Source organism: Mytilus galloprovincialis, chromosome 4 (assembly GCF_965363235.1).
Source record: "Mytilus galloprovincialis chromosome 4, xbMytGall1.hap1.1, whole genome shotgun sequence".
NCBI lineage: Eukaryota > Metazoa > Mollusca > Bivalvia > Mytilida > Mytilidae > Mytilus > Mytilus galloprovincialis.
The window spans coordinates 87,667,270-87,811,448 of NC_134841.1; the positions used below are offsets into that span (position 1 = coordinate 87,667,270).

The window sequence follows — 144,179 nt, forward strand, 5'->3', positions numbered from 1 at the left end:
CTATCATTGTTATAAATCATAAATATGGCCAATTATATTATAGTTTAAAAAAAGAAATTGATGAAACATATTTATATCCGCTAACCGAGCCCCTATTGAGATCGACAAACTCAAAAAAAAAGCTTTGAATACAATACGGATATTTCTTAGAATTGATGGTCATCCTATAAAAGTTACGGTCGTCCTATATAAATTACAGTCAGTCTTTACAAATTACGGTCATCCTTTACAAGTTACGGTCATCTTTTTACCAATCACGGTCATCCTTGTTTTATGTTACGGTCATCTTGAAAATATTTTGATTATGATTTACTGTCATCTTAACGAATTTTTCAAATCGAATTTCCCGTTTCATGCACATTTCTCGGAAGTAATTAGTGATTTTCGAGTGATTCTTTTATAAATTTACATCGTTTCAATGTATGATTTGTAAAGAAAATGATATAGAAACACTTTAACAGACAATACAGAAATTGACCTAATTTTTCATCCGACATCTTGGGATGACCGTGAATGCAGTTACGGTCATCAGCTTTACCCCAGTGACAATGTGGACCATATAAGTATACCTGAACGTAACTATACTCGTACCGTATGAGTATACTCGTATGGTTTAGTATGAGGTCGACCATACATGTAAATTTGTCAAATTTATCAAGAGTCAAAAAATGAAATAAAAACTTTAACCAAATAAACTAGAGTCTCTAAAGAGCCTGTGTCGCTCACCTGTATTTACTGATCCTTTGGAAATCATGTAAAATAAGGTTAAAATCATAATTTATAGTATAAGATATCATTTATATTTAGATACTATAATAATATCTAAGATGATAGCAAAGAACTCAGGGACAGCAACCCAACAACTGGTTGTCTGAAAATTTCAGGGCAGATATATCTAAATCTGATGAACATTTTTGCCACCGTCAGATTTGCTCTAAATGCTTCAGTTTCAGAGATATAAACCAAAAACTGATTTTACCCTATGTACTATTTTTAGCCAAGTCTGCAATCTTCGTTCACGGACACATTTTTTAAACTATATACTCTTATGATGATTGTGGATAAGTTTAGTTACACTTTGTTTAAGTAATTTCAGAGGAGAAGATTTTTGTAAAAGTTAACGACGACGACGACGACGCCGGACGACGCCGAACGCAAAGTGATGAGAAAAAAAAAGTGACGCTACATTTTTTAGTATGAAATTAAGTTCAAATGCTCAAATTGCAATTGAAGTTATGGAAGTACATGTACATACATGTATATTTTGGGAGATAAGTTTTTAGAACATTTAGGAACGTTGTACTTCAAAAACCGATAAGCCAGTAAAGTAAAATGGTCAGAAGTATTTGTCACCTATAATTAGTTGTTATATATATCATGAAATCTACGGATATTTTTCATAACAAATATTTAGGAACTATTTCATGTAAGATTTTAATCAAAATTAGTACCAATAGAAGCAGACCTCTCATAGGTTTATTTGTTTATTTGGTAATTTATCTATTTTGAAGCGTTAATTCTCAATTTCTGATGATATAACACAGTTTATATCTTATCCAAAAATTTGATTTACACCAAAAATGAAAAACAAAACTAACCGAAGAAAAGTATGACCAAATAAAAAAAAACTTGCCGACGTATTTGTGTGTTGAGAAATCCAGAACTAATAAAAATAAGTGTCTATGAGCATTGGAGGGTGTGGATATAGGATAAAGACAGGATGTGGATATAGAATAAAGGCGATAGGAACGTTCATCTTGCATTGAGCCCGAACACCAACAATTGTTGAACTATCCTATAGTCATATTGATTGATAAAATGTACGTCACATCAAAGTTCACGGTATCGCTTTCAGAGTTAATTTCGTTTCTTTATTCTCTTTTAAAGATACTTTTTTTAGTATTTTGAAAAGGCTAAATGGAATAAAATTGAGAATGAAAATGGGGAATGTGTCAAAGAGACAACAACCCGACCAAATAAAAAACAACAGCAGAGAGTCACCAACAGGTCTTCAATGTAGCGAGAAATTCCCGCACCCGGAGGCGTCCTTCAGCTGGCCCCTAAACAAATATATACTAGTCCAGTGATAATGAACGCCATACTAATTTCCAAATTGTACACAAGAAACTAAAATTAAAATAGTACAAGACTAACAAAGGCCAGAGGCTCCTGACTTGGGACAGGCGCAAAAATGCGGCGGGGTTAAACATGTTTGTGAGATCTCAACCCTCCCCCTATACCTCTAACCAATGAAGAAAAGTAAACGCATAACAATACGCACATTAAAATTCAGTTCAAGAGAAGTCCGAGTCTGATGTCAGAAGATGTAACCAAAGAAAATAAACAAAATGACAATAATACATAAATAACAACAGACTACTAGCAGTTAACTGACATGCCAGCTCCAGACTTCAATTAAACTGACTGAAAGATTATGATTTCATCATATGAACATCAGGCACAATCCTTCCCGTTAGGGGTTTAGTATCATACCATCATAACATATATGAGAAGAACATAACCCGTGTCATGCCAACAACTGTTTTTAGAATAAATGTGTTTAGTTCCGATGCAAAGACCTTATCAGTGACTCAATATTAACGCCAAAATATGCAATCTTTAATGACTTGACAACAGTATCGTAATTATATCCCTTCTTAATAAGTCTATTCAAAGGTTTTGTAAGTTTCTGAGGTGAATACTGACACCTTTGTGCTTTATAAAGAATATTTCCATTAAAAATTGGATGTGAAATACCTGATCGTATTAGAAGTCTGCATGTTGAGCTATATTTACGAATGATGTCTTTATACCGATGACCGAAGACTAGTATGAAGTTTTAAGTTGAAACTTTAAGAATTATATAATATCAAAGAATGTTTCTGTTCTTTTCAATACAATTTTATTGGTTTAATACTGTAGAACAGATTTAGCGTTTTGTAAGTTTATAGAAATTAATCTTGTGAGTAATTTTACATGTGATTAAAACACTTTACCAAGATAAACAACTAGTGTATGTATATTTTCTTTTGAATGGTTTTACACTTGAAATTGTTGGGGACTTTTATAGCTGGCTGTTCCGTGTGAGCCAAGGTTCCGTGTTGAAGGCCGTACCTTGACCTATAATGGTCTTTTATAAATTTTAACTTGGATAGAGAGTTGTCTTATTGGCACTGTGACTCATACCACATCTTCCTACATCGATCAAATCAGGTTTTGTTGTGACATTTTGGTAGAAACCCATTCAACGCATCGATATCTGATACTAATCGATAAAAATATAACTTAAAGCATAGCATAATTTCTTTTTTATTTGGAATTTATCATACTGGCTTCATTTTTCCGTTCTGAAAATCATAACAGAAATTAATAACGTTAAACGTTGGTTAAAAGTTTTGCGACAGGAGACCTTTGGAAATTCATAAACTTAGTTTTTTTTTGGTTTAATGATATAATCAAGATTGTTGCATGCCGTTCAAATGTTATAGATTAGGAGGCACATTTGCTTTGTACATTAATTATGTCAAAAAGTGATTATATGCAAAGAATAAGAGAAAAAAATTACTTGTTGAATGCAGTAATAATAAATAACGAATTTACAAACTTTTTAGAAATGATGTCCAAATTGGCCATCAAGATCAAAATTGATAGAACAAAATCATATACCGATACTGTACTTTTTTCATGAATCAAACTGATTAAAAAAAATACTACCGAGAAGAAAGGCCAATGCTTTGTATTGTACTAACAGGATAAAAATAACGAATAATATGTTTTTAACAATAAAAAAATTGGTGTGGACTTTAACGGTGCTTTTTTGTGGACTTTAGCGGAACTTGTTATTGTGGACTTTAACGGCGTTTTCTTGTGGACTTTAGCGGAGGTAATTTTGTGGACTTTAGCGGAAAGTTTGTGGACTTTAGCGGCGTTGTGGACTTTAGCGGAAATTTGTTGTGGACTTTGGCGGTGTTGTGGACTTTAGAGGAATTGTGGACTTTAAGGGTGCCACAAACCACATTAACCCTAGTAAGATGTGAAATCTTCGAACCTCATGCTCAACGGTCATAGGTGAAATAGTTTTTGTCGTCGTCTAGAGCCGGTGACCTTTTTTTTTTTTACATTCCATGGCATCAACATATGTCTAGCGATTTATCATCATAGATACGTATTCCATCTTAAAGTTACATCTTACCCTATCGTCAGATTAAATATAACATTTAACATAAAAATGATTCTTCCTATTTTTTTTTTGTATTAAATCTGAATCAAGATTAGTAGTTTCGTGTGAAAACTGAGTATTTGTTTTGTCTGGTATTGCAGCTGCAAGCAATGGTTCCTATCGGAAATATCAAACGGTGTGTAGAATGAAAATGAGTTTGGATAATAGGATTTTACTCTTAAAGGTTGGGTATACAAGTTTACATACATATAGCTCCGTATATAACACAGTATAGTCATTCTTTTCCTTCCTACATTCATTTATATATAAAGTCTCTGATTGGTTGTATACTAAAAAAGAATAAGACATATATGTATTTCAACAAATATAAAAGCACATGAAGGTAAAATCTTACATTCATATTTTGACAAATATCTTTGTATCGTATATATGATCCATTTCAGTTAATGGGGAATAACTCTATGTAACATAGGACATACTTTTCGCATAGCTAAAAACCTAACATTGCTTTTTATTTTTACAAATTTACAAATACATTTTAAATCATATTCGAATTTAATATTTTTAATGTGATTTATTAAACTAAATGAACGAGTTTTCTAAACTTCATCAGCTGCAGTTCATTTTAACACTTTCTATATATCATGGACGGCAGAACTAAATTTAGATTGCGTGACTGAATGTTTTTGTGGGGGAAATAGCAATTTTCTAGATATAGATGGAAAAAAAAAATTATTCAAATCTGCATACTCATATTTTTTATATTTTTTCTATTTACTTTTTTAGAAATCTAATTTCAGAGTGTGGCGTGAGTACCCGACTCCCTACTCACTCTTCTACTTTTCCGTCACACACTATATTCTCGTTGATGCTAAATATGCAAACATTTCGCGCAGAAAATGTGTTATTGTGTGTCAAAAACCAACATTGCAATCGAAATAATAATGATTCGAGCCAAAGAAAACCACTGATATTTGATCAAATCTTAAATTTTGGGTGAACAGTTAACCTATGATTCCTCTAAATCATGAATGAAAACATCAACGCCTTTTTGATATGGTTACTAACGTTACTTAAAATACAATTTCATATGGAAATTTTCAAAAGAACTCAGCAAGAAGTAAACATGTATTTGCCACGTTCATCGCATGTCCCAAATTGCATAATTCAAAGTAAACTAATTATTAATTCATCAAGAAAAGCCTAAAAACAATAAATTGTGGATGGAATCGATTGGGAAGAATATAAGATGTCAGTACTATAGATTTCAGAATCGATTTAGTTTTTGGTATACATGTAAGCACCTTAATTTTTTTCATCAGTGAAATCTGTTTTTGCTGAACATTCTTAACGATTTACTGCATACTGCATACAGTAAATCTTCATAAAATCGGTACAGTTGCATGTTTCCAAGAGGAGCTTTTAAACATGGTCTGTATTTTTAAAAATAATGTCAAAAGGATAAAGATAAGTGTCGTATTATAAGTTTTAGTAAAGGCATGTGGTCACTAAATAGCGATATTCTATTCAATTAACAAGGTTTCGTACAATGCATACCCTCTTTCTGATTATACGGTCGAATTGACTTGATGGAGACACTAAAATGAACTGGAATTGGTAAGGATTCTTTTCTCTTGGTACCCTTTCATCTCGTGGTGACATAAACATGTTTTTTTGTGAGTTTTTCACTTTTAGAAAGTTACCAATAAAAAAAAAAGTCATCCAAACAAACCTCATTTCAAGTTTAGCAAGAAACAAAAGTGAAATGACTTTGCACATATCTATCTATGATATATTACATGCAATTTGGTAATTATATAGATAATATATATTAAATTCACTGAGATTTAATAGATTGGTTTGGGGTTTATTTTTGCTTTAAAACGTCCAGTTGCAAATATTCCAAGCATGATCGGGACGACTCGAATTAAATTACAATACTAGTACATGTAATAGGTAGGTCCTCCGATGGAGACGGACTGGGATAATGGACTTTTGAGTTAACAGTTCATTTTTTAAACAGCCTACCTAAGCATCCCTTACAAAGTTGTTACAAGGATTCTTAACGTGAAGAGGCATCTGATATCAGGTCCCCATTCTCAGTAAGTATCCATTCCTCACATCTCAACAGACGCCCTAATTTGGCAAGGGTTTACTGCCGGTCGGAATAAGACCAAAAGTAACATTTTTTCTGTACATCACTGAAGAAGAGTATACATTGATTTCAAACTATACGCCATTATATATAAGTGATGAAACAGATAGGGGAATGTTTTAAGAACTCATCGAATTTCATATTTATTTATTTTTAAATGCTTGCAGTCATTAATTATAATTTTTGTTGTTGCAAAAAAAGGGGAGGGTACATTTTATTTGTTTAATTTGATTTTTTTAAATGGATTTCCTTTTCAGGCCTTTGAAAAATATTCTTGACACCTATCACCACGTCGTCATTGAAATAAAATTCAAAATATAAATATATATATTTCCTTATTCTAAGTAATGAGACATCGTCTTTTAAATTTTCATAAGCAATTTGTTTGTGGTAATTCGAGCAAAAAATGTGCATTCATTTTATTTGTTTATTTTTCTTTACATACATAATAATTCCATTATGGAATTTGTTTTAAATGTTATGTACAGATATCTGTCGATCTATTGTACGATAAAATACGAACAAACAATACAACCAGGGTCAAATGACTTTAAAACGGTTGAGTGAAAAAAAGGGGAGATAATTTCAATTTTCACATAACTGTCAGAACTGAATAGGCAAATCGGTGGCTAATATCGGAGATTCTGAAGGATGTTTAGTGTATCTAGCGACATAGGAATTCCTTAAAATGCCTACCTTTTCGACTTCAGAGGTAAACATATTTACTTTTGTTAATATTAGACTAGAGTAAGACTTTTAATCTTAGATAAAGTAGATGAGAATGATAAAATGTTTGCTTATTAATTCTTTTCCATTACTCCACTGACAGCCTTTTAAGATTTATCTTCATTGAGTAATACCAATTAAAATTCTCTTATTCAGTAGGGATTCAAAGTTTAAAAAGAAACAATATCGATGGAATTTCAATATTTTCTGGGTTAAAAGTGCAAATACATACGGATTTCATAAAAGTTCTTTTTTTCCAAACTAACAAAGAAGTTGCATTTTCAGGTAAGCTTATACTTCATTTCGATTGATTGTCTTTATGTTTGCTTTCAAAAATAAAGTATAAACAGTAAAAATTCAAATATTTGACTGTCTAATGAATAAACAAATAACCTCATGATTATTTTACTATTTCCTTTGTTATCTATTTATGTTATCTACTCGAATTAATATTGATAAAATTAATTTCTGGTTCCATTCCAGATATATATGTGACCCATTGCTCATATCGTTAAATTGTTGCGTGATTGTTTTCTTCTAATAATTTAAATTGACACCAATTAAATTACTTATTACATATGACTTCAATTATTCGGTTATTACAAATACTAGAATTATAAAGTTAATAAGCTTTATCACCCTTCCAGACGAAAGTATATAAGCGTATGATCTGCTTAGGAATGAGTCAATATTTAAAAAACAGATTATTGTTTTCGTTTTCACATTTTCTGTCTTTTAAATGGTAAGAAAATAAATATGTGGACAACGAATTTGACTTCGTGTGATAATTGATTTTTTGTTTATTATATTAGTTCATAAAAGTATGGTTTATAACAATGTAATTACAGTAATCAAGTAGACCATGTAACTCCGGTCTGTTCTATAGGCTTGACAAAAGTAACAAAAAACCTGCACATTTCCAAAGCAGCATTTATTAAAATTGCATTTCAATTGGACAAATAGAAGGCTTTCAATCTTTTCTTTTCAAGAATGTGTATTGCTTGAATACGAAGCTAAGATTTTCCCAGGCTTGATTTTGTATTGTTGGCGTTAATGACCTTAAGGGTTGATTGTCAGAATCGATGAATTTATCCACTGAATTGAACATCATTTCCAAGAGATAAATCTACCGAACAAAACGCCTAGGTTGAAACAGCTTCATAAGGATTGTTCATAGACCAATCATTGAAAAACAAAAAATGTCAAAATCCTGAGAATCAAAATGGACCTAAATATAATCAAATTACTTTTGTGAATTTAACGAAATACCGAAGCACTCGAGCGAACGGTCAATATCAGACATTTATAGACTGTGAACTTTGAAAATTTTATAAAATCGTCTTTCTTATTTTTATGTTAACAATTCTCCTTTATGCCAAACTTCTTTGATTTTTATAAAAGACCGGAATAAATTTGTTCTGAGATACCTTTTTTTGGATACTGACTGGCGGATTCAGAAATTAAATTTTCATAAGTGGGAGCCCACTGACTGCCTAAGAGGGAGCCCACTCCAGTCACGCTTCAGTGATTCCCTCTATAAGCAACCAATGTTTCCCAGAAAAGGAGAGGGCGGCCCCTGCCCCCCTAAATCCGCCTCTGGACTGTCTCATTGATTTGTATCGTACATTCCTTTTGTCACATTGTCATGACGTACAAAAAGCATCATCCGAAATAACTGTAGCTGCATATTTAAATTATTTCTCACTGTTTGTAAGATTTGGATTAAAATGATTATATATTCCATTCCTTCGTCTTAAACAAAGTTTAAAAGCTAAAAGAAAATTGTAATTTCCCAAAACAAATAACAAGCACTATAATTGTGTTTACACTGCTATTGATATCGAATACACAAACTGTTACAATTAAAGTTGACACAAACAAGTTAATAGGATACCCGTGTGAAAGCACACCTATTGAAATGTGGGAAATTTATTTACATTCTGAAAATCACTTATTTATCATGTTTATGGCTTTTGTAAAAATTTGAAACATTTAAGTATAGTAGCGAAGTCTAAACGCCACTTAACATGGCGTTTATCAGATTTCAATCTGAACCCAATATAGGCCCTGGGGATAAATCTAGTTACAACTTTAACCTCCTTCGAATCGTTAATGTTACTTATTACTCAATCGTTTCAATTTACAAGTAATTAGAGGTTATACCAATTAAATGGTGCTGAAGTGTTTTTTTTTAACTTTTTAAACCCCTGAGACCCGGGTGAACTTATGACCCGAGCAGGATAGTTGAAACATAATGATAGTTGATAAAAAAAATTTATCATACGAAGCAACATATAAAGTTTGCTTTACATGACCAGTTTTTAAGGGAAAGAGAGAGGGGACTGTCAAGAAAACGTTATGATTAATTCTTGTAAAAATTCTTTGCAATAACCATAAAATAATGTAGTGCCATAAACGTGTCCGGCCTCTGCCCTTAAATCTGACTCTTGTGCCATTTCCAGCTCTAGATTCAAACTATATGTCGAATACGATTTCGGTGTGGGATCAAACTATTTCATAATTATTTAAAGTCAAAAAGTCTTCTTTAAGTGATAGCAATATCATGATTGAATTTTAATTCTTTTAATCCAAACAAAGTTACTTGTATAGGCATGAATGTGAAATAATTGAGCCACCCGTGGTTATGGAAAACCGTTAAATGTATGTTACAGATACGTCTGATGACCAGATAAAACTTTATATTCACACCTCTGACAAATTACCGTAAAAAGGCTGTATAGAATATTGTTAAAAACCTTTTAGAAAATATCTACGAGTAGAGATGGGATCTATGGACACGGAAGATAGTTCGACCGAAGTAAGTCTCACAAAAATGTGTTTCGTAATTTTTATATCATATATATATACAATTGCCATTAGTTATTTAAGGAGTTGGCTACACGATGTTATTATTTATCATATCATGATATTATTTTCCTTATACCAAAACTATTTATGAAGTTCTATTTCTGCATCTCATTTGATAATACTATTTATACATTCATCTTTATAACAAAACACTTCAGAGGAAAATGATCAGCTTTGGGTGTACCGGTAGTTTATATAAGTTGAATGTACTAATATGGAAAAATGAAAAACATTTTTACTTTTATCCAAGAAATTCGAAACATGAAAAAAATACATGATTTATATCCCGCTATAGGTATACGAAGATGTGATATGAGTGCCAATTAGAAAACTCTCCATCCAAGTCACAATTTGTAAAAGTAAACCATTATAGGTCAAAGTATGGTCTTCTCACTCCGAACAGCAAGCTATAAAGGGCTCCAAAATGACTAATGTAAAACCATTCAAACGATAAAACGAACGATCTAATCTATATATGAAACGAGAAACATTTATGAACCACATCAAAAAACGACAACCACTGTTAATTCTACGTCATTTGGTCTCTTGTGAAGACAACTTTTCCAGAAAGGGTTGCTACCTTAATTTAAGCACAATTACATGTATTATCTGGCAAACATAATCGTCGTAGCGGCATTATATATGAGACACGATCTATTAGATGCGCACATGACAAAATTAATTTGGCTATTCAATTAGATATAAATCTGACCTGATATTCATTTTATAAATATATGCATTAATTTGCAAACAGCTTTATCATGATAATAACTAGTCATGGTAAAATGCAATAAGCTTGTTCAATAATTTAATAAACAACTAAAAAAACGCATATTAAAATACAATATTGCATGTTTTGACTAGAAATTAACAGAACTATTAATTTTTACATCATACATAATTGATAATTTAAATTCCTTATTGATTCTTACGACCAATTTTAAGTTGTCGAACAAAGAAATCTAGCATTGCATCTCCTATTTTATTGGTTTTTAACGTCAATCTGAATAGGTTTAAGTTAATATTTCAGTTATAGAGTTGGTCGAACAAGAGAGATTGTTTTACGTTATTAAAAAGATTAAACGATTGTCAACAGAAAGCATTTTTTACATACAATTAAATATATTGAAGATCCGGCTTTTAAACAAGTGTACATGTGAGAATTCTAAGGCGAAGTATTTTGAAGGTTGAAGTTGACAAGAAAACTTGACATGAATTGATAACTTTTTTTCTAAAATGTCTTTTTATCAATTTAAGACGGAGAGTTCTGGATCTGGAAGGATGGCAGAGCGAATACGTCCAGAGAAGACACCTCGACAAAGAGTTCAGAAAATATGGCGTAATGTCCGATGGGCGCAGTCCTTTCCAGAAGAAACATTGGCAATGGAGTCAACTGAAATAACACCAAACTTCGCCTTGAGGAAAATTGCTCTGTTGTTTGAAACGAAAAAATATGATGAATGTGCTACCCTTATTAGAAGAATGAATTCTGTGACTTTGGGTAATATTCTGGCGGAAGTGCCACTCGAAGTTTTGTATGATTCAATGCCACACAGCTTGTCAATTCTTGAAGCTCTATACGTCAAACTTTTTGATAAAATAGACGAAGAATTTCCAAAAGAACATATTAGGACGGATCTTTTAGTTAAAAGGATGGTTACATGTTTTGCTATTTTAGCGAAGTCGACAGATAAAAACTCCAACGTTTATTATCCATTCTGCAGGAATATTCTCCGAGTGGTGTCATCTGTGGAACCCGGATTACGGCACCAATTGAGACAGAAGAAAAAGGCTTTGGACAAATGTCTTAAACATTTGGGACAACATGGCCTTGTTGACAGTTCTGGTGGTTCACTAATGAATTTACACGATTCTCTTAAACTTGAAATTGAAAAAGTTGAAAATCAGTACAAAACTGCCTTGCAAAAATTAGACGAACTAAGTTTATCAGCTAAACATCCGATGTCAAGTTCTATAACATTTGGGAAAGCACCGACTTTGGTCAGTCATCAAAGATTGATGCAACTGAGCAGAGATGAAGTTGAAAGCCGTCTAATAAAAAACAGAACTGTATATAACATAATCGAACCTGCAATTACAAACCAGTATTTAAAAAAACTCATTCACATATTAGAGAAACGGATTGAATACGATAAAATATCGATGTTTCACGAAAATGAACTGAGGAAATCGTGTGAAAACCTTCCAGATGACGCATTTATGTCTACGACGCTCCAGCATTTCTCTCAAGGGTACGCAGTAATCATTCGACTTTTGAAGGAAGTAGCCGAGGAGGAAGAAGCACCAACAGAGGATGAAGCGCCATCTAGTGATGAGGATATTGTTTCTCCTGTTACGCATATGGACAGAATGAAAACAATTTCAAATTTTAATGGGCTTTTTACTCTTAAAACAAATGGTAAGTTTATTTCTGGTATTTATTAAGTTTAACATACCCACGTTTTCTGCGTCTTTTTAAAAAAGTTATTAGTATAATTGAAAAATCAAAACATATGTCATTGAGTTCTTCACGGGAAGGGCAAACGATTTATATCAAATGAACAGAAAAACGTAGATATCTGCATCTATATATATATATACATATGCTATAGACCTATGTTCACGGTAAGTACTCTAATTTTCAAGTCTGCACAAAGTCGCATTTTGCGAGGTTGTCTATGAAGGAAATACACATCATTATTTTAAAGTTTACGTAGAACAATCTGATTTGATATTTATTAAATCGCCTTAACAAAAGAGCATCAAGTATCCATCAAATAGGTCTTTATCCAGATTAAGACGTCGTATTATCTACTTTAAACTCAAAGATATAAATTGTCCGAGCGTAAAACTTTGATAACAGGTGTTAAAATGTCTAAATATCAATTTAAACCCAAGCTGTGATTTGGAGATACCTACAAATTAGACATATTGAGGCCAATGTTTTTGCTCACTGAATCCTCTAGCTAGGTCTTTGTTGGATGATTCAACAGACTAAAAAGTTGTAATGGTCTTTCTGATCATCATAGAGAAATAATGCAAAACTCCAATTATTTAATAGCACCTTGTTTATACATGTTTAATTGTTTATATTGCGTCCTTTCGTAGACACTTAAGCTGTCTGAGGGAAATGTGTGCTGTATGTACATTTAAGGACAAATTTGTCTGTCTTTGTACACGTTCGTTAAATAAGACCCTGGTTTCATAGTTGACTGTCCAAGTTCAATGACTCTTTTCCCACGTGTGCACTTTTGTTCAATAGCGATTGAAGCATGAGCAGGATTAAAGAAGGGAATATAAATAAAACCAGCAGAAAGAGTTGAATATCGAATACTACATACATAAGATAAATCATTCAAGTCAAATAAGACAGAATTTCTGTGCAACAAGGCATTGCCTGTATATTTAAATATCCAATGCACAGCCATTTAAGTCTTTTACTCAAGTATGACAGATATCTGTGCAGTTCAGCTGGCCTGGAAAATTTTCAGACACATTATGTAAATCATATCATATTGATACATTTCTATATGTTCATTGCCTCAATTTCTTTTTTGTATCGATTTTTCTACACATCAAAAGGAACCAATTTTCTCATCATAAAATCCAATACATAAACACCATACCAGTCATTGGTGTGTACCATTTAACTGTTTTTAACCGAAATTTTAATTACATTTTCATGTATTGGGAAATTAAAAAGTATCAGAAAAAACTTTTAGCAAACTGTTCGATTTGTGATTTATATGTGATAAGTCTAATGTAAGTGCTTTCTATCCTAAAGGGTAAAACAGGTTGAAATGATTTAAAATTTTAATTTAATTACTAATTAAATATTTTCTCAGCGGACTTATTTGAACATAGCTAAGGAAGTAATCAAATGTGTATTAGGAAACTTTCACCTGTTTGTTTCTGTTGACGTACAGTATTATATTTGAACATTAAAGGCTCCCATTATAACACGATTATGTGTCATATTTTCAATATTGTTAATTGTTTCTTATTCCTTTTCAATAAATACACGATCAAAGTAAAATTTAGATTGTTTCCTTTCGAATAAAAGTATGCTCCTTCACATTCATTATCACACGTGACCCCACGCTACGAATAGAAGAAGCAGGATTTGTATATTTCTAGCACGTCCGTCAGTCCGTCCATCAGTCATTTATATTTCTGGAAGCTAGCTTAAATACTACACATCAATTTGCAAGCATAAGGATATATACGGTCACAAATAATGATAGAAAGAATCCTGATGATTTGAGGTCACTGTGCTCAAGTTGATAGTTACTACAAATAGACTAAAATTTGGCAGAAAATTTGTTGCTGCATTCTGAATCGAAAACTTCAATAAAGGATTGCAACCATATTTAGTACATATATATACCTATGGAAAATTAGAGGAAACTTCGGAGGTCAAGGTCAAATATTCTTACAAAGATTAAATATGCACCACCTTAAGGTCATCTTTACACCAATCTGCTTACGAGAGCTTCTTTGCTTTGTTTTCAGAACACAACTTTATTCAGTTATTACTGCTTCTCAAATAAACCATTTAATATAGTTGGTCTTTAAACGACAAATCACATCAAAACTAACTGTTAATATCTTTGATATTGTTTATTAAAACGTTAGAATTCAGTTTCATTCTTCTATCATGTCTTACTATTGTTCAACAACATCAAATGTTCGATATCATATCAAACTGAACTCATTTTTATTCTTTAATCCAAAAAATTTGCGTAATGGATTATCAAAAAAGGTTTGCTCGCACCAATTCAACTATATTGTACACAATTTTATTTGAATAAATGTTAATCCAGCTATGCTAATAATATTATAATCAAATAATGTAATAAAAGTTTAATTTGATATGGAGGGGAGGAACAGCGTAATTATTAAATTCCATTTGATAGAATTTGATAATTTGGTGTAAAGTGTTATTGTTGTGCGGTCGTTAACAGGCTTATTTTCTCTTATTGTCAGTTTAAATCCCTTTCTACAAAGACATAGCCTCATGTTCTATTTTTTTTTCATAAAAAATTCCACGAAATCAATTGAGTATCATTTTGCCAGCAATCACTGTACAATGAGGTGCTCATATCCCTTTTAAAAAAGTGTTTCTTGTGTTTTGTAGATTTGATGAATACAATTTAAAATATATGAATATTGTCTCTAGTGGCAAGATTAAAGCCTTCGTGCAATGCTAGGAATGTAACTATGCATGTCCAACAAAGGTGTCCTAGGTTTCCTTTGGAATTTTATGTCTATATAAGTATACTGCAGGTTGACTGTAGATTGCTCAATGTTGGCTTAAAAGAACTTTCTGGCCATGTAATGTCTATATTTTAAATCAACACACTAGAACATTTTTTTTCATACTCCTACCTAAATTATCTTTTAGATAATAATTCAAAATGCTATGTCCATCTCCCTTGTCCATACTATGGCAAAACGATTCGATTGCTTAATGAAGCTGTAATATAGCCAACTGAACATTTATGACTAGAGTACATCATCTAATTATTTTTTTAAAACGTGCACGTTTTGATTTAAACCAGCCATCCGATTGAAATAACTATGACTTCGTTGTACTTTATTTCATTTCAGAATATTTTAAGATACCATTCATACTCACGTATACTTTTAATGATTTCATAAAAGTTTCTAAATCGTTCGTACCTAGCATCATTTATAATTTACGTCCAGGGGCAAATATTACATGGATATTAAGACAAAACATCTAAATGAGATGGGAATAATACCCTGCTTTTCACTAGACCGACACGAGCCAGACGCCCAACGTGTTAGGCCAAAACTGCTACCAGTTTGCAGGAAAATATATCACAAACTATGCAAACACATAATTCCGACTCCGACCCCGATAAGTCTTTGCACTAACCCCAAACCGGAGAAACAGACTCAATTGCAGATTTAAAGTCTTGGAATAGACTCAGCTTAACTTGAGGCACAATGGAATCGCGGTCTCACCGATGATGTTACACTACGATGAATCCAAAAAACTTATGAGTACTTCATAAGTTATCAAATCTTAATTAGATTTCATATGAATACATAAATATTGTGGACATGTAACTGCATATCATTAACATATTTATATACATGTGTTAGGCGGCAGTACGGGTAGAGGATTTTTACGAACAGACAAAAAAGGTCAGTTGTCAAAACACGGTTTTGTTATGATAATTAATCCAATATTTATTAACAAATTGCTTTAATACATACATATAATTATTTCTAATATATATATATAAGCTTTGGTGATCTTGTTTATATATGGTTGCACATAAAATGTATATAAATAATGTATGTATTGGGAACTAATATATACAATTATAGTGACTAATACTAAATTAGCCAAATGCATATGTATAGTTAAGATTTTTTCACACTGATTCATATCACACTTAGGACTAAAATCTAGTCTTAGATTACAAGACCTTTGCAAAAAAAATATGTTCTAGATAATGACTATGTCAAATGAATATTTGCCTTAAAAGCAAACCAGTCACGGTGCCTGATTTGAATTGCTGTTAGTGCGACTATTAAAAAATAGTCTGTCGAAACTTCTGGTAATAAATAAAAAAAAAATTGAAATAATGTTTGCCTCAACACATTCCTGTACCTAAATCAAGAACGAAAAAAAAACAACAAACACATACATTTTATAGTAAACATTGCATGCTAAACTGTTCGAAGCAGGCCTACAATGTATATAATAGAGAATGGAAACAGGAAATGTGTCAAAATGACATCAACCCAACCAAAGAGCAGTGTTAATATTTTAGTTGTACGTATTTATACATACTCAGATTTCTATACTGCTTTAAGAAATATGAAATACCGAACTTAGGTCAAATTAAAGGTAGCACGATGGAATATGAAAACAAAAGCGAACCCTTATCGAAAGTAATATCTATCGATTTTTCTATGATTTGGATTTTGGAATGAACCAAATACTTTGATTTTAAGGTGGTAAAATGTCTCTTACAAAGTTTACTTTACATATGGATAGCTTGTTACGAATGTAAAATCTATATAGATCTATATCAAAATGTATATGAAGTGCTTATTATGACGTACATGTTGTATGAACTAATGTGTGTTGGTGAGTTGCGTATAACGAATTATTATGCTAAATCACATTCGCAAATTATTCTTAGTCATTAAATTATTTACCACGGAACAATGCATTCCAAAAACATAGAAATTGCATTTTCAAAAGCAATATCATATCTTTAAATTGTTTTATTTTCTGAATAAGGTATGTTAATCATATATAATTATCATTCTTTTGTATATATCTTCGTTATCATATGCAACTTTAAAAAAAGAAGCATGTAAATATCTGCCTTGTGGTTTTGATTATTGTTGTAGAAAAAGACAAAATCGTTTAATTTCAAATAATGAAATCATGCTATTGTGATAGACACAATACGATATTAGTACATCGGATATCATTTTGATCATATTCAATGACACCATGCCAATAATGACATTGACATCTAACTAAAGGTCACCTTATATACGTATACTAAAATACTGCTCAAATCATAACTCCGCTTAAGGCCATCAAAGTTACATATAGTGAAGCATAACTTTAATTCATCATAGCTCTAGATCTTAATGACGGTCATAATCTTGATTGCTGAAATATTAGTGAAGGGACATGTCATAATTATATTTGGAAGTTATCATATGGTCAATTATAACAGGATAACATCATTACTTGTTGTGTTCTAAAAATTGCAATGAGTTAACGCACTTAGATCGAAATGTATTAAATTAGATTTCTGGTATATGGTGACTTTATACAAAAGACAAGATAATGTTGCTGTGTGTTTGATGTGGGTCAAATTTACCCAGAAATTTCATCAGCATGATATTCGAAAAACGTGTCGTTGACAACAAGATGTTCTGGCCTGATTTAATTATGCTATACATGTCTTCGACAACATCGTGTTTTTCGTCCATTCTGTAATAATTATGATGCAATATGAAACTTACTAATCCTCCAACAAAATGGTGGTTCAACGTGGATCGATTTGTCCAGCTGTATCAAATGTCATTCGGTGCAAACTTGCATAGTTTGTTTATTTGCCTATTTGTTATTTTTACTCTTTTTATACTCTTTCATATTTACACGTATTAGGTGATTTTGTTCACGCTGCCTTGCTATTGTTCAGTTCCCGTTTAACTTTGTTATTTCTTTTATTGGATAGGGTTCTTTTTTATCGTTTAAATACACTTTGTGTAGATCACTATATCTAAGAACTCTTGTCTAAAGTTTTGGTTAAAAAGGGCCCTTCCGCGGACACAATTTACCAAATCAAGATATTCAATAGTACAGAAAAGTTGTTAAAAACTATTTAATAATTTGATTGAACTTCTATGTTCATGCTGTCGTCATGATGTTCCGATTGAATGCTATACAATGTGTGTCTCTCAAAAATATGTGCTTACATGCTTGATAACATCTTGGAAATTATTGTAGGTCTTCGTCCTTCTATTATATCAGGACCGTTTCCGTTCAATTCCAAATCCTTAAATGGTACTACAAACGGATATTCACGACCAATCAGACACAGCTTCTCACATGTAAACGGTCATAGTTTGACAAATGGACATTCTCATCACCATGACAACAAAATGGAAAATCTTGAAAAAGAAGTGGAGAATTTAAAATTGGAACTTGAAACAAGCAGACAGGAAATAAAAAGATTACAAGAACACGAGCAGGAATTAACGGATAGGTATATTGATAAAATGTTCAAAATCATGAGATATTTGTATAATCATTTTAAAATCCCGAAGTTACTGTAGGACGTCATAAAACTTGCATATAGATCCAGGCAAGACAATGTTCGTTTGGTTTGTATACACCTCAACTTTTTGGGGCATTTAGTTTTCCAGCGTAAAAGTTTCTCATTAACATACGTCGTGTTTATTGAAATCGATTTCATACGTATGTAATATGACCAGACCAACGTTAGAGGCGTCAATTTTAAAATTAAACTCGATGATCTAACAACGAATGAAAGATTCGATATTGCGATTTTGACCGTCCTGTTTAATTCATTTTGGTTATTATACTTCCAACTTTTACATACGATATTTAGATTTTAGTCTTATGGACCCTAGTGCAATTTATGATTAGCTTGTTTTGAGTGTCCGGCTGACTGAAATCGTTAGCTAACGTTGGTATCATTAAGTTTCTTGGGGGAACTACTAACAGTTTCCCTGCTCTCAACAAGCAAACGTTACTTTTCCATATATGTTTCCATTTACAATTTTGACGAAAATTAAGCCGTTATTAATGTTCCAAATTCAACCAACAGAGACCTAGCATGAAATCGAAACAAAAGAGCCTAAATTGAATTATTCTAAATATCATCCTTTCAAAGAGAAAGAAAAACTCATCAACAATATTGAATATAAATGAAGTCATATAAATATAAATATGTTTCCTTTTATCAAATTATTATTTTGTAGCATTAAGTACTAGATTAAAAACGGATTCTCTGTATAGAATCAAGTACTACGTAGTTCTCAAGATGGCAGAGACCCAATACAATAAAATGTTTTATGATGTCAACAATTTCGTAAAGCTTTCATTCAAAAGTACATATTAACTAGAAACAAGTTATACCAATATTTTGACAATGACATTTCAAATTAAATAATAAGTGTTTTGTATTGAAAAGTAACAATATACAGTCTAATTCAAAATATTTTGAAGGCCTTGAAAAGACGGCCTTATAAAGAACGACACACACGGAATTAAGCAATTATATATTCATAATTAACATAATTGACTATTTTTAGATTGGCAGATCAAGTGCAGAGTCAATTTACAACAAATAATCAACATTTTGAGGATTTAAATCTCGGAGAAAATCGACCAACTGAATTAGTCAGACAATATGGTAATTTGTATAGTGATGCACGAATGGACGCAATTGATGCTCTGGACAGTATCGAGGAACTAGGGGAGTTATCGTTACTGAAAGAGAAAATCTTATTTTCTGTCGTTGTGGTACGTGTGAATATTCAGTATGATCAAGTTATGAATATCTATAGGATTCTACCTAATGGAACATATATAGTAGTTGTGATGAATTATGAAGCAAAGATATTTGGTGTGTAAAAAGCTTTTTCAGTGTGATACTCACAGTTGTTAGTATGATACGGAGGTGAACCCGCAATGTTCAACTTTTTTATGTTGTCAAGGCTTGGTCCATCTCTGTTTTATCTTAACATTGTTCAAACATTTTGTAATCACAAATTTCATTTCAGATATAAGAACAACTTTCAACACTAAATAAAGGCAACAGAAGCCATACCGCTGTTCGAAAGTCATAAATCGATTGAGAGAAAACAAATCCGGGTTACAAATTAAAACCGAGGGAAACACAAAGAAACAACAGAAACACTGAAGTGCAACAATTGAAACACACACAGAAACGAACTATAAGATAACAAATGATATCGCCATATTAAATTCCGCCAATTTAAAAGTTTTCATGCAAAGGTATTGATAAAAGTTTTGAATCCGCCAAAATATTTCGTATACCTCATTCAATGAAAATCGTGAAATTTTATACCCGCGAAAATAACCCGCTATACGGTAATAACTTAAAGCAATTTTCATTCTCAATTATATCTTAAATTATACAATTTTGTAATTGACGCCAAAGATTTAAAGAATTTCCTATTCATTCTAGCTTTCATTTCGTGACACTCAACAAATGCTTCATGAAATTAAAGGAAAACTACGCCATGTTTTAAATCTTCCTCATCCCGATGCTAGTCAGAACACTGTTGATGAAATCACGCAGAAAATGGAATCACAACTCAATCTCTACCTCCAACATACGTCACATCGTTACGATCTTACAGTTGTCACACAGGTACTATATTATAGGAATGTGGTGAATCTGAAATGTTTGTTTCTAAACTTGGTAGCGGAAAAGGTAAATTCACAAACATACTGAACTCCTAGGAAAATTCAAAATGGAAAGTCCCTAATCAAATGTCAAAATCAAAAGCTCAAACACATCAAACGAAAAGATAACAACTGTCATATTCCTGACTTGGTACGCAGGCATTTTCTCATGTAGAAAATAGTGGATTAAACCTGGTTTTATAGCTAGCTAAACCTCTCACTTGTATGACAGTCGCATCAAATTACATATTGAAACCAAAACCTTTTTGTAAACGTAAAATGATAATTGCCCAATGAAAATCACACAGTCTGTGTGACTTCTCATGTCTCTCGTGTGTCTTTCAAGTGTATGACTAAAAAAACACATTAATTATCCTACTAGTTATCTATAGCTAAGATATAAAAGGCGTTTGATTCTATAGAAAACATCCAGCAAGAAAGAGTTTTCAAACTTGTTTAACATGTCCCTGGAATATTCTGTGTTTTGAAAACATTTAATTTTCAGAAATTAATTAAATTCTACCGCAGAGCAGTATCCAAATAGTTTTAATCAGTTGTGTTCAAGACGCAACATGAATCAAGATATGCAATTATATAAGTTAACGGAACATATTTCACATTGGCAGTGTATTGAAAACATTTTAATATGTAGTTTCAATGTTAGTCAGAAATGAAAATATCAATTATATAATGAACAATGAAATTTGGTGGGGTTCGTGTTGTTTATTCTTTAGTTTTCTATGTTGTGTCGTGTGTGCTGTTGTTTGTTTGTCTTTTTCATTTTTAGCTATGACTTTGTCAGTTTGTTTTAGATTTATGAGTTTGACTGTCCCTTTGGTATCTTTCGTCCCTCTTTTAAATACTTAGCAAAAAGTAAAATCACAAAAATACTGAACTCCGAGTAAAATTTGAAAAGGAAAGTCCCTAATCAAATGTCAAAATCAAAGGTCAAACACATCAAACGAATGGATAACAACTGTCATATTCCTGACTTGGTACATGCATTTTCTTATGAAGAAAATGGTGGATTAAACCTGGTTTTAAAGTTAGCTAAACCTCTCACTTGTATGACAGTCGCATAAAATTCTATTAAATTGACAAAGACGTGTGAACAAAACAAACAGACATAATAGGTATAAATGTCTAAAATAGGGTACAGCAATCAACATTGTGTTATAATCTCAATCAATATATAACAAACAAGCACTAAATGGCATATGAAACAAGATTATTAGCATATTAGTAACAACGTACGCAAAATCTAAGTAAACTGAAATGCCTCCATTTTTTTATACCCTTAGAAACTTGATTGTTGCAAATGAAAATTTCGGCCCATATCCAAACTAGACTGTTTTCCAAGTTGCAGCCAATATTTAACCGCTCCATTAATCTTAATTCCTAGCCATTTCTTTTACCGTTAATATGTTCATGTCTTGCAGATGCTGATTGTTTTGCTTTGGGTATTATTGTATTGTTATTATTTTGTTAATTTATAGCCATAGACAATTACATTTTTTGTAAATGTGAAAAGATAAAACCAGTTGCGGTTAATTATAAAACCCATTTCTTGTATACACGTGAACAACATTTATTACTTTCTTTCCAACATTTTCAATATTTAGATTGAGTTTGATTTTTGTTTCTGTGGATTGCTTTATTTTGATAGTTTCTTAAGGGGATCCATGCTGATTGCACAGTTTGTAGCAAATCCTTACACAGTGTTTTTAGGAGTTATTTTCTTATGATATGTTTTTACGTTTTTTGCGAATGTTGGTAGTTTAAGGGAGTGTGAAATTAGACGAGTATCCATCATATCCCTTATAATTCTAGTACTGCAAGTTCTTAAGCGCAGTAATTAACCTCGACATCAAACATGTAAAATCAATGTTTCGTAACATACAGTTATTGTTTGTATCATTGTAGGACGTCTGCAGACAAATTTATGCCACACTGTTTGACTACCCATGTCTCAAAGACTGTATTGGATTACAGAAATATATTACTGCTAGTGTTCGTGTCGCATGGGGACTAACAGTTCAAAATCCGCCATATGTAATTCAGTATGACTCTCGCAAGTTCAACCCGGATATACACACAAGGTTTCACTCATCAAATTCTACTTCCGATGGAATTCAAACTTTCATTTGGCCTGGATTAACAGAAGGCTACGGTGGGCATTGTGTTTGCAAAGCAGTTGTGATAACGTAGCACACAATAGCATTTTGTTCAATAATTTTCAAGGGATGGTGCAGAATGATGATACCATATATATTTATTTTTATGTCACCCTGAAATTTGGATTAGTTTATTTGATAATTAAGCGCTGGCACGTTCTACTTGGAAGAACTGAAGTGAAGGATTGTTGACTTGACCTGAAAAAGAGAATTATCACTGAATAATACTGTTCATAACTTTGCCTTCTATGTGATTTGACTAGGGAACAAAGCATTTCTGTGATACACTGTATTTACAATATGCATTTATACATATTTTGATGTTTCTTCATTATCATTTCACCCAATTTAACTATTTCATTCAATTGAATAAATATTTTGCGAAAATAAAATAATTCTTTCATTTTTTTTTTTAATTTCATTTTTTTTTAAATGTTCACCTCTATCTGACCAAACATATAGAGTGAATCATATTCAAATGTTATCACGTGGACAATATGACAGGTGTAACACGTAGAGCAAGATCTGAATACCATTCCGGAGAACCTGAGATCACCACCGATTTATGTGGGAATCATGCGCTCAATCGTTAGTTTTACCTGAGATCACCACCGATTTATGTGGGAATCATGCGCTCAATCGTTAGTTTTACCTGAGATCACCACCTATTTATGTGGGAATCATGCGCTCAATCGTTAGTTTTACCTGAGACCACCACCGATTTATGTGGGAATCATGCGCTCAATCGTTAGTTTTGTATGTTATTTTTTTTTTTGTGTACTGTTTTCTCTTTTGGACGTTTTTCGATTGAACTTTTTTACATGACATTGTCAGTTTGTTTTCGTCTTATGAGTTTGAACATCCCTTTGGTATCCTTCACCTTTGTGTATCTAGACAGCGGTAGTTTGTGTTGTGTATCTAGACAGCGGTAGTTTGTGTTTTAGAACCAATTCAAACGAAAGCTGGTTGAACGCGGTGATAAAAAAGACAAGAGTAGTATACTGCTGTTCGAACGTCAAAATTCGATTAAGAGAAAACAAATTCGGGTAACACATTAAAACCGAGGGAAACACATCATTTATGAGGGGAGAGCAACAAAACAACAGAAACCATGAAGTGCAACAAAAACAAACGACAATGCAACACCCACAGAAACGTTTGAATATCCCTTTAAGATCCCTCGTCTTTCTTTTTTGTATAATAAATAACGATTGTTTGTGTTTTTGAACCTTTTCAAATGAAACTTGATTGAACACGGTAATAAAAAAGGCAACAGTAGTATACCGCTGTTCGAAATTCATAGTTCGATTGAGAGAAATTAAACAAATCCGTGTAACAAACTAAAACTGAGGGAAACACATCAACAATGAGAGAAAAAAAAAACGAAACAACAGAAACACTGAAGTGCAACAAAAACAAACGACAATGCAACACTCACTGGAACGCTTGGCTTTTACACACCAATGAAGTTACAAAAAGAAGCATTCAATTCTAAAAATAAAGGTAAAATTTGCTATCCAAATGGGTTATTCTAAGTATTCCTCGTTGTTAGATTGAATCCATGCTATACAAATAAAAATGACACCACTGCAACTTTACATTAAATAAACACGAAGGTCGTTACTATTCAAAATCTGAGTCAAAAATAAATTGGTCGACGTTGTTATATATATGGGCTATTTTTATAATAATAGATGTCTGTCTTCTTAATTTACTTGATTTTATCGGTTATTTTTATTATATTTAATCGATAAATTGCATAATACAAACGCAACCTAACGGCACTCTGTGATTTAAAAATTAACCACTGGTTCTATGATGATATAGTCTATAATCGGTTTCGGGTTATTACGTTACGTGTTCTCTTCATGGTTTCTTTTTAAGCGTTTGGTTTCTCGGTTTTGGGTGATTACGTTACGTGTTCTCTTCATGGTTTATTTTTAAGTGTTTGGTTTTCTCGGTTTCGGGTGATTACGTTACGTGTTCTCTTCATGGTTTATTTTTAAATCGGGTTGAAGAGATTTGAACATTGGTAAATTACTGTTGTCTCTTAGTAGACTCTTACTAACTTGTACTATATCATCCGAACAGTAGTAATGTTTGGTCATAAACAATCATGTTAATTTCGAGAAATACATAACTGATTTATGCGAATAGAGAGACGGATATCCAAACTCGAAAACAGACTGACATTGCAATGGCAAATAAAGGCAACAGTAGTATACCGCTGTTCAAAAGTCATAAATCGATGGCGAGAAACTAACAAATCCGGGTAACAAACTAAAACCGAGGGAAGCACATCAACTACTAGAAGTAAACAAAGAAACAACAGATAAACAAACGCAAACATACATAGAAAAAGAACTATTTGATTACAAATGCCATATTCCCGATTTAGTACAGGTCAAAAGTTATGCAAAAACGAAATTGACTTAAAGATTCTTTCTTGCTCTTCAACATACAACAAAGTCTTTCATTTGTTTTGCAATTTCGTTATGAATTTTACAAACAAATAAGTCAAGTTGATTAATGTAGATGCGAGTTGTCCGAATTAAATGGAATTATAGGGGTTCACAGACGACTATATGACGAATACCTTCATTTATAGCTATTATAAAGTTTAAACATGAGTAATACTACCTTCATTTAGAAATGTTAAACATGAGTAACACAGATATCTAAGACGCATTACAACTCGTGCCAATTGAATGGTTGAAATACTATTAATTGTGCATTTTCTGGTGTGTAACATCCCAAACAATGTCTTGATCAAGAAAATGGTTGTTTTACGAAAAACTTTATCTGCATCATTTTAACGATCCGAAAAATCTTCAACAAAAATGTAACCAAAAATGCATATACTAGTATTTATTTGATTTGTAACTTTTGAAACATAACAGCAATAAAATCAACGTCTGCTACAAAGAAAAACAATTATAGTTCTCATATTCCAAGTTATTGTTAATGTTCATCCCGTTCCAAAGTACATGTATATCTATAAATCCAGTGATCAATAAAATTATACTTAAATATGTTTATTTAGATGCCATTTTTTTTTCGAACAGTAGGTATCAATTTAGTTAAATGGTTAAATAATTGATAAAAACGAATTTCCTGGTCAAATGATCCAGGACCAAGTTTTGTGTTACCAAAAGGGCTCTTTTAAGTAGGAAAACTATGATGAGCAGTTTGATCTGAAACAAAACTCAACATACAAAGAAAGGCAATAGCATGTCATTTTAGTTGCATGTGTTAAATTGTCGACCTTTTGTTAGTTAAAGAGTATTTAAATTTGCAGTGTTGGTTTCACTGAGTTGAGGCAGATGTTGCAAAACGCCGAATACCTTCCATTTGTATATAACATAGGGTGATTACTTTTTCCCTCAAAAACATTTGTGTATGGGAGTCTCGAATTGTTATCATTTTCATTATAAATATCTAAAATAGCATTATAAAGCAAAAATGAAAATATATGGCCTATGTACGTAGTATGCTGTTTCAAACATAACCTCTGAGAAGTCACAAACTAGGTAGCAGTATAATCAATATCGGAACGGTATCTGCATGTGCCAGAAGTTATAGATGGGGGTGGGGGTGGTCTTATCACGATTCACGAGTTATTTTTTTGTCAATCACGATTCACAGAAAATAAATTTCCATGATCACGGATCGCGAAAATATAAAAAAAAATCTGTAAAAGAACGGATCACGATAGCGAAAATGCGCCGATCAAGAAGAACGAAAATAATCCATCAGGGCCCTCATAGATAGTTTTTGAAGGGAAAAGCTGAGCAGTTGTATGCCAGTCGATATGATTGTTATCTAAGTTAACTCATATTGAACAGTGAATTAAGATTGGAAGTGTTCGTTTCACCAGAGACACATAATACGTCTCTGGTTGCACTAAGTTGAGGCAGAACGCAAACCCTTCAGTTTTCAAATAATCATTTCAATTTCAGTATATATTTTGAGTCGATGTCTATAGAGTAAAACAGTGTATTCTCATATCCAATTAATCGGTGGTTGTTTGTTTAATCACAACTATTGCTGAGAACAATTTAGTAAAGGTTTTAAATAATGTATGGTAACGATATCCCTGGTTTAATAGTTTACCAGTAATACACTTATTACGTTCGTTAAAATCAAAAAAACGTTACAACAGACACGGGCATAGCGAAAGAGCTGTGAAATATAAACACCGTAAAATGGTTCCAAAGGAACATCATCTAAAAATGGAAAATTAACAATAGGGAACGAAAAATCGTCCCTTTTGTCGTAAGTTTTAGTGTGGAGTTTCCCGAAATATCTAAACCTAGGAAAGGACAGTTATTGCCGTTTTTGATTTATTTAAAGCAAGTTCATTGGGATAAATTTCAACAGTATATTGAGAAAATTCGTGATTATCTAACGAAAAAATATCATCAAGATAACGGTAAGTGTTGTTGAATTTATCAATTAAATACAATTTCGACGGGTCTTTACTGAGTTTAGTCATAAACTGTAATTCGTAACAGTACAAAAACAAGTCTGCTATTAAAGGGGCACAATTAGTGCCCATAGATATACCTACAACCTGTCGATAAACGTTGTTTTCGAAAAGTACATAAATATTATGAAGGAGAAAATTAACAGCTTCAAGCATCTAATCACACCTCCAGTAAGTATATCTAGCATATTTACCTTTCTCATTAGAGAAGAAAGCTTTGAATGAGTTGCAGCAAATATATTTGCATTCATCTTTACCAAACGACCATCCAAAGATTTGTATAGTAAGTCTTACTATACAAATCCTTGGAACAATAGGAAAACTTTTGTTTGATAAGATAGTGTGGAAGTGTAGTGTAAATAGTAGAAAAATCAAAACTGTCAATAGAATCAAAAGGACCATCAAAAGCACGTTATTTATCTAAAACATCTAAACAATAGTTTACACTCCAAAAATAGTTTATACCACTATATTCATATATTGTATTACAATAGTTTATGACAAGCTCTTAAAAAGTACTTAATGAACTTGTTAAAAGCACACATGTCCACTATTTTTAAAATATATCATTTGATCGGGTAATGTATTACCAGAGACATATAATACAAGAGATTGGCAACTCTAGTAGAGTCTATATAACGGCCAATGAAATCACTTGGCTACCGGAAGTGCTGAGATTGGCAACTCTAGTAGAGTCTATAAAACGGCCAATGAAATCACTTGGCTACCGGAAGTGCTTGGGATGATGATGTGACCTGGGACGAAGATGAGCAAATTCCGCCATTGTTGTAAAGCGAGACGATACGCTTAAAGATTTTTTTTATCGTTTATGTCCTTTGTTTTCACAGCTAAAGCATGTCTACTCACGATTGTTATCCCGTTAAAATGAGACTATTTTCGTATAGTTTGGTCAAATAGTGTTTTCATAAAATACCATCAAAGGTTTTTTTTTCGCATTGATACCCAAATCCAGCTATGAACTACCAATTTTTTTTCTTCATAAGACTTAGAAATTAACGAATAAATATGCAATTTAATAATCTTATATTACTTCCAAATGTTATCTTGTTGAAATAAGACCAGTTTCGTAAAGATCGATCCTATAGTGGTTTCTAAAAATTTCAGCAAAGGTGACTAATATTTTCATATTGATACCAAAAAACCTAGTCCAAATAAAATTATCAAAAACATATCAAAGATGATCAAATAATTGTTAAAAAAAAATAATGTCAAACTGGTTTGGCACTTAAATGACTTCATGGTGCCAAGAAATCTTTCTTTTGCATGATTAAAATTAAATAAATCTTCATTTTTCAAATATAATGACACATCTCTTAAACTTTAATATGAATATATGTATTAAAAAGTAAATATTTAAAGATATTTCTCTTGTCATATGCTTATATATACAAACAATTGTCAACAGATTATTTGTGAAATGTTGTCCTACCAAATTTGTAACTTTGTGTCCTGTGGCTTTCTGTTCGTTTACCTTTTGTAAACACCTTCCCATTGACGGATCCAGGGGGGGGGGGGGGTTCAGGGGTTGGAATCCCCCTTTTCTTGGACGACCAATGCATTTGAATGGGTACATGTGGTTGGAACCCCCTTTATCTTGAGTGGGGAACCCCCCTTTTTAAAATGGGTGGATCCGCCCCTGCTTCCAAACCCTCATTGTAAACCCCTTCAATACCCTCATGAGATCTACAAAATATATAGAAGCAGAGACTAAATAAAGTTTATGTCAGCAACTAACATTGTATGTTCACTGTATGACGTTTAACAATTGATAAACATATCAAATATTTGTACCTAAAAGCAAGCTTGAAAAGTCTATACATGACAAAAGAAATTTAAAATAGATTTAGCATAATAAAAACCTGCAGAATGTTATATGACATACATTTTGGAAGTAACATTTAAAAGTAAGACAAATAGATGTTGTATAATAGGCTACAAATTTCTTTTCAACTCTAAAATATTATTTTTTTTTAATTTAGAATGCCAAATAGGAAAAGATGTAATAAGTTAACAAAAGGAGTTGAAAAGAAAAGTAATCCTTGGCCATGGACAGCTGTTTGTACCATTATGGAGGAGATATATGTTGCCGTTCAATCCACACTGAAGATGAAAAGGTTCATCATATGTTCGCTTGAATTTGATTGTCATGCTGATTGTTTTCTATCACCAGTGGGAGGCACAGAGTAACTGATTACACAAAAAATTGAGATATTTGCAGTAAATGAGACACATAATGAACATGAAGAACCTTGCCTTTCTCCCTTTCAGACTTAATGCAATTTATTACAAGTTAGCATCACTGATACATATATCCTTAGCTGTACAGATACCGAAATTTGCATAGTTGAACTGTACCATTTCAGTTGCAAGGAAATGAGCATAAAACTCTCAGTTATCATTGACAGTAACATTATAAATGATGTTTGATTATAAAAATATTATTTATACCTGGAATGATTTTTGTTTTCTTATATCTTGGTTTAATTATTGAAAAAAAAACCGCAATGCAAGCTCATAATGTAAATTTCGAAAAACACCCTTAGAAAACAATTTACCGACAATCCCAAAAAAACAACTCAATACATGCCTATGTTCTTCTCATATATGTTATGATGGTATGATACTAAACCCCTAACGGGAAGGATTGTGCCTGATGTTCATATGATGAAATCATAATCTTTCAGTCATTTTAATTGAAGTCTGGAGCTGGCATGTCAGTTAACTGCTAGTAGTCTGTTGTCATTTATGTATTATTGTCATTTAGTTTATTTTCTTTGGTTACATATTCTGACATCAGACTCGGACTTCTCTTGAATTGAATTTTAATGTGCGTATTGTTATGCGTTTACTTTTCTACATTGGTTAGAGGTATAGGGGGAGGGTTGAGATCTCACAAACATATGTTTAACCCCGCCGCATTTTTGCGCCTGTCCCAAGTCAGGAGCCTCTGGCCTTTGTTAGTCTTGTATTATTTTAATTTTAGTTTCTTGTGTACAATTTGGAAATTAGAATGAAATTCAAAACAGTGTAGCTGTGGCCATTGATTGACACATTAAAATCATCCATTGACTGGGACAATTTAAGTGAACGTTTGTATGTAACGACCAATGCTCACTATGTACTTTTTAAAGATACTTAAACTATGGGGTCACCAAAGGTTCTCGACACCTAAATAAAGTAATTCGAAAAATTAATCAGAAATAACACGATATTTTGATTTATATCAATTATATAAATCAAAACACAAAGGTTATTCCTGATTAATTTTTCGAATTATTTTATAATTAAAGGCGTTAAGAAACCTTTGGTGACCCCACAGCTTAAATGTCTATCGTATGTACGTCGTGAACAGTCGTTACAGACAAACGTTCACGTAAATTGTCCCAGTCAATGGATGATTTTAATGTGTCAATCAATGGCCACAGCTACACTGTTTTGAATTTCATTCTAGTATGGCGTTCATTATCACTGGACTAGTATATATTTGTTTAGGGGCCAGCTGAAGGACGCCTCCAGGTGCGAGAATTTCTCGCTACATTGAAGACCTGTTGGTGACCCTCTGCTGTTGTTTTTTATTTGGTCGGGTTGTTGTCTCTTTGACACATTCCCCATTTCCATTCTCAATTTTACCAATTAATAATGAACACAAAAAGTAATAATTTTTAATGATCTATAAAAATTATGAATATAAGACAAAGTTGATCATGATTAACGGTAAATAAACAAACAAATTAAGTTTTTTTCTACTCATTAATTAATTTTGTATTTTTGGAAAGATTGTGGACACCTGTGGTGTAACAACTTCTTGTGTACTAGGTGTCAATTAAAACTCTTTTAAACAGGTTGTGATTTACCTGACCATCGAATAATTCAAGCCTAATATACATGTCACACTGTGAAATTATGTCTCCGACACAGGTGTATATTAAATAGAAACCCATTATGAAACTATCAAATAAAATGAACTCTGATACAATTTATTAAGTGTCAACTATTTTATATCGTTTTTTTTTTAAAATTCAATATCAAATTATGTCTCTTTTTCAATAATACAAATAATACAAATCAAAATTAAAATGACATTGAAATGAATATTTATGCATGAACTCAAATTATTTAATTAATTATGTTAAATCTAACACTGAAACAGTAAATTTATGCTTAATTCTAATATGACGTCCTTATTACGCTTTGTAAACAAAGCCGTGTTCTAATGAGCACAACATATGTTTGACACGTGCGCACAAACTTACTGTTTAAATTAACGTTATTTCCATCGTTATCCTTTTAAAATATATACATTTAGGCAGCTAACATAAACTTTTATAATATATTTTTATGAAACAACATATATTTATCCTGCTTGTAGTTTTTAAACTTATCGAATATGAAATGCAATGCACAGACTCCTCGAGGAGGAAACGGGAACAGCCAAACATTTTTACGGTAATTTCGTACGCTTCGACCTATAAAAATACTGTATTTGTCCTATTAGAATCGAAATAATTCCTTCATGTCATGCTCTATGCTCATTTTAACATGGGTAGGCATTATATTTGACCACATTTTACACCTCGCTAACGCTCAGTGTAAAATATCGACATGAAGGAATTATTTCTTAAACATTAACCCTTACTTCGAGTACTTTTAATACTTTGATAAAGACTCTATTACCCAAAGAGATCTCGCGAGGTTTAAATATGGCCGTGTGATATTACGGGATTTCGCCGAGTTGCCAATCTCTTGTATTATATGGTACATTATAGTTTATGATTAAACATTCAATAAAGGTTTTAAGACATACCTGCTGCGAAAACATTCAGGTTTCTTGAGCGTTTTATGTCATGATATATTTTAATGAATAATATTGCATGATATTGACAGGTCTCTGTTTTTGGGTGTGACATTTTCGGAATGTTATCTTACTAGTTTATCAATTTTATAATTTACCCGGTAGTTTGTGATAAAGATTGTTCATCTTGAAATGGCAGGAGACAGCCATAAGAAAACGTTTTTAATTTTGACAGTGTTTATAAGTATAATTGCTGTTGGACTGACCGTAGCAGCATTTTCAACAGACAACTGGGTGAAATTTACAGGCAGTAAACTCAATGACACAGGATGTTATCAAAATAAATCGGATGATGCTTGTAAAACAAATGGAAGGTTTGGTCTGTTTAGAGGTGATAATGAAATAAATTACAAATTTGGAACTAGGGGCAGAAAAAGTAAAGGTAGGCCTACGTCGTAAAACAAATGATACTATAGACTAGTATATATATATATATATTGATATAGGTTCTTTGAACAATTAAGCTACACCACAAGAGGTTGTCAAAGGGGGTACTCAACATGGAAACACATGAAATAAAAACAAGAGTATCTGTTTATTTCAGATGCTTTTCTTTTGTTTAAAACATCTGTGATATATATTTTTTTCAATTTCAAATACCTTGCTTATTAGATGCTCGTCTGTCAATAAATGTTATGATAGCAAAATGTTCATTAAATATTGCCACATCATTGTAGGTACTTATATAAGCCTGTTAAAATTGTATTTCATAATGTACATTAAACATACACATTTTGGATCTTTCAATTTACCATATTTAATCAATAGTTTTATCAAATCTGTTGCTAACATAATTTCTGTCAAACTTGTCATCTTATGTTAGCCACATTTGGATGTGCTACAATTAGAGTTATCTGTCCTGGGTTGAAATCTTGATACATTTGTACATGTCAGACAGCGGTTTTTGCAGGAGTTCTTAATATGACTTTCAACTAGGATAAGATCTCCAATGTTAGTTAAAAATCTCAAATATATATACATTTTTTATATTGTCCGTCAAATTTATTTATATGTTAGCACAATCTTATGTTACATTTGTAGCAACAAGTCTGTCAATATCTGATGTTAGCAACACTATTTAGTCCGTCAAATCTTATGTAAGCAACAATAATGTCTGTCAAATCTTATGTTAGCAACAAAAAAGTCCGTCAAATATTATGTTAGCAACAAAAAAGTCCGTCAAATGTTATGTTAGCAACAAAAAAGTCCATCAAATATTATGTTAGCAACAATAAAGTCTGTCAATTCTTCATAGTTTCATAGTTTCATAGTTTATTAAAGAAAACTCAGCCGCAGAAGACTGCGTAACAGGAACATATTATGCACAATATAGATCACAACATATTTCATAATACATACAGTATACATTTTTAAATTATACATCTTCAGAGATAAATCTTTGTTTATTGCAGTTTTAAATCAGACAAGCATCTTTTCTACCTTTTGAATAAAAATTGACAGCTTAGACAGCACATTATTATTACAATATTTAAGCATGCCCAGTACTTTTTTAACATTTGGATATTTTAAATAATATGGAGGTATGAACTTCCCCCTTAAATCTTTAACTTTATAATTGGTACATATACATATATAGTGGTACACATCCCCAAGACCAGCTTTACAAAGTGGGCAAATTCTCTCATTTCGTGGTACATTTCTCCATCTTCCTATTTCAATGGGAAACTTTGTATTACATGCCCTTAATTTACATATATTTACTCTATGACCCCGCCTTAATTTTAACAGATATGGTTCTAAGCAAAACTCTTCTTTAAAGTGTAAATAAAATTCCCCCCTTGATGAGTTATTTATATCAGAGAATCATTTTTGAATAAACTGGTCCTGGAGACGCTGTCTCACATTAGTTTTAATATAATTATAGTCAACTTGCTCCGGAATATTATATATTTCACAAAAGCCTCAGTCATTAAACACAGATTTTACTTTCAATTCTTACAATGTATGTTAGCAGTTAGCAACAACTTCATTTCTGTCAAATCTTATGTTAGCAGCATTGTTCATGTCTGTCAAATCTTATGTTAGCAGCATTGTTCATGTCTATCAAATCTTATGTTAGCAGCATTGTTCATGTCTGTCAAATCTTATGTTATCAGCATTGTTCATGTCTGTCAAATCTTATGTAGCATTGTTCATCATGTTCATGTCTGTCAAATGTTATGTAGCATTGTTCATCATGTTCATGTCTGTCAAATCTTATGTAGCATTGTTCAATCATCATGTTCATGTCTGTCAAATCTTATGTTAGCAACTCCAAGATAATCCTTTTTAACCGGATTTTTGTGACAAAAATGTCGGTTCTTGATTTGGGGATGTACGGCGGGCAGTCGGGCGGGCGGCAACCAAATGTTGTCCGTGCATTTACGCATGAACTGTTCAACCAAAGCTTCCCAAATTTTATTATGTTGTTACTGATGACAAAATGGAGGTCAAGTTCAATAATGACGATTTTGACTTTTACCGTTCAGGAGTTATATGGTTCTTGAAAGATTGAAAAACTGTGTTGCCAGTCATGTCCGTGTGCTTACTCATGAACTGTTCCACCAAAGCTTTTCAAATTTTAATATGTTGTTACTGATGACAAAATGAAGGTCAAGTTCAATAATGTCGATTTTTACTTTTACCGTTCAGGAGTTATAGTTCTTGAAAGATCGAAAAATGGCGTTACCATTCATGTTTTTGCATTTACTCATGAACCATTCAACCTAAGCTTTTCAAATTTTAATATGTTGATACTGATGACAAAATGGAGGTCAAATTTGATATTGACGATTTTCACATTCACCGTTCATCAGTTATGGTTCTTGTGATATTGCCAGGACACAAATAAATGTTAATAAATACGGTTTGCTGTCGTTGTGACAGCCTCTTGTTTAAAGTTGTTACAATTCCTTTTTTAATTGGTGCAGATGTTAAGAAATGTTTTATTCCAATTTGCCTTTCATATTTAATCAAGATATACATCCAAACCTTGAAAATACTGAAGATGTCAGGATTTTTTGTGTAGCTAACATAAGAATTTTCTGTCAAAATGTCTGCAACATTTTTTAAAGGTGTTCTTTATTTAAAAAATATAATGTGAACATGGTGAATAGATCTATTTTTTGTCAAAAAGTGTTTTCTTATATAAGTATAACATGTATTCCAAAACAGAACTTCATAGGTGTTGATTTTGTTAAACATAATTTTGGGAACTTTTCAACTTTCTTATTTTGGAATCTGCCTTTATTAATAGTCTAAATGAAGACCTTGTGCGTCCATTATTGTAGTTGCATCTGATTTGAATAATATAAAATGCATACCATATATACATGTACATATATACAATATGGAGGTCGACTTTGAATTAGTCTTGTTTGCCTTTGAGTCGAATGCGGGAAAAGCACGAGAAATAAAGAGTACCAACACGAAAAACTGAAGATAAATAAGGGGAAAAACGTACATTGTAGCATGCACATGGAACCAAACACCAGAAAACGTGAACTAAAACGTCAAAACAGGTGAATTAAAAAGGCAGAAAATATTGTTAGAAAATAACTCTTATAAAAGTAGCTGTGGAACTGAAGCTATTGTGTTTTTTTTGTTTGTTTTTCTTCTATTAATGTATTAATGCTTGATCTAGGATTTATTACTGTAAAATGTTGATCACTAATTCATGAAATATAAATTATGATGATGATTTTTGAGTACCTGGTTCCTATATATTTTCATAGAATGTACATGTACAATGTAGCTATGACTTAGAAATTTAATAACAGGCAAAACATTTGTATCATCAGGGCACATTTCATCTCCCCTTCTTCATGTTTTTATACATGCTATATATTTAAACAAAGAGATCAACAAAAAGGACATTGAATTGAAGGCCAAACAGAAAGAATTCATCTTGTACATTTGTATATGTTTATGACATTATTAAACATATTCTGATTTTACTATTAGGTAAGGAAGTAGTCAGGTTAGGTTTAGGAATTTTTGTCAGATGTTCAGACCACGGGGGGGTCTCTTCCTATATAAAGGTATATACATATGTGCCGCTGGAATGGGTCCCTTTTTTGATCCGTCAAATATATCAATAGGGTGCAATTTTACCGAGGAAATATATCAATAGGTAGTAATTGACCGATTATGATATATCAATGGGTGATAAATATATGAATGGGTTATGATTTCGCTGTGAAATATATGTATAGGTAGGGATTTCACAATTATTCAATATATGAATGGGGGGTGTTTTTAAAATCCCAGCTGCACACCTGTACCCAAAATCCCATGTTGAGACCCCCCCGTGGTTCAGACTCCTTTTGTTTTTTCCTGGTAATATATTTTTCCCCACTGCCATATCATCCACTTTTCTTTTCATAGAAGACTTCTGTAGACAATAAAAAGGTCATAACGAAAAACAGATTCTAGATTTTTTTTTATTACGATTTGAGACCCAAATAATGCTGACTCTAAATAGAAGGTAAAAGTAATAGTCAAGCCTTTTCCCACCATTTTTTGAAAATCAAAATATGTCATATGTTAAAAAAGGAGTTCCATAACCTTTTACTATAAAATTATTATAGCTCATAGCATGCATAGCATACCTTAACTGATGCTGACTTATATAATTAAATTATTATTTTTAAATTCTAGATTTTTTAAATTTCACCTGCATTAATTTTAAGTAATCAATAAACATGCTGATTGTTTTATTTGGCAGAAAACATACTGCTATTTCTTCTTCAGAAGAACTGTTACACTATTATTGTTTTTTTTTCTTCAGTTATTTGTACCGATGGTTGGTGTTCATACTATACAGTGATGACATATCTAGGAGAAACACTTGATACAGAGGCAGGGATTAAATATATTAAGAATATTTCCAGTATATATACTGAAAAAAAAGATAAAGGAGGTACAATTAGCGTAGTTTAATTAATTAAACCCCAAATAAAGTTGTGTAGCTAGTTCCTTACTGTCTACGTTTTGTAAGCAGGCGAAATTGGTTTTGTATTCAATTTGTCTTGAATTTATGCCAACTTGCCTATGGCCAACTCATTCACTCAAACACTCTCACTAATTATTACAACTCGAATCACTTTATCAAACTCACACCACCAAAAAAAAAAGAAATATAACAAACTCAAAGAAATGTTTTTCAGTAGATTGTTTTCTTCTTAGTAAATTACTACTTTCTTGTAGCACCTGTGTCACACAGAAACAGAACTCGCACCACTAAAGAAATGTCTTAAATCATAAGAAATATCAAAATTGTCTTCTCTAATTTATTTCCTCTGTTCTTTGACCACCCAAATCACACAGTGACAGAACTTGACTCTTACATGTACCTTTCGAAAAAAAAAAAGAAATAGTTCAAACTAGCAACACTGTTTTAATCATCAGTGTTGTGGGTTGTCTTCTTCTTCTCTAAGCTATAATTAGCTATTCCCTCCTTTACTAATTAAAACTCCTATGGAAGAAGAAATGACAAACTAATTTAAACTATCAATATAATGCATCAGTGCATATAACAGTTTGAGAAACAGGAACCACCCTGTGTATCACTATAAACATTTCAAGTAGTCTTGAAGACTCTTCAAGCCGGGCTCGCACAGGTTTTTTCTAGTATATCAAATATATACAACCAGTGCTCATTACTGAGGCCATGTGCACCAATCTTCAAATCACAAGCCCATATAAGACCATTATTCTTCCCGCAAATTTAGAATTGCATCCTGTTTTAAAGGGAATTTTGAAAAAACAACAACAACATTATTTTCGGGTGTTGAAATCATCACTTTAATAACCACGGTGGGTATGGTTGTCCTGCGAGAGAATGTACTGTGCTGGTGATTTGGTCCTGACGGGTGCTGGTGGGTCCTGATTCTGTGCTGGTGGGTTTGTTTACATTGTATCAGAACGGCAATAAAACGACTGTTTTGTTGCTTAATTTTTCTCTGATGTGTCATAAGTACCATGCAAAGTATATTACAACAATATTATATTGCAAAAGTCGTGCAAGTTCGTTAAACGGAATTGTCCTGACGCTGTGCTGGTGATAAGAAAAACGGTCCTGGTTCTGTGCTTTTATATTTTAGTTAAAAGTGGCATATATTCAAGATCATTGATGCTGTACTGTTATTGACTAATTAGCTGTTGTCTGCTTTCTTGAAATTGATATTGTTGTGAATCTGTTTACTGTTATTATTAGAGAAAAAATACCCCATTTTTTTTTTTTAATTAACTGTAATCTTTTTTATTGGCCTGTTAATGGAACCCTTCTTGCCCCTTTTAAGATAAGAAAATATGTTTACGACTTTCGGGATTACGATCATTTTGCAAGATCACCAAAATACGTTGTAGTTTATACAATACTTATATAAAGTAGATGATGTGGTATGTTTGTTGTCAATGGACAAATTTCCATAAGAAACCAAAGGAAGTATGTGTTAACAACCATACGTCATCGTACGACCTTCAACAATAACCCATAAAATAAGAATGTAAAAGGGTTAACATAAAAATTGAGAGCAAAAATATAGAACAAAGGACTTTCTGAGCGTTTGAATCATGTCTATTGCAGCTTAAAACAGATTTGTTTGTGAACAATTGAGTGCTGACTATAAGAATGACAATAGTATTGCGGGTTTGTTTGTTTGGTGTTTTTTGGGGGTGGGGTGGGGGTGGGGAGGGATGGGGATAAGTTAGAGCGAGGTTACAGTGAAAGCTTGGAATAGTTTCCTGTAAGATTTAAACGTTGCATTGTAAAAGAAAAATGTATCTTATAGCTGTTAAGAATCACTTGCTGTTAGATTTTTCCAACATATTTTTTTTTTGTCTAAACGGTTATCAGGTATTTTTTTTTTCGAAAGTTCGATAGAACGCTAAAAAAAAATCACTAGTCTATGAAAGGGCAGGCTAGAATATGTCAGAGAATGAAGACGAGATAACATAGAGAACACTAACAAAATTAAGATTTCTTAGCTTTTTCATTTCAAAATAAATATTTTTGATAAAGAATTACGGGGGAGGAAGTGAACAATGTGTCCTTCTTTTCTATATTTAAATATTTTTCATGAATAAAAATAAAATGTGCCTTGATTATAATTGAAAATGAGTTAATGGAAAAAATACCCAACTAAAATACACTTTTATTTTGATATTGGAAATATCACTAAACTTTTAAGTTTTGTGTGTCAAACACACCATCTCTGTAGTAATGACTCCTTACTAAGATATTTCACTTCATTCATTTTTTTTCCTGCATTTGTTTTATTTGTGAATTCATAGAATTATTATATTATAATGTAGCCTTAATTTATATTTAAAAAAAAACAGAATCTAAAGCCAGATATATCAAACATTTTTGTTTCCATCTATCCGTTTTCAGGATATTATATTTTAAGCAATTTAAGATTGTGACCCTCACAGTTTCCATTCACCACAAATATTCTCGTTACAACGAATCATTTTAAATACAAAAATACGTGTTGCAGCCTTTTGTTTATCTATTAATATATGTATACGGATAAAGTTATGAAAGGCAGCAGGGTCATCAGGGTGAGGAGTCCATGTCATCTGAAATAAATGCTAAGCATAGATCTAGAAAGCGACAGAGATAATCATGACATTAAAAAAAGTCTCTTCTTTTCGACTTTTTTTCGAACAAATCAACACATAAAATGAATTATATAGTATTGTGGAATTTTTAACTTATTTTAGATACTATACATTGTTATCTGATATTGGACGAAAGATGTTGCCCTTTTATGTTATTATGTAATACAAGTTCAGATCATTTGAAAACACATATTAAACAGCCGAATGGATGCACAAGACCTAAAATAGGAGTTATAGATCCTGTTGGCAACAATTATTTGGCTAACTGTATTGATTTTGTAACATTTGTTTCAAATATGACCAACTTCTTATCCAAAATCACCAGCACCGTATCAGGACCCACCAGCACAATGACAGGACCCACCAGCACAGTATCAGGACATGAATAAATTGAGAAAATGCTAAATTTTAATAAATTGCAATGTTTTTTCACAAAATTGTTTTGTCGTGTGGATTGCGGTATAGAAAGCGGACTCAATGAGGATTTTTGTTTTATTTTTTCAGTTCGAGATTTTCTGAAAATGAGCATTTTTGTGTTACGCTTACTGAAACAGTTTAGAGGGTCAATTTTTTAATGGTTTATATATGAACCCATAAGAAACGAAATTAAAAAATCTCAACTGTTTTCTTCCATTTTTTATGAGTGAAAACGTCAAAAATCATGATTTTCGTCTTTGTTTACATTTTTTCATTGATCACCAGCACCCGTCAGGACCGAATCACCAGCACAGTACGTTCTCTCGCAGGACAACCATACCCACCGTGATAACACAAATTATAAGCAGAACACAGATTAGAGGGGAAAAATTGGTCACAAAGAACCTCTTCTACTGTAAAAATATAAAAGAAAGTTTCAGAAAATACTGTTATCATCACGGTAAGCGTTGTTAGTGTACTTATGTTGTCATTAAAAAAAAAACTCTTTTTCATAAATATATTTTGGTAAGTTGGTTATATTTTTATTACATTATTAACTCATATTGTGGACTTTTCTTTTTTTCAGGAAATGTACATGACTGGGAATATGGACTGTTTGGTTTTGGTTATTGGGTTACCATTCTGGTGATGCTATCTTTAGGAATAGTTTGGGGACTGGTTACCATTAGTTTTACAGTTTTCAACATCTTTGGTAAACCTATAGAGACAATAACAGGTCCGCTAGGATTGTATCTGTGGAACTTATTAGGTTGTAAGTACTGGTTTTATAAATTATCCAATCATTTATTGCAAATTTATTTTAAGTTAATTGTGCTGAAATATTTCTTTTACATGTACCATGAAATTCATAAAATATATGAGTGCATTTACAATTGCATTCATTTAGCATGTTTACAGATTTCATTTTAACCAAAATTTCAAAGTAAAATCTGTTATTGATTTTGGTATGAACGACAGAATGGATAAGTTGATAGAATTACTTTTATTTAAGTGGTGGGCTCCTATGCAAATATTCAGCATAACGTGCTGACATGTTAAATCAGAACTCTTCTGAATTTTCATTTTCATATGTTTAAATTTCCAGGATTTAATGCTTGTACATAATCAAACAGACTTACATGTATCCTACTCTAAGCCCCACTTCCACCTCCTTGTAGCTGAACAGGGGACTTAGACAAAATTTGAAGCAGTAGCTGTAATTAAATAAATTAATAAATAAAAAGGTACCATTTACCTATACCATGAAAGCGCAAAAATATAATCAAAAGCCACATTCAAACGAATGATTTTTATGTGCAAATAAAATGCACAGAAAACTATATCTTGTGCATATTTTCTATACAAATAACCATTTAAAAATGTAACACCATACAAAGAATGATTATCCTAAAATTATTTATTATTGTTTTTTAAATGTTCATAAATCATTTACATTTTTATTTTTTTACAACAGATTTTGGACAATGTTAAATATATATATAAAAAAAAGAGATGTTGCTTAAGTAGCTTTTACTAAAAAGCCCAACAAAATTATGTTTTTTTTCTTTTTTTATTTCCAGTGATATTCATGTTAATTGGAGTAATCTTGTTTGCTGTGCTGTTCCAAACCAACTTTGCAAAAAATGTTTTACCGCAGAACGACTATGGATACCATACATTCCGGACCGACTCATCTCTGGACTATTCTTTTTACTTCACTGTGGGATCATTAGTAGGTTTTCTATTGAACTTACTCCTTCTTATGTTTTCTGGATACAGTGTGAGGTGTGCCTGTACACAGGAGGCTAATAAGGCAATAGACAATGGCATTATATTGTACTAATGTTAGATTGAACTGCTATACTTAGATAATGCCTTGTTACAGAAAAAAAAACATACTTGAAAAGTCACTCTCACGCAGGTAGCATTGTTTTCAAAATGATTAAATTCCATAATTAAAGGCGTTTGATATTCCTGTTCTAAATTGACGGAAGTGCATGTATGCCTCTTTACAGCTGTCTGTCTTTCACAGCCATTGCTTATCAACTTCCTGTTTATCTAATCCTCATATTTTCCAGACTTATTCATGATTCAACTTGTTGTTTACCAAATACTTATATAGCAGTGGTATCATCAAGGAACAACAGTTTAAAGTTTTCTTTTTGGGGTATATTTAAAAGATTTTGGAAAATTAAACCCAGAAAATTTTATGACAGTGACTTTTCAAGTATAAATTGATTAATATGATAATCAGTTCTGCCTTAATTCAATGCAAGAAATATTGGCTGCTTTTTTGTGATGAAATGAGTTATGCATAGAGGTACATTTTGTACGAATTTGGGACTATGAAATCTTATATATTCAATAAGAAAAAAAAATATAGGATACTGTGATGTCAACTTATGTAATAAAATTAAGTCTTTAACATGTGGTTATACTGTTACATGTATAAATTTTCCATTTTTGTCTTTTTTCAAAGGTTGCTATTTTAAGGTAATAGGGGGCACATTGACATTTGGTGTTTAGTGATGATTCAATGTATATTTAAAACCCCAAAAATATCGCAGGATAACAGAACTGATATAATGTTTTGGCAACAAAAAATGTATTTGTTTTCACAGATGTAATAGGACACAAATATAAAGTACAATTACTAATTGTGTGACTGTTTGTGAAAAAAAAGGTTGCATTTGTGACTTTTTGTAAAGTTTGTACAAGAATTATGAAAAATGAATGTTATTCTGTATTTGTAAAATTGTATTTTATTTTTCATGAGAAAACTTCCAATTTTGCTTCTTTTTATCAAGAGGTTTGAAATGATAAAGTAAACAAGACATTTTAAATGTTTGTTGTATAAAATGTCTGTTTTGATGATCAAGTGATGGCTTTGTTTGTTAAGTATACAAATGTATGTGTGTTCTTACGTATAGATCTGCATCATCTATGATAAAACTTTGGAATTGGATAAATATTTGTTGCAAATTTAATAACAGTGAAAGGCTGAATCATTATTTTCCATATTATTAATTAACACTTCTATTTCATCCAGATTATTTCCTATGCAAATTGGGCAGATGTTCTAATGATTCAAAATGAATCATATATATGACTTAAGACAAAATTGAATCAAGGCATAAGTAACTATTGATCCTCTATTGATCCTTTGGGGGCAGTAGTGAACTGTATAACCAATTTATCACAGGACTTTTCCAGCCTAGTTTTGTATAAATTAAACAATGAAATACCATTACCACATGACGGTATTAATCTAATTATTTAAGTTTTTAGCTAAAATAGTTATTACTTAAATTACATTGTAAGTTTCCAATTATTAATTAATCAGCATTATAAATTATTATTTGTTAGAAATTATTGATTAGTTTGTTATGTAAGTGTTATAAAACATTTAATGGTTGTAACTGTTGTAAGAGTAAATTCCCACCTTTTATTTTTAAATCAAAAACCATTTATTTTATATTTTCCTGTAAACTTTGTATCACATTTTTCTAACAAAAATGAAATAAACTAAGAACTTTTGTATGTTGCCTTTATTAAACAAATTTCAACGCACTGTTTTTGATTCTCACATATGCCAAAAATTATGTTTTTATTTATAATTCAAAGAATTTATGATTTGGTAAGGGGAGATAATAATTTGCACAATTGTGTTAAATCCAAGGGGAGATAATGGAAATGAATGTAAGGTCAAACAAAAAAGTATGTGTGTTTACTGTCACATGCTGAAAAGAAGTTAGATATGGATTTTTTTTAATTTAATTTATTTTTTTACATTGAGTATACAGGAGCAACATTGTGACTTTAACAGTGCTTAATAAAAAATGGCCAAAAAAATAGGGGTACAGTAAACAGATACACACATATTTTTTTTTGGTCAAACTTCAAATCAGCAAATTTATTTATTTTTAGTTGAATATAAAGAAAGCAATATTTAATTTTATAACTGTAGTTGATCTCAGTAATCTTTTAAAAAATTACATCCTTAGCCTTAGGATATGACTAATACTTTGTAAATTAAATTTTGAATGTTAATCTTGTTTTAAAAGAAATTCATTGGTAAACTTATGAATTTATTTATCTCCCAAGAGCATTCTGAATATTTTTTCCATTTTTTGTGCAACAATAGATATTTTCTGCATAACATTACAATTCATTAGAGTTCTTCTCTAATTTTTCTGGTCTCTGATTTTATAATTTTTGCCTAAAACTTGCCATTTTATTTTGTTGCCATTAAATTTACACATCATGCATGAATATTTAGATGAAATTAGATAAAACTAAAATTAATATGTTTTTTAATTGTATACAATTACTCTATAAATGTTGTGACAGTTTCCAATATCAGACTTCTGAATCTGTTATCTGAGGATATTTTTAAAAAATAATTCTGTTTTTGTAATGTTTTTCTGAGAGAAATAGCATTTTCCATAGTGCTATATATATGTATTGTTACATCATATGTTTTTTAAAAATATCGATCAGCAAAACTAGATTGAAAATGTTTGGTATAATTTTATTTACGAGTCCAACTTTTGAAAGCTAGTCCTGGATTTCATGTACAAGTTAAATTGTTAAAAAATTATGTTTCATATTAGGAAGAACTTATTTTTTCAAATTTCATAGAATAATGTTTCTACCATAATCTTTTTTATATGTTTCAGAAATGAATTAGAACATAATATATATTGCTTATGATCTGTCTCGTATCATCGTTTTTGCTAGTCCTTATTTTAATCAGGGAATACCATATAATTATGTACAAATGTAATTTGAAATCAGTTTTAATTTATAAAATGTAATCCCTTAGATAACAGGAATTCTGTCTCATTGGTCATTTTATTTAACAGTGATATAAATATAAATATGATAGTGTCTGTATGAATGAGACAAAATAAGAAATTTAATCTGAAGAGTAAATAATCAAGAAGTCCATTCTTTAATAAAAGAAAAAAATATATTCTGATACAGATGATTATTCGACATCAGTTTTAAGGTAAAAATTGCATGAAATCCATCAAAACCATATGGTACTGACTTGATATCTCAATCTTTCAAGGTTCATCACTACTTTTAAGATTCACAAAACATAGTGCATTGTTCATAACATTCTATACATCCCATCCATGGACATTTCCACAGTACATTGATCAGAACATTCTATACTTCCCATCCATGGACATTTCCACATTTCAAGATATTTATCAATGAAATCAACACTCAGATATTCATAAACAAATTTTTGCTAATCACCTTCAAAAGGTAGAATACTTTGTACTTTTTAAAAAATACTTTGAGATGAATTCACATATCTTGATAACCAAAGGGCAAAAATACATGTTAGTCCAGATTTTGTACTCTGATTTTACTGATACATTTATGTCATATAAGTACATGTATGTATAAGAAACTTGTTTAATTCTAGAATCAAACTCCAAAATAAGATGAATTTTAAAAAGATTGATGGTTTTTATGCCCCACCTACGATAGTAGAGGGGCATTATGTTTTCTGGTCTGTGCGTCCCTTTGTTCGTTCGTCTGTTCATCTGTTCGTCCGTTCTTCCAGCTTTAGGTTAAAGTTTTTGGTCAAGGTAGTTTTTGATGAAGTTGAAGTCCAATCAACTTGAAACTTAGTATACATGTTTCCTATGGTATTATCCTTCTAATTTATATGCCATATTAGAGTTTTTACCCCATTTTCACGGTCCATTAACCATTGAAAATGATGTTGCGAGTGGGTCATCCGTGTACTATGGACACATTCTTGTTTTAAACTACTAATTTGAAACCTTGATAAATTATGATTGTATATTTTGTACATAAGATTTATTGTTAACATGAGAAGTTTACATTCCATTTTGAACTGTTAAGAAATCCATTATTTATATTTTTAGAAAACAAATCCATGTTGTACTATGTGTTCCTAGTTTTACATTCCTTTTAAGACACTGGTTGTCCATTTCTATGATTGTGGTGCTAGTAATTGTAATTTATTGTAGTTATTACCATGGCATTTATATGTCACATGACGTTATTACCATGGCATTTAGATGTCACATGACATCGCTGACTCTCTTTATTTTAAAATAGGAAGCTAGAATGTGTGTGGCTATCTTATATTGAAATATTTGGTAAATTGTTGATATGTTTCCAAAAAGGAGAAAGACAATTTTTATTTGAAAATAGGAGTAAAACACAAGTTTTGTTTATTATTTGTCTACCCTTCCAAACATATGAATTATCTGTTTATGTTTGCAACCAATGTTATAAGTGAATATCCCATTAAATGTTAATGATTAAGAAAATGGCCAATGGATGATTTCATATGCCTGTATTTTAACATAAAGAGAGTAAGCTGAGTTAGATTTACAAAAATACCAAAGTGTACTATGACCATTCTTGTGTGCTTATGTTTTTTCTCGCATTATTTATTCACTAGATTTAGTAGGTATGCTTTATGAGAACACCAAAAATTCAAAACTCAAATTGTCATAAATTTTCATATAATTATGCTTAACTGGAGCTATTGAAAATAATTCTTTTCTGTGTAGAAAAGATTAAAGAAAAAAAAAAGGAGAATTGTGTTTCTTATACTTTTTAATTTATTCAGACTATCTTAATTTTAAAAAGTCTAGTCTTTTATACAAAAATGTTTTAGAATATTTTGTTAAGAACAATTTTACTATGTTTCCTTGTAAAATTTATATTGTTACACATACTACATATCAATAATTGTTATTTAGTGATGTTTGTATATTTGTTTTGATTATATTTTTGATTATATTTATTTTACAATCAAATGTAGAACTAGTCATATGGGTTGTATTGTTGTTAGTATCAAAGGCTAGGCAATCTTTATTTGTATTTAAACAGAATAATTCTTAATAAATAGTTGAAGTATCAAAATTTGTTTTATTACATTTTTGTTAACTCTTATTAACTTAAACTGCCTTGATGATCTTGAGTTCGCTTGGGCCTTTGGTCATAAAACTTTACCCAGTGCAAAATGTGAGCTGGAAACACCAAATTCAAAATTTTGATTGGTTGAACTATGAGTCTGAGAACAATGTTTATACTCCAAATGTTTATGACCGCTAGGTCTGTTTGCCTAAAGTGTGGGACATGGTGTGTTGGAACACAGTGTTTTTTAAATTGGTATTTGCAGCTTTTCTGCTAAGCATCCCACATTTAGGTGTAAGAGACTGGTTGGCTCAGTCAGAATTATGTGTTGAGGTATGGTGATATGTCTTCATGCAGACTGATACCTTGTGTAACAATATTAACAAGCATTCTGAGAGTATTGCATGGAAATACATAGTCCCCTACCAATTAAAAATTCATTCTATTGAAAGTTGGAACAAAATACTTACTTGATCTATATATAGCTTGTCATGGTGTAAACACTATAACAAATATCAAGTCAATATCTACAAGCATGACAAAAAAGTGTTTAAAACTGATTATTTAAGTGTATTTTTCTATGTCCAAGGACCATCACTCTGCACAAAACCATCAGACCGGAACACAATACACTTGATCTGTACCTTTCCATGATGAACCTATAAACCAATTTTTGTTGAGCCTGCGACTTTTGTCGCAAAAAGCTTGACATAGGGATAGTGATCCGGCGTAGGTGTTAGCTAACTTTTTAAAAGCTTTATATTTTAGAAGGTGGAACACCTGGATGCTTCATACTTTGTATATAGATGCCTCATGTTATGAAGTTTCTGTCAGTCACATGTCCAATGTCCTTGACCTCATTTTCATGGTTCAGGGACTACTTGAAAAAAAAATTAAGATTTTTTGTAATGTTAAATTCTCTCTTATTATGAGTAATAAGATCACTATATTTGGTATGTGCGTACCTTGCAAGGTCCTCATACCTGTCAGACATCTTTCACTTGACCTTAACCTCATTTCATGGATCAGTGAACAAGGTTAAGTTTTGGTGGTCAAGTCCATATCTCAGATACTATAAGCAATAGGTCTAGTATATTTGGTGTAGGGAAGGACTGCAAGGTGTATATGTCAAATGGTTATAGTTAAGTTATTGTGTTTTCGTCTGTTTTTCTTATACTGGTATGCAATAGGTCTACTACATTTGGTGTATGGAATGACTGTAAGGTTTACATGTCTAGCTAGCAGGTGTCATATGACCTTGACCTCATTTTCATGGTTCAGTGGTTAAAGTTAAGTTTGTTAGTTTTGGTCTTTTTTTTCTAATACGATATGCAATAGGTCAACTATATTTGGTGTATGGAAATATTTTATGATGTACATGTCTGTCGCGCAGGTTTTATTTGACCTTGACCTCATTTTCAGGGTTCATTGCTCAGTGTTAAGTTTATGTGTTTTGGTCTGTTTTTCTAAAACTATAAGCAATAGGTCAACTATATTTGTTGTCTGGAAGAATTGTTAGCTGTACATGTCTGCCTGGCATTTTCATCTGATCTTGACCTTATTTTCATGGTTCATTGGTCAATAAATTGTGAAAGGAAATGGGGAATGTGTCAAAGTGACAACAATCCGACCATAGAGCAGACAACAGCCGAAGGCCACCAATGAGTCTTCAATGTAGCGAGAAACTCCCGCACCCGGAGACGTCCTTCAGCTGGCCCCTTAAAAATATGTATACTAATACAGTGAAAGTTGACGTCATACTAAACTCTGAATTATACACAAGAAACTAAAATTAACCAGATGCTCCGCAGGGTGCAGCTTTATACGACCGCAGAGGTTGAACCCTGAACGGTTGGGGCAAGTATGGACACAACATTCAAGCTGGATTCAGCTCTAAATTTAGATTGTGATTAAATAGTTGACACAGCATAGGTTTCTGACACAGAATGAATGTGGTCTAATGAACTAAAATACTTTTTTTTCCTTTGAGCAATTCACTATGCTGTTGAATATTAATCCTCTCAAAAAAATGTTTGAAGAAATTTTCTTTTTATTTATGAAATCTGAAATGAGAAAAATTTAACACCCCCCCCCCCCCCCCCCCCCACCATTTTTTTTTCAGATCCCCCTTTCCCTTTTTCCAAAACTGATCTCAATTCAAATTTCTAATGGAGTTTGCAACAATAACTACTCATTTAAATACATCATGAAATATTAAAATGTAACAAAAGGTGCTTGTTATCACTGAATGGTAAAGATTGTTTAAATTTATCAGTTGGTAGTAAAAGTGAATATACATTGTATATTGTATTAAACAATGATTTAAGTTGATTCAACTACTATTCAGGACAAAGAAAGATAACTCCAATCAATTGAAAATTTCTTGCTATTGCACAATATTGTGCAATTAGATATTTCTTGCTATTGCGCAATACTGTGCAATTGAAAATATTTGCTATTGCACAATACTGTGCAATTGAAGATTTCTTGCTATTGCGCAATACTGTGCAATTGAAAATTTCTTGCTATTGCACAATACTGTGCAAGATTTCTTGCTATTGCTGAATACTGTGCAATTGAAAATTTCTTGCTATTGCACAATACTTAATATAATAATTTTGGATCCTGATTTGAACCAACTTGAAAACTGGGCCCATAATCAAAAATCTAAGTACATGTTTAGATTCAGCATATCAAAAAAGCTCAAGAATTCAATTTTTGTTAAAATCAAACTTAGTTTAATTTTGGACCCTTTGGACTTTAATGTAGACCAATTTGAAAACGGGACTAAAAATTAAGAATCTACATACACAGTAAGATTTGGCATATCAAAAAACCCCAATTATTCAATTTTTGATGAAATCAAACAAAGTTTAATTTGGACCCGATTTGGACCAACTTGAAAACTGGGCAAATAATCAAAAATCTAAGTACATTTTTAGATTCAGCATATCAAAGAACCCCAAAGATTCAATTTTTGTCAAAATCAAACTAAGTTTAATTTTGGACCCTTTGGACCTTAATGTAGACCAATTTGAAAACGGGACAAAAAATTAAGAATCTACATACACAGTTAGATTCGGCATATCAAAGAACCCCAATTATTCAATTTTTGATGAAATCAAACTAAGTTCAATTTTGGACCCTTTGGGCCCCTTATTCCTATTCCTGTGTCAAAATTTCATAGATTTCTATTTACTTAAACTTAAGTTATTGTGCGAAAACCAAGAATAATGCTTATTTGGGCCCCTTTTTGGCCCCTAATTCCTAAACTGTTCAGACCTCAACTCCCAAAATCAATACCAACCTTCCTTTTGTGGTCATAAACCTTGTGTTCAAATTTCATTGATTTCTATTTACTTAAACTAAAGTTATTGTGCGAAAACCAAGAATAATGCTTATTTGGGCCCTTTTTTGGCCCCTAATTCCTAAACTGTTAGAACCAAAACTCCCAAAATCAATCCCAACCTTCCTTTTGTGGTCATAAACCTTGTGTCAAAATTTCATAGATTTCTATTTACTTAAACTTAAGTTATTGTGCGAAAACCAAGAAAATGCTTATTTGGGCACTGTTTGGCCCCTAATTCCTAAAATGTTGGGATCAAAACTCCCAAAATCAATCCCAACCTTCCTTTTGTGGTCATAAACCTTGTGTTAAAATTTCATAGATTTCTATTCACTTTTACTAAAGTTAGAGTGCGAAAACTAAAAGTATTTGGACAATGACAACGACGACGACGACGCAGACGTGATAGCAATATACGACAATAAAATTAAAATTTTTGCGGTCGTATAAAAATCATACAAGACTAACAAAGGCCAGAGGCTCCTGACTTGGGACAGGTGCAAAATTGTGGCGGGTTAAACATGTTTATGAGATCTCAACCCTCCCCCTATACCTCTAGCCAATGTAGAAAAATAAACACATAACAATACGCACATTAAAATTCAGTTCAAGAGAAGTCCAAGTCTGATGTCAGAAGATGTAACAAAAGAATATAAACAAAATGACAATAATACATAAATAGCAATAGACTACTAGCAGTTAACTGACATGCCAGCTCCAGACCTCAATTAAACTGATTGAAACATACGGATATCAGGCACAATCTCTTCTGTTAGGGATTTAGTATCATACTATCATAAAATATATAAGAAGAACATAGCCTGTGTCATGCTAACAACTGTTTTAAAAAAAAAATGTGTTTAGTTCCGATGCAAAGACCCTATAAGTGAATCAATATTAAAGCCAAAATATGGAATCTTTAATGACCTGACAACAGTATCGTAACTATATCCCTTCTTAATAAGTCTGTTTAAAGGTTCTGTAAGCTTTTGAGGTGAATACTGACATTTTTGTGCTTTGTAAAGAATATTACCATAAAAGATTGGATGTGAAATACCTGAACGTATAAGATGTCTGCATGTTGAGTTATATTTACGAATTATTTCCTTATACAGATGATAAAGTTTAGTAAATGTTTTGACTAGTTTGTGATATCAAAAACCCTGGTGTAATGATTTTTCAGTAATACATAAATTTCTCTCGCTCAAATCTAATACGTTGTTACAAACACGAGTGAATGTTTAGTTTTCTTGGTTAAGATTAAGTTTATGTGACAGTTGTAATAAAGCTTTATATTTAGGACTATCAACATAATATCAATAATTTGCAAAGAAGGGGAGACATTTCAGCCTGTGCACTCTTGTCAAATCAATATCTTCAAGCACGACAGAAAAATTGCAGAAAACTGATTATTTGAGTGAATTTTCTAAGTCCTAGGACCATAACTCAGCACAAAATCATGTGACCGAAACACAATGTGAATGTGATCTGTATCTTGTCATGATAAAACAATATGACAATTATCAAGTCAATATCTTAAAGAACGACAAAAAATTAGTGAGGAAAACTGCTTATTTTAGTGAATATTCTAAGTCAAAAGACCATAACTCTGCACAAAAGCTTCAGACTCAAACAAAAAACAATTGTTTTAGAAATGTTTAATTGTTTTATTTTGGTTTATCTGCTTCCAATGTTTTGTCTTTTTTTGTTGGTTCTCTATTGATTGGCCTCTTTACCTATAGAAGTATATAAAATAAGATGTGTCCAGTATCCTTTAAATTTTGAATTTTAAAATCTCTTAATAAAAAAAACCCCTACCTGTGACAGTATCATAGAATAAATAACATTATTCTCAAAGAATGGCATAGTTTAATAAACAGAAATGTAACATTATAATATTAGACATAACAGAACAATCACCTATCACAGTAGACTATCAACATATAATAATATCATTGGTAAAAAGTTTAAAATAATAAATATTCTTGTGGTTGTCTGGGAAAACAAGGTATATAAATGTTCAAAGGTATTTTATTGATTGTGTCTAATGCTGAAAGTGTTCAAAAGAAAACCAAAATATACTATATTACCGAAGTGATTTGTCTCTAAATTAAAATAGTACCAATTGGGTAAAATACTACATGTGTACCATAAAATTAAATCTGGCAGTGTGTTTAGATAGTTCACTTCTTTAGAAGGTGCAGTTTGGTGTAAGACTGTCAAATAAGGCAAAATTGGCATATAGTTTTTACAACAACAAAAGTATTCCTATAAGCTTGTATATGAAACATCATTTGGAGTAATTTAACTAATGCGCTATTAATTCCACTGTCAGATAGAAAATTATATAAGGAGGAATCAAAATAAAACAGTAGTATATCTTTCAACCCCATGATACATTTTTAACATATTTATGTCTTTCATTTGTACTACAAACATCAAATTTTCTAATATTTACGAGAGCAAATCATTAACTTCAAAAATATGAAGGAATACTACAGATTCATTCTATTTGAAAAAAGAACCATAAAACTTCTGAAAGGTAGACAATATGTCTCGACTCCATACTCCTAAAATTCACAGATCTTGCAAGATGCTGATTTCACTGTTATTTAAATTTTGAAATTATACTGCTTAAGATTTATTGACTAGAAGATCTACAAAAATAATAATAAAATCTTTGTTTTATTAGAGAGCCATGAAAATGAATGGAACAAAGAAATAAATTAGACTATAAGATAATGCCCTATATCAAAAAATATTTTACAAGTTATGGTAAGAATTCCTATAAGCAAAAATGTTTAAATATTAGAACACTATCAAGTTGCTATCAGTAACTTTGGTCCGAATTATAAGGTAATAGATAAATAAACAAATCAATGATTGACAAAATCTTAAGACATCTCATAACGTAGATTGCTGTGAACTCAATGTGTAAGAACTGTAATGAACTATATATTTAGATTGTAGTGATAAAGTACCTTTCTTATAAATATATAGAATCTATAACTATTGGTGGCTTAGCCCAAAAATGGTCACTATTACAAGGATACACTATATATAAGACCAAGTTTCTGATAACAAAAGTTAACGATTTCAATTTGTAAGTTTTTATACCTACCATCACTTATTAGGTATATTTATACAAAACATGTGGAATTCTGATGCCTAAGACTAAAATATATATGTAAAAAATATTTTAACAATAGATGTTCAAAGCCAGGCTTGTTAGTCATCTACGCTTCAACAAATAAAATAACAAACAAAGACACATGTAACTAATAAAAAACCTAAACACATATAAACAAAAATGCATGCAATGTGGTTCTGTAATATAAGCATACCCCCACTAGTAATTCAAAGAATTGGAAAACAAGAAGTAGGTGCTGTACAGATCCAAAAAGTCCTCACCAGTAGAAACTCATCAATGTTGAAGTGCTGATTAAATATAAAGTTTTTCTTTTTAGGTAATACTGAAGAAAAAATTGTTTGATGAACAGGTAGACAGACAGACGAAAGGAAAAGGTAAATGCAAAGTATCTTCCCCAACTCTCTAAGAGTGAAGGTATAACATAAATGAACAAAACAAAATATATAACATTGTTAGTACATGCAATACTGAATATGCAAAATAAGTAATTATAATCTAAAGTATCACAGAACAAATATACATTTCAATACTGTTGGCACTGTTAAAAGCAGAGTAATAAATAAATTAAATACTAAAATTATAGGGTCATTTAAATAAATAAATAAATAAATTAAATACTAAAATTATAGGGTCATTTAAAGAAATAAATAAATGAATAAATAAATAAATTATCACATCAAAAAAATATGCCTCTTAAAGCAAATGAAAGCATAACAAAAATTGATCACTTTTTTATAACAGTAATGCATCAGTTGAGAAGAGAAAGAGTTCAAGACAAGATATCGCACACTGATATCAGCAAATATCTAAATACAATTGTTAGTTTTTTTTATGAAAAGTTTGCGAAGTATCACACAACAAGAAGACATCAAGAGGATTTATTTTGTATCTATCTTTTATCATCAAATTAATTTATCATTTTAGCAATTAAATACTCCACCGTTCTTACACACAAAAATCTATAAAATAATAACACAATTCTTTGGTTGAATATCTAGTTAGATCATTGAAAACCAATCGAAATTTTAAGTTGCAGTTTGAAAATATTACCAAAAATGCTTTCTATTCTAAAAAGGACAAATTTGAATTTGCTTTAGCAATTGCATATAGTAAGGACACTTTAGAATAGCATGACAAGTGTTTGGCATTGTAAGAAAAACAAACAGAAATAATAATAATAATAACCAACCCCCCTTTATAAATAACTTTTCATTAGGAACATATAATGTATTGTGCTCATTAAAATACCTAAATTTATGGTCCCACTAATGTAGTGTATAAGAAAATCACATTTTACTAAGATATAAGACATTTCAATTCTTAGAAACACTAAAATATTAATCATGTATTTTTTTCAATGCAAACTTTCTTCATATTTTCAGAAGAAACTTGGAAATGTTCACCATGACTTTATATATGTTCGTATTTAAAAAAAAAGTTAAATATTACAACAAACATTTACTTGTGCAAAATACTTTTTTTAATCATTACCTAGTTTTTATTAACTGTTGTTTCAGTTGGAGAATACAGCAAGCCCCTTCTGAATTATTTTGAAGGATGATATAGTATATTAAAAACTAAATTCTAATTATAAGTACCTGTGTACTTTTATTTGGTCAGCTTATTAACAGCTATATAGGTGACAAATATTCTATTTTAGAGAAGGAAAACCAAAGAAGAGTTTGACTAAACACAACAGTTATATGTTAGTTCTAAACTATATAGCTTTATAAACCACAATCTATCAAATGCTTGGTTGAGCCATCAAGAGTATCTAAATGATCATAGTTTTTTCACAATTTTATTTGTGAGAAATGATTATCTGTGTCAGTAGTTTATATCCCCTTCAATAACCATATACAGAATTTCCTTAGTTATTAGCTGCCCTATCCAATAGTAAAAAAACAAACAAATCTTTAATCTAAATAACAAACAAATTTAAAGTAGTAAATCTTGCAACATACAATTCTTTCATTTCTTAAGGGGGTACAAAACAATACAGGGAGATAACTCTTAAAATTATAAGAATGTTTAAATACCGTTCTGTTGTTACGAAAATAAAAAGCTTCTCGATGATCAAAATTAGTGTTTCTCAAAGTGCTAAATATCCAATGAAATTTTTCCGATAAAGTGTGTGGTTCAATTTATATGAATTTTTTATATTTTTGTCAAACCGTCAATGTAAATATTTGTATAAATTTTATTATAATTAAACGAGCCAAATTAATTTTAGTCAAGGTGTTTGGTACTACCTCAAACAACCTTTTTTTTTGTAAGATGTCAATTTTTTTCAATATTGATATTAATGTCAGCATGACGGAGAGAAATTTACAAATAAAGTTGATTAGCCAGTGGAAAAAATTGTATGATTTGCACAGGATATTTATGACTATATGATAAATCTGGGCTCTACTTAAAAAAAAAAAAAGTAAATAAAATATCTGCTACATTGTATATTAAAATTCAAATTCTGTATCAAATAACAACTTTCACTCTCCCAAGCAATATAATATACACTACTCTATGAAATTCAGACACTTAAATTGTGTTATAATACAAAGTATAGTTATAATTCATAGATTATCAGAGGTTCTTCTAACTAGAATGAGTTTCTCGGCTACAATCTCATTAAAGGGCAATAATCCTGAGATGAGGTGAAGCCAAGTTAAAAGGACTATTGATTATTGTTTAATCACAATTTTTCTAAATATTATAAATGAAGTAATCATATCATAAATATGATGGCATACATTCTCTTTCTACTTGAATAAGAAATAAGTTTAAAACCCATCTGTAGTATGAGATGGAAATTTATACAGAAAGATCAAAGGAAAATATCAATAAAAGGCAATACCTTTCATATAATGCATACTAAACAAATTGTCAATAGAATCAATATAATGCTCAACAAGTATTACATCTGATGCTGCTTTTTTGTCTGTTTAAAACTACCATTGTATTACAAGACAAATTCTATATACTAGTACTGTCATGGTTTGCACTTACAAGGCCCAACAAGTTACCAAGCTAGTATGAATAAAAGTCTTGCACAACTTTTATCAGAACTCTGCCATACAATGTTTTAACAAAAATTTAATAAATATATGTCACACTGTAAAAATAAAACATCCTAGAGTGATTCATTTAAAGAAAAATTCTGTGTTCAATAGAAATGTACTGTCTGTTTCTATGGTTTTCTTTCACTTGAAGGTCAACTTGAACACTAAATATCAGAAGGTGCTCACTATTTTCAGCAGGTAGTATACAAAATAGACAGTTTATTGTAACAATCACACTGCTCATGTCTGAACATATTTTTTGTCACATTAACATACATATTTTCGTTTTGCCTTTTGGTTCTTTAATAGCTACTTTCTTTTGGGGTGTAATCTGCTTTGATTTAATTGAACTCTGAAAAGAAATGAATAGTGAAATGAGTGAATGCTCATACATTTATAATCAAACAAAAAGCTTTTATTGGTTTTTATATTTCATGGAATTAATTTTGTAATTATCATACAGTCATTGGAAAAAAGTGAGTTCCCACTTAAAAAAAGGTCCTATCATTTCAACTAAAATCAAATTTAAAACAAAATATTACCAAGTAACGACATGACTGATTTATATCAATAAAATACCACAAGATTTTGGTATGATATTATTCATGTTCATTTTAATTTTTTGATGAGGTGAACACAAATGAATATTTCTTGAAAAGTTTGCTGTGCATTCTCATCAAATTAAAATGGTAAAAAAATTGCATAATTTGTGTTTAACCCATCAGAATATGTAAACAAAACCTCATGAAAATTATGGCCAAATAAACAATAAAACTTCAGACATTTCTACATCTTATGGTATCTGTTTTCTAAAAATGGCTCATAAAGTTACTTGGTAATATTTTTTTGAAAAATATTGATTTTAGTTGAAATAATAGAACTTTTTATGAGTGGGAACTCACTTTTGTCCTATGCCTGTGTATTTCTTTCTTATATATTTAATAGGAAATAATAGAATGTACAGTACTCTGATACAAAGATAACTGTATAATCTAAGATATTTTGAATTTTGCATCAAGATGCATTTAAAAAATGTAAAATGAATGATCACAAAGTAAATAATAATCTGCACTCAAATGTAAAGATTTTCATGTGAAAATGTAATAGTAATGCATGAAGATGTAATGCACATATCCTGGCTAAGGTTTATCAATTATTCATTTAAATATCATCTCAACAATATTTTCATAACAAATTAAATAAGATGATGAACAACACCATACCTCAGCATTTGACATTCTAAAGTCTGCACTTCAGAACATGTAATGTTGTCTCATTGGCAATCATACCACATCTTCTTTTTTATATTTACTGCAGGGTTTGTTACTTATGCTGTGTGGATTCAGTAGAATGTGTCTCGGTGCCTGTAGTGTATGCCCCTATATTTTTACAGTTAGGGTTTTTTAGCTTGTGAGAGAGCTGTCTACTTATTAAAAAGTTGTCTCATTGGCAATCATACAACATCTTCTTTTTTTTTATAGTAGAATGCATGGCAATCATACCACATCTTCTTTTTTTTTATATAGTAGAATGCATAACTACAAATACAGTTTTCTAATAATTCAAAGTTTACAACAGTTAAGGTTAACTTTCAACATAAACCAGAACAGAAAAAGTATCAAGAATGTATAGTGCAACTAACAGTTGTGATGGAAAATTATGAGAACTGTTTAAACTCATGAATGACAGGAAAGAATGACTTTTTTAGAGAAAAACAAGAATGTGTCTCCAGTACACGAATGCCCCACTCGCACTATAATTTTCTATGTTCAGTGGACCGTGAAATTGGGGTAAAAAATCTAATTTGGCATTAAAATTAGAAAGATCATATAATAAGGAACATGTGTACTAAGTTTCAAGTTCAACTTCATCAAAGACTACCTTGACCAAAAACTTTAACCTGAAGCGGGATGAACGGATGAACAGACGAACGGACGTACAGTCCAGAAAACATAATGCCCCTCTACGACGGACGAACGGATGTACAGACCAGAAAACATAATGCCCCTCTACTATCGACTAGGTGGGGCATAAAAAACAACCTATCCTTGCATGTGATATAGCATCCCTATCTTTTGAAAAGTGCTTTTAAAATTGCTACATTCTTTAAAATATCATAAACATTGAAACAGGGAAGTATTATATATCAAGGTAATTAAAAGTTCTTCATGCAAGATTAAGCTGTGCTCGAAGCTTATTATATTTGCAAATAAAAAAATAAATAGAAATGTGACAAGTTTCAGAATTTTGTTTTGAACAAATGATAGACATCCAATAACATACCTAAAATGATCTGGTTTTTATGAGGAAACCTATGGTTAAAAATTTATAAATATTTATAGGAGTAAAGAGGGTTTGTTGACTTATGAACTCATAAAATTTCAGCTGCAATGGCTTTTTATTTTTGAACCAATGTGCAAAGAACTACCTTTAAATTGTGAAATTTCACTTTGTCTACCAGGTCTATCCCATACAAGATGACATATGATTTTCCCTAATGATGTTTGGTGTACCAAAAATGCTCTGAGCACAACCAATAAACATCTCATATAGCATACTTGAAGTAGTTTTAAGTGTTCATGATTATTTTGTTCAAATGAACTATAAGAAAAGCATTAGCTACATGAACTGCAGTGTATTATAAGAATGCTGGCTTCTAATTTTTTTTACACTTTTTTCTGACATTTTGCAAATCAATGCATTTTTTTGTGTGTGTGGGATCACTTAAAGGGAAACTTCGCAAAAAAATCAAAAATTGATATTATGTTCATTCTGTATAAAAATGCTCAAATTCATAGATATTAAAGTTTTATTCCGCTAGATAAGCGATCACCATCGATTTTAAATTTAGAGTATCAATTCTCAGCGGTCAGCCATTTTGTGTTCTTCCCCGATTAATAAAAACGATATGTCTATAAACCACAAAGAAACAAAACTACAGTAACCGATGTAGTCGTAATTGCGTGTCGATATCTTGTCAATCGTACGGTTGTTTTATCCGACTAACTAACTTGATACGGAAAATATTCTTATTTTTTTTAAATTACCATGGTCTGTTGTTTTTAAACTGTTGATATTGGAATTAGGTGAAAAGTCAAAGTTGAAATCATAAATAAGTGTTCCGTGAAAATTGTTTTCGAAAATCTAATTTGTTCATAATTCTTTAAAGTTATAAACTTTTTCAAATATATTTTGATCTTCCCTCATCTGATCACCAGCATGGCTAAAGGTATTACTTCCAAAGGTATTGTGAGGGGTGAGAGGTGACACGTCCAGGTATTCAAGCGATTTCCTGTCGGGCTTGCAAGTTCATGCATCGTTTCACTTCTGCAGGTATTGATCAGTGTACACGGCTGATAACTTATAACTTATAACTTTCCATTTTGAACTATCAGATGTATAATATACAACTCTGTCTTACTTGTCATTACTAAACTCATACGCTTGTTTATAAATAACATTTCTGTTGTAAAGAATATTATTCATAAAAATATAAATAATATCCAAAAAATAAGATTTGATGAAATTAAAATCTATTTAAATATTTTTTCCAAGGGTGAATTTTGGAAAATGTAATAAATACTCATTGTCAATAGTGAAGGACAGATTGGAACAAACCAGAAATATTGATTTAAAAAAATGTACGCACTTGCCGACAATTCGTTTATACGACTGGATAGAAAGTTACGGAACTATAGCGCAATTTAAAATATATACATGTATACATTGAACATAAGAAAAAAACATATATTTTGAATAAATAGGGGTAAAAGTGTTGTAAAAGACTAGTCCACGTATGCCAACAGTATGTAATCATCGAATGTCGATAGACTATTGTATACCAGAAAAAGAAGAGAACCAATTTGATTTAAATACAGGTCGATGTATAACTTTTGCTTTTGTTCATTGAAGCTGTGGACCTAGTAAAATCACAGATTTATATTTCAATAAGATTGTTCTCGAACAAAGGAAGGAATTCGTCATCACAATTGTTATATATGCCACTGGACGAACACTAATTATCCCCAGGGGATGTGAATATTTTGCTGGGAAACTTTTGAGTATCAAAGTTTCAAATTAATTTCGGGATTTATTTTCTTTCTTGGTATTCAATAACAGAAAAAAGAATAAATTACTTGTCCGCTAAATAGGGGTATTGTTGTCAAAAATAGGGAAATATGACATTAAATTGGTTCTGTCTTTTTTTTAAACATAGTTAAAACACTGAGCTAGATGTGTGTCTAAGGTGAACGCCACAAGAACCCTGTAATACTAGTACGAGAGTATAGCATGTAAACATTCCTTCTCAATAATATGGTTGTATTGGAAATCTTTTCATACAGATTGACAACTCATTGTCCGATATGCATGTAATATTTGCCACATGACGCCCATAGTTCTTTCTACCATCATCATCTTATTCTTTGATATTGCTGTAAACATCGATGGTTCACACCCAAACAAAATGGGAGTAATGGACCTTCAGAGCTTCTCCGTGTTATACACTTGTGAAATATATCTGAGACGAAATTTCTGTATTGAAATGAATCTACATCTCACAAACAGGATTTTCAAATAACGATTTTGAGTAATCACCTTACAAACCAATATAAACGTATGGCAAGATATAACCATGAAGGGATTTAGTTTTTGTCAGACGCAAGAACTCAACACTATATCATAAACATATACGTATATATATGCATATAGTTTCAAATATCAAGAACAAGCGGTCGATGTCGATAGTCCGTTTTCTAACTGTTCAGAGTTAGACATGTCACTTGTTCATTCTTGGAAGCCTTCATATTCCCCGTCTAACGATGGGAACTCTTTCTGATTGTGTTGACTATAAATGCTTGTATGGTAATTCTGTCGTTTATCTGTACAAGCGGTTGCATTTCCTATCCTTTCCCAACAAACAAACGAACGAAACGCTTCTAGTCTGCTTTCTCTGGAGCTCATCCTCAATGGCTCTTATACGTCAGGAAACTTACATGTACAATGTATACTAATAATGATTGTTTCAAGAACAACGATGTATGGACGAACTATTCTAAATTCGTCAAAATCAGTTATGCATGACTAAAATATAACTTTTATTACAACTACTGTATTACTTATTTGGATTAATGACGGCTATCATGTTCAACATTGCACAAATATTATCATAGAATTTAAAAAAAAAAAACCTAAAAAATCCTCAAAAGAAATAATGCCTTAGCTTAGATAATTGGTATTCTTTTCACAAAAAGTTCGTGTAAATGATTGTCAAATGAAATGTTAAAAAGAAACTAAAAAAAATCATGCATGTTGTATTTTTTTGTCAATTAAAAACTTAAAAATTGCAATAGTTTTATTAGCATTTAAACACAGCCAGATTTGAATACAAGTTAAGAAATTCCGGTAAAGTCAATGATATCAAACAGATGTACAATGGTATATCAAATTGGGTAATATTGCATTTAGTTTTTATTAAAGATTAAAACTACTATTGTTTGCTTCATATTTGAATCTTTACGCCAATTGCCGCTAAGAAAGTAATCAAAAATTGTTTCCTTTTATTTTTATACACTTTCGGAATTACGAATCTGAATTTTATTTTCAATTAATTTACACAATTTAATTATTGTATCTTTATTCTCATCGTGTATTAAATCTTAGTGTATTAACATCGTGACAGCATACTCTTTCTAATCCTTTCTGTTTATCCTTTCCAAATAACAACATTTATACCCGTGTACGCTTGAACTCACACCTGCGGCTAAATAGCTACAAGGTAAACGAATTGACCTCAAGCGGAGAAATATACAGTGACCTTTACAAAATAATATACACACTCTGCTCACACATTAGTTGCATTGAAATGATTTTCAAAAAAATAACGGTAAATAGAACTGAAATATTTTCAGTTCAATATCAGTAAAAATGTTCAATAAATATTTTATGAAAAAAATCTCAACAATAATTAATTAAATTTATTCAAAAACATTTACTAGAGATAATTTTATAGGATTTTAATTCAATCAGTACAAAACGGTATATGCATATTCATTTTCGTTCATTCTTATATTGTGGTTAATAACTACGACCATTCGTCAGCTGTGCGCTTTTAATTACGTATATTGTCGATAAGCTATAAGAGTTAAACAGATTTTATTTTTTCCCAGAATTCAATAAATCGGGCTAATACGTCACGACCCACTCGAGAATTCAACCAAAAAAGTTACAAATACTTGATTTTCTCCGTTATTATAAGGAATATAAATTTAAAACTTTGCAAATGTGTTTTTTATGTTAAGATGAACATAATTAGATGATAAGTAAAAAATCGCGGAATTTCCCTTTAAGTTACTTTTCATTATTTAAAACAATAAACATTATGCAAAATATTTTCTGAAGCTATACTTGATTAATACTATTTTTTAATCTCTACATACATTTCCTATGAAAAGAAGAGACATTATTTTATCCCTCAAAATCCTAAAATTAAACTGAAATACCTGGTATCTCCAACAAGTCAATCTCGATTTTACCATTTTTGAAGAATTTAACAATAATTTTGTCGAAAAATTTCCCAAAAATGTTCTTGTTTTTTCATTTCAGTAGTCAATATCCCTCAATGATTGATAGAAACAGTACTTTATTTAACAAAACTAACAGTTTATAATTTGAATCAAGTAGTCAATAATGCAGAAATGAACACACAAAAAAAAGACAAAATTTTGACACATAGAGGTTAAAATATGAATTCAGCAAAGACAAGTGTTAATATCATATGTCAAGTAGATATAACACTGACAATATATGACCTTAACAAAATAAAGCAATTGTGTGTCATTTTTCTGAAAGGTTTACAGCTGATTCCAATGAGTTTGTAGCTAAAGGTAATATCTTTGGTTAGCTTGCTAGCTAGCTGAACTGTGAAGTCATTGTTAGGTAAGGTATACTACCCTCCTTTCGAAGTAGCCTCGTCCTACAGACAGATAGATTGGTTATCTGTCAGACTAGTCTACTCTTAAAGGGTAGTTTACCTAACCTAACAATAACTTCATCTTTACCTTTGGTGCTGTAAATGGCTGGTCTAGTTTTGTACTGTTAATGGTTAGTCTGGTTTCAACTTTGTTCTGGGAGGTTTTATGGTTTAAAAAGAATCTATATACATGAAATCATTACCTTTTGAGTTATTAATAGATGGTCTGGTTTTTTCCTTATTAATTTTTGGGAGTTTTTTTAAGGTTTCAACAGAATCTATATACAAGTTATGTTTACTTTTCATACTTTTAACAGTTAGTCTGGTTTTACTTTACTGGTTCTGAAAGGTTTTATGGTTTAGGGAGAATCTATTTACAAGTCATATTAACCTTTTCTGTTGTTATTAATGGTTGCTTTTGTCTCACCTTACTGGTTCTTGAAAGTTTTTAAAAGCTTACAAGAGAATCTATATACATGTGATGATTACCTTTCGTACTGTTAATGGTTGGTCTGGTTTTAAATTACTGCTAGTTCTGGGAGGTTTAATCAATCCAAGAGAATCTTTATACATGTGATGTTTATCTATTGTGTTGTTAATGGTTGGTCTAGTTTTACCTTGCCTAGTTCTGAGATAAATATATATATATATACAAATGGTGTTTACTTTTCATACGGTCAATGATTGGTCTGGTTTACTTTACTGGTTCAAGGAGATTTTACTGATTCAATAGATCTATACTCAAGTGATGTTTACCTTTCGTGCTGTTAATGGTTGGTCTGGTTTTACTTTACTGGTTTTAGGAGATTTATAGTTTCAAGAGATCTATACTCAAGTGATGTTTACCTTTCATGCTGTTAATGGTTGGTCTGGTTTTACTTTATTGGTTTTAGGAGATTTATAGTTTCAAGAGATCTATATAAAAGTGATGTTTACCTTTCGTGCTGTTAATGGTTGGTCTGGTTTTACTTTACTGGTTTTAGGAGATTTATAGTTTCAAGAGATCTATATAAAAGTTATGTTTACCTTTTGTGCTGGTAATGATTGGTCTGGTTTTACTTTACTGGTTTTAGGAGATTTATAGTTTCAAGAGATCTATATAAAAGTTATGTTTACCTTTTGTGCTGGTAATGATTGGTCTGGTTTTACTTTACTGGTTTTAGGAGATTTATAGTTTCAAGAGATCTATATAAAAGTTATGTTTACCTTTCGTGCTGTTAATGGTTGGTCTGGTTTTACTTTACTGGTTTTAGAAGATTTATAGTTTCAAGAGATCTATATAAAAGTGATGTTTACCTTTCGTGCTGTTAATGGTTGGTCTGGTTTTACTTTACTGGTTTTAGAAGATTTATAGTTTCAAGAGATCTATATAAAAGTGATGTTTACCTTTCGTGCTGTTAATGGTTGGTCTGGTTTTACTTTACTGGTTTTAGGAGGTTTATAGTTTCAAGAGATCTATATAAAAGTGATTTTTACCTTTCGTGCTGTTAATGGTTGGTCTGGTTTTACTTTACTGGTTTTAGGAGATTTATAGTTTCAAGAGATCTATATAAAAGTGATTTTTACCTTTCGTGCTGTTAATGGTTGGTCTGGTTTTACTTTACTGGTTTTAGAAGATTTATAGTTTCAAGAGATCTATATAAAAGTGATGTTTACCTTTCGTGCTGTTAATGGTTGGTCTGGTTTTACTTTACTGGTTTTAGGAGGTTTATAGTTTCAAGAGATCTATATAAAAGTGATGTTTACCTTTCGTGCTATTAATGGTTGGTCTGGTTTTACTTTACTGGTTTTAGGAGATTTATAGTTTCAAGAGATCTATATAAAAGTGATGTTTACCTTTCGTGCTATTAATGGTTGGTCTGGTTTTACTTTACTGGTTTTAGGAGGTTTATAGTTTCAAGAGATCTATATAAAAGTGATGTTTACCTTTCGTGCTGTTAATGGTTGGTCTGGTTTTACTTTACTGGTTTTAGGAGGTTTATAGTTTCAAGAGATCTATATAAAAGTGATGTTTACCTTTCGTGCTGTTAATGGTTGGTCTGGTTTTACTTTACTGGTTTTAGGAGATTTATAGTTTCAAGAGATCTATATAAAATTTATGTTTACCTTTCGTGCTGTTAATGGTTGGTCTGGTTTTACTTTACTGGTTCTAGGAGGTTTTATTGTCTGTGGAGAATCATTTTCTTCCTTGATTTCATCTTTTTCTTTTTCATTTTCTTTGTCTTTTTCTGTTGTTTTTGCTATGTATAAAAATGAAATTAATTTTAGCTAGCTATCATCAATAATAAAATTGTAAATGCACATATTTTATTTATATTAAATGGTAAATTTTAGGTCAGTCTGATGTTGACTGATAATAAATGTTTGTGCAAGTCTTAGTGCATTCTACACAGAATTCTTGAGGACCAAACATAAGAGAATATACTATTAGGGACAAATAAAAGACTCTTTTAGAAATGAAGACACACAAGACAGTCCTTCATTTGAATTATTCATTATAAATCAATAGTGCTGATCTATAATTGTAATTTATTCTATTTACACCATTGATTTATTTGTGTTTCTATCTTCAAGATCAAGTTTAAAATTTTTTGGCCTTGAATGAAATTTGTATGTGAGAAAAAAACAAACAACCAGGCATTTATAGAATTTTTTTTTGCCTAATAGACATCTCTTCAAGAGAGAATGATGTAGAAGTACCAATTATAGCTCGCTGTATATATGTCAGTAAAAGGATTAGTTCACAAGTCACTAAAAATAATGACAAATAATTTCATATGACCAAATTTGTTTTGCAGTTTAATTAAAAAAAAAAATATAATAAAATAAACCCCCAAAAATATCATTGCCAGTTTTCATAATATCAAAATGCACAACAAAAATTACAATGTATTAATTCAAGTGCAAAATATTAAATATAAATAACCAATCAGAATAAATCTTTGTAAATTACAGTCTGTTCTTAATTGATAAGATTCTACCTTGACCATTTCCGTTTATCTTACGTTCATTGTCTTCTGCCAAAGCTTGCCAATTATTGCGGTTGTTGCTTACACCAACAAACATTGGTTCCAACCCTGGATTTAATTCTGCAAACATCTGAAAAAATACAGAGGACTATGTAATTTGCTTGTTGTTCCAACATTCTTCTGAATTATGTTATCTTAGAGCAGGAACTTGTTTATGAAATAAGGTATTTTAGATCATTAACTGAAAAATTTACCAAATACTGTTCTGACACAATATATGGTCTTCTTTTTTTCTGCACTCATGTTCTTATCAAAAGTGTACAAAAATATTTGAAGGTCACTTTAACAAAGAAAACATGTACCCAAACTCAATCACAAGATAATTCAAAACACTGAGAATATTAAATGTCTTTTTCAATATTACACCCTGAGACACACCAATATAATACTGAGAGATTAGATTGGTTGAAGGTTGATACAGAGTGGGATTTTAAAAATGCCATGAATTTTTATCCTATACCATCTTCGCTAGCCAAGGGTTACGATCCACTCCCGCTCTCTCCACCCTTGGTGGATTGAGATCAAATTTCTGAGACACAGGATGAGGATTTTCATTGGTTGCAGTCGAAACTCGCTGCATCCAATCAAAAAGCGTCTATTACATGATCACGTGTAAATGTAGAAGGTGTTTGTAAACAATTGCCACGTGTTTATTGTGCAACAAGTCTTTACATTCCTAAACATACTACTATATTTAGTGACAACTTGAATGTTTTTAATCAACTATTAGAAGTTCCTGTGTATGTTTCCTGCACAAATGCATGAATGTTGACGTATATTTTCGTTTCCGGCTTTACCAAGTGTGTAGAATCTAGACGCTACCATGTTTTTACCTACAAATTGAAGAGTTCAAGTGCTACCATTGGTCAAGAATAATGTATTCGGAATGGGCATGACTTTAATCTTCCGTTAGATGGCGCAACATTGTTTTCACAAATGTTAGCTTAATCTGCCATGGGTGGAGAGAGCGGGAGTGGATCGTAACCCTTGGCTAGCGAAGATGATCCTATACGTAAATTAGATATTTTAGATTTTAAAATACATAAAATAAAAATGTTAGTTTGATAGAAACTGTAGCTGTTAACTATAATATCATGGATGGTTGATACAAAATGGTTTCTTTTGATTGTAAAACACATGTAATTTACTATTTTTTACTACTACATTTATATGTATATAATAACAAAATATCACATGGCCTTCAGACCAGATAAGCTAAAAAGCATCATTACCTAGACTAATATTGATGTTCAACTTACTTTATATACAGGAATACATATTGCATCAATAAAACCGACTTGCATTTTTGGAAGTTCATCTTGTTTATCTCTATCCATCATGGCCTAAAAATAAATTAAAAAAAAAAAACATACTACATCAATTTAGACACTAAACAGCCTCAGAATGGTTGTAGTTCAATTCCAATTATTGGCTAAGTTGAGATAAAAGATAACTATTTGTTAATGTGCTAGTTCATAGTAAAAAAACACCTTGGTGGTTGTTGTTGTTGATGGTGTTTTTGTGCACTAAAGAATTTGATATTAATCAATCTTTTTGGCAGTTCTGAATTCCTTAAAAATTTGCTTAGACTTGGAGTTCCATTTTTACGGTTGCTTCCCCCCTCCCCCTCCCCAGGAAATTGACAAATATCATTGTCAGAAAAAAATCATTAAAAGTACTGGGTGGTACTTTTTTTTTTTAAGGAGCCAATAAAAAGAGACTGGTAACTTTGACCTGACCTTAGAACAGTTGCAGAATTTCCTGCTATTAATACTGCTCTGAAGCCTAAAAACATGATATACTTTGTGATTGATAAATATACAACTACTTACAATTGGTTTTTCACCTAACTGTGTTTTCTCTATATCTCCTTGTTCAAAGAATTCATTAGCCACCATGTGAGCTACTTCATACTGGACCTCCCAAGGTTTTGTTATGGCTGCTACATCACATACTGTCATCATCATGGCTCTACAAAGGGATCATTACATTGCAGTGTAAGTCTAAATATGACTATGGTAGACATGACCATAATGAAGGCAATAAAGCATAACATTTCTAACAAAAAGCAAGATCAATACATTCTTGTGTGTATAAAAAACATTTAAAGTGGTTGAGCAATACACATGGTTTGATTTTAACAACTAACATGCACATTTCCCATCAGAAAATGCCAAGTCTAGTAAAGTAATTTGTCCAACAATTTAGTTGTAACCACTAATCAATTTTGTTTTTCAAACACAGCATACTAGTTTGTTTGGTGTGGGTTTCAAGTCCCTTCTGTTTATCCAGTTTACATATTTATATGATAGCTGCTTAAAATCTAGCAGGAAATTAATACATAATTCAGGATAATAAATTGGTAATTATATTATAAATGAAGATGCCCTGAGTTGTACAAGACCAACATGCTGGGTATAAGATTTTCATTGAGTTAGTTCATACAGTAACAGTTGGCAGGAACACATGTCAAACTTTACATTAGATTGATTGATCTTTTTGTTTATCCTCTGTATCCATATATACTTCTATATCCCAGTCACTTGATAAAGGTGTTAAGAGGGTTTCAATCAATAAGATAACAAACTGTGAACACAACAAATACATAATAGATTGCTGATATTTACCCATTACACACCCTTCTATCTATTACATTTTAGTTTTATTTACCAAAAAAACTACTTACTTTAGTAAGTCCTTTTTGATTGGTTCCTGGAACTCTTTTTCTCCTTCATCCACAATCTTCTTAAAATCCCCTCTCTTTCTATAAATGAATAAGAATTCGAATGAAATATTTACAGTACATGTTAGCCTCATTAATATGTGGTGCAACTTATTTGTCTCCAATATAGTTTTTGACCTGTGTAAAATTCCCACTAATACTATTCTCAATTACACAATACACTATTCCTCATTGCTCCATACATCATAACCTTTCCCCATTAAATTATATACAACAAGTACACACCTGTGATATCGCGGGTCCGTGACTGAATTAAAGTATATAACTATGCCTAAGCCTTATTTTAGTAATTGGTATTGTCATCTGATAAGTCATGTCGATTATAAGATACACAGTTTTCTCTGCTTTCAAATCTTTCTGTTTGAACCCGTCGACCTGAAACTTATCAATTATTGGAAATATTACTTATTTGGAAAACGAAAGGTCCTGGCTATCCAGGAATGGAGTATTTTTTAATCAACAGCATTGTCCTATATTAGTTATCTTAGAAAGTCTTGCTGATTGCTGAATAAAACTACAATAGGGAACAATTTGACAATGATTGAATTTAGTAGTGTCAGTCCCTTGATTATGACCCGTGTATATAGCAAAATCCTAAATACACCGTTTGATGGTGCGCCTGTCAAATGCGGAACGTACAGATAAGGTAATAGCTGAATATACTATTTGTATCGGTATCGGATTTGACCCGGAACTTGTTAATTATTGGCAATATTAATTATGCTGAAAACAAAAGGGTCTGGAGTGGTGTAATTTTAATCTACACCATTGTCCTATATTAGTTATATATAGAGTTGAATCCTTGATTTGTCGTTTTTACCCGATGACGGCTGACAAATTGGACCTCGTAATTTTAGTATTATAGATATTACATAATTCAAAAATACCCACATTTTGAGTTTTCAGATAACAGGAAGTTGATAAAGGTGAATCTATAAACCAACCAAACAGTATGACTTGTTCACATAAAGCCTGATTACAAATTTCAGGAAGCTGTTATTTGTAATGTCTTAATAAATAAACAGCTGCACCACGAGCGAATAATATGTCTGTTACGTTTTGAAAGAATAAATTTCAATAACTTCTCAATGTCATATCAGAAGTTTATAAAAATCTTAAGGCAGCTTACATCAATGGATATGCACAATTCACCTGAGTTTAATGAGAACTGCTGAAGGCATATTTGAGTTGTTGTCCGAAAAATGGAAAATCTACCTTTTTTAAATGAATAAAACCCCATTCCTTTTTTTTTTAATGAATAAAACCCCTTAACTAGGAAACGTAAAATTCAAAATTTAGAAAAAAACAAAAGGGAGCTCACGTCAATAGATATTTAAAACAATTCCCCAAAGTTTTAAGCAAATTGGTAAAGCGTTTTTGAGTTCATGTCCGACATGTTGACGGCAGAGGGATAGACAACAGTATACCATAATACATCCCGTAAACAGGCATATAAAAAGTGACCTAAATTTTAAACATGGCCATTATGTTCCTATTTGTTTAGGCTATATAAATATTTGGTAAACCGAAAACTATGTAGCAAACTCATATAAAGCCTGATAACAAATTTCAGGTAACTCTGATTATTGTTGATTGAAAAGTTCACACCATAATAAACCAATTTCACAATTGACAACTGACTTAATCAAAGAGCAGATTGCTCTGAGGGATACTATTGCCAATTGTTTTCATTGACACATGTATACATGTAGCTGGATAGAATTATTTTCAAAACTAATTTAACTGCACATGCAAACAAGAGGCTCTCAAGAGCCTGAATCGCTCACCTGAATTTTTTTGGTTTAATCTCTCATCAATGATTATTTTGGCTTTTCAATTTATTTAAATGTTCTTTGAATCGTCCTATTTTCTTCAAAAGCAAAAAAAAATAATTTTCTCCTATGTTCTATTTTAGCCATAGGAGCTATGTTTCTTGACATACAAGGAAATGAAATATAAAATTTATACTAGATACTCTGAAACTCTAAAACTCATTTAGCCTAAGTTTGGCTGAAATTGATACAGCAGTTTCAAAAGAGAAGATTTTTTAAAGTAAGTCAACATGATGAACAAATTGTGAAAAAAGTCTTTAAAGGGCAATAACTCCTAAAGAGGTCAATTGACAATTTTGGTCAAATTGACTTGTTTGTAGATCTTACTTTGCTGATCATTTTTGCTGTTTACAGTTTATCTTTATCTATAATAATATTCAAGATAATGACCAAAAACTGCAAAATTTCCTAAAAAATTACCAATTAAGTGGCAGCAACCCAACAATTGGATGTTTGATTCATCTGAAAATTTCAGGGCTGATAGATATTGACCTAATGAACATTTTTACTCCATGTCAGATTTGCTCTTAATGCTTTCGTTTTTGAGATATAAGCCAAAAACTGCATTTGACCCCTATGTTCTATTTTAAGTAACGGCGGCCATGTTTTTTGACGGATCAAAAATCGAAGCGCACATTTTGTGCAGGATATACTAAGGAACAATCATGCTAAGTTTTAAACAAATCCATTCAGTAGTTTCAGAGGAGAAGATTTTTTAAAGTTAGCAAATATGATGAACAAATTGTGAAAAATTGTCATTAAAGGACAATAACCCCTTAAGGGGTCAATTGACAATTTTGGTCATATTAACTTATTTGTACATCTTACTTTGCTGATCTTTTTTGCTGTTTACAGTTTATCTTTATCTATAATAATATTCAAGATAATGACCAAAAACTGCAAAATTTCCTAAAAAATTACCAATTAAGTGGCAGCAACCCAACAATTGGATGTTTGATTCATCTGAAAATTTCAGGGCTGATAGATATTGACCTAATGAACATTTTTACTCCATGTCAGATTTGCTCTTAATGCTTTCGTTTTTGAGATATAAGCCAAAAACTGCATTTGACCCCTATGTTCTATTTTAAGTAACGGCGGCCATGTTTTTTGACGGATCAAAAATCGAAGCGCACATTTTGTGCAGGATATACTAAGGAACAATCATGCTAAGTTTTAACCAAATCCATTCAGTAGTTTCAGAGGAGAAGATTTTTTAAAGTTAGCAAATATGATGAACAAATTGTGAAAAATTGTCATTAAAGGACAATAACCCCTTAAGGGGTCAATTGACAATTTTGGTCATATTAACTTATTTGTAGATCTTACTTTGCTGATCTTTTTTGCTGTTTACAGTTTATCTTTATCTATAATAATATTCAAGATAATGACCAAAAACTGCAAAATTTCCTTAAAATTACCAATTAAGTGGCAGCAACCCAACAATGGTTTGTTTGATTCATCTGAAAATTTCAGGGCTAATAGATCTTGACCTAATGAACATGTTTACCCTTGTCAGATTTGCTCTAAATGCTTTCGTTTTTGAGATATAAGCCAAAAACTGCATTTGACCCCTATGTTCTATTTTAAGTAACGGCGGCCATGTTTTTTGACGGATCAAAAATCGAAGCGCAAATTTTGTGCAGGATATACTAAGGAACAATCATGTTAAGTTTCATTCAAATCCATTCAGTAGTTTCAGAGGAGAAGATGTTTGAAAAATTGTTAACGACGACGACGACGACGACGACGTCGACGACGGACGCCAAGTGATGAGAAAAGCTCACATGGCCTTTTAGGCCAGGTGAGCTAAAAATGTAATTTACGTAATCTGCATAGTTACTCAACTTTAAAAATCCCTGATATAAGTGTATGTGTAACAAAAAATATGTTCCGGCGTGACATTTGTTCCGCTGGAACAAATTTCATAGGAAATATGTACCGCCGGAACTTATATCACAGAAAATATGTTCCAGCACTGTAAAATTTGTTCCGGAACAATATTTTTGACCAAATATGAAATAAGTTCCGGAACAAATATCATAGCTCCATGAATTTTGTTCCAGTTAATATTAAAAGTTTTAAATAAGTTCCTGTGATATTAGTTTAAGACCAATATGTACATATTTCAAAGAAACTAATGAATAAGTTCTTCTCAAACCTATTTTCACTGAAATAAGAACATGTACCTTTGCAACATATTGCACAGCGAAACATTTTCTTGTTACACTTTAAAAATTATAAAGCAAGCTAAATGCTGTACTGAGTGTGCTGGCATGCGATACATGTGCAATTTTAGGCATGACTGTAAAGTTCTACAGGATAAAGTGGTGGTAATTTATCATAATTTGTATCTATGTTTTATGTGGTATTCCGTCTTGGTTCTTGTTAACTGTCATGGCCTTGTTTCTAGTCATACATGTACTTGTCATGGAACAGTTTCAAAAGAGTGTGTCTTTTGTTTCTTCATGTCTTTTACAATCATTAATCAGTTATTTCGTCCTTTCCAAATTAGTTCATATGTTCATGTTCTTTGACTTTATTTTTTTCTAAAAGATTTTTCTTATCCTACTCTTTTCTGCTTAAAGTGGGACTGTCATTTTGATATTTTTTACGTTTATAATTAAACATTTGCTATAGTCCTTAAGATTCTTATTGGATGAATTACATTTCTCATTTATTAAGGTCTTTCCTTTCTTAAATGGAAAGACCTTACTGTATTTCGTTTGTTTATTATTATTATTATTATTCTTTTTCCTCGTCCGTTTTCAAAGTCAAAAATCAAGAAAAGTACGCAACTTATCCAAATGATCTTTAGTATCATGTATCAGGGGTATAATATCTATCTTGTATTAGAATAACCAAGGTTTACTGTTTACCTTATAGGAGTTATCTCCCCAATTACAAAAAACACTGTTATCACTACTCCTCATAAACTATAAGACTTAGCGGCAAATGGTTTTTTTTAAAATGTTCCTTGCCAAAAGTTACAACTTCAAATAACTTTAACCGAAGCGATCCAGTGACCTTTTATAGGAGTTATTTCCCCTTGAATATTTAAATTTTCGATATGCATATAAATCTCATGAACCGTAAGTCATAAAGACTGCGGGTCTTCAGATTTGAGTTCATTGGACCAAAACTAGAAAATATAGGTCAAGGTCAAAGGTCAAGATCATATTTTAGATTTTCAAAAGTTTTTCATTTCCCTATAACTATTGAACGGTTATAGATACAGAAAAATTAAGCAGTTGAAAATGATTGGTACGTCAAGGGGCAACTTTTTTACATTATGACTATACTGATTTTACCATCATGTAAGGGACATAACTCCCATTGATGGTTTTTAAAAAGCCATTTTTAGGCAAAACTCTTTAACAAAAGGTCCTTGACCCATACGGTCTTTTGCAATGACCTTGTGGAGTAATGACCTTGACGAAGGTCACAAGGTCAAAGGTCAAGGTCATCAAATTATGTGTTTTTTGGCACTATTTAAACAGTTTTATGTGTGTTTGAATTCCAACCAACCAATCAATCAATCAATCAATCAATCAATCAATCAATCAATTAATCAATCAATCAATCAATCAATCAATCAATCAATCAAAGCAAGTTTCCGTTTCATGTGTTTAATACGGGATCCAAGGTCTCTTTTTTTCGCTTGTTTTAATTGACACTTTCCAACGTGTTTAACCAACGTGTTTAACCAACGTGTTTTACCAACATGTTTTACCAACGTGTTTAACCAACCAACCAATCAATCAATGCATGTTTCTGTTTCATGTGTTTCATACGGGATCCAATGTTGTTTTTTTTCGCTTGTTTTAATTCAGCCTATCCAACCAACGTGTTTAACCAACGTGTTTAACCAACGTGTTTAACCAACGTGTTTAACCAACGTGTTTCACCAACGTGTTAAACCAACATGTTTAACCAACGTGTTTAACTAACCAACCAACGTGTTTAACTAACCAATCAATCAATGCATGTTTCCGTTTCATGTGTTTCATACGGGATCCAAGGTTTTTTTTTTTCGCTTGTTTTAATTGAGCCTATTCAACCAACGTGTTTAACCAAAGTGTTTAACCAACGTGTTTAACCAACATGTTTAACCAACGTGTTAAACCAACATGTTTAACCAAAGTGTTTAACCAACGTGTTTAACCAACATGTTTAACCAACGTGTTAAACCAACATGTTTAACCAACGTGTTTAACTAACCAACCAACGTGTTTAACTAACCAGTCAATCAATGCATGTTTCCGTTTCAAGTGTTTCATACGGGATCCAAGGTTTTTTTTTCGCTTGTTTTAATTGAGCCTATTCAACCAACGTGTTTAACCAACGTGTTTAACCAACGTGTTAAACCAACGTGTTTAACCAGCGTGTTTAACTAACCAACCAACGTGTTTAACCAACCAACAAACCAATCAATCAATGCATGTTTCCGTTTCATGTGTTTCATACGGGATCCAAGGTTTTTTTTTTCGCTTGTTTTAATTGAGCCTATTCAACCAACGTGTTTAACCAACGTGTTTAACCAACGTGTTAAACCAACATGTTTAACCAACGTGTTTAACCAACGTGTTAAACCAACATGTTTAACCAACGTGTTTAACTAACCAACCAACGTGTTTAACTAACCAATCAATCAATGCATGTTTCCGTTTCATGTGTTTCATACGGGATTCAAGGTTTTTTTTTTGCTTGTTTTAATTGAGACTATCCAACCAACGTGTTTAACCAACGTGTTTAACCAACGTGTTCAACCAACATGTTTAACCAACGTGTTTAACTTACCAACCAATGTGTTTAACCAACCAACAAACCAATCATTCAATGCATGTTTCCGTTTCATGTGTTTCATACGGGATCCAAGGTTTTTTTTCCGCTTGTTATAATTCAGCCTATCCAACCAACGTGTTTAACCAACGTGTTTAACCAACATGTTTAACCAACGTGTTTCACCAACGTGTTTAACCAACGTGTTTAACTAACCAACCAACGTGTTTAACCAACCAACAAACCAATCAATCAATGCATGTTTCCGTTTCATGTGTTTCATACGGGATTCAAGGTTTTTTTTCTCGCTTGTTTTAATTGAGACTATCCAACCAACGTGTTTAACCAACGTGTTTAACCAACGTGTTCAACCAACATGTTTAACCAACGTGTTTAACTAACCAACCAACGTGTTTAACCAACCAACAAACCAATCAATCAATGCATGTTTCCGTTTCATGTGTTTCATACGGGATCCAAGGTTTTTTTTCCGCTTGTTATAATTCAGCCTATCCAACCAACGTGTTTAACCAACGTGTTTAACCAACATGTTTAACCAACGTGTTTCACCAACGTGTTTAACCAACGTGTTTAACTAACCAACCAACGTGTTTAACCAACCAACAAACCAATCAATCAATGCATGTTTCCGTTTCATGTGTTTCTTACGGGATCCAAGGTTTTTTTTTTTCGCTTGTTTTAATTGAGCATATCCAACCAACGTGTTTAACCAATGTGTTTAACCAACGTGTTTAACCAACATGTTTAAATAACCAACCAACGTGTTTAACCAACCAATCAATCAATGCATGTTTCCGTTTCATGTGTTTCATACGGGATCCAAGGTTGTTTTTTTTCGCTTGTTTTAATTGAGCCTATCCAACCAACGTGTTTAACCAACGTGTTAAACCAACGTGTTTAACCAACGTGTTTAACTAACCAACCAACGTGTTTAACCAACCAACAAACCAATCAATCAATGCATGTTTCCGTTTCATGTGTTTCATACGGGATCCAAGGTTTTTTTCCCGCTTGTTTTAATTCAGCCTATCCAACCAACGTGTTTAACCAACGTGTTTAACTAACCAACCAACGTGTTTAACCAACCAATCAATCAATGCATGTTACCGTTTCATGAGTTTAATACGGAATCCAAGGTCTCTTTTTTTGCCGCTTGTTTCAAGAGACCCTTTATCAAGTGTTTAATTAATAAACCAATCAACCAACCAACCAACTAATCAATAAATTAATCAATCAATAAGTATAATATATTTATTTATGACAGTATAATTCAAAGAAAATGGAAGGAAAGACCTATCAATTATTCAAGAAGAATTGAACTTTAATTATACTTATTTTTATAATGCCCTTGAATGATAACTTTAAACTCATTGATGACAAATGTTCAGTATATAAGATAACCTGTTTAACCAGTGGAACATATTTCACAGACTAGGAACTTATTTTACCAGGTGAGGAACAAATTTCACAAACCCAGAACTTATTTCACCAGGTAAGGAACAAATCTCATAAACCTGGAACCTATTTCACCAGATAAAGTGTGGAACTTATTTCATAGAGATGGAACAAATTATATTGAAATCATCTATGAAAAAAGTTCTCCCAGAACATATTTCCTGTGATATTAGTTCCACAGGAACTTTTTTCACAGGAACAAATTTTGGCTCACATATGAACAATGCACTTATTGTGTTTTAGTTTTGTACTATCAATTCCAAGTTTACTTTCCACAGCAGTCACTGAGAGTGAGAGAAGGTATTTCACTTCGTATCTTATCACCTATTCATGTGTTTTCGTACTTCAATTCTAGGAGAAACCCAATTCCTAACTCTTTAAATATTTAATTTCCTTTGGGTCAGTGGGCATGACTCCTTTCCGTACACATTCCTCTGTTTAAATTGCTATCGTTTTTAATATAATTTCAATGTCTATCGACATAACAAGATTTTTCTCGACGTGTCGTATCGTTATGTATTTTGATTCAGAAACAGAAGGGAGACAACTAGAAAGAATAATATGAAAGACTCAATTTCGACTGAAGAGGTGTTATAGTTACACCTTTACGATGTGGACTACATTTATTTTAATTTAAATGATGCATACGATTTAAAATTATGCAACAACAATAACCCTTAATAGCAGACAGACATAGAAAGTATCCATGAGTTTCAAATTAATCAATGGAGTGCCAAATCCAGAGCAACCATCCAATCTGATACCCCAAGAAGTCAAGAAAACTATACACATGTGTATAATTTCCTAAACAAACCCTAGACTTGTGATTTGGAGCAACCACGTATATTAAATGTTATTAAACGACATACAAAATGTAGGTGGTTCTCCATTTCTTTATGGAAGTACAATATCAAATATCAGTTTCATAACAGTGATATATAAGAAAAACTCCACTTCAGTTCTTATATGACAGAAATAGATCTATCGGAATTCAGAGAACTCTCGCATTTTATCAAAACTGGGGAATTCCCTCTAACGTGTTTCTAAATTTATAAAAACACTAATTATAAATACTGCTTAATTCTGATTTTTCGTGTTGTTAAAAACATGCATATAAGTCAAGGGAAATATCAAAACATGAAGATTATGAGAAGAACATTAAAGGAAAGTTGTTTGAATTCAATCCTTTTGTTTGTTTTTACCTTTTAAAGCAAGACAATCTTAAGAATCTGAGAGGTTCCTTAATGTTTAGAATAAAACAGTGGACGTGAGGGAATGGCCCTGAGTCAATGGTATTAGTCTACAGATTGCTTGAAAGCAATCGTATCCCAAAAAATCAAATCACATGTTTTCTACTTACTTGAAATATAATGCTAAATCTGTTGACAGAATGGCATGTTCTAACATTTTTATAACTTTTCTATACTCTTCTGATGACAAAGACTGGAAGATATTATTACCCTAGAAGAGAAAATGACATTCCTTCTAAGAGAAGAATAAGTCTCTTATACTAATTAGATTTAGCAATATATGTCTCTTTTCTTTCTATAAATTTCAAGTAATTGAAGTTCTGTTTTGTTACATCAAAGACTCATATTACCAAGTTGTAAACATATGTTTCTTATAGAGAGATACCAGCTGTTAAGTTTAACTTTGATAGTCTTCTATTAACTTCTGAGACAACAACATCAATAAAAGTACTGTTCCTTTCATTTATAAATCATATATGGTTTTTTTTGTGTAATGTTCAGACAACCATGTTCAGACACTAAAAGAGAATAAAATTGTGAATATTCTATTAGATTTACCTCACTATTTAATATCATAATACAATGGTCAAAATGATGATGTTCCATGACTGAAGTACTGTACAGCATGGCTAATGGTGATTCTACTCTGGAATAAAACAAATAGAAATTTATACATAGTTCACAAAAATTAAAATCAACAACCAAAATCAGTAATAGTCAGATTATAAAACAAATAAATGCATTATTTTTTGGGAAAATCTGTTGTAGTTCAACGATCCAGAGTTGTAAGTAAAATTTTACCAAAATCTGTGACATAGCCCATTAACTTTAACTTGACCTTAATATAGTTAATACCAAAAATTCATTTGAGAGAAAATAATGGAATGATAGTTTGTTCCTTTTAAAAATAATAAAACATGAAGTTTTAGATCAAATATCTGAAGCTCAAAATTGGAACCATTTCAATGTTTTGAGGTCATCATTTAATATACTGGACTGAATCAATTTTGAATTTGTGTAATAATGAATTAAGAATGCTGTGTTTTCCCTAAATTTTGAAGGAGCAGGCTGATTTTGAAAAGGAGATAGGGCAAAACAATTTTTAAAATATTTTATAACTTCATGACTGAACCAGATGCTCCGCAGGGCGTAGCTTTATACGACCGCAGAGGTTGAACCCTGAACGGTTGGGGCAAGTATGGACACAACATTCAAGCTGGATTCAGCTCTAAATTTGGATTGTGATTAAATAGTTGACACAGCATAGGTTTCTGACACAGAATAAATGTGTTCTAATGAACTTAAAATTTTTGTTTTCTCTTAGAGCAATTCCTTATGCTGTTGAATATTAATCCTCTCAAAAAAATGTTTGAAGAAATTTTCTTTTTTATTTATGAAATTTCAAATGAAAAAAATTGAACCCAATTTTTTTAATCACATCCCCCTTTCCCTTATTCCAAAACTAATCTCAATTAAAATTTCTAATGGAGTTTGCAACAATAACTACTCATTTAAATACATCATAAAATATTAAGATGTAAAAAAACTGCTTGTTATCACTGAATGGTAAAGATTATTTTAATTTATCAGTTGGTAGTAAAAAGTGAATATACATTGTATATTGTATATAACAAAGATTTAAGTTGATTCTGGACAAAGAAAGATAACTCCAATTAAAAAAAAATCTTGCTATTGCACAATATTTTGCAATTAGATATTTCTTGCTTACTATTCTGGACAAAGAAAGATAACTCTAATTTAAAAAAATTTGCTATTTCACAATATTGTGCAATTAGATATTTCTTGCCATTGCGCAATACTGTGCAATTAGATATTTCTTGCCATTGCGCAATACTGTGCAATTGAAAAGACTTGCTATTGCACAATACTTAATATAATAATTTTAGATCCTGATTTGGACCAACTTGAAAACTGGGCCCATAATAAAAAATCTAAGTACATTTTTGGATTCAGCATATCAAAGAACCCCAAGATTTCAATTTTTTTTTTAAATCAGACTAAGTTTAATTTTGGACCCTTTGGACTTTAGTGTAGACCAATTTGAAAACAGGACCAAAAATGAAGAATCTACATACACAGTTAGATTTGGTATATCAAAGAACCCCATTTATTCAATTTTTGATGAAATCAAACAAAGTTTAATTTTGGACCCCGATTTGGACCAACTTGAAAACTGGGCCAATAATCAAGAATCTAAGTACATTTTTAGATTCAGCATATCAAAGAACCTAACTGATTCATTTTTTGTCAAAATCAAACTAAGTTTAAGAGCCAGTCTGTGATAAAACCATGCAAAATGGTCCAAATCCAAAATATTCCAATCAGACTGATATTTTGTATTTTAGATACCTTATATGTAATAACTATTTGTGCAAAATATTTTGAAAAAATATTCAGCCATTATTTGTGTATGCCGAACATTCGATAATTGTCTATTTCTGTACTGACAAATGGCCATTTCAAGCCTATTTTAGGGTATTTTGACCTGATTTTTTTTTGTTTTATAGAAAAAATACAGCTTAATGATAACAAATATCTTAACTAATAACTTAAATTGAAAGGAAATTATGATAATTCAAAAAGTTGTGAGATTTCTCAATACCCCTACTAACAGGTTGAAATTGCATGGTTTTGAAAAAGTGCCGATTCAGCAAAATTTGTATATTTTTAAAGGCTTGAATCTTGTAAGATCATGTTTTATTTTCAATAAAATGTAATATTTCATGAAGCTTATATATTTATCTACAAAATGCAAGAAAATGGTGCTCGGCAAATGATACCTTCTTACGAGAAAATAATAATTAAAGATAGGTGTGATGGCCATTTTGCCGATTTTTTATTTTTTGAACTGTTTCATTAGAAACTTTTTAAAAGTATGTAATAGTCAAAATATAAGAAAAATAATTACTGAACTAATGTTTACTGGTTATATTAATTGAATAAACCAAGTTTAACTTAGTTTAAATTATAAAATATACTAAAGGAGTAAACCCGGGAAATCCGCTTTTTTGCATTTTTTGCCCCTAAACGGAGCATTTTTACCATATGTTTAAAATCTTAACTTATTCAAAAGTAAATTACTTTAGTAACTTAAAATGGGCTGTTTTATTTACAATACTATGCACACTCATCAGGTAAATATCATCATGAGTTCTTCACAATTTTAGCATTTTATAATAGTCTAGTTTTTAGACGCTTTTGTCTAAATTCAAAGTGGCCACAATTGAGTTCAGTCTTAAATTTTTAAAACATGTTGTATTTGATAATGATTCATAAAACTGTTTAACATATAAGAGATAGAGACTCAACATGAATGCAACCCCTTGCAATTTAGACAAAAATACTATCATAAAAAGTGATAAAAATTCTAAGCACGTCTCCTTCAGATGAAATCGGGGTATTTTCTTTTCTAAAATAGTATGAAAATGTAGACAAAATTGTACAAACTGCGCAGCCTTGTACATCCATGTTATCTATTTCCAGAAAAGAGGAAGATTTAATAGTTTTGTGAATTTCATAGAATTGTGCCTCTTACCTAGAAAAGTGCTATATTTTGTATATTGTGATAAAGCTTTATGTCAAATATAAAGAGACTACTCCTAGTAGTTCCTGATAAAACTGGAACTGAAATTTTGTGACGCTGACATGAACCAGTTCGTTATCCCTATGTCAATTCTGGAAGAACAGTGGACATAACAGTAATGTTAAGTTTCCTCCTAGAATGTTATCTCTAGCAATTTGAGGCTTGGGAATAAGACATGTAAAATACAGATGGCCTATTACTACCAGCTGAGACAAACACAAATATTTCAAATTGCAATAAAATTTATTTCATAACCACATGTAATAACCAGATAATCCGCAGGGTGCAGCTTTATACGACCGCAGAGGTCGAACCCTGAACAGTTGGGGCAAAGTATGGACACAACATTTAAGCTTGATATAGCTCTGAATTTGGATTGTGATTAAATAGTTGACACAACAGAATGAGTGTGGTCTAAGAACTTAAACTTAAAAACTTAAAAACATTTAATTTGACATTTACCTATTATGGTTCAATATCCAAAATCTAAATACATGGTTAGATTCAGCATATCATAGAACCCCAGGAATTCAGTTTTTGATGCAATCAAATAATGTCCAATTTTAGACCCCATTAGACTTCAATGTGGACCAATTTGATAACCGGGCCCAAATATTAAAAATCTAAATACATGGTCAGATTCAGCATATTGAAGAACCCCATTTATTCAATTTTGTTGAAATCAAACAAACTTTAATTTTGGACCCCGATTGGGACCAACTTGAAAACTGGGCCCATAATAAAAAATCTTAGTACATTTTTAGATTCAGCATTATCAAAGAACCCCAAGAATTAAATTTTTGTTAAAATCAAAATGAGTTTAATTTTGGATCCTTTGGACCTTAATGTAAACCAATTTTAAAACAGGACCAACAATCAAGAATCTAAATTCACTGTTAGATTTGGCATATCAAAGAACCCCAATAATTCATTTTTTTATGAAATCAAACAGTTTAATTTTGGACCCTTTTTGGCCCCTAATTCCTAAACTGTTGGGACCAAAACTCCCAAAATCAATCCCAACCTTTCTTTTATGGTCATAAACATTGTGTTTAAATTTCATAGATTTCTATTTTCTTATACTAAAGTTATAGTGCGAAAACCAAATATCTTTGGGTGACGACGACGATGTCAACGGCAACGTCATACCAATATATGACCAAAATTTTTCATTTTTTGCGGTTGTATAAAAACAAATATACACAGATAAATGGTTAAACTGTTGAGCAGACATACAATTACCCGGCCATGTCCACTTGTATTTTTGTCCATCTGATGAGTTCAGCCTTTTTTAACTGATTTTTATAATTCGTTCTTATGTTTTACTGTTATACCACTGTCCTAGGTTAGGGGGAGGGTTGGGATCCCCCGCTAACATGTTTAAACCCGCTACATTATTTATGTATGTGCCTGTCCCAAGTCAGGAGCCTGTAATTCAGTGGTAGTCGTTTGTTTATGTGTAACATATTTGTTTTTCATTCATTTTTTATATACATAAGGCCTTTAGTTTTCTCATTTGAATTGTTTTACATTGTCTTATCGGGGCCTTTTATATCTGACTATGCGGTATGGGCTTTGCTCATTGTTTAAGGCCGTACGGTGACCTTTAGTTGTTAATGGCTGTGTCATTTTGGTCTCTTGTGGACAGTTGTCTCATTGGCAATCATACCACATCTTCTTTTTTATATTGTCATTAAAATGGTAAGATTTTACTGTTTATATACCGTAAAGAAAAACGTGCAAAATGGTCTAAATACAAGTGTTTAATCATGAATGAACATGATGAAGGTATTAGCAAAAAAAGTAAAAGTTTGATAGATCTGAAAAAATTTAACATAATAAAGTCATCAATATCTATTTTAACTTAATATTAAACAATTTTGCAGCATCAGATTTTTTTGGTTAAAAACAAGCATTCTGTGAGTAATACATGACAATACATAGTCCCCAACCCGTTACAAATTCATTGTAATGGAACAAAATTTTAATTTGATCTATAATTTGTCATGGTGTAAACTACATAAAAATATCGAGACAAAATCTTCAAGCAAAACAAAAAAAAACTTGTTGAATTCTGACTATCTAAGTGAATTTCCTTTGTCCAAAGACCACAACTCTGCACACAAATATCAGACTGGAACAAAACTGAATCACTAAATACCAAAGAAAAGGAAAAACATTCAAAATGTCATTTTTGTCTTTAAAAAAATTAGTTATTTCCGTTTGAACAGAAATTTTCTAATGAATAAGTATTTCATCAAAAATTTAATTCTAGAGAAAGGGCTTCAACTGAACAAAGAAAAAAGCTTAAAGCGTAAATAATGAATTCGACCTGTCAATAAACCAAATATCAAATCAAAATCTACAAGCACAAAAAGTCTTGATTTGCCGAAATGACAGATAGACAGACTGACAGACAGACAAACGCAGTGCAAACCTAAGTCCACTTAGACGTTAGCCGTTAGGGGACTTAAAATCAAAATCTCAAAGTATCAACAAACAGGAAAGAGATGTTCTTTGGAGACGGAACATTCAAGATAATTTTGGAAAAGCTATCGATTTTTGAAGAAGTAGGGTCACCTCAAATGTCTTTCTTTAATCTTTATTTAATCTGAGATATAAATCAAACACTTTTATATGGCACATTATATATGCACATATAAACTTTTTTCGTAGATGAAAAAAAATGGCCACATTTTTTACATACGCTCTAATAGACACAGATTTCGAATCTAGACCCTCAATGAGTGATTGCCCCTATAATTGGTTACATTCTCATCAAAAGTTTCAAAGAGGAAGATTTTTTGAAGTACAAGTATGTTCACAACTCTGTTTCATATAACAAGCTTTTTAAAAAACTGTCATCAATTGAAAGTATGTGAAAATCAGGTGCTCTGCAGGGCGCAGCTTTATACAACCGCAGTGGTTGGACCCTGAACAGTTGGGGCAAATCAAAGTTGGTCACAATGTTCAAGCTTGATGCTGTCTGAATTTGGATTGTGATTGCATTTTTGACAAAATAAAGGTTTTTGTTACAAAATAAATGTGGTCAAAGATCAACAAATCTATTGCACAATACTGTGCAATTAAAGATTTCTTCTTGAAAATTTTCAAAATTTGAAATTTGAAAAATTTTGAAAAAAAAAAGAAATCCCTTAAAAAATTGTTTACAAATCCCCCCCATTTATTGAAACCCCCTTTAAGGAATAACCCTTAAACACAATCCCATCCTTTCCTTTTAAGTATATAACCTTGTAGTACAATTACAGAGAGATCCATATACTTAAACCCAAGTTATTCTTTGGAAACTAGAAACATGCTTCTTTTTGGCCCTTTTTTGGCCCCTTATTCCTACATATTTTGGACAAATAATCCAAAACTAAATCCCAGCCTCCCCTTTGTTATATGGAGCATTGTGGTACAATTTGAGAGAGATCCATACAATTACACACAAGTTATTGTCTTGAAACTAGAAAAATGCTTGTTTTTTGGCCCCTTTTTGGCCCTTAATTCCTAACTTTGAACCCATGACCCATTTTAATGAATCCAAACCTTCTACTTGGGGTTTTAAACATTGTAATACAATATCAGAGCAATTGAAATACTTATACACAAGTTATTATCCTTAAACTATAAAATGCTTGTTTTGGGCCCCTTCTGGACCCTTAATTCCTAAACGGTTGGGACCATCATCCCCAAAATCGATCTAAACCTTCCTTTTGTGGTATTGAACCTTCTGAAAAAAAATCATAAAGATCTATACACTTAAACTAAAGTTATTGTCCGGAATATAAGTCTATTTTGATCAGTTTTAGTTAAAATATTAAGGGGCAAAAACTATTACAATTAGTGCATTTTATAGATATTTGAGAGCATTTTTTTACCAATTTCCAAATATTTGCCAGGCTAAATTTTTTTACATGTCTTAGAACTGATATGCACCTTTAAAAAAATCCTAAAAGTTGAAAAAAATAAATATGATCTTGAGAGAAAACACCTACTGAGTACATGTACTACATGCAAGTTATCTAATACATCTGTTGCACGAACCTCTCTGGCAACCTGTCAAAAGGTAAAAAAAAATGTCAAAATGCATTTTTTCTTTTTTTTTATAATGTTCTTTGCAAAATATAACAAGATAATGCTATATTTAAGAGATATATCAATTATCCAGACCTTTAAAAAGTACCTAAATATGGTGATTTTTTTTGCATTTTTTTTTTTTAATAATTCACAAATATGCAAATAAGGCTGTTAAATGAAAAATAGTGTGAATTTACAAAAAAAAATTTTTTTATCTTAACTCCTAAATACCCAAAGATTTTGGAAATATATATAATGTTGCCCAGTTATAACTACCGATTTGGACGAAATTTAAGATTTTGCATGGTTTTATGGCAGACTGGCTCTTAATTTGGACCCTTTGGACCTTAATGTAGACCAATTTGAAAACGGGACCAAAAGTTAAGAATCTACATACACAGTCATGACAGTTAGATTCGGCATATCAAAGAACCCCAATTATTCAATTTTGATGAAATCAAACAAAGTTTAATTTTGGACCCTTTGGGCCCCTTATTCTGTTGGTACCAAAACTCCCAAAATCAATACCAACCTTCCTTTTATGGTCATAAACCTTGTGTTTAAATTTCATAGATTTCTATTTACTTATACTAACGTTATGGTGCGAAAACCAAAAAAAATGCTTATTTGGGTCCCTTTTTGGCCCCTAATTCCTAAACTGTTGGGACCTTAACTCCCAAAATCAATACCAACCTTCCTTTTGTAGTCATTAACATTGTGTTTAAATTTCATTGATTTCTATTTACTTAAACTAAAGTTATTGTGCGAAAACCAAGAATAATGCTTATTTGGGCCCTTTTTTGGCCCCTAATTCCTAAACTGTTGAAACCAAAACTCTTAAAATCAATCCCAACCGTTCTTTTGTGGTCATAAACCTTGTGTCAAAATTTCATAGATTTCTATTAACTTAAACTAAAGTTATAGTGCGAAAACCAAGAAAATGCTTATTTGGGCCCTTTTTGGCCCCTAATTCCTAAAATGTTGGGACCAAAACTCCCACAATCAATACCAACCTTCCTTTTGTGGTTATAAACCTTGTGTTAAAATTTCATAGATTTCCATTCACTTTTACTAAAGTTAGAGTGCGAAAACTAAAAGTATTTGGATGACGACGACGCCAACGTGATAGCAATATACGACGAAAATTTTTTCAAATTTTGCGGTCGTATAAAAATAGAGAGACAAATTATGACGCTACTGGCTTCAGTGGATAACAGTGAATATTCAATCCACATTTTTCAAATATTTTTGTATTAAATCTGTACTGACATTAAACGAATAAGACAAACTTAATGATAGATAAGCTTACTTGACTTGGAAGGCATTATTTGTCCCTCTGTGATCTAAATCATGGCAGAGACATCCAGCAAGGAGAGCAAATACTTCTAAGTCATCAAACAATGGTATCAGTCCACCTGTCTAAAATAGAAAATTGAAATAGAAATAATCTCTCAAACCTACTGTAAACATTAAAAAGTGTCCAGAAAAACAGAAAAATAACAATTTCCATTTTTTTTCTTGTAAGCTACAAGGTTGCTCCTTGCTCATTAGTATTTTCTTTCATTTAGTAGTTAACATAGTTCAAACTCCAAACTTATAAAACAAGATTTAAATGTACATGTAATAAGAGTCATGTGCCTGTTTGAATAACGATATTGTGTTGGTTGTTTAGTCAGACTTCCACTGTCATGGAATAGAAGTTTCTTCATAACATAAGTTCCAAAAGGAAAATATATTCTGGAATATTTTTTTCACAGGAATAAATATTACATTATTTGTTCCTAACGGATATAAAATATTTGTTCCAACAGGAAAAGATATTATGACAATGTTTATAACAAAGTTTCCATTGGAACTTCTGTTAGGCATAACAAATATACCTTGACACCACAATCCTGTATTCTCTTAAAAGCATACTTGTACCTGTTAATCATTCAAATATTTGGTTTACAATATCAAATAGCATTGTAATGACAAAATTTTCTGTTTGGCAAGAAAATAAGAGAAGTCATTGCATTCAGCAAATAAAGTCATCATAAACAAAATATTTTACTGCAAGATATGAGTGAAGAAAAAGAAATTTCTTAAATAATGCCTTCAAAAAAAGCGTTTCGAGTAAGTATGAAAATCTTGGGTAGGTAGGGAGGCAGAAAACACAATTATTTATTTTTTGGGGCTCATGATAGTTATTTTGATCAATATTCATCAACCTGACTATTGCTATTGGTATCATCCAAACGACAATCAATATTAATCAATAAATTCATTTGTAAATGATTGATTGATTTCTGTTTGCTTGTAGATACATGAATAGAATAATTAATAAACTCTAGACATTAGCAGAGAATGGGCAGTATTTGAAAGCCATTCACATACTGGGAGTGAGGTGGATTGTGTTTTTTCATAATAAGCCTGAATTGTAAAATATTATGAATTTTCTCATCCTAAGAACCATGTATCATCCATTTATAGTATGGTAGAATACTGAGAGCTTGTCCAATTTGGTACTGCTTACCTATATAGTCAGTGATTAATATTGCAGGAATATTCAAGAAAACAATTTCTACTTCTTATGCAGCAAAAATCCTGCAATCAGATAGGTGTAAATAACACCCCACCCTTGCTCAACTGGGCATAAATAAAATCTAGCCAAAATAAAGAAAAAGAAAAATAAAAAATGCAAAAAAATCTGACAGATCAGGATGTAACTACTTGAAATCGATTTATAAATGAAAACTTCACCATGCAGTACTTACATATAGAATTGTAAACATGGTCTGTGCCACATTAAAAGCATGTCTCCAACTATGGTAAGTTACACAGTACTTACATATAGAATTGTAAACATGGTCTGTGCCACATTAAAAGCATTTCTCCAGTTATGGTAAGTTACACAGTACTTACATATAGAATTGTAAACATGGTCTGTGCCACATTAAAAGCATGTCTCCAGTTATGGTAAGTTACACAGTACTTACATATAGAATTGTAAACATGGTCTGTGCCACATTAAAAGCATGTCTCCAGTTATGGTAAGTTACACAGTACTTATATATAGAATTGTAAACATGGTCTGTGCCACATTAAAAGCATGTCTCCAGTTATGGTAAGTTACACAGTACTTACATATAGAATTGTAAACATGGTCTGTGCCACATTAAAAGCATGTCTCCAGTTATGGTAAGTTACACAGTACTTACACATAGAATTGTAAACATGGTCTGTGCCACATTGAAAGCATGTCTTCAGTTATGGTAAGTTACACAGTACTTACATATAGAATTGTAAACATGGTCTGTGCCACATTAAACGCATGTCTCCAGTTATGGTAAGTTACATAGTACTTACATATAGAATTGTAAACATGGTCTGTGCCACATTAAAAGCATGTCTCCAGTTATGATAAGTTACACAGTACTTACATATAGAATTGTAAACATGGTCTGTGCCACATTAAAAGCATGTCTCCAGTTATGGTAAGTTACACAGTACTTACATATAGAATTGTAAACATGGTCTGTGCCACATTAAAAGCATGTCTCCAGTTATGGTAAGTTACACAGTACTTACATATAGAATTGTAAACATGGTCTGTGCCACATTTAAAGCATGTCTCCAGTTATGGTAAGTTACACAGTACTTATACATAGAATTGTAAACATTGTCTGTGCCACATTTAAAGCATGTCTCCAGTTATGGTAAGTTACACAGTACTTATATATAGAATTGTAAACATGGTCTGTGCCATATTAAAAGCATGTCTCCAGTTATGGTAAGTTACACAGTACTTACATATAGAATTGTAAACATGGTCTGTGCCATATTAAAAGCATGTCTCCAGTTATGGTAAGTTACACAGTACTTACATATAGAATTGTAAACATGGTCTGTGCCACATTAAAAGCATGTCTCCAGTTATGGTAAGTTACACAGTACTTACATATAGAATTGTAAACATGGTCTGTGCCACATTAAAAGCATGTCTCCAGTTATGGTAAGTTACACAGTACTTACATATAGAATTGTAAACATGGTCTGTGCCACATTAAAAGCATTTCTCAAGTTATGGTAAGTTACACAGTACTTACATATAGAATTGTAAACATGGTCTGTGCCACATTAAAAGCATGTCTCCAGTTATGGTAAGTTACACAGTACTAACATATAGAATTGTAAACATGGTCTGTGTCACATTAAAAGCATGTCTCCAGTTATGGTAAGTTACACAGTACTTACATATAGAATTGTAAACATGGTCTGTGCCACATTAAAAGCATGTCTCCAGTTATGGTAAGTTACACAGTACTTACATATAGAATTGTAAACATGGTCTGTGTCACATTAAAAGCATGTCTCCAGTTATGGTAAGTTACACAGTACTTACATATAGAATTGTAAACATGGTCTGTGCCACATTAAAAGCATGTCTCCAGTTATGGTAAGTTACACAGTACTTACATATAGAATTGTAAACATGGTCTGTGCCACATTAAAAGCATGTCTCCAGTTACGGTAAGTTACACAGTACGTACATATAGAATTGTAAACATGGTCTGTGCCACATTAAAAGCATGTCTCCAGTTATGGTAAGTTACACAGTACTTACATATAGAATTGTAAACATGGTCTGTGCCACATTAAAAGCATGTCTCCAGTTATGGTAAGTTACTGGTCGATAATTCTTCTTTACACTACAGGTCCATCTACATATCACCTAAAATATATAATAACAATTGGTCTTATAATCATAAAAGTTGATTTTGCAATATTCCTTTTTTTTTTAGGGGGGGGGTTATACAAGTATCATGAACTATAAATTCTATAGGTAGGTTAAGCAAAGAAGAATAAACTTAAAGTTGTTTAAAATGAGGGAAATTTTAACTTCCCCTGGGAAATTAAGTTGGAAAGATGTAGACAGTTTTGCTAGCTACACAGCTACTTTTGCATACGTACTATGTCTGTACCAAAAATCTGTAGTACTCGAAATCTACTTCTAATATTCAGTACTATTTTGTTACTCTAAAATTATTGTAATATTTAGGTACCTGTATTTTACCGTACTTGATTTGTACTTGAAAATTTAAGTACTACATATTTTTGGTTACAACGTTACATTTTCAGCATTTTGATGGTATGTCTATTTCAAATCTCTTAAAGTTATGATTTCCAAACATGGAATATTGTGATCGCTTTTGGTATTATTTCTGTACCAAAATTTTAAGTACAAATCAAGTACTGTAAAATACAGGTACGCAAATAGTACAATAATTTTAAAGTAAAGAAATAGTACTTAATATCAAAAGTAAATTTTCAGTACTACAGATTTTAAGTACAAAAATAGTACCTATGCAAAATTGGCTGTGTACATTTTACTTAGGCACCTCTCCAATAAATGTTACATGGGTTCTTATATTAGCAGAGAGTGTGGCACACTCCCTAAAAAATCTAGGCATCAATTCAAATATCCCCATTGTGACAAAAAGTGGTAACCTATTTATACATTCTGTACTACCAAAAATCACACTCTTCAGCATGGGTTAACTGGGAGAAGTCTTTGTGAGCTTTTTCTATACCTTAGCTATTTATATGGTTTTCCTAGTGATGAACCCTATGTATAGTTAAAGCTGTGGAAAGTACATAAAGTCACTTACATCATAAGGAATACGGAAATTCTTGATTATGTTTGAATCTCTGAACATGGCTATTGTAGATTTTAGTGTCTCATCTTCCGACATTGGCAGATCATTAAACTCATATGTATATAAACCAAGGTTTTCAGCAGCAGGTATATCACATGTCTAAAGAAAAAAAACAATTGCATGTAGTAAATACTAAAACAAATAAAACTGAAAGTGTTTTATTTCATTTATTTCATAGCAAAAGTATATATTTTAAAAAAGAACTTGACATACTATGACTTATATATAGACATTTGGCAGTTATTTTTGTCTTAAGTAAAATGAAAATTCAAATATTATTGTCATTAATACATTGACCATTTACTATTATTCAAAGTTTGTGCTAAAGGAAATTAGTGCATAGCATATAATAAATGTCTATCCAATGTTTTCCTCCATCAATAATTGAAAAAAAAATGAACACCTATAACCTGCTGTGATGTAAAAACACAAAATGACACAAACACACCAGTGATATCTAAATGGTGCCTTCTTCAATCTAGATCTACATCCATTTAATATATTTTACCATTAATTTCTCTGTTTCGTCATTCTGTGCTGTAGCATGATATGACAAGACTTCTAAAGCAACACTTTGTTTGGCCATTAGTTTACATGCATTCTCATACATCTGACAATTATGTATTCCAAGTCCAGTAAAAATTGAAAAAGCCTAAAATTAAAAAGATCCGTTTATTGCAAACCAAATGAAACTTTTTCACATAGTCATCTCCTACTAGTCAAGATATCTAAACTTTTGATAGTTCAGTTAACCAAATTGAAAAAATACAATAATTATTGTTGTCTCTGTAGTCTATTCACTAGGACCTTAAATTTCTCCCAAGAGAAATCTATCACTCATTGGTTAATTTACCTGAAGCAAAAATCATCTTCTCAGTAGATGAAAATACATGGACTCAACTCACAAAACTGCATGCGATGTTGTATTTTTTCAATATCAAACAAGAATGTGTCCCAAGTACACGGATGCTCCATCCGCACTATAATTTCTTATGTTTAACGGACTGTGAAAATGTGATAAAATCTCTAATTTGGCATTAAATTAGAAAGATCATATCATAGGGAACATGTTTACTAAGTTTCAAGTTGATTGGACTTCAAGTTCATCAAAAACTACCTTGACCAAAAACTTTAACCTGAAGCGGACAGATGAATGGACGGACGAACGGAAGGACGAATGGACGCACAGACCAGAAAACATAATGCCATAATTGGGGCAGAAAAATTAATTTCAATCTGTTCAATGTTAATGCTTATTCAAACATAAAAAGTAGGTTTCTGACAAAATTTTCAACATTGTTCCTATTGAGATTGTATATAGTGTTTGACAAATAAAAACTGGAAATGAAGCTGTTAAAATTAAGGCCTTCCTAAATGTATATAATCTTTAACTAAACAAATACAGAATAAAATAAAATTTCCCAAACTTTGTAAATTTTGTTTATTTTCAATGTGATGATTCTTTTTTTTAATGTTTCATTTATACAAGTTTTTAATTCATTATTTTCACCATTTGATTCAAATATGCTACGAAAGTTAGTTGTGTAAATATATGGAGGAAAGAGAATAAAAACTTACTTCTATAGTATTTGCATCACTCTCGTTGAATGGATTTCCGTTGATTTTGTTGATCAGCTGCGTAACACCAATAATCTTTTTATCACTGTTATATATTGGCATACATAGTACACTCTTTGTTTTAAAGTTTTGGTCTTCATCAAACTGGAAATATAAAAAATAATCCTAAAGTCACTGCATATCTCAAAATATATAATTTTCATTCTATTCTGATATCTGTGTTTGAAAGAAAAACATTCCACCACAACTACCATGTAAGCAAAAATCTGCACTTTCTATAAGATTTTTATTATCTAGTTCATGAATGACTGATTCTATAAAACTGTTGATATGAATGTCATATATATTTAAGTCTTATTAGGAGCAATATTAGGTGTATGAAGACAACAAGAAAAAATCGAATAACAAAGGTCAAATCACAAGGTAAAAACTTGTTCATGATGGTATGGGATCCATTGTTTATGGTGATACATCTATATATAGATTTTTTTGGGGTGGGACATGGACCAAAAAAAACAAATGCTTAATTGATCATTATATTTACTCTTATTTGAAACTTTTATCCTAAAAAAATTTCACAACCTCAACATCAGAATATAAACTTGAAATAATGCTAAATTATATGTTGAAATTATATTTTTTCTTGAAATTGTCATTATCATAAAATTGCTGCCATCAAAAAGTAGACAATTTCCAATTTTCATGTCTGATTTCATCATAAATTCCTCAAAAAAATGGCTGCATGTTTCCATAGCAACCGTTCAACAAAATAAAAAAAAAATAAGCTTGCAAACTTTATTTCAATCCTAGCTGCCTATTGTGTAAAAGAATAAAGCAGTTCTGAGACATACATGAATCACCCCTTGTCTGGATCTTACAAATAGCTGTACTTAATTATCTAAACAGTCCAAAAAAATACATACAAAAGATAGTTTCGGTGGTATATATCTAATTGTGTTGGACCTTTGATCCAATCGCTCACGTAACAGGACAGACATTTGCATATTAAATAACCTTATAAATAAACACCTTCTTAGTAATGGATGGTATTCATAACTTTATATAGGTGGAAAAAACATATCTATGCAATTTTTATATCAGAAATTCTAATTCTAATCATAAGTACTACCGTTATTTTAATGTGGATTTTAAAATTTTTTTTTAATATATATGTCAAATAACATATTTATTTAAAGATGAGAAAGTTCAGGCCCATGCAAGCTTACTTGCAAAATAAACTAATAATTCATCCTAAAAGTCAAAGGTCAAGGTAAAATGTTGATCTGAATTGCATGCAACGAAGCCTTACAGTAATTGCATAATTCTACATCAATTGATACATTGTTTTGGTCTTGACAGGCCTGTTCAAGACAAAAAAAGGCAGAATTCAGGGTAGAACCATGTTTATTCCTATTTTGAAGGGAAACATAATTGAAATTAACATGTAATTTAGGTTACTGAAAAAGATACCAAGTACCATTATATGTGTGCCATAGTGTAAAAGTTTGTTTCTAAAGATAACATTTTTATTTTATAATTGCCAGCAATCTATGAAAAGACTTCTACTAGCCGAAAGCAATTTCCTGACTTTCAGCTATTATTTTTTTACTTTCATATTGACAGCAGCCGGTGATAAACCTCTGCTTCTGATTATATCTTTTTCCTGCAATTAGGTTTCTTGCTGTACATTTATATCCAAAGTTATAAACACAATATATTGATGATTCAAGCAATACCAATCAAATCAAACTTTATATGCAAACTAAGTTGGACAATGGTTATTGTAATTTTAATTGCAATGTCACAATAAATTATAATTCACTAGAATCAATGTATTTTTATGTGACCATGTGTAATTATCCCTGGCATGTATAGAACATAGCCTTTACATGATATTTTTTTTCCTGGTGACTTACAGAGACTTTACAGGGTTGATTTTCTTGATGATTTACAGAGTGCCTTTTCAGAAACTATATTTTTAAGTAATATGACCTCAGTGTATTGCCATAGTGACTTACAGAGCCTTTACAGTAATAATTTTCCTGAGTGATGTCAGCTATATTAATTACATTGCTGTAGTGATTCTCTAACTTACAGAGCCTTTACAGTAATCATTTTCCTGAGTGATATCAGCTATATTTAAAGGAACTGCTGCTACTACTACATGTCTGGCTATTTCTGCATTTCTTGAGGTTTTTAAAAGAGCAGCACTAAAATACAAAGACAAGATTAAATAAAAAACAGTATATAAATATCTGGACTCATAATAGCTATTCAATTCTACAGTTTATAAAAGAAACGGATATAAATGATTTGTGCTTACTGTTTACAATTACATTATTAATGTCTCAGAGCTGTATGTGCCATAGGCATAAAAAAGAAACATTCAGTGCAATTAATTAGTTATCAAAGTTCATTAACCAAAAGCTATATAAAATATAATTAATATTTGGATAAGGAATAAATTGGACTAATTGGAATCCAAACATCAAATGAAGTGAGGTCTTTATCAATTTTTGATATAAACTTGATACCGTGGAGACTGCCAGAAGTTAATAAAAGTTCCTACTGAATAACAACAATATATCAGCCACAGTCAGGGAATATAATAATTGATTGAATAACTAAATCAGTTCACTATGACCTGACTTCGTTACCCACTTAATACTTGAATAATTAAGTGTACTAATGGCTGAAGGATCTTGGACAAATAGATCAGTAGAGTGAGTAAACTTAGGTCACTATTTGCCTATTCCATAATGGGCTTTATGATTAAAAGATTTATTTGCACGAGTTATTTCCCTTAGAGGGACATGAGTTGTTGCTGAGCAGTTATGTCCCATGCTCTTTACCAATTCATTATATTCCATGCTCTTTACTGGTTCATATTTTTTGTAGCAGCAAGTTGTATCATTGGTTAAACTGGAGAACAACTTTGGTCTTTGCTGGAATCTTTTAAGCCAAATCTAGTTTTTCTGTTTTTAACAGTATATGTTTTTCACCATTCTTTTACTTTGCCCTGCGGGTATGAAACATTTCTTGTATTGTCTTAATTCCAAATTCTTGGGATAAAATGCAAATGGATAGATATACATGACACAACATTCCCATCAATCATATACATGTATGTCAATTTTACATTGATCAAAATATTTTCGATTAGAAAATTAATGATTGGAGTTTTAAAACAGAGATAAACATTTATAGGTGGATAACAATGTTTTCATCTTTGATCTACATACCTTGGCACATGGAAATTACCACCATCTCTTGGGTACAGATCAAATGCTTTAGAGAATACAACATCCTGGGAAGAAATAAGAAATTTGACCTTACAATACATATTGTACTATCTAAGAATTTAAAAAAAACATATAACAAATTGTTATGATTGGTAATTATCAAATCAAACAAGAATTTCAAGTCTAACCATTTCTTAGCTTTCAATGTTGTTTGAAACAGACAGATGCGACCCTAAAGCTCAAAGGTAATTTACTTCACCACATAATCTTCTACATCATTGTAATCTCAAAAAATCACAATTCAAATATAACGGATTCATTCATTTTCATTGACACCATTTATTTTTGTGAATTGAGGAAAATTGTATTTTTTGGATATTAGATTTTGTGATTTTGCTAAGGTCTGCATACAAGTTTATAGAGTATTTGTATTTTGTTGAACATTTAAACTTGTGATTTACCCATACAACCCACTAAATCCACAGACTCCCACAAATAATAAGCAATCGACAGCATGATTCATAACCTCTCTGATTATGGTTAAATAGCTGTTTCTTTTGCAGGTCTATAGCCTAAATTGAATGTGAATAAAGCTTAAATCTTCTAAATTGTGTGATTTTCAAAACTCAGAATTTAAATATGGTTTGTTACCTCTCTAAATGACTGAGCTTTTGATGATGTTTGAAGCTAGTGTACAATAAGAAGTGTATGATGACTATAAGCACAAGCGCTACTCTTATAAATCACATTATGATTTATGAAACCTACCAGCCATGCAATTCTAAGAAATGCTTTGCACATGACCTTAAAATTTAAAAATCTCTAATGACAAAACATTGAATGGTGTTAAATAAAGATTGGATATACTATGACCAAAACCCACACATCATAGTAAAAAGCCCCAGGATGACAAATTGTGAAATAAAGCAAAACAGAAAACCAATGACCTAATTTATACAACAGCAATAAATGAAAAACAATAACAGTACTGACTACAACAAACAACACCAACAGTTTTACTGGATTACATGCTATACATCAATTATTGTACTTAACTATATTTCATGAAAACTCTCTATTAAATAACCAGTAATTAAAGTTATTTGATTTTATTGAGATAGTATGTTAAAGTCTCCTAATAAATGCACAATATTGATTCTCTCTGCTATTTTAGTTTGTTCATCAGTAACATACAGATTTTTCTAAAACTAAAATTTCAAATTCTCATGTACAAATACAAAATTCATTAGAACCTAATTCCAATTGCAAATAAATTGCAGTTAAGATGTTTGCATATGTTTGTAATACGGGCAGGAGAAAAGATTAATTGTAGTTTTGATATTTGTGTATGTGTGTTGTTGAATAAGAATATGAATTGATTGGGTCCAAATCTACACAGAATCATTTTACAGGGATTCTAAGTATTTGAGGGTTTTTAGAATGTGAATTTGTTTGATTTTGTTGTTCAAATCTAAAACTACATAACTCTGACACATAAAATCTCAAATTTATAAAAATCGAAAGCGAGTTCGCACCAGTTGATATTATAAACAATATCCCAAAGTTCCATGACAACTGCTTAAAGCATTTTTTTAGTTTTTGTAGTCATACTGGATAATCCCCTTTTTTTTAATAAATAAAATTTCTCTTTTTTAAATAAATAAAATTCAATAACTGTGAAAAGTAAAATATAAAATTTAAAAAAAAAATCAAAAGGGACCTCAAACCAATAGATATAAACAATTCATTTATAGTTCCATGAAAACAGCTTAAATCATTCTTGAGATATCATTAGAAAACGGGAAAATCCCCTTTTTTTAATGACTAAAACACTAGGACTCAGAATGTAAAATCTAAAATTTCATGCATATTAGATTAAGGTCAAGTTACAGTAAATGGGCTATGTCACAGATTTCAGTAAATCTTTGCATACAACTCTCAACTGAAAATCTAAAAATGCATTTATCTCATTTATCATTCAGAATATTACTCATTGAATTTTTACAAAATTGTTGAACATTTGTATAGAAAGCACATAAAAACGGCATAAAACCTTCTAAAGTTTATCTTAAAATTGCCAAATCTTTAATTCTACTCCATAAATTTTTCTTAAAAAACTATATGTTGTTGATAAATACATTTCCATTATAATGATGCAAAATAAAGATAGGGTCACCAACTTCGTTTTTACGGTAAACATCTTTCAAAGTTGTGTTCTTTGAAAAAAAAATCTAATAAAACGTTGAAATAATCGTAACATTGCAGCGTTGCAGGCCAAAAAACATTGATTTTTGACAATTTTTTACTACCAACAAGGTGACAAATTGATAATTAGACAAAAACGAAGTTGGTGACCATATGATTATTTTATATCATTAAAACAGAAATTTATGTGTCAACAACATATAGTTTTTAAAGAAAAATCTATGGAGTAAAATTAGAGATTTGGCAATTATAAGAAAAATTTTATATGTTTTTTGCCCATTTTAAGTGCATTCATCCATATTAACACTCACCTTGCTGAATTTGCCCCAAAGCTGGTCATCAGGTACAAAAAGATTCATTTTGAACTCTGAACTTCCTGTGTAAGACACAGAAGGGAAGCCCACCTGTCCAGAAAACCGAGATTCATCCGATTTCAATTTTCCAAGTCCTTATTTGTGCTCAAAATGCAATTTATACATGAGAAAAATGACTAAAGATAGCCTCAAGTTGAGGGAACATGCATAACTTTCGAAATAAGAATCATAAAGCTGCCTTTTAAAAGTATGGAACTCCATTGGAGCCAAATAACGATGGTCTGGGTACCCCCGTCATATGACATGTACCACATCATAAGGGTTAAGGTCAAAAGGGTCCAAAATTTAGTTTTGTTTGATTTTAACAAAAATTGAATTCTTTGGGTACTTTGATATGCTGAATCTAAACATGTATTTAGATTTTTGATTATGGGCCTGTTATCAAATTGGTCCACATTGAGTTCAAATAATTCAGATAATTAAAGAGATAAATGAATTATTTGTTTGATTTTCAGTTGTAGTTCACTGATCTAAGGTAGTATGCAAAATTTTAGCAGCTGCTTATAGTAATAAAGTACAAGAAACTTAAAGTAGAACATATGACAATTCTGCATACCTGTATTCGACAGAAAATAAATAATAAGGTCACAAAATAAGCTTACCATGATTCAGTAAGAGAATGCATCATACAAATGTTAATGAGTATATTTAAAATATATAACAATGTTAAATAAATAAAGTTATATCATGTAGTTATGATAAACAAGTACACAATGGAATTCATTAGAAAACCTATGCACAGTTTATTACCTGGGTTGAAGTAATTTTCTTTTCTTCGTGTTCATGGTCAGGGTGGTTATAGTCCTATAAATACACAACAGACATGCAAAACAGGGAAACAGACAACATTTGTATATATTTACAAGATTATATATGGGCTAGGTACACCAGGAATAATAATTTATTGGTTTTAATACATTCCTAACATAACGTATTGAAGATTATCAAGGCATTGGGAATCACTCTGGTCTATAAAAAAAATATTTGTGCTCTGTATTTCAAAACTCTTTTAAACAGCTGAAGACAGGAATCTCGAGAATCTGTGTTCGTTGTTCTTATATTTTGTAATGGACATGTAGATTTGGAACATCAAGGGTTTATAACTGCTGATGGATATCAAAATACACATGGGGTTTTACAAATTTATTTAACTATTTCAGAGACATTCCTGCAATTAAGCACTTTCTGTATTTGTGACAAATCCTAAGTACATTATAATTACCCCCATGGGTTCTACATTAATAAATATTTGTCAAATTAAGTAATGACAGGTTTGAATTCAACTGCATTATATGTTTTTCTGGAGATGCTCTATGGATATTAATCCCACCACTTTTGATTTTCATATGTCCATTTGCTTTAATACGATTTTTAAAATAGTTGAATAAAGGGAGGTTGAAGGGCAAGTGTAGGAAATATTCAAAGCTTGTTCCTAGGGCAACAACACAGTGCTGAGTTATAAAAGTAAAAAAAGTAGTTGTGTGCCAGCAGTCGTCTATGTATCTATCTTTTCAATAGTTTAATTTTCTAGTAAATTATGAGATGTTTGTATGCTTCAAAGATCTATTTTAAGCTAGGACTTTATTGAATTCAGTATTGAAAAAAAAACACTAATATATATACTAACAGTTGGATCAATAAATGCATTACGGCTACAAAAGATCAATCAGTTTAATGTACTTTCAAAAACATCAAATCTATTGTGTAAAAGTCTTTATTGAAGATTTTCCTTTCTTTCAGCAAGAAAAACAAGCAACAAATGTCACAACACCTGGGATTATTAGCCCTGATCAAATATTTAAAATGGAGCAAGATTCTATGTTGACATAGGAAAATAAATCTATTTTGCTTTGAATAGTATGATTTAAAAATTCTAATGATATAAAATAGGTTTGCTCATGATATTTGTTTGGTAGTTAGTTCTCAAGAGCTCATACAATAGCTGTGAACTATAAATCATAGCTTAAAAATTGATCTATACAACTTTATTATGTCTGATACCAATAGAATTTATCCATTTACTAGAGCATTTAATTAAAAAGCAAATAAACAACATTGTCGTTGCATTGGTAAAAGTCTTTGAAAATCAAATTGAAATGACTTTATGATTGGTTCACCTATAAGGCTATAAATGCAATGAAAAATGTGAACACTTAGTTTACATAAAATCCTGCATTTTGTTTTTTACTCCTAAAGAAAATAAACTTTCCAACATTTTACCTTTACAGTTGTAATGTTCCTTTTAACAGGAAATGAAACTCTGAAACCATACAACTGTGTAATGTGACAGCTTCTTGAACATTTATAATAAAAAATGTCAGCCTTTTCATAGAGTAAAAAAAGACTAAGAAAGTTTTTGCAAATAAAAAATAAACAACTTTTTAATACATTTGAATTTGTAGATTAGGATTGGGATGGTGGGGGTTGACTAAGGCAAGTACAAACATCAATATTATTTTGTTCAGTAAAATCTAAAACTTCATGTGAACATGATAAATGAAAGATCTAAAATATATACATAAGATTGAATATCATTTGTAATATATGTAAATGAATACATATATATATATAAATGTATTCATATTAATGTATTTGGTTATATGAATTAGTTAACTAATTGTACAATCCTGCCAAAATAATAGTTACATAATTTGTGAAGAATTAAGGTGAGCATGTTAAAAATCAAGGGTACTTTACAGAGGAGCGTCCCTTGAAAGATCACATTATTGGCGAGACTTTTAAACATTTATTCATTCAATTTGATGGAGATAGGGACAAAGACAAGCTACATACTTCCTACAATTTTTTTTTTTAAATTGCAATCACTTAACCATGATCTTTGACTTTGATGCATGATGGGCTCATTTTGTCCCCACAATTTTTCAAATTCATACATTTTCCTGTACATTTCATAAGACACATTTCTTATATTTTTAAATCACAGTAAAACCTGATAGATGTTTGAACTCTAGTCAACAGTTGTAACTCATTCATGAAAACAGATTGAGATTGCTCTATAAGTTATAAAATATTTGAACATTAGTATAACAACTTGTATTATGCCTTAATAATTGCATGGACATAAATCATACATACATTTTAATATACAAAAAATTTTAAATGCTGGCAAACATACTACTGTATATATCACTTCTGTTATTTTGTTTCAAGAAACAATGTATGACAAACTTATTTCAAAATGACTTCTACCTAAAGTATATTTGTATATTTACAATCCACATAAAGGTAGATTTGTAATTCTTTTAAGTAAAAAAGTGAATATCCCAAAATGTGAAAAAGATGTAAACAATCCTGCAGCTTTATACAAAGGAAACACCTGTACATGTGATATAGAAAAAAGTAATTCATAAAAATGCAAATATAAACTGATTTCTAAATTGTAAATGGAAAAACCTAATTACTGTATGTAATAAATTGTACAGTAAACTCTCCTTGTCTTGGAATTTCGGCTGAGTTTGAATTTTCTCTTGGTCCTGAACTGATATATGTATTTCACCTCCTGATGAGACAAAGGTTTGGTTGACAGGAACCTTATTTACAGTCCCAAGGTAAACAAAAGTATTTTAACTGCAATTTTATTTCAAACTTGAAAAATGCACATAAGTCAAAAGATGAATTAGAAAAAAGCATTTTTTCAAGATACTCTATGGATCTTGAATTTGAAAATTTTAAGGATAAAGAAAAAACTTTGCTTCATTTTGCATAGAAACTTTGCTCATTGCAAAGAGTTTCTTCCATAAATAATTATCATGGATGTAAAATTATCCTTCTTAATTTAATCCCTTTTAACATTTTAGCCTTTCCAAGCTAAGCAAGAGTTGGGTCCCTTGGACTCTGTAAAACTACCAGTGTTCACTTGAGTCAAACCATGGGTATCTATAAATATTTATCTGATTTGGCTGACTTCAAGATAACAAGAGTGGACTGTACTTTAAAATTGTGCTAAGGTTATAAATGTGTCAAATTCTATATGTATAAAAATAGAAGATGTGGTATGATTGCCAATGAGACAACTCTACACAAGAGACTATGTTAATATTTAGCTTTCACCATTATCTAACATTTGAGTTAGTATATTAAAAATAAAATGTGTTAAGAAATGTGAGATTAATTCTACAGTATGCAGAGGTTAAGACACACAGTTACCTGTGATGTTGACCTAGACAGGTGTTTGTTATTATATTTCTGCATAATTCTTGCGAACATGCCTGTAAACTTGTTTTTATCCTAAATGAATTAAATATTTGATGTAAGAAACGGATCTTTAGTATATATTGAGTAATCATACTCAGCGGGAAAGATCTTTGTGAGTCTGTAAACCAATTTATGGAACATACACACATAAATAACAAGTTTACCAATGGCATACATGTATATTTCTGTTATCATTCTTAGTGAATATTCTTAATGGTAAAAAAAAAAACCCAGAAAAACCAAAGTGTTCTTTGGCAATTTTCTTTAAAAAAAGGGGGTGGGGAGAATTTCCAGGAGATATTGCAAAGTAATGCTACCATATTTGCACTATTCATGATTGTAATATGTAAGTTTATGATACAACTATCTTTTTGAGCATTAACTATGGAAATTACCTATAAAACATCATATCCTTATACTGCTAGAACTGAATATCAAGTTTCACTACAGAATAATAATTCAAATACAACTGGTTTTTATTTTTTTATCCAATCTGAAATGAATCCTTGTAGTGATTCTGAATAAGAAGGCCTAATGACTTTAACTGCTTGAGATTCGATTGATTTAAGAATTTGTTTCTCCTTTGATAACCTTAATTTTATACAACTTTCACAAATGATCTAGATATTCTAAAGAAAGAATAAAAATGCATGAAGAACATTTAAAATTTGCTCCTTTGAATAAAACCCCCATACTATAAGTGTCTTCAATGTGTTAGTCTTCTTACAAAAATAGAGCAGACTGAGTGTAATATGTACCTAAAACAAACATCATCATGCATGATGTTTTCTTATTCTTAGTGCTAACATGATATCTGACCATTAGTTATAAAACATGCAAGACATGCTAACATACAATACATGCAAAAGCTTTACAACAAATAAAGCAGATAAGTTTAAAATCAAAGCAAAATTTCATGCATAATTAAGCAAAATAAAAAGTTGCATGATAAAAAATGATGATTAATATATTCAAAGTTTTAAAAAACATTTGAGTGTGTATTGTAGTTTTTGCACCTGGCCGTGATTGTCTTATGTATTATAGATTATGATGGTGTTTTTTGTTATGTTGAGTATTTGGTGTTTTGATTGCAGATGTTTGATAAAATCTGTTTGGCAATTTTTTTATACTTGGGGCAGTTTAGAGCTTTACATAATGTATAAACACGTGTCTTTGAGTAATTTGTTATGATTCGGTTGCAATCTCATTGAGGTATACAAACATCTCTTTTCATTCATGTATTATATACTATCTGTAATTCAGATTCAAACATTGTAAAAACTCTGTGAATGATTAAAACCATCCAATGTATCATTTTGAACAAACTGATGGGTTGTGGAATCTCCTTTCAAGCATAATTTGTTTTATGACACATTAAAGAAAATCCCTTACCCCTTCAAGTGAATCATCTATTAAGTACACACTGCATCTTTCACATTTCAGAAGTCCCTGAGCATCTAACATTATCTTTTTTATCAATTTATCCAGATTGGTTTGTTCTGTAAAAACACCTCTAGCTAGATTTAATAACATCTAAAGTAGAAAAACAAGTACTTCATTAGGATATTCTAGCAATATCAATGATTATATTAAAGATATATATTAAAATATAAGTGAAGGTTATAGCTCAGATTTTATCGTCATTGGGCCAGGGGAGTTAAAATCAATCAACATTACTGATATATCATCATAAAATGTTATCAATGAGAGTCAATTTCAGGCCCTAAAAATATTTTATTTATATTGTTGTCATAATAAAGAATTATGTATTTTAATATGAAAGATTATTAATAAATATATAGTAATAGCATTTTTGTTTTAGATACTGACTTTATCAGCAAGAATATCAAGCAACCTGCTAAGGAAACCTGATATACCTGCTTTCACTGTTCATGCTGTACAGGTTAATCATAGGACTTCTTTTAAAACCTCAGTAAACAGAGATAACAATCTGGGTAAAGCACCAAGACATCATAATGAATCTGTGTTTTATTGTTTTGTATCACAAGTTCAAAAGACAAGGTATGATAAGGCCCGTTTTTGGCCCCCCTATTTTCTCATTTTTTAGATTTTGTTTTGAAAAGCTACTCATCACGTTAAAATATTCCCTTAGGTCTGAAGTTTGTTTGGATGAACTTCAAAACCGTTAACCTTGTCCTTTGCATTAAATAATGAAAGGTCCATTTGAAATTTTCAGTGAAAGGTCCTTCATAAGATATTCAATGGTATGGGTAAAGCATCTGTACATGTGTAAAGAATGGTAGGTCCGTGAATTTTGTAATTCAAAAATGAAAAGTCCCTGCCTTGAAAAGACCTTGGACGCTCACTATTTTAATCCCCCAGTTGTAAATCATTACTTTTTGAAATTAATACAAACTTTTGAAAGATTTTAACCTGATTTTAGTGAATCAATTAGTGATGTACACAGAACTAATTATTACAGAAGGCCATTTTGGGTTTATTATGTTGCGCTCTGAATGATAATTTTTTAACATTTGGACAATAATGCAAAGTGCTTACATCTCAGAAACAAAGACAATGCTCTATCTTAATATTTCCTTAATTTCAATGTTTTATGTATACTATAATTGAAATTAATTCTATAATTTTAAATATCAGCAATTAACTTCTTAAAGACTCTCTTTCTCAGCAATGAACTTCTTCAATGAATCTTTTTCTCTCTATACCCACCTGATTTCTTTTGTATTCCATGACAGACATTTCAAATAGCTGTGCATTAGTTAATCCAATACCACAAAATGTCAGGTATTTCTCAAACAGCTGTAGAAAAACAATACAAAAAAATAATGTTATATAAATAAATTTGCTGTCATGGTTGTATTACCTAGCAATGAAATATATAGTTCTCAAAATAAAAAAAAGCAATGAAATAGTTCTCAAAATAAAAAAAAGCAATGAAATAGTTCTCAAAATAAAAAAAAGCAATGAAATAGTTCTCAAAATAAAAAAAAGCAATGAAAAAAATCATCATTATATAGGTCATCAGTGGCTTTTTTACTTCATGTTTGAATATATGCTTATATCAAGAGGTTTTCATCAACTTTGAAACACATCCAACTTAAAATTAAATTATATGATGCCAAAGCTTAAATACCTTAGGTTTAAACCATAATATTATGTTAGCATGCACAAAAATGTCCTGAAAGTATACACACTATATAGCATGTACATGATTATGTAGAGGGTATTTCTTTGATATAATTCTTTCAATTTTTTTTTTGGAAAGGCAACCATAAACGTAAAAGATAAGTATATATTGTAATTCACAAACTATTGGAAATTATGATAGTTGAAAGTGAAAGAAGTAATTTGATCAAAGTTAAAACATTAATACTAACTTAAATCATACCATTTAATGATTTTGATAAGGCTCTCAAATGAGAAAGCAACAATAAATTTTTCTAAAAGGGTGTATATCGTGTTAGAATAGCAATGTTCTGCAAGCAGTTTAATTCATCTAATCATGTTTGTGTTAGTACATTTCTAAAAACTGAATTTTACTTTTAGAAGGCACTTTCAAAAAAGCCGTCCTGACAGAGGTCAGTCTAGGCCATGTGTTGGTACAGGAAGAGGATCCCCTGTTGTGCATGTTGTGTCTTCTTAGCACATTTTCTTACCCTTTCATCCTCAACAGTAAATATTCCATTTCCAGCTTTGTTTATAATCTGTGCCACCCCTATAACCTCTCCTTCATAATTTGATATTGGCATACATAGAATACTCATGGTTCTGTATCCAGTCTTTTTATCTATGTCATTATTAAATCTGGGATCCTGAAATCAACGAGAAAGATATATATGTACTTAATAAATTTAAAGTAAAACAAAGTTGTTGTTAGACTACATACTCAATGACCAAGCAGTTAAACTTTATTACTGAAACATTGGACACAAATCTGAACTGGTCATTATGAACACAATGAAGATACAGCCAATTGAATCCTTATTTTAACTGACACATGACTGAAGTTATCAATTTGGCATCAAATGTTTGCTACTGGACATTTTGCACAAAAACAATAAATCTATCAATTTAATTAATCTGCACCTTAAAATATAAAACTTTACTAGTCTAGAGCATGGGACTAGTGGCTAAGGGTGCAGACTGTGAATTACCTTAAACACGTTTACAATTACATGTATTTGAAATTAGTCGATGTCAATTGAAAGGAAACTAGAATGCACTAAAACAACAGAAAATATTTTAGACAAGCGTCATTCAAAGAAGTATATATCAGCAGTGTACTGTGAGTACCTGTTTCCTGAAAAGGTAGGTAAAATAATTTATATTTAAAATATTTTACAAAGTAATACATTGAAGATTCTAAATGAAAATGTTTTGGACCTTAACAGTGCTTTAAAACAAAAAATGTTTTGACTTGTAACGGTTGTCTTGATATCCAAAAATGTCTATGAAAGGTGTCTGACTGTTAGGTAAAAAAGGCAAATTTAGGGTAGGTAGGCCAATAGGGTGGCAGGAAACAGAACTATACTATCTTGGCCTAACCAATGTAAAAATGATTTCCTGTCATCCTGTCTTTTGTCTAATGATTTATTATAATGCATTTCAAAAATAAAATTTTTCATGAAAAGATTTCTTTCTGTTTGTGTTATGAATGCTTCAATAAAATCCAAACCAAACATACTGAATTGCATCTTCAATATATGGTCTTTATTAGAAAATGTTGTCAAACATAATGCAAGCTACAATTCGTAATCAATGGAACATGGATAATAAATATCAAGGTGATAAATCAATCTAACAATAATTATATAATGGTTATTTCAACTATAAATGATTCTACCAAGACCAGGAAATTCCTTTAGTTTAATAACTTGATCATGTTTCAGTTTTGCTGTTTTTTTTAAACTTTACATGTACTAATCACTAGAACCATGCTAATGAACTATTCATTTGTCATCATGCATTGTCATGGTTTGTCAAACCACCAACCTGACCAGGAAGTAAAATATGGTCTATTTACCTTGATTATTCATTAAAACTTTGATTATCCTAATGCATTTATCGTTTATTCCATTAATATATAATATTACATCTTATATAAAATCAATGGTCATGATGGTATCATATGTGTAAACCTGCTATGTACAAAATGTAGCTATGAAATATATTTTGTATAATCATGTTTTGATATGTGTATCCTAATATGTCCAATAAAAAATGTATTAAAAAAAAATTTGGACGTGAAAGAGACACCTGAGGAATTATAATTGCCATTTGTTAAGTTGTCAACTGAAAATTAGTTTGTATCAGTTTAATAATAACTTTCAACTAGACCAAAGGTACAGTGAATGAGCCAATATCTTGGCTACACATTGTAAATCTGGTCATTATTAGTAGTGAGATATCCATCACACACAATGCTTATTTGATTGAAACATACTCAGGCCTTTAGTTTTTCTCCTCTGAATTGTTTCAAATTTAGTCATGCCAGGACCATTTATAGCTTAATATACTTTGCTCATTATTGAAGGCCTTACAGTGCCCTATATTTGTTTACACCTTCGTCCTTTGGTTTCAATGGCAGATAGTTGTATTATTGTCAATTAGACATTATTGGTAATAGAAAATGTTGGCCTAAACAATATAAGACAGCAACAGAATATTTTACTGATTGCTATTAAAGTTATTGGCATATTAAGCATGTTAAGCTGCTTGGAACATTATAATATATACTGTAAAAGCAGAAATTTTCGTGGAGGATTTAATTTCCGTATTTTCGTTTATTTCTTGGAAAGAATATATATCCATGAAATTAAAACCCCCACACAATAAATAATATTACATCTATTTAATGGAAACCACGAAATTAAATCCCCATGAAATCTTGTATAGAGACAAAACCACGAAGTTTTAACCCCACATTCGAAAATTAATTTTTCTCCAGTAGTACAAAAAAATGTACCTCATAAGCATCTGTAATGTTGACTGTATCTTTGGCTTGTGCAACATAACCAGCAATTCCTCTACCAAAAGGCACTTTGATTTCTGTTTCCTCTGTGTGCAGTGATTCTTGTAGCGTTGAGGTTTCCGTCACATCAAAAAGTTTTGAAACAAGATGTCTATTTTCTTTACTTCCCCTTACTAAAAACAAACTACTACGATCACTTTTTGTAAGAATATTAACATTTTGTAAAATTTTATGACATAAAACATTAACATCAAGTTCTGTAGCAATGTCTTTTATTAATTCTGTGAACAATTCAGCTTCTGACATTTTCTTTAACTCTGTCATATTTTTCCTTTCCTGCTTGATTCTAGTCAAATTACCCTCCACATACCTTTTAAACATGGAAGTTGTAATAGAATTTCGTGGAGCCGTGTTAAACATCGGCATTTTTCTTGGCGTACTTGGTTTAATATCACTTATTTTCTTGATTAAAGTTGGTGTCCCATGCTTTTTCAAGTGTTCTACAATAAATTCTGTATTGTTGAGTAGAAATTGTTCCACCTCATTCCCTGACATCTTGGGTTCTTCCATTACTGTCTCCATCTCAGTAGTTTCATTACTTACTTTCATCAATTATAAGTTGTCGTCGTTGAATTTTGAATTAAAATGTTAATTGAACTCTCCATACAATGAAATTACTTTACATCCTTTTCCATCATGATTTACACTTGTGAACAGATAATATGGCTACACCTACAAAACACAAAACCAATTTAATTATCCATTTTATCATTTGACATTCTTAATATACTGTGGAGTGGACATATATTTTCGTGGATACAGCCTTACAGGGGACAGACACCACACGGATAGCAATTTTTGTTGATTAAGAAAAAACTTATAATACATGTGAGCAGATATTTAATTTCATCATGGTTTTGCCAAGGTCAGCATACAACCTTATAGAAAATTTAATTGTCATCCTTTGAACATTTAATTTCATGGTTCACCTAGTAGCCTGTACGCATGAAATTCATGAAAATTGGTATCCAACGAATAATAATGAATCCACAGTACCTTTATTATCTAGACTCATAAAGATTGAAATTGAAACAACATGTACAACATTGGAACACAAATCACAGAAAAGTAAAAGTTTTTCTATAAATTTTGTTTTGCCACACACATCTATCACTTGAAATAAAATGTCTAAATTTGACTATAATCTATTTGTCAAATTTCGTTCTGTCAACAGTTGTGGTAAAGAACTGGCAATATAGCATATGCCTTTTGTTTGTATGTAGATCACTAAAGGTATGCTGCTGCTGCTATTAATAATTTCAACATATAAATCAACCATTTACTTTTTGACACTTTTTTTTAATTTACTCTTCTTGTACGTACATTCAGGAAATTAGAGAAAAATATAAGACTAAAACCACACAAAGGATTTAAGCAACAACTCACTGCAACATATGATACATTTATTATGTACCTTTATATTCAAAGAAACAAATTTAACTATAAAACCAATTTGATGATAATTATCCTGTTTTTCTTTAAACACTAGTATGTATTTTTAGTCTAGTAAGAACATTGATAAGCTGAAAATGCAAATTTGGAAAATAAACATATTTCTCATGTGAATTTACTGAAGTATCTTCTAGAAACCACAAAACCAAACCAAATTTGCAAAATATCCATTGATAATACTAAAATGTATAACATTGATTAATTTTTACAAGCAACTAGATAATAACATTTAGCCCTTGAAATCCCAATACTTTATATATATAATATACCATTAGCCTTCTGGAGATTTCCTTTCAAGATAAATCATAAATAATTTTCAGTATATAATTAATGCAATGTATCAAATAATGAAGTTGAATAGTTAGGATCTGAAATAACCAACCATCAAAGCATTGAAAGTCAGATCAATATATTGCCTGTGTACCTAAGTTATATGGGGACGAAGTCCCCAATAACAGTAGAAAAATCAATATAAAAAATTTTTTATTTTTTTTTAAATCGGGAAAATTTTCTCGAAATTTTCATTGTACTAATGAACTCAAAATATTTTTTGATGTCATGTTTTGAATTCCCGCATCTGTGCAGAAATCTACAATGACTTCTTTTTTCCGGTCTCGTTTGTATGAAACTTTGAGTAAAATACATATTTATCAGTCTAGTATAAAATAGGAAGGAAAGCTATACCAATTTCATTTTTAATAATTCCTTGATATGAAAAAACATTGCCAATGATAGCATTTCTTTGTTTACATTGCATATGACGTCATAACTCAAAATAACTCCTCAACTAAAATCCCTAACCACAGAACCAAAATTGGAAACGTTACAGTATTTCTGTTTCTTTTTTTTTAACAAATATTTAAGTTACAAAAAAATAATTCATACAGATTTCGTCCCCATTTATAGGTAATGCCTGCCTCATATTACATGTTATTATAGCTAGGTATTAGATTTCTTAAAAAATATATATTATTTCAGACTTACATAGCCTAGGTTTATATATATATCAGACTGAGGTTTATATTAAAGCTAGTATAATCATGATAATAAGCATGATACGCCAGAGACATAAGGACAATCTTAAGGATAAAAGCAGTGTGTAAATAACTATCATGACGACAGGTCACTGTACAGTATTCAACAATGAGAAAAATTTGAGTCCATATACATGTATAGACCTCTTAAATATGTCTTTTAGAATAGCCTTTTATAGAGTGGTTTGGATGCTATCTCATTGATGTTTCCCTACTAACATTAACCTCAGCTCAATAATCATAAAACATTGTGACATTTAACTTATGAATACGTACTTATATACCAAATGTTGGATTTAATACTAAATACTTAAGCTAACATTGAACAGTGATCGCATTATGTCACATATCATGGTATTAATGTAACTGCAAAAAGATTGATTTTTTTTTATTTAGAATGATGGATGTTTGATCAATATTAGTAAGGACTTTTTCATTTTATGAGCTACATGTTAATTTAACACATGAAATCAATATATTACCCTCTTAAAAAATTTAATTAGGATGTTTATGGTCATGAATTACTCTGGTCAATGTCTTTATATAAAAGTCAAGTGCTTAAAGGTAACCTGACAAGAGGAAACACCTACATCTCAATCTGGTTAACAGTTTGTTACAGTGTTTGTTAGGAACAAACTAGGCAATCATACCACATCTTCTTTTTTATAGGCCTAGAGTTTTTCTGAAGCATATTATGAAAAAGTGAGATACATATTTATAACCCTGAAATATATTAACCAAACTGCTTCAAACACTGATTGCTTAAGCAAACTTCCAGATATGATTTGAGATAAATGCATGGAACAAAGTATGCAGGCTTCTTTTTTGGTATATAACCAAAACATCAGACCTTTTTTTACACAGCTTTTAATTAGTTTAAAAACTGTTGTCTCTGTACATTTACGAAGATATAATTGTATTGAAACTATTAGAAACTAATATGTTTTGACAGCTGTCTAGGGACAGGTTGTCCAAATATGCCTTCTGATAAAGCATGGAGAAGATAAATGCACCTGTTTTATTGTGTTTATTCTGAGACTGCTATAACACTGTGTTATATGTTAAAGTAGTCCCCAGTTTTTATAGAACTAGAGGCTCTAAAGAGCCTGTGTCGCTCACCTTGGTCTATGTGAATATAAAACAAAGGAAGCAGATGGATTCATGACAAAATTGTGTTTTGGTGATGGTGATGTGTTTGTACATCTCACTTTACTGAACATTCTTGCTGTTTACAGTTATCTCTATCTATAATGAACTTTGCCCAGTAGTTTCAGTGGAAAAGGTTAGTAAAAATTTACAAATTTTATAAAAATTGTTAAAAATTGACTATAAAGGACAATAACTCCTTAGGGGGTCAATTGACCATTTCAGTCATGTTGACTTATTTGTAAATCTTACTTTGCTGTACATTATTGCTGTTTAAAGTTTATCTCTATCTATAATAATATTCAAGATAATAACCCAAAACAGTAAAATTTCCTTAAAATTACCAATTGAGAGGCAGCAACCCAACAACGGGTTGTCCGATTCATCTGAAAATTTCAGGGCAGAAAGAACTTGACCTGATAAACAAATTTACCCCACGTCAGATTTGCTCTAAATGCTTTGGTTTTTGAGTTACAAGCCAAAAACTGCATTTTACCCCTATGTTCTATTTTTAGCCATGGCGGCCATCTTGGTTGGTTGGTCGGGTCAAGCCACACATATTTTAAACTAGATACCCCAATGATGATTGTGGCCAAGTTTAGTTTAATTTGGCCCAGTAGTTTCAGAGGAGAAGATTTTTGTAAAAGTTAACGATGACGGACGCCGGACGCCAAGTGATGAGAAAAGCTCACTTGGCCCTTTTGGCCAGGTGAGCTAAAAATGTACAGACCAAAAAGATGCATTTCTAAAAGGACAATAGTTGAAATAATAAATTATTGCTTGATTAGTGGAAACATGGTAAATTCAGAAATTATTGGAAGATTTAAATATTGCTAATATAAATATGATTGGGTGAGTATCATAATATAATAAGAACTCGCATTCTGACATCCGTATGCAGCTATTCCTGCAATAATCTTACATTTACGATGTCCATTCTTAAAAAACGGCAATATTGAATGCAAACAATTATTTCTGGATTTACAGTAATAATTTTAATTTGATGAGACACTAATTAAAATTATGTTATTGAAATCTAAGGTTGTAATTCCCTCAAGCAATGTTGATTATGGTCTTTTAGACTAGTCTTTTCATTTCAATTTTTTTGGTTGTCTTTATAATCATTTTGTTTATATTAATGCAGATCTTTAGTAGTACATGTATATGTTAAATTTTCACAACTTTTTAAAATCTAAGAAATGATCAACATGACCAAATGTGATCTAATATATCAGAGACATAGGGTTCACAAATCTCTCACACTCTGGGTGTCTTCCTATTTTGTTGTCAATGTGTGTTGTTAGGTTCGGGGTCACGGAATAGAAGTTCCTTCATAATAAAAGTTCCAAAAGGAAAAAATATTCTGGAATATTATTTCCACAGGAGTAAATATTACAGTATTTGCTCCTAATGGAATAAATGGTATAGAATATTTGTTCCAACAGGAATAGATATTATAACAATGTTTATAACAAAGTTTCCCATTGGAACTTCTGTTAGGTGGAACAAATGTATGTTGACAACGGTCTCATTGACATTTCCTAAATGTATCTTTTAATTCTTACTTTAAAATTACAATACATATACATGTACATAATGTATGTTTCCTTTTAATAGTTCTTTATTTTGATTGGCTAAAAGCAATCTTGTATCATTCTGAAATTAAACTTCGTTTCAAAATGAAATGGAACATTCATGATGACACATGCTGCCATAAAAAAGTATATTACCTAATTAACAATTTTTTCATTTTTTTCACTTCATGCATTGATTCTTTAATATTTTTAAAGCGCCACCTACAATATCTAAATACAAAGGAGTAACTACATCAATGATAATAATTTTACAAGAGAGGATAATTTACAAGAGAGATTACTCTGTCATCATGACAAAGATTGAAGAAAAGTACTCAGGTAAATTAAAGAAAAACTTGATATAAAACATGTTTTCATGATCCTAGCAAAAAAATGTAATTATCTTGAAGCATTCAAAGCTTCTTTTAGTATTTTTAGGGTTGTAAAAGCGTTGACTGTGTGCACATTTTTAGAATGAATTAAGCGCTACTTACTCATGTTACTTTAGCAATGTTTAGATCAACGCCTTTTGCACCCAAATAAATTTACAAAAAGAAGCAGTTCAAACAGCTTTGGGGTTTGAAATTTTTGGTCATGACCATACAGGTGAGGTTATGGTTTCATAGGTGGATTCAGGTGGGGGGGGGGGGGGGACTAGTTCCCCAGCTATTTTGAGGGAAAAAAAATATTTAATTGGTTATATAGGGAAACACTGAAACATGCTTCTGTATCTGATCATGCTGACGATTTAAACATGAAATAATATAGTCCATGTATTATTCTGACAGTCTAAAAGTAAAAACAAGCTTTATGTATCCCCGTCAGTCGATCCAAATATCAATGTAAAGAAAACTTAGGGACATAAGATGGAAAGCTTAAAGCAGGCTTCATTACCATTTTGCATTGAATATATACGGAAGCATCGTTGGCTAAAGTTAAACGAAAAGGGGACGTCGTTTCACCATTCCGTTTACATGCAATGACGTCATCAACGGTACTCGATGGTATGTCCGATTACCAAATTTATAGGTAGAAATACGCTTAAAATACATCTTTTAGGTCGTCAGTTCATTTTCAGCTTATGATCACTTCCTGGTAGTTTGTGGTAGTTTTCATTCGAAGAACAGCGGGATAGAGTCTAACGACTGTTTTCTATGTTTCCTCCTTAATATATGGGAAATACTCTATTCCACGAGGAACCAGTTATAAAGTAAACAAATACCGGAAAATAAAATAAAGATCATATAGTGTTGCAACGTACCTTGATAAAGTTTGCGGCATTAAATAAATTGAAACACAACTGCCACAAGTTATCTCAAGATGCATTGTAAAGGAGAAGAACAGAAACCCTTTTTGAATATTTGATGTAATATAAAAGTAAAAGCAAAACAAAACAAAAAAACACATTATAATTATTTCATTTATTTGGCGAACTTAATAATTGTAATGTTGGTGACTTGGAAACATAGAGCTCGAGGTCACATATATCCTCAAATCAGTTGACTGCGTTGTCGGCTGCCGTAACTTTCCCATCAATGCGGTCATCAACCTTTATTTGTATTGATATTCTAGTGCAGGGAGATTTACTTATTCAGTTCATTTCTGACGGATAAACTGAGGACCGGCAACGATAAGTAAATGCACAATTTTATTTTTAGTGAATTACGCTTCAGTGACAACTACTATGGACTCTTGGTTATTCTTAAAGAGTCAGCAAAATCTTAAATCGATATATTGAAATAAAAAATTCCTTACCAAAAATCCCCTGAATATAGCTTTTAAATTTTCACATTATTTTTTGAAAAATGTGAATCCTACAAGTTAAGCTATTAGTATGATAAATGGACACAGAATAAATCGATTTCTATTATGTTTCAGTTATAAATCCAGAGCATGCACATTATTTCATCTCTAGTATTTAAGGAGTTCGCGTTTCTACAAATATTTATTTTTTTATGCTCTCTATTGTCAAGTGTTGTTTATCTGTTCGTCTACCTCTTTTGGTAATACTTTTCGCTGTCTTTCTTCTTCTTCTTTTTTTTTCATTTGCTCTCTTGCTATTTCTTGGGACTTTTATACTAATGAGTCCCAGCTGCGAAGCTTTTACTTTTGTTGTTTTAAATGTATGTTTCCTATAGAAGGGTTAACTTATTTTTAATTAATTTATGGCAAACAGAAGATTCGACTCATATATTTAAAAATGGGGAGATGTGGTATGGTTGTCAATGCTTCAATTATCCACCGAGTTCAAAGTGAAGTGGTATTAAAAGCAATTTTAGGCCTCTGAACGGGTTTCAACAATGAGAGGTAAAACCCATACACATGTGCTTGCTTATGGATAAAAAAATCAGGTCAATGTTATTCATTTTTGATAGCATAGTTCCATCACCTATATTAATATACATTTAAATTAAATAAAAGACAATTTCAAAATATTTAATAAAGTTTACTTACTTTAGAGATAGGTTAAAAGCCGTCATTGTTACAAATCTCAGGTAGTTTTAGTTCATACTTACACAATACATTTTGATTAAACTTTGGACTGTAAATTCTTATTGAAATTTAATTAATTCGCCTTTCTAAAAAGGCTAAGAAAGAATGAATTGTTATTTAATTCCCAGCTATCGAACAGAGTAACATATCGTGGGAGCATAGGAATTTAAGACATCTTTATAAGTAGATATAATGATTGCCGTAGATTGATGATTTAATTACCATCTCAAAAGTGTATGGTATATATTAGTATATTCCAATATGTATTTTATAGTTTTCTTATTAGTGGTTTCCCCTTAATATTTAGACTCAATTTTGTGAAAAACTCTATAATTGCTTCTTTGTGGTTTATATTTTACATTTAACGACTTTTTTATTGCCATAACTTATATACATGTCGTTAAGATTAGTTTACAGTTTTCATGTAATTTTGAACAATTTCTACCCTCCTTGGTAAATTATTAAACTGATGGTGCAATAATTCAAAAGTAAAATATAAAAGCAATATGGGATAATAATCTTTCGAACTGCTTAATAAAACTCCTTACAAAAATTGTTCAAAAGACTGTAAAAGTACTTTCAAGTATGATTCTTTCTACATGAACTCAAGTATTGTAGTTTATTCACACAGCGTAGTATATGAGAACCAGTTGTGGTCACACTTTGCCGGTCTCCTGTAATTGAAGTGTTTGGGCCATTGGTTTCCAGATGAACCTACAGGTGGAATCTATCATGGAGATACTCAAGTTTTAACTAAAAGTATATAGACTAAAAGAAAATCTCCAAGTTTAAAGGAGCCCGCATTAAATCAATGTTCAATTAGATGCATTACAACAAGAAAAACAACGAAGCAAAAGAAAAACCGATAATTATCTAAAATAAAGAATGATATACTTGAACCCGACAATATGAGAAGTACCTCGTTAACTGAGGCGATATATGAATTGCAAGTTGTTGAGTTGTAATTCTTGATTTTCACAAGTTCTATAGTGCCTGATAAATTAACGTCATTGAAAACTAGTTGAACACATGCTGTATTTTTGTATAAGGTTCACATCTTTTCAGATACCAAGTATCACTGACAATGGAAAATATATACTTATTGCCACTAAAAAGTCTAGAGAACTCACAAATATAGTTATGCCAAAGGGACAGATGAGGAAGCTTATTTTTGCTGTCTTTGATTAGAAGAGCTCCATTCACGTATGGAGTTATCATAATCCAATCCACGGAATATTATAGTTGTACACCTCATGCACGTTTAGGAACCAAAACAGCAATTTTTTGAAAGGGTTCGTAAGTTTTAATTTCAAGCCTTACTAAATACACAGAAAATATAAAAAAGATGTGGTATGATTGCTAATGAGACAACTGTCCACAAGAGACCAAAATGACACAGAAATTAACAACTATAGGTCACCATACGGCCTTCAACAATGAGCAAAGCCCACCGCATAGTCAGCTATAAAAGGCCCCGAAATGACAATGTAAAACAATTCAAACGAGAAATCTAACAGCCTTATTTATGTACAAAAAATGAACGAAAAACAAATATATATTTGTTTAGGGGCCAGCTGAAGGACGCCTCTGGGTGCGGGAATTTTTCGCTACATTGAAGACCTGTTGGTGACCTTCTGCTGTTGTTTTTTTCAATGGTCGGGTTGTTGTCTCTTTGGCACATTCCCCATTTCCATTCTCAATTTTATGTAACACATAAACAAATGACAACCACTGAATTACAGGCTCCTGTCTTGGGACAGGCACATACATACATAATGTGGCGGGGTTAAACATGTTAGCGGGATCCCAACCTCCCCCTAACCTGGGACAGTGGTATAACAGTACAACATAAGAACGAACTATAAAAATCAGTTGAAAAAGGCTTAACCCATCAGATGTAAAAAATACAAAGACTATATGTACTTCTTCCGCTTCGATCACAATCTTAACTTACTTTCGTCCTTTTAAATATTCATTGTTTTTTATTGCTATAAGCATTAGTATCAACCAAAAATGACACACTAGTATCGTGCAGAATGTAATTCACATAATTTGAAAATGTGATTCCAATAAATAAACAGATTATCTAAAGTGTATACTTCTGGGCTCTGGTAACCAATGCTTAAGTTATTAATTTTTGCTTTCTTTTAATAGTTTTAGGTTTAGATTGCTAAAAGAACAAAGTTTACAAAAAAACGATAAAAAGGAAAAAAAAAATAATGCATAAAGCATTCTTTAATGGTATACCTGGAATATAAAATCTATTCTAAGACTTTTTATGATTCTTGTAAAGTGCCATTAACTTTTTTTTTCTCTCCGATAAAACATGGGATATTGACGTAAAATAACTTGATTACATCTAATGACATCTTAATCTTCACTGTGTGATTAAAAGTTTGCTGAAAAAAATGGTAATATAAAATTGCATTCATGTTTTTATATGTTTTTGTCGTTGAGTTGAACTTTCTGTCTTTATACGTATATTCATGCATTCAATAGTATTCTCCAGTTCAAAAGTATATATAGAGCAATTGCAACAGGAAGACAATCGCTACATACTGGCCTGAGTGCGTAAACGGAGTTTAAATGTTTGTGAGCACTTTTAAAACCCAACCACTAATTATTGATAGTCGACCTTCAAACGTGTGTCCAAAAGGTGCAGAATTTCAGCGCACAGCCCACATTCCCACATCTTATTTTATTCGTATTCTAAATAAGCATTTTACTAACTTTCAAAAATGTATATATATATATATTTTGACTAACTATATAACATACTACGGTAGTATACCACTGCGTAAAGTTCAGGCATACATTTATAACTATTTTACAATAATAATAATTACATTATATGTATGTTTCATTATAATATGTTATTCTGATTGGCTAACTGCACATCACGTATTATCCCGTAAGCAGTTGCATTGCTCAATACAACTTTTCATTCATGATAACACGTGCTCCAACAATAAAGTGCACAGGTGAATTAAATAATAAAATACATAAAATTCGTGTTTTCATGATCATAGCTAAAAAATGTAATTATAAGTATTGAATGCTTCTTTTTGTAACTTTATAGGGTTGTTAAAGCGTTGACCGTGCGTACATTTTTAGAATGAAGCGCTTCCGCGCTTCATCCAAATGTACTTCGGTCAACGCTTTTACACCCCAATAAATTTACAAAAAGAAGCATTCAATTCTTAAATAAGTATTACATTTATGATAACTTGCAGCAAATTTGGAAGTGGTATAGTGAGACAAAATTGTATAGTGACAAAATGTCTAAATTAATGAAGGCTTTGATATTTGACATTGGAAATAGTATTATATATTGACAATAATATAATACTTTCATGATGTGACAAAGTAAAAAATCAAAAATTGTTCACAACCTTATTATATGTGTAGGCGTTAGGTTAATGAATCCGCTTAGCAGTGAATCGTTTAACAATATTCGAAATTCCAAATCCCATTTCTGAAGAACATACTTAAGTTAATCAATACAATAAGGCAAACATTGTCACAAACATATTCATTTACATATAGATCAGTGTAGATCGACAGATGTAGACTATAATCATCGTGCTAAAACCATTGATGTACGAGACCGGATATTTAGAAAAAAAACCCACAGAAGCAGAAGATACAAAAGGGAGATAACTTATAAATCAAAGAAAAGTCGTGGCAAAATGTAAAAAGAAAACAAAGTAGTCTTACGCAACATAAAGGCTAAAGATTCCGCAACACGGGCACAACTAACAATCGGAAGTATTATCTCAGTTGCACCAGCGGAAGGATAGCAGACCTTGCTCCACATGTGACACCCTTTATGATTGATAATCTATAGTGTGTCTTGCTATGTTGTGATGTTACACTATTTTGTCAGGTAAGGGTGAAGGTTGATACCTATCAAAACGTTTAAACCCGCTGCAATTTTTGCACCTGTCCTAAGTCAGGAACCTGATGTTTAGTGATTGTCGTTTGTTGATATGATTCATACGTGTTTCTCGTGTTTTATGTAGATTAGATCGTTGGTTTTTCTGTTATAATGGTTTTACTCTGATCATATTTTGTGCCGCTTTATAGCTTGCCGTTCGGTGTGAGCAAACTTTAAGGTTTTGTGTCAAAGACCGTACTTTGACATTTAATTGTTGACTTTTGCAAATTGTGACTTGGGTGGAGAATTGTCTCATGAGCACTCATACCAAATCTTCTGATATCTAAATCTTTATATATATGTTCATTTTATGAAGGTATTTTATATTTTTCCTTTCATAATAAATTTCGACTTTTTTATCTATTGAAAGAGGCCTCTAATTTGTAAAATCTCCCTCTGTATGCCATGTAAAGATTAATTTGATATTCTAAAAATAATTAGTATGTAATATTTGAAATCTCAAAGTATACAACTGTAATTTATAATATCATACACTCACGCATAGTTTCATTTAGTAAAATTTTATTTTTAATTTGGTAAAGTATAAATTTTGTTAACCATCTTAACCGTCACATTTTAACATTAGGGAAGGCTTGAAGGGTAGGAAAAACAAATCAGAACATTAAAAGAAGAGCAGATAATCATAACAAGAGTTTGTTTTTTTCTTGAAAAAAATCTACTTTTCAATTTTTATAAATATAATGGTTGATAAAGAATGAACATACCTGTTACTCGTGACGATGTAAGCGTTGTATGCGACAATACTATGGTGTCATGTATCCAATATGTTATAAGGCTAGAAACACCGGCATAGCTATTTGTTTACATCAAATTAAAGACCATTTACAATTCAAGACAAACAATATTAAATACATATTTACCTTCATTTGTTTACACACACCATGTAAAAATGTAATCAATATCGCTATGAATAAATCTTGTAACAAACTGAAATAAGATTTTGTAAAGCAAATCTGTACCAGATTTTTGCTGTTGTTACAACCTAACTTATTGATGCGTTAACCCATTGACTTGCAACTGGTCAGTAACATTTAAACCTTTTTATTTGTCTTTTTATTGAAATCAACATTGAATGCTTCTTATTTCTAAGAGTTTTAAGTAATTTTTGGTAACGAAATATCTGCGAAATAATTTACCAGCTATGCATAGATTATTGAATTGAAATCTTAACGCCACTTCTGAGACAAGCATATCGAACACAATTGTCAGTGTATTCTATCACAAATAACTTATAATTATTTACTTCATTTTTTCACTGAAGCAAATTTGATTTGGAAATGAGCTGAACTGTTAGATTTAAAAAAAAAACTGAATTAAAATCGGGATATCGCATTTTTTTGTTTACAGTGATGTCGTTTATAAAGCCCTTTAATTTAAACACGATCAACGTAAACCCTTAAGTAATTTAACAAATCTTCTAAAGGTTATCAATCTAACATCGTAGCAAGATCTTTGAATATGTTATGAACACACCAAATATGTTATTTTCAAGATTGCTAAATTTTGATAAGCTCTCACTTCAATTAAAACTTTCACCAAAGACCGATTCAGTTAGTATTGATACACTGCAAAAAACTTTAATTTTATTCAATACTAAGAATTCTCTAGTTTTATTATCTATATAGTATTATTACATATTGATGATAGATAATAAAAAAGAAGCCATTTTCGAACATTTTAAAATCTTATTAAATCCTTGTTGTAAAATCTAGAGAAAATCATTTCATTTTCAATTGATTATACCTCTAAATCAAGGACACAAGTTTTGTTAATTATAAACAATCAATTTATAACAGCTCTTGAAAGTCTTGTAATTTTCAAACAGAAAGCAAACATTCTTAGGTACGGTCGCTTTTAACAAAATGAAATCATTTGCTCTATATCGGATCAACCAACGCTATATATATATATATATCATATATAACACTTGAAGTTGCGAACATGTGCCTTAAAATGTAAACACACTTTAGCTCCTGCTATTCTCAAAATCTTAACTCTGTGCCAAGATAGATCAATATAAATGATACGATGATCCTAAGATAGGTTTTGTGTTTTTCGTGTTTTTCTTTTCTTTTTTGCATGATTTGACTCAAAATTCATTATCGAGGTAGACTATGTTACGTAAATTCTAATAAAAGATATTTACATACATTTTGTATAACTTTTATCATTTAAATTGACAAAACTGAGACTAAGTTCAAGGCAAAAAATCATGTCATTGTCTAACATTTGATAAGCTTTGTTATGACTACACCAATCATTTTTGTGTAATATCTAATTGGAATCGAGTATTATTGTTTCGTGAGACGTCTGCAGTAACGTCAATACTCAGGAATTATTGACCTCCTGTCAGGTATTGATTCCTTTAATGAAGTCTTCAAATGTGAGAAAAATTGCTGATGAAGAAATATACAATATACTTCCATATAAAATTTTATCCCTTGGGACATCACATAGGATTTCCATAATAATGCACTGTCGTTCCTAGTCATGAAATTGATTCACGGAAGAGGTCAGGCCAGGATAAGAAATCAGAAAATACAGAGAAAAAAAAATGAATTCCATGCCTTGTACGTCATAAATATACAACAATGGATGAGATCTATTGATGTGCAGGAAATAAGATAGTTATTAGAGAATTGGTTAATATAGTCAAATCAATGTTTGTACACTATCTACCCTGAGTTACACAGACGAGTTAATGCACAAATGAAATTAAAACAGGAATGCATTTCCAACAATCAATTTTTAAATAAAGGATAATTTCAAAAACACTTTTAAAAATGTATTGTACGTATTAGATACAAGTCCCTGGTTTTCCCGGTTGATTTACGCGTAAACATTAAACGATTTTAGAAATGAGCTGAATAATGGTATTATACAATTTGTAATTTTCTGTTGAAAATACGAGGTTAAATATACAATTTTTTATATTATCCCATTTAACGGTGTATCCAGCTCTTTCAAAACGTTAAACATATATATTACAATTACTAAACGCTGATTAAAACACACTGCAATAGCAATTTTTTCGCATTATTATGAATAATTTTTGCTTGATTGAGAACAGTTAGAGATCCAGCACACACAATTCTTTTACTGTTAGATATATAAATCTGTGACTTTGACAAGTGCATGATTCTCGAAAAAAAGAATTTTGTTTATCGTCAGATTACAAGATTTCTCCACTAAAAATGTAGACTAAGTATCTTTTTAAACAATGAGATATCAAAGAGAGAAACAACAGTTAATGCCGGATAACGACTTAAGGTGTTGTGGTGTTCAGTTCACTCGCTTGACATAGCATATCATTGTTTTTTGTCTTCTTTACCTAGGTCAACAAAATTGAATTGTTTAGGATGATGATATCTGATGATAAATGGCTTCCCAGTAAACAAATAACAAATGAAGAACTTGTGACAGAAACGTTGTCAAAAATACTGAACTCCGAGGATAAATCAAAAAGGAAAGTCCACAATCAATTGGCAAAAACAAGAGCACATACACATCAAACTAATGGATAACAACTGTCATATGGAACTGATTTTGTACAGGTATTTTCTTATGTAGAAAATGGTGGATTAAAGCTAGCTAAACCTCTCACTGATATAACAGTCGCATCAAATTCCACTATATTGACAATGACGTGTGAACAAAACAAACAGACATAATAGGTAAAAATGTCAAAAATAGGAATACAACAATCAACATTGTGTTATAATGTCAAAATATCTTACTCGTTTGTGGCCGCCGTCAGCATTAAGCAAATCCATTAAAGTCTATGGATTCATTATTCTTAGTATTCAGTTTAAATGCATCTTGCATAACATGAATATAACAATTGCAGTATCTGAGAAGATTAAAACTTGTCAATTTGTGATACTAAATTGAAAATGATAATAATAATTATAGAGCTAATACAATCTGAGGCCCTCAAAAGATTCACTGTTCAAAGTTAATATTATACAGTTATGCATTTCCAATCAATGCATTACATGTACATGTTTTCTTTGTCCGTAGTAGTTCATTATTCTATTCAATTTGAATGCATCTAGCATTTTAAAATAAAATTGATAACTGCAGTAACTGAGAAGATTAAAACTTGTCAATTATTGTGAATTAAGAATTGCATCTAACAGTCATGTTCTACCACCTGAGGAGGAAATATTAAACGTAATCACACATTCTGATAATTTTTTTCTAAAATATATATTCTTACCATGGAAACGCTTGTTTAAAAGTCGTTCCAATGTCAAGTTATAACATTCAAAATGTTTAAAATCATAAGGATTTAGACATACATTTTCGCCAGCTAATTTTCTTTTAAATTGTAAAACGAATTTCTTTAGAAGATTGTTCTTATCATTTCTATTTTGGCCTAGTACTATTGCAAACACTCATCAAAGATACAAGAACAATTCAAAATATACCTCACTATCGTATAGAATTAGATGAGTTACTTTTATTTTTATTTTCATTTTACAATATATAAAACATAAAACTATAAAGTTTGGATAGTTTTAAATGAGATTGCACTTTGTATCTTGCGCTTTGTATGTTTTAATACATGAACTGTAGGATATGTATTTTTCAACATTTTTTCCCAGTTTTACTCAATGCACATATTACAAATATGCAATTTAGATAGGGATCTATTCATTGTTACCATGTTCTATTTCTGTCGACCTGATATTTGGACTGAACTTATTGATATTCACCATGTGATATTCGATATTTTGATATTAAACATGATTATGTTTTTATTAATTTAGATGAACAAGTCTGCTACGTGCTGGAAGTTGTGAATTCTAGTAGGTTATTTTGATTATTTTCGGATTAAATCAAAGGCTTAACAATCGATATATGATGCTTCATCGCCAAACAATATGATCAGTGACAGCGCGGTCTGCATTCAGAATACTGTTTTCAAGTACAAATGTACTATTAGAATAACAGCCATTCTGTGAGCTATGACCCACTTTTACTTGAACCATTTAACGTCCCTCTGGTATCTTTCGTCCCTCTTTTCTATCGTTGTATCTACAGTACATATTTTAATATTTGTTGTCTCTACATAATGGAAAACATGATTGAAGCATATATACTAAGGCATGTTTTCCCTACACCAATAAGCAGATAAAAATTCGAATAGAACATTTCTATATGTATGTAGTTCACACTCTCTATATATGAGATTCACACTCTATATCTATATATGTAGTTGACACATTGACACTCGTTTGAATACTGGTAGTAGATGGGTAAATATCATAACTATGACTGTAACAATGCCAGCGTCTGATATATAGTTGTATACAAAAAAAAATTCTGTGTTAATTCATATTTAGACAACCGGAGGGCAATGTATACAACTTTAGAAATAACCTTATATAAAACCTTATATATTTAGCCCGTTTGAAGCGCTTTTCTTGCTTCACCATCACCAGGAACACAAAAACACAAAAAAATAGAAGCCAGTGATCATGTTTAAATACATATATACCGGAGGATCTTTATAATCATAAGTGACCCGAAAAGAATAGCTAAACCACCCAAGTTCAAAATTTTCCGAGTGACTACGTCTAATTTATCAACGGAAAATTTAGAAAAGGTTACTTACAAATCATATCGGTACCAAAGCACTGGATGTTGAACCGATAATATATCCGCGTAATAGTATTTCACTAGCAGCAAGCGGAATGATCCATCAAAAACTAAAGAAAGTTAAAACTTGAATTGCAAAAATGTTCACCAAGTACAAATTTTATAGAGCAATTGCTTATTCCTTCCACTTAACTCTTGATAGTCGATCTTGAAACGTTTGGCAAAAGGGTGCAGAATTTCACGCGGCGCTGGAGCAGTCGCTAGGACCACAAATGAAGAAGTTGGTGATACTGGGTTTGTTAAAAAATTGGAAACAACACGTTTAATATTTTCATGGATTTACCTTCATCATGAATGCTCAAAGCCAAACATTTGAAATCCGAGGATGTATAAGTACCGAAACCGTTGAAGAGCTGTATTACAAAAATACCTAAAATAAATAGCCAAATTCATCTAAAGTCAACTTTGCCTATATAAGAAAGGGACGAAAGATATCAGAGGGACAGTCAAACTCAAAAATCGAACATAAACTGACAACGCTATGGCTAAAAATGAAAAAGACAAACAGACAAACAATAGTATACATGACACTCACAACATAGAAATCTAAAGAATAAGCAACACGAACCCCACCAAATATGTCAACCTATATGTAAACCTATTCAAAATGAAATCAATTCGGCACCGATAAACAAATTAATCAAAGATCTTGCCAGGTTTTATAGATAACATTTCAGGATAAACTTAATAGACTTTCTGGAATTATACCCTGATTTGCGAGCTTTTGAACAATTGCAAAACTTTAAACCAAAACATTGTAAACTCATTCAGATTTTTTCAAGAATAGCATAAGTTCCAAATTCAAAATCATTGTAACTTTTAGATAATTTTGAAATGTTTTTAGCAAACTGTGATAACGTATGATTGATTGTTGTTTAACTTCAATAGATAACGAAATCATCGACTTGATTATTTTCCAGGTATACACAAGTGAAATCTAAAAACGTTTGACTTTTATCTCTCTTATCAAATGATGCATTATTCACCAGTTATCTTTGTTCCTTTAAAAAGTTTAATGGTTTGTTTCATGCGTAATCAATTATCATTCCATTTCTTTTGTTAACATATGTTCAAAAGGGTACCACGGGGAAGCTTAAATTATATAGTTTATTCTATTTTAAAGGCTTAGAGATGTATCTTCACTCTAGTTATTGAATCGCATAAAACCGTTTTGTATACAAAATTGCAGAATACCTAAGCTTAAGAACCCTTATTTCTCGGCAGTGACGCTCAATAAAATCTGAAAGTCCCAAACACTTTTACAACACCACTTAAGCAAGGAAAAAAATTCAAAACCATCACAGTAACACCCCAGTCAATCTAAGTTTCCCTATACCATTATTAATTGTTTGTGTGTTTAAGGTCAACGGACAGATTTTGGTAAAATTGTGCATACAACTTTAACTTGTTGAACTATAGCTAAAATTCGAAAAAATAATGCATTTACCTCTTTTATTGTCTGCAGTATTATTTATTCAATTCTTTCAAAATCGGTGAACATTTGTTTGAAAAGCACAGAAAACAAGAGAAAAGTTTTCTTACATTTGTCTTCAAATTCATCAAATCACCTTTTGACTGATAATTTTAAATAATACAAAATTGTTTGAATGAATACTAAAATTGAGTATATATATTTCCTGTTTCTCAGATATGAGGTACCTGTTTTAAGTCTGTATTTGCTAAAATGCTGTAAATGGCGTGATATATTACGTGGTATCCCATTTATACATTTTCACCTGATTCCAAACAAAAGTAAGTGTTTTTAAGGACTTCGTGTTGATTGTTTTATGTTGAAAATTTATTTGTATAATTCAAAATATTTTTAGATTGGACTATGAGATTAACTTTCGAGTTTTAACATATTGTATTGAATTACTAGTAAAAATAACATCCACGAATGCACTCTAATAGATTTATCTTCAATTAACTTGAAAGATACATTAAATTGTTTAGATGGTAGAAATCGCTTAATGAAATGAAAGTTTAAACTGGAATTGTTACAAAGGGTGTGATCGAGGTATGTGATTAAGATAGAGACGATACCATGAAATAGCTAGCAATTTTGCAGCTTCCATACAATAGGCAGTGCATGTATCTTAAGACGCATTGAACTCAACATTCAATACTAAACTCTAAAACAACTAAATTCCAAATATACGATATACGACACAATCCAGGCATAGATTACCTTAGCCGTATTTGGCACAATTTTTTGGAATTTTGGATCCTCAATGCTCTTCAACTTTGTCCTTGTTTGGCTTTATAAATATTTTTATATGAGCGTCACTGATGAGTCTTATGTAGACGCAACGCGCGTCTGGCGTACTAAATTATAATCCTGGTACATTTGATAATTATTCAAAACCTATAGTAATGATAATATCGAATATATCTATTTTCTTCAGAATGATCATTATTTTTTTCTAGAATCTAAAACAAAAGATTTGGCCTTACATGTAAGTTTAAGAATATGTCATGTTTCCTTTTTTTTTTTAAAGAACATAAGGATCATGATGACAATGACAATGACCTAAACATCACTGTACAGAGTATATGAAACCCACTGTAATGTATTCTTAAAAAATAATGTACCTTTGATAACTATTATCACCACTGGATCGATGCCACTGCTGGTGGACGTTTCGTCCCCGAGGGTATCACCAGCCCAGTAGTCAACACTTAGGCGTTTAAGTGTTGACATGAATATCTATAATGTGGTCATTTTTATAAATTGCCTGTTACAAAACTTTGAATTTTTCGAAAAACTAAGGATTTTCTTATCCCAGGCATAGATAACCTTAGCCGTATTTGGCACCTTTTTTGGAATTTTGAATCCTCAATGCTCTTCAACTTTGTACTTGTTTGGCTTTATAAATATTTTGATATGAGCGTCACTGATGAGTCTTATGTAGATGAAACGCGCGTCTGGCGTACTAAATTATAATCCATGTACCTTTGATAACTATTACCAGTTATTTCGTTTTGTTCTATGCCTAACATGCCTAAGTCGCGTACAGTTTCTATCAGTTATTACGTTGCAGTCTGTTCTTAGATAACGTACAATTTTGAGTTTTATCTATTTTTGTTTTTCCAGTTTTCCAGTTTATTTTATGCTTAAATCACAAGCATTTGTTTACCAGTTATTTCGTTTTATTCTATACTTAAAGTGCATGCATAAATCAATTATATGTTGTTCAAATATAGCATTACACAATTTGAATATAAGAAGCTTACTAGCATTCATCGAAAAACATTACAAGACATCGATTTTGAAATGAGATTATATTATAGTTCACCTACCTTTGAATTCAACGAATATCATTTCATCAATTCTCTCTTACTAACTCCAGAAATTCAGTTAGAATTCATTTAAGATAAACTGCAGTTTCCAAGAATAAACAGAAATCATATCCAGTAAAAAAACGCAATGCCAATCAACAGATACTAGAAAAGTGTTGACATTTCAGAGGCACGTGGCATGAAAGTAATGTAAATATATCTTGATTAAAAGTTAACACATGGCGACGACTCCATGTTTAATTTTACATCTGAATTAATTAGACCGATGCTGCCGCCAGAAGTTTTCATGATGATTATGCGGTTTCAGGAAAGTCTATAGTTACAATTCAGGGTAGATTTAAAAGGATATCGATACTTCCGAATACGGTGGATATCACAGAAACTCATAACCAACATGTATTAAGTTTGGACACTAATTGATTTGTGCAAACATATGAAAACACGACAACAAATACATCACTTGATTAGAAATTATTCATTTATTGTAAAGTAAATCAATTTTGATCAATTCTTCACAGTTTTGTCATTTCATTCCATAGAAGATTTGCATACTAATAAAAGCTTTCGAGGATTAGACTTCCGTAATATATAAAGCGGATAAATAAACCTGATAAGTGGGGAAAAACACACTGAAAAAGTAACGTAGAAATAAAAAATATATAAGAACATTTCCTTGCTCATACTCACTAAACCAAAAACAGAATTGTTCAAAAAGTCTTTTATGTATTCTGCACCATTCTTGTGGAATAATTTTCCAAAACCGTTAAGAAATATAACAAATGTTAATGCTTTCAAATACAAAATAACAGATCATTTATTGAAATCAACATAGCTGTATCAATAATATTAAAAACTGATCATGTCATCATGTTTATTTTTTTCATCACATTTTATCAAGTTGTATTGGACATTATTATCATACTTGACTTTTTATACCAATGAATGCAATGTATATGTTTGAATTTTGTTTGATTTCTCATGATGAGGGCCCCAGGGAAGATTAGTTATATAGCTAACTGTGTAACCCTCTTAAAATAGATTATTGTTGTTGTTGTTGTTGTTGTTGTTATTGATATGACGTTGCGTGATAGAAAAAAAAACGGATGAAGAAGGAATTTATTTTAAAAGAAAGCTTAAGATAAACCTAAAATTAAAGTTTTATAAAGGTTGACTTCATAAAAACTCAAATTTTAATTGAAATTTAATAACTTTTTCCTTTACTATGTAATGTATGAATCGTTGCTTCTAATAGTTAAAAAAAATTCTGGGAATAGGTTATTTGATATTTACGTTAATCTACTGTAAAAAGTTATTGTTATACAGTAATGCATTTCCAATCAATACATAATATATATTCCTTAACATTAAGTAGTCGGTCATCTATATTATCAAATAATAAAACTTTCCGATTAACATATATTTAAGCATACACAAAAATGAGGCGAACATCTTATATTTGGTCGAAATTCAAAATATGCCAATACAATATGATCCACTGTAAAAAAGAATCATCTATATTTCAACTGACTCCGAATAAGTTTTGAACACAAATATTAATGACAAATATTTCGAATAAACAAATCCAATACGTACACGCAAAAGCAAACAGCGTATGATGTAACCGTATATATTAAAAGACTAAGAGTTTTTCGTCTTTCTAGCTTCCGTGCCTTCAGTGAATTATTTGTGAAATTATTGTGACATAACTTCCGTCAAAACTGATACATGTATATTCATTACAAAAGTTTGTCTCCTTAAATAACTGATCAACCGTTGTCAGGTGAAAGATATCAGTTTATTGATAAAGTGCCGGTATATTTTTAATAGTTTAACAAAAAAAGCTACCCGTCAGTTTTTTGAGAAAGAATGACCCTATGGATCCCCAAAATTGGTTAATCGTTTTTATTATCACAGTGTCTCAAATATAAATGTGTAACTCGATCCCTTTGTTCAACCTCATCAATTTGATCTTGGTACACATCTGGTTAAAAAGTGCCAACTACCGATGTCTCGTGTAATGGATGCTGCAAAAGGACATAGAAATCTTGGAAATTATGTTCCAACTCCGACTGAACGTGGTTGAATAGTTAAATATATTAGTCAGCTTACGAACTACTGATCAGTTTGAAATGAAGACCGACAGGTCTAGTCCCATTTGGAGTGCATCTCCAAAGAATTGACAAGAACACGTTATATAAATTGCATGCTTCCGACGAGCTTTTCTGGTTCAGGAATGCCAAATATTTGAAAGCCAATGATTTATAAGAACTAGTTGAAACAATCAGCGAGCTATATGACCAAAACGAACCTGAAAAATAACCAAAAACCATCTAAAGCAATTTTGTCTTAGTGAGTTGAAACCTTAGTTTCTTTATAATTTCAAAATTATAAATCATATCAGTACCGAAGTACTGATAAATGAGCTAATTATATCCTCAGGGACTGATAGTCCCCCATCAGAGGTATAGACCCAGTGCTGTATAAAAAAAACAAAACACATTATATAAATTTAATGCGTCCGAACCGTTTTTTCGGATTTATCTTCGACCGGAACACCAACCCAAATATTTGAAAGACAAGGATTTATAAGAACCGAAACAATTGAAGAGTTATATATGACCAACTGTTTCACTTAGATTTTTGTTTTGATTGATTGATTTATTTTTGTTTACTTAATTTAACAGTGAAAATATTTTATGCATATCAAAGACAATAACAGACTAGCTAACAATAAACATCCTGGATAAACTGAGTGGAGTTTGGACTGTCATTGAAAAATGAGGATATGTTGGATAGATACAGATATGTTTCCTTGCTATTGGATTGATGCATTTTTACACTCACTACAAGAGGCATGAAATTTAATTTTCTCCTTCCGACACCGGACCAGATATTATTGAACATTATGAACAGTTAATAGAAACTTTATGAACGGTTTGACCGTCGGACAGAAGAGTCAGGAATGACTTTATACACAAGTAAATCCTTGTGGTTGTTTGAACTCAGACTTATAACAGCTGATATCAAGTCGAAAACTGTTTTTTACACTTCGTCTAACATTTAAATAGCCGCTTCAGGTAAAAATCATCTGACAAGAACAAATGCATATATACTTAACTTTGATGAAGTTTAAAAACCGTAAAGCAAATGCGAAGAAATACGAAAAAAAACCGAAAACGAAAACTAACATTTAAAAGTAGATTAGGTTGCGAACGAGAAAGAAAACATGCGATAATCAAAATCAAAAAGTTAAACACATCTTCGCTTTTCTACCATTGAAATATAGAATTTAAAAATTACCCATAAATGTCATTTAAAAAGTCTTAAAAAAAAGAAAAACAAAACTGTTGTAGGTTTAACGTTTGGTTTGATATGCCAAGATGGCCGATTTTAGTTAACTTGCAGAAAAGAAATAAATTATCATATATATTCTTACATATTTCTTTATAGCACAGTCGCTCATGAAAACAGAAATTCGTACTCAAAATGAAATATGTCGTTTCTATTTCTAGTTTTTTACACAACATTACTGGTCGTAAGGAATGTCCAGAACTTGTTAATTGTATTTGAAATCTTACTGTAATATAGTTTTGCGTACTTGCGTACACACGTCACTTTTAGATTCTAATCAAACAAACTAATTTGTTCCCACGTCTTTGTTAAATGATTGCAATGATAATCAAACATTTCTATTTACAAACGATGTTAAATTGCAATGAACACGATATTCAGACGTTATTTCTCTGATTGTTTATCTTTAATTTGTTTCACTTTTCCAGCATCTTATCGTTAATTCATAGTTTATAGCATCGTGTCTTTTTTAAGACGGCAGACATATTTAGTAACATGGATGGATGATGGAGATAAATATAGGTTTAACCTCTGCAGTGATTGCTATACATTGGTTTTACACTGAAGACAGTTAAATTATGAAATTTTGAAAATTAATGATAAATTTCGCATGTTGAACATCTTATTCAACTATCATAATTACAGATGTGTTACCGAAAGGGAGGCGGAAGATACCAAAGGGATATTGAAACTTATAAGTTGAACGCAAACCGACAGTACCATGGCAAAAAAAATACCAAAAGACATTTGTCTATAAAACACATGGAAAACTTAAGACTGAGCTACACTTACCCTATGAAAAACCGGAGGAGAAATCAAGTGCTCTGGAAAAAGTAAGCAGATCTTACTACACATGTGGAATTCGTCGTGTTATTCACGCGAGACAAAGCAGGTGACATTCGAACAAAAGAGATGTGGTTACGACAGTTTGATCATCTGTCGTCATCTGTGAAATAGATATTTCATAACGGTAAACTCGTGATGGCGTCCTTAAAATTTTCGAAAGGATGACCTCAATTTTACCCTTGTTAGCAGCAACCCCTTTAAAGCAAATCATGATAGGAAATGCAAGCCCTGGAATATCGTATAAACTGAGAGATATATGCTAAAGACGTATGTGCTGCTGTGATGTTACTACATGAAATGAAAAGCACACAGTTGGGAAGCTGAAATGGTTTCTTCTTCTGTCGTAAAGTTTGTTTTCAACCGACCATCATTACCAATTTTTAAATGTATTTCAATATATGAGGCATACTTAACTGTATCTGTTGTATCTGTTATTTCATATTTGATTAGGTAGATGCATTTAACATTGTCAAAAGAACTATTTAGTGAGAGGACATCTTCATTTATATAGCGGAACGCGAAGTTAAAGGATAGTTCTAGCGTCTTTTCATTCTTCATAAGAAACGCATGCATGAAGTCTGCCTCATATGAATATAAGAACAAGTCGGCAAAAAATAATGTGGTACCCTCAGGGATGCCAAAAACTGTTTTATATTCTTGAATGTGACGTGGAATAATTTTGAGAAATTGTTGCTGTTCAAACCCTTATGATGATTTTTAAAAACATTTAATTAAATATCCTTCTGCAAACATGCATATTTGCAGATATGATATCTGTCATCTCAATCTAACTTATGAAATAGAGGACGACATAAAATGGATAATCAAAACTCATTAGGATCTTCAAATGAGTCTTTTGTATCAATTAGTGTTTTTTCACTAGGACTTAATACATATGTTCGTTTTCATAACAACTTATCTACTTTTTAAGTAAATCAATATTTCAAAATCTTCTAAACAATAACAAGGACATGAAAACAACCAATAGAAATACTGACCTGCATATTATAATCAGCATATAATCATTGAAAATGAAAAAGCCATTTCAAAGTTTTATGCTTTTTGTTTTGTTCTTGGCACAACCTTTTGGAATTTTGGATCCTCAATGCTCTTCAACTTTGTACTTGTTTGGCTTTATAAATATTTTTATTATGAGCGTCACTAGTGAGTCTTATATAGACGAAACGCTCGTCTGTCGTCCTAAATTATAATCCTGGTACCTTTGATAACTATTAGGTAATAAGAGAGATATAGAAGAGCTAAGAATTGCCGTGAACTATGACTGCAAGAAGTCTAATATATATAAAAAAATATATAAACGTTGTTTTTCAGATTTTTCCGATATGTTATAGAAAACTGTTACAATTTTTTTTGATGGTATATAAGACAAAAACATGTATAAAAACGATAATAGATGCAGAAAATTAAAAAAAACATAGTTTTTTTCTTATTGTTAAAATTTATGAAAAAGTAGGTCTATAATTTTGTACTCAAGAGGCGAGTTTCATCTACATAAGACCAATCAATGGCACTGGAACGAACCCAGTTGTGAAGTTAAAAAACAAGAAAAAAAACCAAAAAATCCGGAGTTTTACATTACAGACAAAAGCATACTTTTATCAGGATCAATAATTTTTTTTTTACAATACTATAGCCCTTGTGTAAGAAATATAATGGCAAATACTATGGTTACGTTTGCTTCTCTTTAATTTGTTTTATCAAATATTCTTTACGTGGTTTCTTAAGATAAAGACGAACAAAACTCTTATCATAGGTTAATAAGTAATTGCTTTTACATAACATACAACAATCAGCTTGTAAACTAAGACAACAATAGTTTACCGATTTTTAAATCTCAGAAATTGATTAAGGAGACAACTGATCAAAGATACTAGGCTTATAATTTTGTACGCCAGACGCGACTTTCGTCTTCAAAGACTCATCTGTGATACTCAAATCAAGAATGTTAAAAGGCTAAAGTACGAAGTTGAAGAACATTGAGGTTCAAAAACTTCGAACAGTTTTGTTGAATACATCCAATTGAAGCTTATCTTTTCGAGGGATAATCTATCGTTAGTATTTAGAACAATTTAGAGTTTTGCATTCGTTTGAAGTGTTTTATCATTTGATTTTGACATTTGATAAGGGACTTTTCGTTTTGAATTTTCATCGGAGTTCAGTATTTTTGTGATTTTACTTTTTTTAACAGTTAATTCATGCAAATGACCTATTCATGATAATACATGTCAATACAGAAGTGCCTACTAATGATATAGTGATACCGTCGGGGTTAAAATCTCCAACAGCCGTGGCATCAACGGCCAGTGGTAAATACACTAATCAAAGCTTCCATGCTTGTAATTGTGTAGCCAGACGCCTGATGCTATATACTCCTGGGGTTGAAAATCCTTAGTATTTTGCACAATTAAAATTTTGTCATAAGATTACGGTTACAAACAAACCAAAAAACAAATAATCCCATCAACAACAAAAAAAGAAAGCTACTGAATCCGTTATTCTTACTTCCGAAATATAAGTGATTGATTAGAAAGCTTTATGATAACAATCATGACTATATAATTTTATGACAACAAAGTTATCACTTGGAAGCTTTTTAAAGCTCATTGGCACTCGTACCACACCTTCCTATATCTTTTCATGACTTGAATAACGGTATGCAATTTCTATGCCAAACGTGACAACGGATTCATCTCTTGAAAAGCTTTATGAAAGCAATCATGACTTGAAAGATTCATTTAAATTTCTGTGCTAAACATGACAGAGAAGTCGCATTTAGAAAGCTTTAAGAAATCTAACATGATAGGACTGACAGCTAGGCTTTTTCTATGTCAAATATAACTACGAAATCACATCTTGGAAATTTTTATGAAAAGGATCATGACTTTTGTGACTGCATATGAATGCTATCTTTTCTTTTTTTCATAGCAAGTTTAATAAAGACTGAACGCGTTTGGCGTAAACAAATAAAAGCATGGTATCTTTCATGAATTTTTACAACCATTGGGTCGAGGCCACTGTTGGTGGAGAATTAACTCATTATAGATACCTGGATCAAATTTAGTATTTCCGCCAGACTCGCGTTTGTTTACAAAAGACTCATCAGTGACGCTCAAATCCAAAAAAGTTAAAAAGGCCAAATAAAGTACGAAGTATAAGATCATGGAGGACCAAAATTCCTAAAAGTTTTATCAAATACAGCTAAGGTAATCTATTCCTGAGGTAGAAAACCCTTAGTATTTCAAGAATTCAAAAGTTTTGTAAACAGTTAATTTATAAATATGACCATATCAATGATAATTCATGTCAGCAGAAGTGGAGATTTCATTTCCCATAGTATCGCAAGCCCTATAGTTCGCACTTTGATGCAGACATGAAATTTCAAAGATATGTTATTTTTTTCTAGCAACAGTAGTAAACCGCTGTTTGAAAGTCATAAATTGATTGAGAGAAAACAAATCCGGGTTAAAAACTAAAACCGAGGGAAACACATCACATATAAGAGGAAAACAACAAAACATCAGAAACACTACAGTGCAATAAAAAACCAAACGTCAATGTAACACAAACAGAAATGAACTACAAGATAACAACTGCCATTTTCCTGATTTGGTACAGGACATTTTAAGACAACATGGTGGGTTGAACCTGGTTTTGCGGTTAGCCAAACCTCGCGGTTTTACGGCAATGTTAAGTATAACACTTAAATGTCAACACGAATTCACCAACATTCCAACTGACTTCATTTTCAGAAAACGACATCTGTAACAAACATAAACTTTTATCTACTTCTTTACAAGCAGAACCAAACACAATGAAAGTCCCAACTATGTACTGGCTTCCGAAGCTGCACAAAAAACCTTACAAATATAGATTTATTTCATCTTCCAGCCATTGTTCAACTACTAAATTGTCTGTTTTACTTACTAGTACACTTGGTACAATAAAAAACCTGATAATAAATTGTTCAAATAAGGCCTTTGAAAATAGTGGAATTAATTACTTTTGGAGTGTCAAAAACTCGTTGGAAGTACTTGATAAATTGCATGCATATATTGGTGATTTTGAATCTGTTCAAAGTTTTGATTTTTCTACCCTATATACCACTTTGCCTCATATTCTTATTAAGAAAAAAATCACATCCCTAATTAACTGGGCATTTAAAAAGTCGGAATGCGAGTACATATGTTCAAACTCTTTTAGATCATTTTTTAGTAGCAATAAACAAAAGAACTATGTCAATTGGACATGCTTTGATACTATTTATGCACTTGAATTTTTACTTGATAACATTTTTGTTCGCTTTGGAGATTCCGTATATCGTCAAGTTATTGGAATTCCAATGGGGACTAACTGTGCACCACTTATTGCGGACCTGTTTTTGTATTGTTATGAGTTACAATTTATGACTAAAATTAGCAAAGACCCATCAAAACAACATTTGATACAAAAATTTAACAATACTTTTAGATATTTGGATGATATATTGGCTCTAAATAATGACGACTTCAGTATGTATACTAAAGAAATTTATCCTGTAGAACTTACTTTAAATAAAGCTAATGATAACAATGACCACTGCCCTTTCCTCGATCTTGATATCTATATCATAAACGGGAAGCTTAATACAAAAATTTATGATAAAAGAGATGATTTTTCATTTCCTATTGTTAATTATCCATTTTTAGATGGTGACGTTCCCTTGTCACCATCTTATGGTGTTTATATATCTCAACTTGTACGATTCGCTCGTGTATGTAACAATGTATTAGATTTTAGCGAGAGAAATTTATGTATTACTGAAAAATTATTACACCAGGGTTTTCGATATCACAAACTGGTCAAAACATTTACTAAATTTTATCACCGGTATAAGGAAATAATTCGTAAATATAACTCAACATGCAGACATCTTATACGTTCAGGTATTTCACATCCAAAATTTTATGGAAATATTCTTTATAAAGCACAAAAATGTCAGTATTCTCCTCAGAAACTAACAAAACCTTTAAATAGACTTATTAAAAGGGGATATAGTTACGATACTGTTGTCAGGTCATTAAAGATTGCATATTTTGGCTTTAACATTGATTCACTGATAGGGTCTTTGCATCGGAACTAAACACATTTATTTCTAAAAAAACAGTTGTTGGCATGACACGGGTTATGTTCTTCTCATATATTTTATGATAGTATGATACTAAACCCCTAACGGGAGGGATTGTACCTGATATTCATATGATGAAGACATAATCTTTCAATCAGTTTAATTGAGGTCTGGAGCTGGCATGTCAGTTAACTGCTAGTAGTCTGTTGTTATTTATGTATTATTGTCATTTTATTTATTTTCTTTTGTTACATCTTTTGACATCAGACTCGGACTTCTCTTGAACTGAATTTTAATGTGCGTATTGTTATTGTTTTACTTTTCTACATTGGCTAGAGGTATAGGGGGAGGGTTGAGATCTCATAAACATGTTTAACCCCGCCGCAATTTTGCGCCTGTCCCAAGTCAGGAGCCTCTGGCCTTTGTTAGTCTTGTATGATTTTAAATTTTAGTTTCTTGTGTATAATTCGGAGTTTAGTATGACGTCCATTATCACTGTACTATTATGCATATTTTAGGGGCCAGCTGAAGGACACCTACGGGTGCGGGAATTCTCGCTACATTGAAGACCCATTGGTTGCCTTCGGCTGTTGTTTGCTCTATGGTCGGGTGGTTGTCGCTTTGACATATTCACCATTTCCTTTCTCAATTTTATTGCATGTCTACAGTACAAATAAATGCTAGAACATACTAGACAGAAAAATATACAAATAAACAATACAATAATACAATTTACCCTTTATATAATGTTGAATTATTCGAAAAACTAAGATTTTTCTACCCTAAGGTATAGATTACCTGAGCTAATTTGGTATAACGTTTTGGGGTTTTCGTTGTTTTTTAATGCTGTTCAAAACTTACTATAATTAGCCTTCCAACTGGTTTGATTCTAGCGATATTGATACATTTTAAGCTAAAGTGAACGCATCAAGCTTGGCTATCTAGGTTATAAGCTTGGTACATATGAGTTTACATCAATGCGATTATTATTTGGTTAGACGTTTGGTAATATCTGTGTCACATATGCAGTCCGATTTGTTCATGTTATCGTAGCTATAATTGCATCCCCTTTTCCATAAGTATGAGGTGATAGAATCTAATTTTTGCTGTCTTCAACGCAGCAAGAAAATTTCGTATCTGGGTTTAAGGGGACCCGATGCAATGATGTATACTACCATGTGACCAAAATGCATTTTCTGCATACTCATTGGGCAAGATAGTTCAAAGTAGCGAATGCGTATTGCAATACGTTTCAGAATTATCTTACAAACAGCTTTAGATTTAGGTATTTAAAAACGTCAAGGCATATTTCACCAGTTAATGGGATTTCTTGAAATTCGTTGTCATTTATCATTTCTGCGTGTATTATGAATTAAATGATAAAGAATCGTTTTCTTAATTGAAATTCTTGACTAGTACATGCTCATGCGTAAAAATACATGATAATGTGGAATTATACACCTACGGTATGTAATGTGATTCCATAAAAAAATATTCTAAACCAATGAAATGACAACATCTTATGTAAGACGCTGCATACATATGCATTCCTCAAACATCATTACTCATTTAAACAAGAAATTATATATTCAATTTCCTGGGAACAAGCAATAGTAGTATAATCTCCGGATCTTGAAATTTTTAATCAGTTTAAAGTATAGTCTGTTGGTTCGATTGGGTACAATATACATATATTTGAATTATGATCTTATTTACTCAAAGAGCCAATCGATACTAATGATAATTTGCTATTAACATCAAACCAGTAATGACAAGATATAAATAAAGGCAACAGTAGTATACCGCTGTTCAAAACTCGTAAATCTATAGACAAAAAACAAAATCGGGGTAACAAACTAAAACTGAGGGAAACGCATTAAATATAAGAGGAGTACAACGACACAACATTAAAATGTTACACACACAGAAACGGACTAAGCATTAGACAAAATCCGATGAGAATAACAAATATAACATCAAAACTAAATACATGAATTTGGGATAGAAAAGTACCGTGACACGTCTTATAGTAATGTGAATTCACACTCAAATATAAGAGAAAACAAACTATAACGAAGACATTGCAGCCTTCAAAGCCTTAAAGAAGGAATTAGAACAATAGTCCTTAGATACATTTCATCTGCATGAAACTACTTAGCATTTCTGGTAATTTCGAATATCTGCTTTTTTTATATTCATTTTTAATGTCATTTGTAATTGTTATAAAAACTAATAACAGATAATATTTTGCTAGGTTTGGCCTTCCATAAAACCTTGTTATACCCCCCATGTTTTCTTTAAATGTCCTGCACCAAGTCAGGAATATGGCAGTTATTATCAAATAATACGTATCTATGTAGTTGGGGTAAGTTTTTGTTGCAGTTCAGCGTTTCTGTTGCTTTCGTCTGATATTTGATGTGTTTCCCTCGATTTAAGTTTGTGACCCAAATTTGTTTTCTGTTAATCGATTTATGACTTTTGAACACCGGCATACGACTGTTGCCTTAATGTACAGTGAAGATCAAGAAAAACAAAATACAAAGTATAAATCTGCAAATATGGTGCTAAGATTAACAGCATGAATTTCAAACAAGTACTTCTATTCCATAGTTAGAATAAATGTTATGGGAACTACGATTTTGATTGAATGTTTTGTGACTATGTTGAACACATCTGTGCAATCGAACTTTCAAATATAGGATACCACAGATGCAAGAGAGTTTTCCTTTTATACTTAACAACATCTTAAAATTGACAATGAGGGTCGGTTAAGAACAAGACTTGTCGACACAAAGAATGATTTCAGCTTTCAAATTGTGAACTTTGTATTTTTATGTAGCAGGATACCAGCAGCGTTTGCATGTGGAGTATTTATCATTTGTAGTTTTACTGCTATTCCAATTAATGATTTCCAAAATAGAGAATAGCTGCTTTTATTGGAAGCTATCGAAGGATTTAAAGTTGTTACGTTTATGTTACTCCTTCGAAACTTTTATGGACGACATAACCTTTATGGAATATCTGTGTCATAGACAACCGTGTATACTAAGTAAGTACCATTTTTTCTAGCTCCAATCCGATTCTCTTTTTCACGATTTCACGACTGAATAAGACTTTAAAATAATAACATTAACGGTTCCAGTTACTGCACCAGATGTCCATTCCAACAATAGATGTATATTTAGTAATGCGCGAGGGCGTAATATTTGAAAATTCTATTAATTTTATTAACAAAATGAAGAGTTTATGTGTTTTTTTGCTATGTCTATTATAAACCAACAAAGACAAAAAAGAAAGTCCAAAGTTGGAATGAAATCAGAGCTTTTTAAAGGAGAGAGAATTTCCTAATTCGAAATAATTTCATTGTGCATAACACATTAAACTCACAGATAGAAAAAAAACCCATTAAAATGATTAAAATTCACATTTTTTTTTTGCAAATAAGCTACGATAAGAAAATTCATCACATACACCAAGACTACAATACTTATGTATCAAATGTGTTTTCCATTATGCCCGCGTCACACTGTCCCGATTTTTATATACGATGGACACCCGAATGCGAAAATTGTAAGTTCGTACGAAGTTGGTCCCGATCTCGTTAAAATACCAAAAAGTGACCGAAGCAAGTACGATGAATAACGAAGTCTATACGATTGTGCCGAAAATATATACGATAGCAAAAGATGGACACACGAAGGTTAACCGAAGACCGGTATTTAAGCTTCATATCTCAGCCGAAGCCTACACGATGGATCGCGAAGGCTACACGATGGATTACGATGATGGCGGGATGACCATACGATGTCTAAAAGACGTCGTGTACAGCTTACGATGCAAGGTCACAGTGGCAGTTGTAATACAAGGCAATATCACCCGTGTGGACACTCTTAAACCAATATGCTTCAAAAGATTTTAACCACGTTTGGTATATTGTTCCTCCTTGTAATGATCTGAAATTTTTTACGTTCAAGGCCAAAGGTCAAAGTCATGCAGATGGACTTGTTTTTTCTCCTTGAAATAGCATAATACACAGGCAATTGGTTGCTCTTTTTAACCTGCTGGTTCTAAAGACAATATTAAAGGTATTTCCAGTTACTGAATGTTTTGGTTGATTTCTAAATAAAAAGTTTATATATCAAATATGCATATTCAATTTACCATTTTCTGCATGTGTCATATACAAATATAGTGTCCAT

At 31.2% G+C, this 144,179-nt stretch overlaps 3 protein-coding genes and 1 long non-coding RNA gene across 10 annotated transcripts; 3 read left to right on the plus strand and 1 right to left on the minus strand.

Moving 5' to 3' along the window:
* Positions 1 to 6,891: 6,891 nt before the first annotated feature.
* LOC143073292 (uncharacterized) lies at positions 6,892 to 23,475 on the plus strand. 4 transcript variants are annotated; one of them, XM_076248708.1, is made up of 7 exons: positions 6,892 to 7,047; positions 11,187 to 12,348; positions 16,062 to 16,103; positions 18,445 to 18,703; positions 19,776 to 19,986; positions 20,675 to 20,860; positions 22,819 to 23,475. In XM_076248708.1, exons 1-7 carry the CDS (start codon positions 7,024 to 7,026, stop codon positions 23,101 to 23,103), a joined length of 2,169 nt encoding a protein of 722 aa, XP_076104823.1. In that variant the 5' UTR covers positions 6,892 to 7,023; the 3' UTR covers positions 23,104 to 23,475. The 4 variants fall into 4 exon arrangements, with proteins under 4 accessions (XP_076104823.1, XP_076104825.1, XP_076104821.1 ...); XM_076248710.1 differs by lacking the exon at positions 6,892 to 7,047 and adding an exon at positions 7,322 to 7,346; XM_076248706.1 differs by lacking the exon at positions 6,892 to 7,047 and adding an exon at positions 9,735 to 9,879.
* A 4,802-nt stretch (positions 23,476 to 28,277) lies between these two features.
* LOC143073293 (uncharacterized) lies at positions 28,278 to 30,030 on the plus strand. Its single transcript, XR_012977471.1, has 2 exons — positions 28,278 to 28,412; positions 29,556 to 30,030. It is a non-coding gene; the product is annotated as an uncharacterized LOC143073293 (long non-coding RNA).
* Positions 30,031 to 32,450: 2,420 nt separating this feature from the next.
* On the plus strand, positions 32,451 to 42,457 carry LOC143073294 (uncharacterized). The gene is made up of 4 exons (XM_076248711.1): positions 32,451 to 32,810; positions 37,218 to 37,349; positions 41,058 to 41,243; positions 42,052 to 42,457. The coding sequence occupies exons 1-4, from the start codon at positions 32,561 to 32,563 to the stop codon at positions 42,312 to 42,314; spliced, it is 831 nt and encodes a 276-aa protein (XP_076104826.1). The 5' UTR covers positions 32,451 to 32,560; the 3' UTR covers positions 42,315 to 42,457.
* A 10,121-nt stretch (positions 42,458 to 52,578) lies between these two features.
* On the minus strand, positions 52,579 to 116,346 carry LOC143073295 (cGMP-specific 3',5'-cyclic phosphodiesterase-like). Of its 4 annotated transcripts, none has more exons than XM_076248712.1 (22): positions 116,138 to 116,346; positions 109,972 to 110,709; positions 107,663 to 107,818; positions 106,716 to 106,805; positions 105,417 to 105,557; positions 103,977 to 104,057; positions 100,560 to 100,613; positions 97,231 to 97,295; positions 96,084 to 96,198; positions 93,989 to 94,132; positions 92,919 to 93,062; positions 92,363 to 92,509; positions 91,318 to 91,425; positions 88,021 to 88,130; positions 79,583 to 79,670; positions 79,135 to 79,235; positions 69,628 to 69,705; positions 68,774 to 68,912; positions 68,201 to 68,284; positions 66,894 to 67,011; positions 66,019 to 66,152; positions 52,579 to 57,294 (listed from the first exon to the last, which is right to left on the minus strand). In XM_076248712.1, exons 2-22 carry the CDS (start codon positions 110,584 to 110,586, stop codon positions 57,205 to 57,207), a joined length of 2,802 nt encoding a protein of 933 aa, XP_076104827.1. In that variant the 5' UTR covers positions 110,587 to 110,709; positions 116,138 to 116,346; the 3' UTR covers positions 52,579 to 57,204. The 4 variants fall into 4 exon arrangements, with proteins under 4 accessions (XP_076104827.1, XP_076104828.1, XP_076104829.1 ...); XM_076248713.1 differs by having other exon boundaries at positions 66,918 to 67,011; positions 116,138 to 116,339; XM_076248714.1 differs by lacking the exon at positions 103,977 to 104,057 and having other exon boundaries at positions 116,138 to 116,342.
* Between the last annotated feature and the right edge of the window lie 27,833 nt (positions 116,347 to 144,179).

Coding starts and splice junctions, on each gene's coding strand:
- LOC143073292 (XM_076248706.1), top strand. CDS start 9,844: ATGGGATCTATGGACACGGAAGATAGTTCGACCGAA. Junction 9,880..11,186: donor CGGAAGATAGTTCGACCGAA/GTAAGTCTCACA, acceptor TATCAATTTAAG/ACGGAGAGTTCTGGATCTGG. Junction 12,349..16,061: donor TTTTACTCTTAAAACAAATG/GTAAGTTTATTT, acceptor TACATGTGTTAG/GCGGCAGTACGGGTAGAGGA.
- LOC143073294 (XM_076248711.1), top strand. CDS start 32,561: ATGGCAGGAGACAGCCATAAGAAAACGTTTTTAATTTTGACAGTGTTT. Junction 32,811..37,217: donor TAGGGGCAGAAAAAGTAAAG/GTAGGCCTACGT, acceptor TTTTTTCTTCAG/TTATTTGTACCGATGGTTGG. Junction 37,350..41,057: donor TGAAAAAAAAGATAAAGGAG/GTACAATTAGCG, acceptor TCTTTTTTTCAG/GAAATGTACATGACTGGGAA.
- LOC143073295 (XM_076248712.1), bottom strand. CDS start 110,586: ATGAAAGTAAGTAATGAAACTACTGAGATGGAGACAGTAATGGAAGAA. Junction 107,819..109,971: donor ACATTACAGATGCTTATGAG/GTACATTTTTTT, acceptor CGTTGATTTCAG/GATCCCAGATTTAATAATGA. Junction 68,285..68,773: donor AGTTAGGTGAAAAACCAATT/GTAAGTAGTTGT, acceptor ATTTATTTTTAG/GCCATGATGGATAGAGATAA.